This window comes from Corvus moneduloides, chromosome 2 (genome assembly GCF_009650955.1).
Source record: "Corvus moneduloides isolate bCorMon1 chromosome 2, bCorMon1.pri, whole genome shotgun sequence".
In the NCBI taxonomy this organism is placed as follows: domain Eukaryota; kingdom Metazoa; phylum Chordata; class Aves; order Passeriformes; family Corvidae; genus Corvus; species Corvus moneduloides.
In genome coordinates, this window is record NC_045477.1 from 4,943,123 (window position 1) to 5,084,381 (window position 141,259).

Sequence of the window (141,259 nt, forward strand, 5' to 3'; positions counted from 1 at the left end):
AATTGTATTTTTCTGCAGATGGTGTTCCCTGTTATCAGTTATTGTATTGTGATAGGGCCTAAAAATCCGATGCAGATATGATCCTTTCTTGGAAAGGTTTAGTATCGGAACACAATCACCACGCAGGCAGATAAGAAGATATCTAGGATTATGGTGCACTGTGGCACTCTAAATGGAGGTAACCTGAGCCAGAGAGCGCTGGAAAGAGGCAGGAACGGGTGGCAAATCGTTCAAATCCCAGAATCTGAGTCCTGTAGCAAGGGGATCAAAACACCACAGGGGACAAAATCATTACTAACCAAAATAGCTGACATCATTGGTGGTTATATGGGAACCTGCCTGTTGGTAGGGATGTGTATATATATATATATGTACACACATACATATATATAAATTTCCTGGTGTGGATTTTCCATAGCAATTTATCACTTCGGCAAAAATAAAAACCCCAACAAAACCCAAACAAATGAAGTGAAAAAACAAAAGAGTGCAATGTCTCATAATAAGCTCTTTCTGTTGAGGCAGCAGCTGCAGTTTCTCCTCTCAGATTTCTTTTCTTTTATTACCCAGAAAGAATCAGCAGCTGCTTAGGAAATATTCCAGAAAGATTCATTGAGAAGTTCCTGGCTGTTTTTCACATACTAATCTGACAGAATCAACATCTTCAAGGAAGGTACTAACTCTCCTGGTCTTTGTCTGCTCCTCATAAATTAGTGGGTTCTGATAATGTGGTTATCTACAAGGAAATAACAGCAGGAAAAATAAAGAAATAACATGTCCTGGTGATGGGAGACAAGTAGGTTTTTTATGTCACAGGGGGTGTGGGAATTGCTTAGGTTATTTCAATGGTCGTGTTTGCATCTCTTCAAAAACTTTTGCACAACCAAAGTGCTTTCCAAATGGGTGTATCTGGAGGCAACACCCCTAAGAGGGAGCATTTGGAAGAGACATAACATACGCTCCTTGAAAAGTAGGATACCTCCAGGACATATTAACTCTGGGGTTATTTCGGCGCTGTCGTGCTCTGTGCTTTAGGACTGGAGCATGCAGCCACCAGAGTATGGATGGGGAAGCTGCTGGGGTGGAGCTCAGTGGCACAGTCCAGATCAGTGGCTCTGGGCAGGCACTCCCAGGGCTGAACTTCTCTGTTCTTTCTTGCGTGGCTTCTTTTAGCCAGGCTGCCTCCGCGTCAAGAACATTCCTCCCCATAACGTGGATGCCTCAGGAGAGGCAGAGCTGGTGCCTCACCCCAGGCAGGGATCTGGCAACCAGTGCTTGTTAAACAGGTGAAGGTAGAGATGGGCAATTGTGTCAAGACTCAGCGTTCCCTCAAAATCTGACTGGAAGCTGTCACCCTGTGCCTTTCCCCTGCCATTGCAGGACAAATCACATTCTCATTTCCAGGTCTCTGGTGCATGAGGGCACAATTCAAATGTCATCTTTTGAATGATGTTTGCCCATCATTCAACATCAAAGGGTGTTTGCCCTTCCCCTGTCCTTCTGTGTCACAGGCAGCTCTGCCTCTGAGCTCACTCCTGGCAAAAATCCAAACCTCCTGTTGGCATCCAGAAGTGGAGACATGGATCTTCACACAGCATTATGGAGCCTCCGAAGATCATGGATCTTGCTTCATGGAGAACTCAATGAAAAAGCTGCTTCTTCCTCTTCTGCTGTCATTAGTGACTAGGGGAAAAAAACCCTACAAAACCCAAAAAGTAGCATGTGATTCTTCCCACAGAAGGTCTGAGGAAAAGCAGTTTGGATCTGTGATGTCCGGTGCTGCAAAACACTGTCCACTGAAGTATACAAACTCTTGGGAGTGTGGGAGAGATAATTGGAGGTTAATAGAGCTTTTACTGCTGGCTGCCTGGCCTATTATTTCTGTGAAAAAATCCTGACATTTTCCCTTTATTGAAGTGAGTTCATGATCATCTATATAAAAGAAAGCTGTATTCTGAGAACACATATGCATTTGCATACGGATGGTGTTCTCTTGAAAATTATTTGAATAAAAATAAAAGAAGAATGAAAACAGGAGTTTTCACTCAAGGGAAAAGTTAATGAACTCACTTCTCTTTCTTTCACGCCCTGATTAAATATTATGTTACCATTTTATCTTTGTGCATGAAGAGTATTCTGTATTTTGCCAGCTTCATTCATGAAGCTTTGTATTATTTTTACTGCAATAAAAAACTAAAAATTACTCTCTCCACATGAGAAGCAGAATGGAGAAGAGCAGTAATTCCCCACAGTATGGAGGAAGGAAAAAGTGAAAGACGAGACATCCTCTTTTGTTTGTTTGAATAGGCATGAGATGTGCTCCAACATGTGCTGGCAGGAGCAGTCGGAGAAGACCGGCTACAGAAGCTCACCAAGAAATGCAAAAGGCATTGCCTGCTATCTAAGATATCAGTGAGACCTTCCTTTCTGAAGAGGCTTTTTCCTTTAATGCTCATTATTTCTGAGAGTCTGTGGGCTCGTAGCAGATTGTACCGATGTTTTAAAGTTGACTACTTCATCATTCTAATTAGGATCCTGTGGATTTTCAGTGTTGCTAGCCAAGTGCATTTCAGTGCATGTTCAGTTAGACCAGCTGAGTACCACTGGACTTCTTGTTGTGCAGTGGCCAGGTAGCTCAGCTGAGCCAGGGTTACTCACATGGGGCACCACCTTCGTTCAGCTGGCAGCAGAAGCATTGCAGCATTCAGGTAAATAAGCCCACATTCCTATGCCAGAGTATGATTCCAGATTTGGCTTGGCATTTTATTAGCACTTCAGAAGGCTATTGCCATGGGTTTGTCAGCCTCTGGATACATGAAATTTGCTAGGAGTTCCTGTCTGAGATGGGACAACACCTGAAAACTAGCACTATGTCAAAGCAACTTCGGAGGGAGTGCCCATCACCTGCTAAACATGGCTGGTTTTCAAATGTTCTTAAGAATAAACGGTGTTGATTTTAGTCTAGAAAGGGATGCTTTATGGAGGCTAAGTGCCTGAATGGCTTGCAGTCTTGTTTGATTGGTGTTGAGATGTGAGCAGAGGAAACATGAAATCTCAGATGAGATATTCACATGCAAACCTTGTAACACACAGTGTTCTTGGGGCAGGGTGGGGGAATGTTAATTCCAAGTGTGTGAAAATGAAAAACAAACAAACATGAGAATGGGGAAAGGAGATTTAAAATTTAGAAATGGACCCCTCTGTCCAAGGATTTCATCTGTGCTGCTGTTACTGGCCCATTGCTCTAGGTAGCAGGAGCAAGGCTTCTAGCTGCCAGTCAACCATTTTCTTTTTGATAATTATTCACATTGCTGCAGAAACGGAAATTATCTCTATTTTCTCACTTCCCAATTCAAAACTGTAATTGCAGCTGCTCCCTCCTCCTTGTTTGGAAGTTTTACATGCAGAGAGTCATCAGCCAGGCTTGCCTTAAATCAAATCTTCCCATGCAGCCTGGGTTATAATCTAGTGAGCACAGCAGCTGCCTAGTCGCAGCAAGGAGAAAAGCAGCACATTTCTGCAGCCACTGGCTAGGAAATTCTTGCTAAAATAAAAGGGCTATGCCTTGTCTGATGCCTTTATAAAAATGTAAAGGAGTCAGCTTCCTGAGGGCTTTCACAGATATTGCTAATCATCTTAAATTGAAACAGGACTTCCAAACCCAGCATGTAAATCCCCATAACACACCTTCAATTTCTGTCTCCAAGGCTACCCAGCTGCCCTGATCCTCCGTGACAAGCTCTGGAAATGCAGTGATACTTCCTTTTGCACTAGTCCTTCCCTGCTCCTCAATCTCCCTTGCTCTTGAGTCATCTTGCTCACATGAAACACCACTCCACAGCGTGGTGGTGGGTGAGGAGCTGGCCTGAAAGCCCACGGGAAGTCTGAGTGGCAGGGAATGTGCAGGCTCTCATCCCTTCCACCCACAGAGAAATGCTGTTTCCCTCAGGGATACAAGAAAATAGCCAGAGCCCCCGTTCAGACTTGCCCAGCTTTGCTCAGTCATCTGTGCAAGGGCTGAAGTGGAGGTCTCCTTAAAACAATGCTAATAGGATTTATTCATGCTGTTTTTATCAGCCCTTCTTATTCTGCTACAGGACATGCGATTCATGAATGACAGCCACTAGTCCCCAGTCACAGAAGTGTATTTTGAGGGACACAGTATGAGTAGCCTTACTGAACATTTTCCAGTGACTTTATATGCAGAAAGTGTACTCTCACAGAGAGCCAAAATCTGCCCTCTTCTGAAGTCCCTTGGGTCTAAATTAGTGAGATTTTCATATACTGTGATTTGAATCTGAATGTGTTTCCTTGCTTGCAGTCTCTATGGTCACACAGTACGCAAGGGGACTCTATGCTGTGGTTTACCTCGTGACTTTTGGGGATTTTTTTGGGGTGTCCTGAAGAACCACATGATCAGCAGACACATTCCCCGTGCTGCCAATACAGGAGCACCTTCTGACAGTGCTCATCTTCCAGGGTGCAAGATTTGCCAAGGCACAGGTGTGTGGAGCATCCTAGCAGAGAACAGGAGCCCTCAGCTGACAGCTCAGCTGAAGGTCTGGGGTGAGATACAGCTTCTCTGACCATTATCCAAGACTCACAGAAGATCTGCTGATGAGCCTTTTGTACTGCAGATCTCCTCAAAACGCTGCGGGGTCAACAGCAAAGTGCCAAACTAGAATCAATGAGGCCTTACGCAGACACTCAAGAATAGCAAGTCAACCAGTGGATTTGCAGGCAGACTTTAACAGCTTGTTATCTAATGTCCCCTGGGCAAAAACACTGAGACATCTGCAGTTTCTGACCTTTTTTTTTTTTTTTGTCTCTGCTGGCTCAATAGCTAGTTAGCTGGTCATTCGATGGGAAAACGAAACAGAGGAAAAGAGAGCAAATTGCAATAGGCAGGAGATGCTGGACTATTTGGATGCCAAAAGGACTGGAAATATATATAAGCATAGAGGTTGCTTTGCTCTCCTTTATTAAGCTCTCTGAGATGCTTTCTGGAACTCTGCTAAAAGCAGGGCTTTCAATATGCCAGTTGTCACTGAACTTTTATGTTGGTTTTATTTTGCATGTGTTTTGCATCTCTATTCTCTTTGCTTGGCACTGCAAGTTAGAAATTAACCTGAAAAACACACACTGAGACTTCACTGACTTTCCCAGATTTTCTTTTTTGTCTGAGAACACAAAGCTCTCTTCATAGCATCTCCTCTAGTCCCATCAAGGGGAGGGAAGATCCCCAGAAGACTGACTTCTGGATCATCCTTTGTACTGAGATCTCAGTTCCTTGGAATGCAGTGACTGCACTAGCTTATATGTACGGGGAGTGTGGAGCCTCCTTCCTGTTTCTAGGCTCTTGTTAATAAAGTGTGCCCACATTCTCAGACAGGGCCCTAATCACCAGCCTTAGCCTAATCTCTTAATTAATTCCTGTTAATGTAAATGCACTCGAAAAGATTCTTTTAGCCATAGTGTTCGAGAAATTAGAAGTCCTTTTTTGAAGAGACAGTGTGCTTCTTCTTTCATGGTCTGGTATAATGATGACACTGTCTTGCTGTATGAGAAGGATTTGACACATCCTATGGTGCTCACTTCTCATCCCTGGATTATAGATTATTTTAAATCAACTCAGGATAATAGGTGACAGCTCAGTGTATATTATATGTAGCATTTCAGTCTAGCATAGGCAGAGACCTCCTGGCCTCTTGTTTCCATAATTTCTGTGTCTCAGAATGGCCTGAAGTCAAGGTTGGGTTATGCACCTTGTGTAATAGAAGGCACCAATATGTGAAGTTCTGGGACCTGCCAGAGAAATGCACTGTTCCTGCTTCTAATTTAATCTGATTTATTCTCATTGCATGGATGTCCTACTCATTACAATCAAGGTCAGAAAAGGATTTGAGCCTGTTTCTGATGTGGGAAGACAGCAGTCCCACAGGTAAAAAACACAAAGAAGAGCTAAGCTCAGATTGACCTCACTAAAAAAAAAAAAAAAAAAAAGCTCCCAAAATGGAGTGTAACTGGTCAGTACCAAGAGAGTGAATTCGGAGCAGGGTAAGAATTGTACCTGCTCCCGTTATAAGCAGAGACCCCCCTCTCTCCTGACTTCAATTTTGCCTAGGAGAATCCATATAAAAACAAATAAATGCCAAGAGAAATGTTTCTATTGTTTTCCTTCTCCGTATCTAATGAAATCTATTCCTTTAAAACAGAGCAATATCCTCCCCTATGATTTTTTGCAGTCACATTGCAGAAAGAGAGAAAACCTGAAAGCAAAATTGAATCCTTTTGATTTTTCCTGGTTCAAGAGAGGAGACATGCCAGTGGGAAGGAGAATAAAAATCTCACTGAGTAAATCTGGATTTTAAACTGCCACTAATGATCAACAGCAATCATACAAGTATTTATTTTTGGGTTTATAGTTTATTTGTGTTAAGGCTGACAGCAGATTTTAAATTTGATATTCAGTCTTCCTTACATAAAAATATGTTGGTTATTTAATTATTCACTTCTGTAGGAGTTCAGAGTGCAAGTTGTTGTGGGGATAATTTTGTCACGTACTGCCTTAGAATGTATTTTCTGTTCCCTAATTCTTTGGTTGCAGAGGCTCAGTTCGGTACTAGAGATCAAATCCTGTCTGCACTCAAGCTGACAAGGAAACGTCCAGTAGTTTGAATAGGGTGTTGATTTTATCCTTACTGTTCATGCTGTAGTGGGAGCTGCCATAACATCTAACATCAGATCTTTAACATCTCTCCAGTCCTTTGAAGTGCAAGTCCCTCATATTTCATTCACCATTTCAACCAAGAAACAGCAGAGGGACTGCAACCCTGCTGCTGGAAGGGCAAGAGGGAGGCAGGAGGTAGGAGGATGTGTCATTTATTGCGTAACAGGTTGGAAAACCTTTTTGCATGTGGTTTGCTCATGTGGTGACAGCGACATGATGTGCAACCTGCAGCCACAGGCAGGTTTCTGCAACCTGCCTGTTTCACAGCTGTTATGGCTCTAACCTGTGAGACCATCAAGCACACAAGCATCTAGAGATATGCTGCTAAACCTGTACATATGCATGGAAATATCACGACACGTGGGGTTTTCCTCATGTGTTTAGTGCTCAGAAATTCCATCAAATTTCAACAAGAGCTCAGCATGTGGTGTGTTTATGAGTGCTTAAGTAGTTAGGAATCAAAGTTCAGGCAGCTAGGTTTGAAAAATGTAGTCAGTCTTTGAATGATGTGCTCTGTTGAAAGGAATCTAGCCTAAGACGCTCAAGAAGTTTGAGAGTTTAGGATGTAAAGAAACCTGTAGCATGTGGTGTGTGCTTTCTACTTTTCCTGGATTTCATTATGCCTTCCTGCCTCACAGAACAGCTGTAACACTAAACCCATTGAAATTTGTAAAGTGCTTAGAGATCCACTGAAGGGAGGCTGTAGAGGAGTAAAAGGTACTGAATTTTCATTGCTGTTCTATCAGGCAAGAGAGTTTCCAGAGTGTCTTAATAATAAATAAGAATAAATAACTGCAAATGTAGAATCTGTTCTATGCTCATTAATAGGTACCTTTGGGGCTGTGGTTGAAGAGAATCTCTTTTAAAGAGAAGGTGAGTATAGATTTGAAGATTTGAATTCATATTTCAGTATCTGCTTTAGGGCCATGGCTTGAAGCACTGGGGTATGGTTTAGTAGTGTATGAACACTATCCAGGTCTACCGGAATTTGAATAATAGTGGCAGATTGTTTGACCATTTTCTCCTGTCAAATTTCAACTAGATTTTCAAATAAATCATTCACCAATATTTTTTCCTCATGGTTTGGTTAGCTCAAGAGCCAGCTGAACAATATTCATCAAATAAATTACTCACTTTTTCCTCATCAATCTGCAAATAATTTATTCACAAATACTTTTACATGAGGCAGCCAGCTCTAGCCAGGACAAATCAAGGTAATTTCCTACGCTTTTGATCACATGCCAGTAGGACTTTATCTTGGACAGCTCAATAGAGACAGGTTTTAATGCATAATACATAAATGGGTAAGCTGAGTTTTTCACAGTTCTTTGTGAGCTCTCTACTATTGCCCATACTTCTGTTCAACTGCTAAAGGGGAATGACAGGGGGACATATATTTTCCATCCAGGTACGCTGAGAAACATTTCACAAAACCGAGTGTACAGCTCCGAGGGTGTGGGGCTCACGTCAGCCACAACCGTGATGGGGCAGCCCCCTGGCTGGAACACGCAATCTGCTCACTGGAGCAAGGCGAAATTTAACAAGAGCTGAGGAGAGGAAATGAAGATGAGTATTGTGCCTGCTTGGAAACACAAAGGGAACCTAGGGGCGGAATGAAATCAAGCAACGTGGAATTTCGCCAGCGTGCTGGGGATAAAGTCCCTAGCTCTTGAGAAAAGGGTCTTTAAATGAGACAGCACATCCCCGTGCAGGTGTCTCCAGGACAACGTTTGTGCTGCGGCTCCCTTTCCTCAGGGTTCTCATGCAAACAGTTTGGAAGCCACTGAGAGCCCCCTTCCTGCCCTTAGAGGCTGCTGTGCTGCTGACAGGGCAGTCGAGCATGGCCTTACCTGTCTGTCTGCCTACGCCTCTTGTTTGTTGTGGAGAGCTCCTGGCTGCCACACGCCAGGCAATGGCACCAAAAGATTTCTCCCCTGGTTAAGGTTTGCAGCCTGCAATCTGCACTGCACGAGAGCAGCACTTTTGCACCTCTGCCCCTAAGCAAGGTGCTGGGTCCTCATCACGCCAGGTCCTTCTGCTGTTGGTCAGAGACATACAGCCCTTCTAAATGTTCTTTACTCTCGCACTCCATGCTGGATGTGGGCCTCATACACAGACATTTCACCCCTGTCCTCCACTGCTCAGGCAACAAGGTGGGGAGAACAAGAGTTGTTATCCATGTTTGCCAAGAGAGAAACTTTGCAAAAGCTAGCAAGTGTGTATTAGAGGAGTGGTGCAAGTAGGGAGTGGTTGCTTGTGGGTTTCTTTAGGATCAGGGTGTGTTCATGTTTCATGAATGTGTGCATGCATAATAATGTGTTTAACGTAACAACTCCAGTCCTGATCCTTCCCCGAAATTCTGCTGGCTAACCTAGTTACCCCCAAATGAGACACTTTCAGCCCATACATTATGCAGAAATGTAGGTATGAAGAAACGTAAGCAAGCATTTTTACAGCATCATCAATAAATAAATACGTGCTATCTACTCAAATCAACAACATGCTAAACACTGAAAGTCAAATGGGCTGCCTTCCTGAGAAACAAACAACTGACCATGTATTTACTCTGCAGCTCATGAATAAACATAGAAAATGCACAAAAACAGAGGAAGATATTTGTCTCAACTTGGAGAAAGCTCCTGGCTCAGACTAGCTCTCATAGCTGAACGATACAAAATGGAATTGGCAAGGGGGGAAAATGACATAATCACATACATGCAACAATCCATTGAAAGTAGGACACACAAAAAGGAGAAGAAAACAGGCTTTGAAGGAGAAGGTAGACTAACACAGTGGTCAGCTTCAAACCTGCTCTTTCTGTCATCTGTGCTGGCGATTTATCAGCCTTGGAGAAGTGGCTCTCAAATTGAAGGAGGGATCTCAGACACCTGCTTCAATTGTCACAAGTTACAGAATGTATTTTAACACATCCTGCTGCAAGGCCATGTACTGAGGGGGGGGAAGAGCATAGTGGTGAATGGCAGGATAAAGATGCTCTCAGGAAAAACACAGATGTAGAAAGAGATTTGGAGACTCAACATGGGTAATGAACTCCACAAGCTTTTTGTACAGCGTAGGAAATAGTCTACTTCCATTTTTAGTTATGAGAGAAGGGGAAAAACAATGACTGAGAAATGACTTTTAGTCTGTGCACAGCATGTGTGTATAGACCACAATGGCATTGTACCCAGGGTGGGTGCCTGCAAGTCAAAAAACACGCTTAAAAACACTGGAGTCCGAAAAATCTGCAGCGACTGAAACTAAATCTTACAATGTAAGGCTTCAAAGAAAACAATCTGTTCAGTTAAACAAGAAGTGATAGGAGCACCATGTATAGTTACTTATCCATGAAAATGGGATCGGTGTGCAGGTTTGTAGGCAAAGGCATAACAAGTTCTGATGTCTTGAAGTTGAAGTTAGACAAATTCAGCCTTAAAAGAAGCAATTTCCTAGCAGCAAGGATAATTAAACATTGGAATAAATTAGTGGGTGGAAGAAGGCAGTTGCCATTACTTGGAGTCTTTAAGACAAGATGTGCTGTCTCTCTAACTCACTTTGATCCAACTGCTGAGGAAAAAAATCTATGGTTTTTGTGTATGGGTCAGATGAATGGGTTACAGTGGCCCTTCTGTCTGGAAGTCTGACTATGTGGAGGAAAAGTGGTTCTTACTGAAGTAAAAGAGTGAGAGGTGAGAACACCACCTATGGGTCAGGATAGCAAGAGTTTCAGGACTAAAGGTTGAAGAAGGATCAGGAGCTTAAGCAGTGTGATGGAAGCTGACTGGCAAGGGTGAGAGATCTTCTAACCTGTTTTCTGAATTTGATGTAAGGGACATGTCTTGGTTTATGGAAATGACGTTTTCCAATGAAGAAAAAGTTGTTTAAATGCTGGCTAAAGGAGGATGTGGAGCAGACTGATTGGAAACAGGCAGCAAGAACAAGCAGGGATATGAGGGCATTGTAAACATATTTGAAGACAGCCTTGTTTTGTTCGGGCAGTCTTTTCTCAGTCACACTTGTGGATTCAGCCTCATTTGCTGTCTGGGAGCTCAGAGAACTTCAGTGTGCACAGGACCAAGTGTCCCCCAGACACCTCTACAAAGAGGTCTGTCTACTCTGTGCAGGAGCTCAGGTAACTGTGGTTGGACAGTGAAAGTTCTCATCAGTTTTAGGAGGGTCTCATTTCATTCCTGTCAGGCAACACCCTCTCTGCTGTAAAGCATTACAGAAGGAATAAAGTCCAGCCTAAAATCCAGTCTGATAATCATGCTCAGTTATGAACACAACACACACTTCCTGCTACTGGGAGCAAACAACCTCAGCCAAGCCAAGTCATGCTCAAGAACAAAGTGCACTGGAGACACTAGAATAAAGCCTAAACCAGCCATTTTTGTGCAGGAGCAGTTGCCCCAAACCATGGGTAGGCATCAAAGGTTCCCCACACAGGGAAATGCATAACACGGATCCCTCTCTACCAGAGAGCCTGGGCAACAGACAGCAAAATGTGCCCAAGGAGGGCACAGATTTCCCAACGAATGTGGCAAGGGGACTGAAAGAGCAGATAACTGTCCGAGTTACTAGAGAGCCGCCCAGTGCCTCCGCTCTTTGTTTTTACAAACAAACAGGAAATTAAATCCCCGAGCAAACAAAAATCTCCAAGCAGGCTGGGAAGAAAGGCGGTGGAGCGGTGGCACAAATGCCATGCTGCAGCAGCCCCTTACTGAGTTAACTGGGATCTCAGGAAGGGGAAAAGAAACAGAGTCCCCAAAAAGGGCAGTGCTGCTTGTGGGGCTGCTTGGCACCAGTAGGGAGGGAGCGGTGGCCTTATCCACGAAGTGCATGGGGCAAAGGGTATCCTTGCTCTCCCTCTCCCGACCCAGGCCGTGAGCAGGGCAGGATCGCAGGAGCACAGGCAGGCCCACTGTTGCCGTGCTGCCCGTGGAAGGGCCGGGGACACGAGTGGGCGCACCCGGCAGTGCATGGAAGGGGCATGAGTGGCCGCTGTGCCTGGGGGGTGCGCAGCCCAGCAGGCAGCCCCCGGCGGGGGCTGTGTTTGGGGACAGGGGCAGCAGCGGCTCCCACGCGTGTGCGGTGGCTCTGTGCGCACGGTGTGAGCAGAGGGGCCACAGGCGACCCCCGCGCTGCGGGAGCGGACACGAGGGGACCCCACCCCCGCGAGGCGGGGCCGGACCGAGTGACCGAGCAGTGCCCCAGCCCCACGCTGCCCAAGGGCCGTTCCGGGGCTCCGGCGGACACTCCCAGCCGGGCGAGCCCGCCCTCCCCGCACCGGGGCTTTCCCGGGCCACGTGTGCGCGGCGCCGGCGGCCCCGGGAGGGAAGAAGGGAGGGAGGCGACGAGGGCAGCGCCGTCCTCCGCTGGGCCCCGCTCGGCTGAGGCGCTCCTCCGCGCCCCGGGGCCGGCGGCCCCGCTCTCCTCCCTCTCTCCCGCCCGGGGGGAAGGGGCCGGGCCGGGCCGGACCCCGCGCCGCCCCCGCTACCTGCGGGCGGGGGCGGGCCTGGGAAAGTTTGTCTCTGTGGTTGGCTGCGCCGCGCGGCGCGGCCGGTCGGGGCGGGCGGGCGGCTCCGTGCGCTCGCAGGGCAGCGAGCGGCCGGCCGAGGAGCGCTGCTGCCGCCGGTCCCCCTCGGGCCAGCCCAGCCTGCGTGCCCGCGGTCCCGCTCGCGTAGGGAGAGGCGCCGCGCAGCCCTGCCGGCATGGGGCACCGCGGGGAGAGGGCGTCCTGCCTGCGCCTCCTCCTCCTCGTCCTGCTGCTGCTCGGTGAGCCCGGGGGTGCGCGGCCGGGGGCGGCGGGGAGGGCGGCCGGGGGTGCTCAGCCACCTTGCCCGCAGGTAGCGCGGCAGGGCCGGGAGGGAGCTGCCCGCCGGGCCGTGCCCGCCTGGGGCGCGGCGGAGCCCGGCCGGGCGCTGCCCTGCGCGGGGCCGGGCTGTGCCGCCTGCCCGCGGGGTGCGCCGGCCGCGGGCCGAATCAGCCGGCGCAGCCCCCCGGCCCCCGCTGCCCCCTCCGGGGGATCGCTGCCGGGTTTTCCCCCGAAACTTCAGGGGGCCTCCTCGGAGCGGGGGTGGCTCCCCGCCGAGAGGGGCTCCCGCAGGCTGCCGGGGTCCGCGGAACGTGGCGGTGGAGCCGTAGTTGCTCGTGAAGGAGCCGGTGCGTGGGCTGTGGTCGCGGTGAGGTGAGAGCGCTCCTTCGCTCTGAAATCTCACCTGGCGGAGATGAAGGCGCTCGTTGAGGCGGGGACCCTCCTCCTGCCTGTCCCCCGAGGGGCTGCGAGAGGGGCCCCGCGCCCTTCTCGGGTTCGCCGGGCACACGGGGTGCCGGGGGAGCGGCGCTTCCCCTGCGCCCTCCCCGCCGGGCTCCTGGGGTTTGCTGCCTCTGCCGGGAAGTTCTCCCGCTAGGAGATAGCGTGTAGGTGATGGTTTATGCCGTGTTCAGGTAATTGTGTAGCTGTCGTTAGCGTGACATGTGGCATTGTTCCTTACTGGTGTCAGTGCCAGCCAGGCAGCGTGCAGGAATAAAGACAAGCGAGCGCTACACAAAAGGGTGGGTGGTGGGTTGTCGTGGGGTTTTTTACTTTTGTTTTTTTCCTTTTTTCTCTAGCCTTGTACTTGTAGCATTGTTGCTAACCCTATTGCAGAAGTAGCAGTAAGTAGAGCACCAGGAGACTGTTCGGGTAAGGTAGTTCTGTGTTAGTAGTATTTAAGTGGCTTTGTGTGGGCTCTGGGCAGCCAGAGGGACCTCAGGTGCTGGTGAGCAAGTTACTCACCACAAGTCCTACAAGTTACTCTATGTCGTTCGTGACTCAGAGCACTTGATTAATTGCAGGTAGTAAGTGGGAGCATTTTCCAGATTTCAGGTGGAAGGAGTAACTAAACAGTACCCCAGCCCCACACTGCCAACATTCTTCTTCAAACAAAACTCTATTCGCTGACTTAGTTTGTGCTTGCACTTTTGACTTTGCTGTGACTTTTGTTTTAATTAAGTCTGCCAGAGCACTTTCTTCATTTTTTGGCTGTTGAATCTTCCATAACCAGGTCTGCAGACCTGAGAGTTGCAGTTGAAAAGTCAGCTCCCTAAACCTGGGCTTGTCCTAGTCTCTTTCCTGAGGCTGCTTGTAGGCAATTGGGGCAGAGGGTTTTCTGTCTGCAAGATCCTACCAGACAAAGGTGTCCACTGTGCTTTCTCTTACTTGCAGCTGAGGTTAGTCATCTCGTTTATCTTTACAATATTGGCATTCTGCCAGCTGGGGAAACAGTCAAGAGCTGGAGAGCTCACCTTCAGTGTTTTTGTTTAGAAACAGAAAGGGAATAAGATTTTTCAAGAGAATGGTTTAGTAGGACAAGCAGAAAATCAAGACTCTTAGATGCTCAAGGTCATGCAGCAAAAAGTAAAAACTATTAAGAATGACGCACAACTGGAAAGTTGTTTCCTTCTTCATTCAAGATGAAATAATTAGAAGAACTTAAAGTGTGCATGCAGAGATACATGGCCATTGTTCATGATCTGGTTTGTCTAGATGTTCTGAGCTGTCTCTTGGGGATTTTTTTTTGTAATTGGAATGGTGCTTTTAAAATTCAAAGTGCTTTTGTGTGCAGAAAAATCTCTGAACTTTAGTCATACTTGTGGTGTGTGTTGTAGTGTGCCTATCTTCTGATACCATTACTTGGTCACTTCTATGAAATATTCCAAAGGTTAAGAGGTTTGGAAAGTAGTCTTTTTCTCACTCTGGATGGAAGAAGTGTGCTTCTGTGAGCCTTTTCTAGCAGCTCTTTAATGGAGAGGAGGTTTGGGGCTTTTGCTGCAAGTGTTGAGGAATTCTTGTATGAGGGAGGTGGAGGGAAGGAGCTGAAGCATAGACAAGCTTATCCCTTGTGAGTACTTAGACTTGACTGTTTTCTTCAGATATTTACAAAATAATCCAGCAAAAGGATGCAAATCGCTGAAGTATTTGGCTGTGACAAATGAGAATGTTTTATCATCCTTTCTTCTTGATCCAGTACAGTTATAATCTGTTTGGTAAGGAGATTGTGGATCCTGATACTAAGGCTTGATCTACTCTCTCTTTTCTTCCCTCCTCTGGTGTGGCTACATCCTGAGAAGGGAGGGCACTATGAAAGCGTTTTCCTCTGTCTGTTTCATGTGTGATTTCACTCTGCAGCCAATCTACCTAACCAACCTGTGAAATGCTCTGGAAACCAAAACATCTCTTAGGACAAGACAGCCAAAAACCAAACCAAGTATCTGATTGTTTCCAGGGCTCAGACTGTAAAGTAAACAATAAGCATTCCACCTCCTGGGCTTTTTTCCCTGGCTCTTGTTTGAGGTTCAAGGTAATAATTTCAGTGGATCGGAAAAAAAAAGGTTTTTGTTTAAATGCTATGGGCGTGAGGAGAGCATGTACTCAGCAGATCCTGGGGGAAAACCGCTGATAATGGGTTTCCCAGAGATTGCCTTTTTCTTACTCACCCTTTAGACCTGTGTGGCACTCACTGTCTGCTATGATGAAAGTCAGTTCCAGCATGCCAGAACCCCAGGATGTGTGTTTAGATGAATGGACTTGTTTCCTGCATCTCGTGTCTGAAATTATTTTTGTTTTTTTTCCTCAGAAGCTACAACAATTAGTCATTTGAATCAAGGTTTAATTCAAGCTCTGCAATAGAAGGCTTTTGGTAATTAGTGTAAGTTATTGTGATCATGCACTTCAAGGAAAAGCATGCTTTAATCTTTTCCTGCATTTGCAGCTAAAGTGGAAGCGTTAGAAAATGGGAGAGCCTCAAGGTTTAGGGCAGGGAGGCGATGTAAGGATGATTCCCCACGGAGTGTTCAAGGTATGTTAGAGTGGAATCTGCTCCCTGCTCCCTTGCTGGTGCCTGCTCACCTGCGGGTGAGCCCAGGGCTGGCCCTGTGGCCTTTGCCTGCCTGTTCTTGGAAGGAGGCAGGCTCAGATCCTCACTGGTACTCAGGGAAGGCTGACAGCTAGACCTGCCTATCTCTTGCGACTTAGGAGGTGGCTCAAAAGGCTTCCAAAGGGGAACTGCAGACTGCTAAGACACTAGGAGCACGTAGTGAGCGTTGGAACTGGGTTGGTGAGGCGCTGAAGGGCAGGTGGTGTTGCTGAGGAGGAAGCGCTTTCCCTGTGGCTTTGTCATGCTGATGCATTTTCTTGGTGTGTAGGCTGCGGGAACATGTGGGAATCGAAGGGCGAGCAGTGTAGTGAGTGTTTGTTCCTTTACATCCTGTGCTCTTTAGGGTTGGCAGATGATAGCTTAGTCGCCTTCTCTGGCTCTCTTGCATCTTTGTAGGTGCCTGTCTGGGGCTGCTTTTTAGGGAGTCTGGGTGCTTTTTCTGAAATTCTTCGACCTTGTTCCCCAGGTTTCTCAATGGCTACATTTCAACATAGCAACAGCTTGCTCTCTTTAGGTAGCCTCTGTTGTATTTGGCTCTAATCCCTGAACTGAGGTATAAACCTGCCTGAATAAGATTTGAAGTAAGCAGTAGGGGTCATTTAAAAATGCAGCCACATGCTTGATTAGAGTGGAATGTGCTTAAGAAATAATGTATATCCATCCATCTAGTTGTATAAACAAACATTCAGGGACATTTGATATTTCAGCTTTCACATCTAATGTATTCATGGGTTGATTTGTTTCTGTGTGGTTGTTTCTTGTTTTGGGTTGGGTTTTTTTTTCCAATCTCCATAATCCTTGTCAAACACTAACCTGCAAAACAGAAATGTATATTTTTTTTAGTAGGGAAATGAGTATATATCTCAGTAAGGTATTTTTAGAAAGTGAGCATTTCAGTTGTCTGGTTTTAAATGCCTTTCAGTGATGTATTTTATGGCGTGTGAAGTTCTTTGTTTTAGAAGGAAGGGAAAGGGGACACATTGTCTGAAAATGCGAGTTCTTTCAGACTATGTATGGAAGTCAATCCATTGAAAGCTAAGTTGGAAAGAACTTGAGGAAAACATTACTAACGTGAGCTGGGTCAAACTAGGGGTTATGTCAGTGTCTATAAAAGTCTTCAGTACTTTCAAAAGAAAGATATTAGATAGAGTATAAAGTCAGACTGTATATTGCAATGCAAATAAAAATATCTGTTTAATACTTTGGTTTTGATTTTTATTGGAGATGTTACTAGGCCCCTGATATTTGTTCTGCTCTCTCAGATCTCTGATAGTAAGCGATAAAGTCTGTTTTATAGAGACCTGTGAGGTGAAAATTGTCTAGGCATACCAACGTTTCCATTTCTGTCCAAGAATAATAAGCAGTTTCGTGCATGACCCCAGTTCCTAACCTGCTCAAGGTACCTCAAAACTGGATCTAACAAAGCAGGGAGAGACTGTGACATAAGCAGGTTTGAAGTTGTTAAAATTTTCTCTTCTAAAGAAGAAATAAGCTTATATCAGGGATATGGTGTCTGTGGGGAATTATAAGAGTGAATTGGGCTGTGAGCTGTAAAACCTGCCTGCAGAGGCACATGGCAGCACACAGAGGCTTGTCTCCACTAGACCCTGGGGGAGGAGGTGTCACAGGGCAGACCCCTATGGAGAGGAGCCTGCCAGGAGCTGACAGACGAGTGAAGGACATTGAGAAAGTGTGTTGCTGATGTGGCAACACGAGATAGGTCACGACATACAAGGAAACACTGTGCCTTGGAAAAGTATATAAGAGCAACTCACTCCTTTGAATAAACGATTCAGATTCCCTGCTGGTCTGGGTCCATCATTCAATCGCTGACAAATGGTGCCCCGTGTGAGTAGTTTATTATACGCCTATCTGCGCGTCCGTCGCTGAGCCCCATGGGACTTGAAGTGCTGCTGCAAGAAGCAGGAGTGCTGGCCAGCGATAATCCCTACAAGTTGTAGGTGAGCCATGGGGGACTTAGGGGATGGAGTATCCCAGGAACAGAACGTCCCAGAGATGTTAAAACAGATTTTAAAGAAACACGGCGGCAAAATTAAGTCTACGGATTTGAACACACTCTTGTTCTGGGCAAGAAACTGTGGCTCAACTTTAGATAGGACCAATACTTTTGATCCTCTGAGATGGGACGCTTTAGAAGACGTGTTGTGGGACCCGAGTTGTGCAAGGCGCTCACAGCGCAGGTGGCACCCAGAGACCAAAGAAAGACAGATGCTTGTGCCACCGCAGCAGCTGTGCTGAGCCCTTCTGCGCCACCAGTGAGTGACCATAAGTCTGTTGGGGCTGTGGGAAGAGAGCCAGAAGATGGCCCCTCGTCCCCCGAACCGTTTGACCCTGGAGGGAAGCTGGACCGTACCGTAGAAAGGCTCGCGCCACGCGGCGCTGGGTCGCGGCGAGTGGCTGGAGTCGGGGAGTCCCGTCCTTGTAGCGTGTTCCCCCTCAGAAAAGGGGGGAGATGCAGAAATGGGGTGTGGCCCCTGTGAAAGACTGTCAAGAAGTTTACATGTTCTTAATTTTTCAGTGGCATTCAGAATGATATTAGTAAAGTTTTTAAGCAATTTTATAAGTATTTTAGAGAAGCCCTCTCAGTCAAGGCTTAAGGCTCTGGCCAAGCCCTAGCCCTGGCTGACTGGAAGTTATACCATCAGACCCAGGTGTTTCTGCCCTAAAAGTGTAATCAAGTCATTTTGACTTGGTAATTTGATCTTAAAAAAGCTGGACCCTCTTTCAAAGTAAACTTGAAAGTCCTGCCTAGGAAAGACTCTCCAAGTCTTCACTGTGAAACAGGACCTTCCAGCAGCTGCAGACTCTGAGTGATGGTAAAAGCTTTAGACAACTTTACATTGTTTCTCAAAGTTTTATCTGTTTGATAGCTACCATAACTCTTAATTGTATAAAACAGAAAAGGGGGAATTATGGGGATTTATAAGGTAGAGTTGGGTTGTGAGCTGTAAAACCTGCCTGCAGAGGCACATGGCAGTACAAAGGAGCGCATGGTGGCACACAGAGAGGCTTGTCTCCACTGGACTCTGGGGGAAGAGGTGTCACAGGGCAGACCCCTATGGAGAGGAGCCTGGCTGGAGCTGAGGGACGGGTGAAGAATGAGTGACCACCCCATCGAAGGACATTTAGGAAGTGCATTGCTGCTGTGGCAACATGGGATAGGTCACGCCATAGAAGGAAGTGCTGTGCCTTAGAGAAGTGTGTAAAAGCAACTCCCTGCTTTGAATAAACGATTCGGATTCCCTGCTGGTCTGGGTCCGTCATTCAATCACCGACAGTATCTATATACTTGTATCAATGGTTCTCAGGTTTTCCTTTCTGGTTTTTTTTTTTTTTTTTTATCAGTTGATTCTCTGTAGACCCTAAAATTTCAATTATCTTTGAATAAGAAGACTTGAATATCTACTGAGAAGAGGCTTTAAAAATAATGAGAAACTTTTAATACACCTTGTGTTTTTCAAGGGGCAAAGGTATAAAGTCAGTTTCAGACCAAACTGCTTTTGGATAAACTGGCAAATAGCTGCTAAGGTGCCAAAAGTCTTGAATAATGTCTTTCCAGATAATCAGCATATGTAAAATAGGGTAAGAAGCAAGACAGAAATTAAGGAACTTAAAGTTTCTTAGGTTTTTTGAATTTCATATCAGAAACTGGCTTATTCGTTTACATGTAAGCTTTTATAACTGTAAAGCATAACTGTTTCCTTCTCAATGAAGTCTGAGACAGAAAAAAGGATGGTCTTTTTTTTTTTTTTTTTTTTTGGTGCCTTCCAGAGTTGAAAGTGGTTTCAAAGCCGGGTTACCAGTGGAAACTGTTACCAGCTTTGACTACCGAGTTTAAAGTGAGCTAGGTAGAAGGTAGAGCCTGTTTTGCCAAATGCCTTTGTTGAGTCTTGGAAAAGTTACAAAGCAATATGGTGGTGCTTGTAGATTTGAGTCGATGTAATGGCCGTGGGGACTGCTTGAAACTGGCACTGGAGTGCTGCAGTTGGTACTCATTTTCATTACACTGGAGGAGGCAAGTTGTGGGGAAAGAGGGGCTGAAGAAGCAGCCTGGGGAACACTGTCTGTTATAGGCAGCAGTGGCAAAATACTGCTGCAGAAATATGAAGAATTGCTGAAGCAAGCCGAAGTATTTGACTGGTGATAATCTCCACGGCCAGATGGAATTTGCGTGGATGCTCTAAAGGATCTGAACTGTTAGCTGAGCTATGGGAAGAAGAGGTAAGAAAGGCAGAGAATCCTGGACAGGATTTCCTTTAGAAAAGAATCTGAGGGTGGTTTTTAGAATTAATTGACTTGTGAACTTCAGGAATGAGAACTAATTAAAGACTGGAGCTCCCAGGCAATCTGTCACAGCTGCCAATAAGCAGGGCTGGCAGCAATGCCTGTAGCATATCTGCTTGTTACTGTTTGTTATGAGTGCCATCTCTTAAATTGTTTATTATTCTGCAAGACTTCAGGCATTCATGCTGAAATTTTCTGGGCTGGATGTCTCCCACAGGTTGGCTTTTTTTTCCCCCAGAAAATACTGCTCCCCTCAACTACCTCTTTCCTTAAAGAGCTGCAGTACTTCCGGTAGTTACACTTGGGGAGGCAGCAGGGGGAATTTTTTTTTCTTTTTTGATTCTTGCAGGTTCTAGTCATTTCTTCCTTGTCACTCTTGAACCAATAATAATCTCAGCTGCCAAGTTTAGAAGTTCTAGCACAACCATGGTTTAGAACAAGAACTGGAAATTTGGCTGAAGTGTTAACTCTGCATCAAGAATGTGGCTTTTGCTGTTCTTAGGAAAATGTCCAAATTTGGCCACATTATAAGACTTGGAAAAGCGTCAGTTTGTAAAAGCTTAATAGGGAATTAGTCTCAGGTCCCTAGAGAAAGCATTCTGTCATTGCTTGTAAGGTGTCAAAGGATTACAACTGCAGCTGGAGGTGGAGAAACAGAACCCTCCTTTTAATTCCAGTTTCAGACTTCTGAAAGTGTGTGTGAAGTCCTTTTTTTTTTTTTTTTCTTCCCCCCTTCTGTTCTTTTTTTCTCTCCTTTTGCCAAATTGGCCAGTGCTGGAGTGATGCACTGGTCTGTGTGGATCACTGATCAGAGCTGCTGTGAGAGTCTGCTGCTTGTAGCACACAAAGTATATATATCATCTTTCTTAAATGTAGTCTGGAAAAAAAAATCAATGTAAACTTTGTGTTGCTTTTAACTTTTGTTCTCTGGCTTCAGTTCTTCTCTCAGGGTTTTTTCCCAGATATCCATCACCATTCTTTACTTCACACTGGCTGTAAAACAACTCCTGCTGTTGTAGCTGCTCTTATTCCACTCTTTCTGTTTAACAGGCTTGATTAGTCTGGACTTGCCTTTCTGCCTTTCTTAAAGACATGGTTTAACTGTGCTGCTCAGTGCTTGCTTCACGACTGCAATTTGTGTGCTTTCATGCTCTTTGAGTCACTTTCTTCTTGCCATATCAGTAGCCTTTAAAAAGAGTTTGGTGGAACCATTGCTGGGGGGTCGTGTTGGTTAGCAAGAGTCCAGTTCCGACAAAAGCTGGCTCCGCTTAGGTTTGCCAGTCTTAAAAAGAATAATTGCCAATGTAAAGGACTTTGTTTCCGTGCATGTTCCACTGCTGGCTCCAAGTGCAGAGATTTAGCGTCGTGTTTCATCGGCCTTTGAATGCAGTGTGGCTGTGGGGAATCTCTGAGCAGGCTGTAATGCATTGTTCTCCTACAGGCATTAAAATGATTGTTGCAAGAGAGCTCTGCCAGCTCCTTATTGATGTGTGCAGTTTCATCTATTGACACGCTACCCTTCATTATTGCACAGTGGATCCTGTGGCAGTGGAATTCGCTATTAAATATGCCCCGCAAAAGAGAATTGGCAGAGGCTGCTTTAAAAGCAGTGTGACCCCTGCATTTGCAAAGAATAGCTTCTAAATATGAAACAGATGCTGAGCTAATAGAGGATGCTTCCTAGATTTTCAGGGTACCAAACATACTCATTTTGAGCAAAAATTCAGAGTTTGCTTGATTTGTGAATGGTAATTTAAGTTTCAATACCCTTTTTCCCCCTCAGAAACACATGTATAATCAGTGCATGTATTTGTGCTTGAATGCAGCCAGTAATACTGAGGTGAAAATAGGCAATTATTTGTTAATGGAAACTGTTCGAATAAGCAGTGAGGTGTTAGTCTTTCTGTCTGCACTCTAATCCTCTTCCAAGTACTAGAGGGTGGGAGAAGTGATGTATTTTCCTTTGCCACAGACTGTTTTGTGTTTTCAGAGCACCATCCCGTAATATTTACCCAGATAACATCCACCTTCCCCCAAAAGAAGTGTTATGTTCTTCAGAAGCCCAGCTCTGTGTAAAGAGCCTTCATGGGGTATGTGCAGTGTTCCTGTTCACATCCAGTTCATAGGGAGGTTTAAATTAATGCAGAGTAAGAAGTGTATCTCATCAGCCTTGTTTCTGTTTGATCTCAGGATTTGGTTCTGGACAAGGCATGCTGTACCTTTTGGCATGCAAGGCTTAAGTGCTTGGAGCCTTAAGTGGCCTCATCAGTGAGAAAATAAAGAGCATGACAACTCATTGGAGGTGGGAAGTAACACGAGGCTGGGTCTTCCCTGTCTTACCACAAAACAGGGTTGAATGGTCACTAAAGCTATTGACTGAGCCCTGTCTGCTGGCAACTGTATTGATAGGCACCTGTCAATAATCGCAAAGCTGATGACATCCCTAGGTCTGTGGCTTTATCTATTAAAAAAAAAAAAGTTGAGAAAATAGCATATGTATACCCAGGGGTCTGGGCACAGAAGTATGGCTGTTGCTTGAAATTAAAAGTGGGAGAAGGAAAGGGAGAAGAGAAAACTGGAGCAGGGCATGCTTTCCACAGAGAAAGGAAAGTGGGTGAATAGCTTGTTTTAAAATGGAAGAATTAGTTAATTGTATGTCTGCCTGAGATGGTGGTGCTGGGGCAGTTACCACCACAAAACAGCCTTGGTAAAAAACTGCAGGTTTCTCAAAGCTCTGCAGTTGAATCTTGAAATACCATAGTTTTCTAGGCAAAGTTTTCTGCTCACCACTGGCAGGTAAATGGAATATCTAATTGTAGACTCCTGCAGAGTTTAAAACGAGGACTGAAGTGTGATGCATGTGGCTGCAGGGTATGCTGTGGCATTTGAGTTGTTGCTGGTGTCTGCCTTTTAATTCTGAAAGGGAGGGTTGAGGGGGAGGCTGCAGCGCTGTGAATAGAGCTACTGGGTGGGGATGTCCTTCCGAAATAGCCGAAGAACAAACGAGACTTCTCATGGTACCCTTGTTCCTGCTTAGGACCAGAGGCCACAGGGCGTGTGCCTGTTCCGTACTTTGCTTTATAAACCTTTAAGGATCAGCAGAGATAGGCCAAAACTACTTAGAAAGTAGCTGTTAAAAGTACTTTGAAGCATTTTTCACTGGCCCTCCTCTTGATGTGAGCCATCAGCTTTTAGTTTGTATGTATATAGAGAGGTTTTTCTCCCTGTCTGATGCTGTAGAGAGACACTTAAACCTCTTTGTGCATCTGGGCAAGGGCAGTAACCTACAGGTGGATGCAGAGCTCAAACTTGTAAGGTGGGTCCTTTCCTTGCTTTAACAATTCCTACCCAGAATAGGAAATGAGTCCCCTTACCCAGACTTTGATGGAACATGCATTTGTCATCAAAGTGATGTGCTGGCTCTCTTCTCCTTCTGTATTTTCTTTTTTTTTTGGTTGCACTTCTGGTATTGGTGCATGGGGGTGACAACACGCTTTGCATATGTGGGTTTGGCCCCAGTCCAGCGTGAGTTCTGCTCTCACGTGAATGCAGTCTGGGCTCAGCACTAATCCTCCAGTGTCAGGGTTGCCTTGTTGCTGTGGGATCTTGACTGCAGTCCAAAACAGGGCTTTGGTCAGGTGACTGTCATCAGTACACAGATGTTTCTTGGAATTAAAACTCTACAACTGAGGTTGGCTCCTGAGTGAGCTGGGAACCCAGATTCTGATCCAAAACAGCCAGGTGTGTGTTGGCTGTGGCTGACACATGGACAAGGAGGGACAGCCCTGTCTGCGCTGGTTTTGACTGTTTTGTTTGCATGGATGAGTGAAGAACTTCGATCTGCAAAGTTACTTGAATGCTTCTTGGTACTAGTTCACATCCCCACTTCCTTCTGCACTCCCCCAGCAATTGCTGGTTTTACATGCATTAGAGACTTGAAAGGCTCATGCAGTGACAGTTGTTCTCAATGTATAGAGCCAAGGGGATCTTTAACCCGTGGTAATTAATGCCCCACCTTTAAGACCTCTGTGTTGTCCTGGATGTATGTCACCAGATGATGACAGGAAATGGTCTGATGACTGTTTCTGTGTCTTTGCAAGATCTTTAAATTCCTCACAGGCAGTTGCATGTACCCTTCCCTTGTAATTTGATATAAATCTGCTCCTGTTACATTTACTATGTTTCAAACAGATATTCAGTAGTTCCTCAGAGGCAGTGGTGTGTCTGGCTAAGTCAGGCTGGGCTTGGACACTCTCTGAAGATGAGCAAGTGTGGCTTGCCAGTGTTCTTGTTCTGCTGTGGCATTTCTTAGAGATGCCCGGTTCATGCACTGAGTGTGGCTTGGAGGGTTGGTGGCAGCTTCAGGGGACCTGTGGGTCTGCTTCAGCAGCCTCTGCCACGGGAGCCTGAGACTGTCTCCTAGCTAGCCTGCCTGTACTGAGGAGGTTCTGCTTTTTTGTGGAAAAGATGGCACGTGTGCTTTGTATTGAAGTAGGTGAAGGGCAGTGAATACCTGCTGGGAAACCTGAATAGCACTTGGACAGAATTCTGCTCATCTGGTGGTATATATTGTTGGCATTCTTAGGAGAGTAGAATCTCTCTCTTGCCCTCTTTCTGAACATCTGTTTCTGTGCATGAAGTCATCTTTTGCCTGCCTTTTTTTCTTCCATTTGAATCCACTTCTACCTAAATAGTCTTCTTTGCAGCATCAGGAGTGTGAAGGCCAGCAAGGATTTTGTCAGGTCATCTTGGGATGTTGTGTTCTGCAGGAAAGTCACTGTGGGTAGAAGCACTGGAGTGTACACTTGTGATGGGCAGAACTATAAGAGGCTGTAGGGCATGAGCTGAGCTGTGTTTGAGCTCACTGAGGCAGAATGATAGCAAAGGTGTAACAGTAGAGAGGTTTTTTCAATAGGATCTTGGTGCTTGTGAAACTTTACAGAAGCTTCTTATTGTTTCTGTTTCAGAAAAAGGACATGTATGCCATCTCTTCTTACTGTAACAGCGGGTCTGATGAAAGCTAGCTAAAGAATATTGCCTTTTATTACTGTGGTTACATAAATACTGCTACTCTGTTACACAGTTATTCTGTGACTTGTTGTAATTTTGATGATTTTTGCCACATGAATGCTGAATTATGTATTGCATGGAAGCTCCTGTCACAAGTCCCAAGTAATAATAAAACTGGAGTTTAAAATTGAGTGAGCTCTAAAAATGAAATAGTTGGCAGAACGTTCTTTGAATTTTTGGTGGGGGTCGTATAGAAATTCCGCTGTCCATTTCTGGATTCCCCCTCCTTAGCATCAGCTACCTCTGATTGTTACAGAAATTTTTTATGTTGAGATAGAAACTAATTGGCATTAGGGCTATGAAGATGGTGAAGGGACTGGTGGGGAAGCCATACAAGGACAGCTGAAGTCACTTGTTCTGTTCAGCCTGGAGAAGAGGAGACTGAGGGGGAACCTCGTTGCAGTTACAGCTTCCTTGTCAGGGGAAGAGGAGGGGCAGGTACCGATCTCTTCACTCTGGTGACCAGGGACAGGACCCAAGGGATTGGCCTGAAGTTGTCGGGGAGGTTTAGCTTGGATATTAGGAAAATGTTTTTCACCCAGAGGGTGGTTGGGCACTGAACAGGCTCCTGAGGGACATGGTCACAACACCAAGCCTGACAGAGTTCAAGAAGTGTTTGGACTCTGGTGACCAGGGACAGGACCCAAGGGATTGGCCTGAAGTTGTCGGGGAGGTTTAGCTTGGATATTAGGAAAATGTTTTTCACCCAGAGGGTGGTTGGGCACTGAACAGGCTCCTGAGGGACATGGTCACAACACCAAGCCTGACAGAGTTCAAGAAGTGTTTGGACAATGCTCTCAGGCACATGGTGTGACTCGTGGGGTGTCCTGCGCAGGGCCAGGAGTTGGACTTGGTGATCCTCATGTGTCCCTTCCAACTTGGGATACTCTGCGATTCTGTGAATGTTTTTTTCCTTGTCCTTTGGTATTTCTGGCATTTAAGGATGAAATAGGGACAAACATTTAACTGTGTGACATCCAGGCTTAGCAGGAGCTTGTGAAGCTAGATTGAGAAAGTCTGTTTTCTTCTCTTTGCTGGCAGAAACTAGGGAGCCTTATTTTAAGCTTTTCATGCAGAATGTTTCTTGTAACCCCAGTACTGCCTCATGGACTTCGTCTGACTGTGATAACTGCAGTTGAATATCCAACTGTTGTGCATTTCCATAAAAATACATAAATCCTGAAACAGTCCACAATAGAGATGTTAAATTTGTTACTGGCTTCTAGTGTTGACATTCAAGGATGCAGCTTTTGCCTCTGCTGTTGTTTCAGGCTCTCTGCAGATAACTTACAGCCTTGGCTTACAATACTCTGGGTGGGTTTCACTCAAAGTTTGAGCTGCCCTGTATAAATATGAATCCTTCCTGCAGAAAACAGGGTTCTGATTATTGAGTTCTTCTGCTTAACCAATGTTTGTTTCAGTGATAACCAGCTGACTGACCATGCCTGTGACTCTTTCCTAGCAGTCAGCTATGTACATACCTTTTCTTTAAGTGAGTATCAGCTAGGAGTAAGAAGTGGTTTTGATGATTTACAGCACCATGCCCAACAGCCTTCTTTTCCCAGAGGCTTTGTAATCTGAATAATGTGATGTGAGTACTGCTTTGTTAGATTTGTAAACTCACATAATGATTAGAAGGGAAGAATACATCTGCCAGGTGGATTAATGAAGATGGTTCTTTTCATCAGTAGAGAGATTTTTTCAATAGGATCTCGGAGAATTCTGGGAGAACTCACTGATTGTACTGAGCAATTGTAGGTGATGGACAGGTAGTGAATTTCTTGCATTGAACTGCTAAGAGATGAAAGTGAAGTGATGTGAACAGGGTAGGCAGAAATATAAATACCTTAGAACTGCCCAGGGAAGATAATTACTCAAATATTAAGCTGGGGGTTTTTTTGGTTTTTTTTTTGTTTTTTTTTAAACACAATTCTCTTTGGTAAAGAGGATATCCTTTTACAATAAAGGCAAAGAGTGCTGCTTTTCCATCTAGGGACAGAATGGACTTCTGCACTTTAAAACTTCCTAGCAATCCCTTGTCCAAGGCTTGCTTATTCCTTGTGAAAGGAATAAAGATCTTGAAATAATCTCTGTTTTGTCTGGGGAAAGGCAAAACATGATCTAGTTGTGTGCTTTGTGCCCTGCATTTTCACTCCTGGTAGGCTTAGGCTATAAAACTACAAACAGTGGAGGCATTTGTAGGCTGCTCTTGCATTGCATTAAGGCGGGTGCTCTTCTGCTTGAATTCTTTCAAACGTCATAATTTGGTGGTGTGGATTTGAACAGGTTTAAGTTCCTGGGAAATGCTTTTCAGCATATTAATCTCTAAAGACCTGTTCTTTTTTCCTGAAAAATTAAGTGAGGAGGCAGGAGGTGAGATGAAAGCTGTATAGCTAACTAGAGCCCTGAAAATTCAGTGAGTACCTTCTATGTAGATCTTCACTAGCGGCAGGAGTGCCTTTTAGGTACTTTGTTATTTTCTTGTAACAGTAGTAATACTGATTGCTCTCTAATAATAAACAAATTTTCTATAGGATAGTGGTGCTGTTAACATGACTTATGACTGCCATTCCAGCAAGAGAGAAACCCAGTTGGTTATGTGGTGTAGTAAAATAAAAATTGAGCAGGGTGTATAAGTAGTACTTAGAAGCTTTAAAGTGTGAATTTATGAACAGTGAAGAAATTAAAAGGGAAATAAACAGTTTTGTTGTATTTATTTATGAAAGGCTTGTCAGTCTTATTGTTAGGTATTGCTGACATTGGACAGGGCTAGGTGTAGACCTGGGAGGAAGATACTTTATTTTTAAACCATCCATTGAGAAGTCTGAGTACATGTATACCGTGCTTCTTTCTCAGCATTAATGAAGGCATTACTCCTTTTCTTTTGCCCAAGGGGGCTTAGCTATAGCACTGGCTTCTTAAACAATGCTATCTTTTCAGATGTTATCATGAAGTATGTGAGCAAGGAGAACTGCTTGGTGCTGCACAGAGTTCAATCTCTTACTTGCTTATCTTTTTATTTGGTTTTTTGTTTGTTGGTTGGTTTGGGTTTTTTGGGTTTTTTTGTTAATGCTTGTGAGATCAGGCTTTCAGTTCATTTTTTTACAGCCTGAGTTAAGGGCTTAGGTGCCAAATGAACACCTCCTCAGTTTAGGTTGGTATGGTACAAATATATGTCACATTTCTGATTTCTTTCTGTTTCCTTACATATGGGTCTGTGTTTTGTGCTTGCATTTGGAGGGATGTGTCAGTTCATGTGGTCTCTAGTGCTAAGGCTGGTGAACAGGTCTCTTTGCCTTGGCATGGCTTCCAGGATGTCTTCTGGCACAGGGATCAGGGCTTGCTCTGCTTGTTGGACGGGAGTGTTTCATGCTTTGGCTTTCTGGGCCCAGTGAGAAGTACCTCTGGGGAGCATTGGCTCTCTGTGCAGTGAGTACATCCTTTGTTACCCAAGGGCTGTTTGCCCTCAAGTGAAGGGGATAATTCAGGGAGACACCTGTTCACTAGAAATCCCAAAGGTACTTAAAAGCTGCTGCTGAGGCTTTTCTCTCATGCTTTAAAAGCGTGGGCTGCTAATTCTAGTGTTTGTGGCCAAATCCATCTACAGCTCTCCAGGTGAATTTTAGCACCCTTGGCTTTCTAAATTGGTGGTGTACTTTCCAGTCCCATTCTCATGGTGTTAGACAGCCACCGCGTTTGCACTAGACATAATTTCAACTGATACTAAAATGATGTTTGCATCAACACAGGGGTTGCTGGAGACTTCTGAGGCTTAGTCTGCAGTGCACTGTTGCTTCTGCAATGTGTACTTGAGGTGTTGTCTGCAGTTGTTGTGCTGCATACGTGCACCAGTGCAGGATCCACAAGATGGCTGGTGTGCTGTCCATTGGGATGCAGAGTCTTTTGTTCTGCTGAGCAATGTGCTGTGGGACATAACTGTTCTTTCTGACGCAGCAAACGTGAGGATGCCCGGGGTGCCTGCAATCTGCTGTCTGTTTCAATGTAAGCTGATTATAAGTGTTAGTTACCGAATAATTTCAGCATATCCCGAGTTTCACCCAAATATTAACAGCTACTTATTTTGTGCGTAGGTTGTCTTATTAAATAGTGTAACCTAGAATAGTTCTGCATGGAGACTGGAGCAGAAAAGAAACAATTAAGCATTTTCCCTCTGGGTGTCTTTCAAAAATCGTATTCTCCTCCTCCTGCTATTTTAATGTCATGTTGGTTCTCTACCCGCCTTTCACTCTTGTTTCATGCTCAAAAGGATTCCCTCGCTTCTGATTTTGGAGTTACTTGAAAATTCTGTGTTCTTTCATTCCTTTTTTTGTCTCTGTTCTCACTGCTGGGCCCAGCCTAGTAACCAGCCTGGGCGCCACTGAGGAGCAGCAGTGGTAAAAGGGTAGTGCCTCCAAGCTCCTCCTTCCTGAGGCTGTGGAAGAGAGGGGAAGGATGTATTCAGCCTCAGGTCTTGCCTCTGACAGTGCCCGCGAGTGGAAACCTAACGAAGAGTGAACACAGCCTATTACTATCCTCATGTATCATCTCATCATATGTAGCTTGGAAGCTTCCTAAGTTACAGAGGGTATCCTCACAGAATCATAGGATGGTTTGGGTTGGAAGGGACCTTAAAGGTCATCTAGTTCCAAACCCTCCTGCCATGGAGAGGGACACTTTCCACTGTGGTTGCTCAGAGCTCCATCCAACCTGGCCTTAACGTGCTTAACCATGGCTAATTCCTCCAGGTGTTTGCTGGCTCATGGGTGTTGCATTTGGCCACCTCTGAAGTTGGTTTCTGAAATGTCCTGGGTGTTGGCACCTATTAGCTGATCTTTGTGTGTTAACTTTCCCTTTCATCACCTCTGATGTTGACTGTTCAATGCATAGCATGCCAATGACAGCAGCAAAGTATCTACCTAGGACATACATTCCTTAATATAACAGGAAGCATTTTAAAATGTGTATTTGGGCATGCTTAAATGAAAATGGGTAGCTAAAGACTGAACCCCAAACTTTGCTAAGACTCCAAGTGGTACTGTGCTGTGATAGTCCTTTATTAAGTGGCTACATGTGGGTTTTCTCATGTCTAATCGCATCACATTCTTCCTGGAAGCTTGAACGTGTGTGACAATCTGTAGTGCTACGTGTTCCTGTGTGTAGCAGGGAGGCTGTTCAGGACTGATTGTAGAGGCCAGAGTAGGTACTGCGGCAAATGCTGCGAGTTTAATCAAAGCAGATAACAGTGATAACTTGCTGGCATATAATCTAAAGGGAGAAAGGACTTTAAATTTGTGATGGGGAATGTGAAAAGACTGCTGGTCTTCTTCGGCCAGGTGCTGAATTGATGAGCCTTGCTATTCTGCTACTGGATGTAACAAAATACCTGCAATGAATACAGGGCAAGGTTTTCAGAGGCGATGGAAGGCTTGGGACTGTGAGCCTGGAACTTTACCAAGGAGACTTGGTTCCCCAGAAGGTTAATGCTCAGGCATTTTTGGTAATTGAACCTTTTCCTTTCTAGAACTAGCTAACTTTGGTCACACAAGAGCAGAGTGCTTCTTCTTTCTTCCTCTCTTTTTTTTTTGCTTGCTCTAGAAGTCACAAGTAGAAGTGTTTGTTTTTCTCCAGGATTGGGCAATTGGGAGTGGAATTTCACCAGGTGCTTGCTCAGTGCTTTGCTGGTTTCTGAATCTCTTTTTTGTTGCCCACATGCACATACCTGCCCACCTGTTCCAGAAAATCTCTTCTTCTGTCCAGTAAAATTAATCTTCCAGGAAATTAAACAGCAGCAGCATACAATACTGTTTCCTTTCACATGTGAGAACAGCTTTCTAGAAGTAGGATTCAGGGCCACAGACAGCTAATTACACAGCTAATTTGCCTTCAAGCTCTTGGAGGCACTGAATGCCAGGAAATTTTTGACTCTTGCATGCTTTTTTGGAAATTTTGGCTGTTAAATTTGTTGAGCAGGCATAAGTGATGCTGTGAAGTGTGGGTGGATTTCAAATCCTGGCTTTAGTTCATGGCTTTAGCTCACATTTGTGATTTAGGGAAGAGTTTCCATTTCCACACTGAGCTTCAAATGTGAACAGTCCTTTAAGAGCACACAGGTTGCATCTTCATTACCGTTTTGGCTGTATTTCTGAGGTGAATCTCCTCATTGTCCCAGTTTCTGCACTTTGCTTTTTACTGGGAAGCCATCTGAGTGTGCAGTTAGTATTCCTTTGGATGTAACTGAACCAGAAGTGTCACTCTAGGAGCGTATCTGCTGTGCTTCAGGTGTCTTGGATCTTTGGTGTGTTGCAATGCCCCAAACATGCAGAATGTGATTTTTGGGGGCTTAGCACCAGCTGCCCTCTACAGCCTTTTCTCTTTTTAGACTGCACCAGTGCTAAAGTAGACTGTTGTCCTAGTCTTAATTTTCTTGGTGATGGGGATTTTTTTTTTTCTTCCCAAATATTAGTGAAAGAAATAAGGAGTCCATCTTGAATTCTTTCCACTGACCTAAAACTTTATTCTAAATTTTCAGGAGTGTTAATGAAACCAGCCATATTGATTTGAATGTTGTTTGTGAGGCTTTTCCCTGTGTTTCCAGAACTGTCTTGTGTTGGTATTTGTCCCTTTCAAATAATGAAGAGTGCTGTGGCATGCCTGTTTTCAAAGCCAGCTGTTTTGCAGACCCATCTGGGGGTAATTTTATTTAACTGTCTGTGTGGGGGTTGCACAGAGACCTTGACTGGAATCCCTGTGTGCCTTCTAGATGTTGTTTTATGTCCCTGACCTCTCATCTTTTTTCTTATCCAGACCTCTTTTCTTCTCTTGCCCCCACTGACCCCCTGCTTTGGAAGTAAGAAATGATTCTGTAATGGAAAATATTTCTTCCTGAAATGGGTAATTCAGTCTCCTTTTTTTTTTTTTTTTTATGCTACAGATGAGACTACCTATCTTTTCTGGGGCAAGAGAGTCTCATTGTCTCTCCCACAGCAAATAATGAAAGCTCAGCAGCATCAAGTACTGTAAATACCTTGCAGTCCTGTTCTCAATTACAGAATTAGTTATGTAAATCTTGTCTTAAAGGAGGAAGAGCCCTGATGTCTCTTAAATCATACTCTCTGTGTGCACGCATGCGTGCAGTTCCTGGTCATCCAGGAGAAAAACACCGTGCAGGCTCCACAGAGATTAACATACTAAACGCTGTTGCTCTGCGTGACCTGAAATTGGCTTTTGGCTCTAATTGGATCTATGGGCTTCGAGAGAAGGGCTTGCAAAACACCAGCCTCCAGTTTTCCAGGTTTCAGACATCAGTATGGATATGGTGGTTGTGTAGGTGTCCAAGTGAAGTCCTCTGGGGGCACCAGTTGCTAGAGCACAAGTTAAGTGACTGTGTTAGCTTATGTCCTCTCTGCCTGGCTGTACATATCTTTGTGCTCACCTTTATGTAAAGAAACAGTGGGATGCAGTGAGCACTAAGCCTGAAACCAGGAATGCCTGTTATCTGTTCCTAACTGTTCCTGGTTTTCCAATTTGGTCTAGTTGGTTAGTCTGTCCAAGTAGATCTGCTGCAAAAAGACCTGGCAGTAGCTGTGCTGCTGTGCTTACCTACATGTGCCGACAAGGCACAGGCACTCGTTTCCGTGCCATAACACCCGTTCTCTGTGCATCTGCTGTTGGCATTTTTAATGTGGCTGCTTGCTTGGAGATTATTTACAGTGAAGATGAGAGCGTTAGAAAATTAAATTACGGGCGAAAAGGATTGCTCTAAAACACTGAGCTCCATCCCCCCACTGGTTTCTGTGGCTGCAAATCAGTCGTCAAGCGTGGAGCCAAGGTGGGCCAGTGCCATATGCTGCCTTGTTCAGCAGTTCCAGCAGCCTGGCTGCCCAGCCACCTCCTTCCATAATCTCTCACAACAGCAGATGCGGGCAGAGGGAAGCTGCCCTTCAGGATCCCAGCTGGAGAGTTTGAGAGCCCAAGTGTGTGTGTGTTGTGTCATTTGGCGTTGTGGCTGCTGACTTCTGTGATGGGCCTCTGTTGCTGCATTTGCTGAAGCCTCCGGGATATCTTTGCTCATCCTGTGAAATGCTTGTTAGGAAATGAGTGCGTGGAGATTTGAAGTGAACCCCAAAATAATTCTTGGAGAAGTGGAGGTTAAGATTACTAATATCTAGGTTATGAAAGTATTTGGCTTTTTAAATTTCGTTTTCCAATCCCCTTTAGATTTAACTTGGCTTTAGACAGGATCTTGTCTGTTACGAGTGGGGTGTTGGGTAACATTGCAGTGGACAAGTGCCACCAAATTTAAGCAGGTAAAGAACATAAAAAGCCAACAACAAAAACCTCCTGCAGCCTGCCCCCCCATCCCAAACACCAAATAAAAAAGCTCACACCTAAAAGCAAGGCAGAATGATCACCCAAGAAAACTGGCCCCCCCCAAAACCTCCAAACAGCTGCTTGTGCTTTTTCTTGCTTTACTTTTTGGTTTTAGTGTAATTGTCAATGAAGAGTAAAAGACTTTCTGTTGGTTTCAGCCCTTTTTTTATTTGTTAGCATTTTTAAAAGGTTTTTTTGTGTATTACCTAACATTAAAGATAAGTTGGAAAACAAATTATTACTTCACACTAGTAAAAATCAATGCTTTCTGCTTTGGGAGGAAAAAGGGGTGATGATAGTGGAAATTATTTTCGGGAGAGGAGGGAGTGTTTCCAGATTTCCTTTTTGAACTACATATATATTATACAAATTACAGATTTGTGAAACACATGGATATTCATACATCTTTTAAAAAAGTCTTTTGACAAAATGCTTTTTCTTAGCTTTCCAGCTTTATCAGCTCTGCTACATGCTATGTCCTCTTTAAAGACCTGCTGGTAAAAAAACTAGTAGCTTTTAGTATTTTAATATGATCTTTCTAGGATTTTTTATCTTGGATTTTCACTCAGTATACGATTTTTATTTAATGTAGATGCAGATTTAGAAATTATCTATTCCAATTGTTTATCCCCAAAAAGTTCAGTTTAATCCTAGTGGTGTGGTGCATTCCACACAGAGCAAAGAAAATGGTTTGTCTCTGCCCAGAGGAAGTTGCAGTATAGAATAAATGGATTTGGACTGCTCTGCTTGGTTCCAACTGCTTTGGGAAAGATTTAAGATAAGAGATAAGTGCAAGTTAATGATGTTGCAGAACAGCACTGATTTTAATTCTGTATATTCCAGTTTGGGGACTTTTTAAAAATACTGCTCTTGCTCAAGTTGGCATTAGTAGTAGGTGTTTTTTAACCTGTGTCCTTCCTCCCCACTGAAGGAAATGTGAAGGTATTGTAGATGCAGCATTTCTGGAAATACTTGCAGCCTGGTTTCCAACTACGCTCTCAAGCCTTGACTTGTGGGCTTTACTGCTTTGTCACCTGTTTTCCTTAGAATGTAACATATTGAACTTCTCCTCTGCAACACAAATTGCTTCTGAGGAAGAGCAACAGAAAATCACCTGTCTTGTGTGGCAGTCTAAATACCACTTGCAGTCCACCTGGACTTTTTGGGTCAGATGTCACCAGGTAACCTAAATGGGCTGCTCTGTCAGAGTAGGATAAAAATGGATATCTCTGAGACTATTTGGAGGACAGTAAATGAAGGCCATTAGTAGGGACAGGTTTGTCAGGTAAGACCCAGGAAGAAGTGACATGTTAATTCCTGCATTTCATGGGGGTTTTTTCCCATCCCCTTTCTTTTTTGCTCCCAGATGCATTTTAGAGACTTGTCAAAAGTAGTTCTTAGATAGAGCCTTTTATCTTTAACTGTCAGTCAGTGGTGGGGAAAGGGAATAGAGATTATATGTGATGGAATTGTTTGACATCTAGAGAATCTAAAACGTCATCTTTGGTATTATCTTTGCCTGCTAGGTGTTTTTTTTTGTTGTTGTTGTTTGTTTGTTTGTTTTTTCTGTTTGGACCAGTGGTGCTAGGGCAAGGGATAGTGGCTTTAAACTGAAAGAGGGCAGGTTTAGATTGGATATTAAAAAGAAATTCTGTTTGATGAGGGTGGAAAGACACTGGAGCAGGTTGCCCAGAAAAGCTGTGGATGCCCCATCATTTGAAGTGTTCAAGGTCAGGTGGGCTGAAACTTCTAGGAACTTGGTCTAGTGCAAGCTGCCCCTGCCCATGGCAGGGTGTTGGAACGAGATGATCTTTAGAAGTCCATTCCAGCCCAAACCATTCTGCGGTTCTGTGATAACTGAGAACTGTGTCCTAGTGAAAGCCTCGTGGTTTGTTTAGGTGCTTTTGAAATCCCACTTCTTGCTGGCAGTGGGTGAGAGGGGTGAGTGGTGAAGACAGCTGGTTGTTCCTGTGCTGCGAAATTAACATTCACATGCTTTCACATGGATGTTTGTCCACATGGTATAGAGGGAGTTCAGCTGGGAAGGTACTTGCTTTTTCACCCTGTGCTGGAAATGTGGCTTTTCTGAGATCTCAGATGGTATGGGGATTAGAGCAATCCAGCAGCCTTGCAATCCAGATAGCCTTTCTGAGGCTCCACTTAAGATGCAGTATGCGTTTCTTCATCCTGATAGAGATAATGGGTTTTAAGCAATTACACCCAGGCTAATTCCTTTTGATAAGAGCTCTACATTATCTAAAAAAAGAATCCTAGCCGCTTGGGAAAGAACAATGTAAATGTCTGTCTCACGGACTCTTTCATTTGCTCTTCTCTGATATCTTCAGATGATAGCTGCAGATTTTTCAAGCCATAAAAATCTATCAGACTTTTTTTAGGTAAGGGAGTATTGCAGCCAGGGAGGTGTAACACGACTGTTTTCTTGCAAGGTATGGAGGGAGCCCTTCTGCGTGCCTCAGATGATCCCAGGCTAGTGTGGTGATTACAGCTTTGACATTAAGAATCAAATTTGGTTTATTTTAAAGGAGCACCTAGTTCCTTCCCTGTGCAGGCTGGCTGGTTGTAAGGTCTGGGTTGCTTCTGCTGATTAGGGCGATCTGAATTTTGTAATTTGGAAAGAATAGGAATAGCCTACCACTTTATTTAGCATACATCCCAATCCCTGCTGTGTGTTTGTCTACACTGGAAAGAAGGATATGATGATGTCATGTGTTAAGCAGGAATGGTAAAGGGATCTCACTTATTTCATTTTGGTTTTTACTTTTCTTTTTGAGACTAATGGAAATCTTGATAGTTAGCTGCCTTTCTGGTACTTCAAGAACTTCCCTTTTCTGCTTGATCTCTGACTTTTCCTCTCAGACTTTCCAGTGTAGTGTAGAAAATTTAATTGACTGCGTTTAAAAAGTGGAAGAAATACCAAAATAAAATGTTTGTTTAAATGTGCCTCTTCTAGGAAAATCATGTTATTTATATGTTAAAGAAATTACTGCCTTAACAGTATTGAAAGGTTTTCAAACATTTTAGGTGTGTTTGGTATAACTTGTTCTTTCTCTCCCAGATAGTCACTGATGACATTCTTGATGTGTAGCTGCCTGATTATAATTGAAGCTGGGAGGAGAGGCAAGGGGAAGAGGGGCAGATTGGAGATAAGGATTGTAATCTCCTGTGCTGATATGCTTTGGCTCTCCTTCCCAAGAGGAGAGCCTGTGAATGTTTGGCATGCTTCCTGTAGCTTCACCTGCCTGCTCACCAGGGAAAGTTGCTGAATGCTTCCCAGCAGGAGCCTGATAATTTCTGTTTTGAAAAGAGAGGAAGAGTATTTGAGTGGACGTGACTCTGGTGGGCTAAAAAAAAAAAAAAAAAACAGGCAAAATAATTTTTTTTTCTTCAGTTTGGAAAATGGCTTCATGCGTCGCAAACACTGCAGTTAAGGAGTTCAGTACTGGAGTGAGAGGTTTGGGATTTTGCTAGAGATAGGAGGCAGAGTGCACAGCTTTAATGGTGGGGGATCCATTGCTCATACTCCACGTGGGACAAGAAGGGTTGCCCCTGCTCAGCCCACTCCCACAGTGCTGCAGCAAGGGCTGCCTTGACTGGAAGTAAATGGAGGAGTCCAGGGAGGGATGGAGGGAGGATCGTTACTGTCGTTTGCAAAGCTGGCTGCAGTATTTTTTTTCCTGTCATAAACTGTTGTGAATTTGAAAGGGCTGCTGGGTATTTCCTCCCCAGACATGGTAATGTTTAGTTGGCAAATGAAACAACCTTTTGTTCGGAAAGCTCTTTTGAGATGAAAGGCGTCAGCAAAGTTGTCGCTGTGTCTCCTGTGACTGCCTTGGTTGAGGAGCTGGACTGTGTGTTCTAAGTCTTTCTGATGCAGAGGCTCGAGTGCTTAGTCTGAGCCAATTTACTCATTCGTTAGCTCTTACTTTTTTGACTTTAATTGGCTTCCTACTGCATGTCAGATTGCATTTTCCTTTGGCTGGCGGATGTGGAGGCGACCTCCTTCTCTGGGCTGCTACAAGAGCAGGTTTTCTTATTAGATAGAGCTGTCTGGTGCAGGCTGGGGGAAGCCCCTTGTGAGAGAGTGCTGAAGCACAAGTGTGTTCTTTGCAACAGTAATACCGTCTCCGCCTCGTGGATGACTCCACAGGTTACTTTTCATCTTGTTCTTTCATAAGTGATACACAGATGCAAAATGTATATGGAAATGAAGCTCCTAGAAGACTTTCCACATGTCCCTAATGCAAGGGGAAATCCATAACCAGCCCTTTCCTTGAGGAGTTTTGTAGCTTGTTGAGAGTTTCAGCAGACTACCTGTTCTGTTGATCCTGGACTATTTTTCTGCCTTGTTTTCTCGGTTATCCTGAAAATGACAGGTTGCTATTTAATGCACTCGGATTGACTTCACAGTCTATCTATTCAATCATCTGCTTTCCTTGTTCTCCTTTTTGGAAGGATTTAATTTAATGCCAGCAATGAGATGGTGCACCTGGGTGGCGGGACAAATTTATGAACCACTGCTAGGGAAAAAGTAATAGCCCAAAGCTGCCTTGGCTATGTCTGAGCTGTCTTGCCTCTGTTTTACTAATACGGCAGACCTCAGTTTATTATTATTCTACCTCGAGCCATGCTGTGTCCCTGTTTCTGGTGGAGTATTTAATGCATTTCCATGGGAGAATCCTCTAATCAAGTGCTTGACAAGTACCCACTAGGGCTCTGTGGTTGTCTTACATTTGTGTGTTTCTGGCCCAGCCCTGCCAAAGGACCAGTGTTGCCTGGTAGTGCCGTCACCTGTCTAATGAGCCCAAGGAGGCCTTGTGTGTTTGTGTGCTGTCCTCCTTAGAGGGGCTCAATTTCCTTTTGCTTTGGAAAACGGATCCTTGCAATTTCATCTGGTGGTCTGGTAACTCAGTGAAAATAAAGTTTTGTATTTAGGCAGTTAACCTTGTGCTTGGGAAAGTTTGATGTCCAACACGAACTCAGATCCAGTTATTGAGTTCTTACTGAATACCCATCTTTGGTGAGGTCAGTGATGCTGAAAAATGCAGAATTGTCAAAGTTCTTTTGTTTTCTGTCACTAGTGTTTACATTGTTTTGTCCTCCTCCATCTGTTTCTATAGTTAAATGGGATTCAGATGAATTCATTAAGAACCTGTCACCTTATATTAACAGTGAAATATATTGGCTGTCATGAAAAATAAATGTTTCCAACAAATTTACAGAGTTTTAGGCTCTTGTATCATGACTGCTCTGGGAAGGTGAGGGAGTGTATGCAAGTTACACAAGGCTCTGTAAGAATAAAATATTTGTAAAAGCTCCTCACTTATCTGTCAGAATAATATGGAGCTCACCTTTTGCCAAGATCAGTGTCCGTAGCACTGTGTCTGTAGCTACTTATGCCACAGTTACATGAAATGTTCATCCCTAATGCACAGCAAAGAACATAACACCTTGTTTAGTCTCTAGGGATATTCTTGCTGCAGGACCAAAGGCAGAACCTTGAATTCACAGCCTGCTGGGTCACTTAGAAATGCAGCTCACCCTTGGAGTGTCTGCCCTGTGCACGCTCCTCCTCACTTGTGCGGAGGTCACAGCAGCTGCTCTGCAGGAAGTTCTCACCTCTTACTTGGTGATGTTGCCTCTGCTCCTGCTGTACCAGAATCCTGATTTATCTTTGCAGTAACAAATGTTATTGTTTGGAAAGTACAAAATTCTGTTACAACTCGTCCCTCTTCTCTTCTGCAGCCTATTCCACTGCCTTCCTTCCAGCCTTGGGTTAAGCAGGAATTGCTTGTGGGACTGTGCTGGAGGGAGGGGGATAATCATGGCTTTACAGATCTGGTGAGGACTCCCTGTGCTCCTGTCTTTTCCTTTGGCTTGCCTTTTTGTAGGAAGGTGCTAATCACTCCCTACCTTCATTTGGTGTCAAAGGGTCTTTAGTGACCTTGCAAGAAGAGAAACTGAGCTGTCGGTGCTAATCTCAAACACAAATGTGCAGCCCTTGCCACATTAGTCATGCCTTTGTCACCTCTAGATTGGATTAGTGCGGTGCACGGTATGTGGGTCTGCAGCTGAAGACACACGCAGAACAGTGTTGTCTGCTTGTTTTAGTGTCACCAGAGAGTATTTTCTAGAGAGATGTCAGTGTTTGAAGAGGGCCCTCAGTCAGAATCCTGAGCTGACTTCTCACAGTGGTTTGCTGGAAGCTGGTTTGACTGTCAGGCTTTAAAGCTTACCTGCTGCTGTTACTGCTTTTGGTAAGAGGATAAGTTGAAGGATTGAATGCAACTTAAGATTTAGTGAGGAAGTATATCAGAGCCCTGTAGCTTGCTTTACTTTTTGTTGACTGTTTTTCTGTATGGATGATTTTATGATTTTAGCGTGGTGCTTGGGTTTGGAGATGTGTCCTTGAAGACATCTGGCTGTGGAAACAATACATTGACAGTGGAGGTTTTCCTCTCCAATGCACGTGTGAATGGTGCAGAAAAGTCCAGCTTCCTTATTAGGCCTAGTCAATCACTTGATCAGGTATATAATAACAGTCTTCTGGGAGGGATAGAAGGGGTAAGAGATTAACCCCAGTCTGCATTACAAATAAGTTTAATGAAGTACTAATGTTGAATACAGAAGGTCATGGCAATGAGGAAATTGGACTATTATGACTGAGCCTGTACACGTGAACAGACTGCAAAGTAAAGAGCATGGTAGGAGTTCTGAACTGGGGAGGTAAAGGCAGTGTCAGTCCTTGGTTCATCTGCTTGCTGAACTGTAACTGCAAATAAAAATACACTTTTTCTCTTGCAGTTTTGCTCAGTGTAGCTTTTTAGCTGCCTTTGTAGCTTTTAAATGCCCACAGAAATCTTATTCTTTAACACATCCTTCTCCACACCTCTCTGGCGGGGACAAGCTGTGCTTTATAACAGGTTCCCCAGTGGGGGGTTTCTGTGCACAAGACTCCTTTGCCCACACTTGGATACCTATTGGCATGGCCTAAGCCAGCAAGCAAGGTCCTAATCTACAGGAAGAAGATGTGCAGAGTGATGGGAGGGGAAGGGTCAGAGAATATATTGGTGTTCATGTCACTAGCTGGTGGCTTTCCCACTGAACTTGGTGAACTGTATCCAATGTGGGTTGCTGTACTTTGTGTGTTGGGGGGTTGTTTGTTTAACTTTGGCTTTTCCTCTGTGGTATCTCAGATCAGCCTTTTGGTCCAGCTGCTTTTGGTGTTGTTAGACATCTACTTGGTTGTATGAAGATCGGTCTTTCAGTGTTCTGGCTTCTGTTCTACCTGGCCGTTAAAATATTTTGCTATGGATATGGAAGTGGTGGGATGCAGTAAGCTGTTTATGTCTGGAGGCTGAGTTTAGGTAGTACTCTGAAGACATTTCTCTGGTTGGAGTTATGAATCAAAGCAGTTTGCTCTTTGGAGAAGTAAGGACCTGCCAAAATCCATGTGCAGCTGCTGGGGTTATTCTCTGGACTACAAGAGCCAAATCAACCAGAAAAGTCTCTTGCTGTGTCTTTGCCAGGTCCTCTGGCTTGTTTAAGTGGTTCACACTTTTGCCTGGAGCATAACATACTGCTTTGCCAGCCTTCTGCAGAGAACTGCTGCTGTCCCTCTATCCTTCTGGTGAGACGGTCCCAGAAAACACAGTCTGAGCACTGTGTGTTCCTCTGCTTTTGAGGGAGCCTGCTCTGCCATGCTCCCAGGTGTTCTGGGCCTTCACCGAAGATGAAATGTGTGCTAGAAACAGGTGTGGTTGCAGAAATCCACTCAAGCAAACTGTGTCTGTTATAATCAGCTCTTCCTTTTAAATCAATTCGGAGGGCAAGGAATCTCACCTATGTGAGAGAAGCCATGACCCTTCAGGGCAGCTGTGACTATACTCGTTTTTGGAGAACCTCGTCTTAAAATTCTCATGGCCCTCAATCCAGGGGAGAATTAATTTCATACTTCAGACTCTCTAATGGTATCAGCAGAAGTCTTATAAAAATTCCTGATTAGATTATGCCCTCATTGTAGTAATGAAAACCACTTATTAATGTTTTTTTAAGCATCTTACATAGCACTTGCCTTGTAGTAGAGAAACTGTTATCCATTGGATCTATGGCTAATTCTCTTTTCTTTTTTTTATCTCTTTACAATTTTCTCTCAGTCAGTATTTTGTTACCTCATGTGGTATTATATAAGCAGTGAAACAAAGATTGCCCACACTAAAAATGGTGTGTTTAGGGGCTCCTGATTCAGTGAGATTAAATGTTAATGGGAAATACTGCTCTTACTAGTTCTTGCTTTCTGCAGAGTGGGATGCCCAACCTTGGCATGTTTAATTCTTGTTACTTTCCTGGCTGAAGCCTGTCCTTAACTGTGTGTTACTCTTCATTCTCCTGCCCAGCTTTCTGCAGAGGGCGCATTGTGAGAGTGCCCAGAGGTCCCCTCATTCGAGTGGTGGGCACGGAGGTGGCGATCCCTTGCAGCGTTAGTGACTATGATGGACCCAGTGAGCAGAACTTTGACTGGGAGTTCTCCCGGGAGACTGACTTCGTGCGGATAGTGAGTACCTGGGATTCTACCTTCACCTCTGAGGAGTACCAAAAACGCGTGGGCCGCGGGGATATCAAACTGAGACGGAGCAGCAACGATGCTGTGGAACTTGTGATTAGGAACATCCAGCCAGCTGACCAAGGGAGATACAAATGTTCCACGCCCAGCACTGATGCCACCGTTCAGGGAAATTATGATGCAGAGGTCCAAGTGAAAGGTATTTCTGAAGAGTGAGGTGTGCTTTAAATTTGTTTTTGATAATGATTATAGATGTACCCTTAAGAATGTTGACTTTCTGTTGTTTATGATCATTATGATTTTTATTTGTTTTCTTCTTCTTCTTCTCATTCCTCTTTAATTCTCCTAAAGCCAGAATTGAAAATTGGGAAGTATGATAGCAAAGGCAAGTGAGGTGAAGAAGTGAAGAGAGGCTGTTTACTATAAACACCACTTTTCTTTTTTCTGTGTAGTAAATATGTAAATAAAACACTAAGTGGTGGGTTTTCTGAAGATGTCTGCAAATATTTCATGTCCCTAAGCCTCTGGTTAGAGAAGCTAAGTTCAGGTAAAAACCACAGGCTGTCTTCTCTCTCATTTTTAGTGACATTTAGGGATCTTTCTGTATGAAGGAGGTAATCTTCTCTTTCTCCTTTAGCATGTTGATGCTACAGTCTTATTCTATCTTTGCTCTATCACTTAGCATTTTTCGGTATTACATTTGGACACTATTTCTTTTCCCATGTCTTATCTTTTACTCCCATGAATATCAAGCTTAGTTTTGCATGGGAATAGCAAAATGATGATGTTTAGATGAGAAAGTAAAGTGAGTGGAAGGCTAAATGAATTCTTGTCTTGGCTTTTTTAAAGCAGAGCACTTCCTTTATTGCTTTTTCAGCTGAATTTCCTTCTTCCTGGAATATATTTATGAGTGGAAGAAGGAATGATTGGCGAGGTGTTGCTCTGTGGTGGTTTTATTGCCTCATATCTGAACAGGTCGCTGTGGGTGTTCTCTTCTTGATTCTGTTTTATGATGCTTGTATCTTTCGGGTTTTTTTTCCCCCCCAAATAGTGATTTCCGATGGCTTGTCTGTGAGTGGTTCCAAAGCTCGCTCCTCGACGTCTCTCCGGCTGTCTGAGGGCGACTCCTTCAAGCTGCGCTGCTCAGCGATTACCGCCTCACCGGAGCACACTCACCTGCACGTGACCTGGCAGGTCAAGAGTGGATCCTCTTGGCAGGACATCCTATCTTTGACTCACGAGGGCAAATTCCAGGCGGGCCCTGGCTACGAGGAGCGCTACCGTAGCGGGGACATCCGCCTGGACACGGGAGCCAACGACACGTACCGGTTATCCGTGTCCCAGGCTTCCTCCGCGGACGGCGGTGCCTACAGGTGCCTCGTGAGCGAGTGGGTGAGAGGGGCCGATGGCTCGTGGCAGAAGATCCAGGAGAAGAGCGTGGAGATCGCCACTGTGTCAATCCAGCGCACCGGTGAGTGCTCCTGGTGGGCTGGGGTCACGGCGCTGGGCTGTGTCCAGACTCTGATGCTTTGAATGAAGGGAGGGTGCATTCCAGCAGAACCTAGGGTGCTGTTTGGATAGCTGGCCTGTTTACATCCTTGACGTAATTTTTCTAGCTTTATTTTTGGGAAAAGGGGGTTGATGGCATGGGAGGATTGCCTGGAACCTCTTAGATGCCTAGATCCAGATTTTATCTCATCCTTCGTTTACTTCAGAGTGCGCATAGTTTTTATATTTCTTAAATAAACATTGTATTTAACAGCTGATCACCCCAAACCTTCCCTCTGCTCTTTTATTAACATAAGCACTAACATAGCACTAAACAGCTGCACTTCCCCAGTGAAAGTGGCTTGTGATTCAGTGATAGATGTGAAGCTTTTCTGTATGTTATTTATTAAAATAGCATGGAAAGATCAAGAGAAAGGAGGGAGGCAGTGATAATTTAACAGGGCAAATTATGCAGTGATTTTTATCACCGGTCTGATTGCTCTGCTGTGTTGGCAGGGGTCTAGGACAGTAATGGTTCTGTTAAGCACATCATTGCATGCTTGGCTAAGGAGACAAAAATACATGCAGTGCTATGCTGAGGATATCCAGATATCCCTGCCCATACAGATTTCAGGACTAGATGCACTAAGCACTTGATTGCATTAGCATTATCACTGCTGGTTGGAGGAGGGAAAGCGGGGGTGATGCATCTTATCACTCAATAGGTGGAAAAACAGGCAGTGATGGTCCCTCAGAAATATGAGATTATCACGGTATTTTAGAACTGTTCAGACAGGAAGGGTATCTTTTCATTTTTGTAATCCTTTAATCACTATAGGGAGAACCCAAAAGTCTGGGGTGTTTTGATTGGCTTGTTTGGATGTAGTTTTAGTGTCTTGGTGGTACTTAGCCTGTGAAAAGTGACAGGATCAATCTGCCCCCTCCTTTCAGGGTGTCTGTTGCACAGCGAAGCTTACAGGTGCTCTCTGCTGACACAGGACTTGCCTAATTAAGAGCTGCAATTCTCTATTTTGTCACACTTTTGCAGTGGCTGAAAACAGCATGAAGCTGGTCAGGACCAGTAGTGGTACAGTTTTTTGATGTGGTTTGGGTGTGTGGTTTGTCTTTGTGGGGGTTTTTGTTTGTTTTGTGGTTTGTTTTACTTCGGGTTTTCTTGCCTTCATTTTAAGCTCAGTCATTAGCAGCACTGGCACTTTGTCAGGGGTATGAAGGCTTTTTTAAAGTTGTGCTAAAGGGGATAGGTTATTCTCCAGCAAAGTGCTGTATACACATCCTGCAGAAGGACTTGAAGAGCATCTTGTGCTGACATCTGAAATCTCTGCACTTGGATGCTAAAATGAACTTGAGATGTAAATGGTTATATGCCTATGGGTAAACTCTCTCCAAGTCCCTATATGTGCATATACTGCCAGATTTTGAATGCCTATCACTTCCATGAAGATAAAAATGTTCCCTGGAGAAATGTTGCTCTTAACCTTGCAGATGAATCTTATTTTGTATTCTGGTATTAGTCTGTTAAATTAGCTAGGCTTTCCTAGTGATTCCAATCCAGTAAGACAGTGAGGCAAGTCCCAGTGAGAGATTCATCTGGATTTGGTTTCAGCACTCAGGTGGGGCCTGCTACCCTCTGTTCAGTCTGACTGCTCTCTGTTATCAGGTGAGATGAGCATTGCTTGGTTTTATTGGCAATAGTTCTGACTACTCAGTTTGGCTCTAGCCTTTTTGTGTTGCCTCTCATTCCAGATGATAGTCCAAGGAAGTTTATGCAGATGGGGAACTATTATGTAGTAGAACATGGTTTTACATAGAAGTTACTGATCTCAGCAGAGACACAGCTGCTGGTTTAAAGCAGGTATCTCTGTTCTTGCTCGTGCTGAGAAGAGCCATGGCTGTAGCAGCCCTGTCTGCTGGCCTCAGTGGAGACTTTAGGAGCAGCTGCATTACACACTGTGGGAATAGTGCTGCACTGAGATCCAGATCTAATCTTTGGGCAGTGTAGAACGAGGGAATGAGCAGGTCACTTGGTGAATGATCTGCACTGAGGTTTACAAATGTACACACACAGTGTGCCCCTGGTTCACTGCTCACCAGTAACTAAGGCCAGCTTTTCTTCTGGTCTAGATGCTGTGATTCCATGGTTTTCTTTTAACATTCTGTGTCTGGTCCTGTTTGAATGCTGGCTATGACCATATGTGATACGTATATTGAAAATATTCACTGGCCAGTGGTTGTTAAGTGTGTTTTGAGTGGCTGTTGGTGTTGCTTAAAAATCCCAGTGTGTGTTGTTCTGAGTAGTTAGTGGAAAAATCAGCAGTATAGGGAGTTACTGCTGCCTTCAGTGTGCTTCCATTTCATGTTTTTGCAGCACACCTGAGGTCAGTCAGGATTCCAACATGTGGCCATGGCTACTTCTCATCTAAATCTGTTTGAGGAGCTCAAAAATGTCAGCAGAAACCATGCCGAGTTCCAATGTAGTTCCTAGTGATTTCTGTAGATGCTTTGTCTTCTGAGGTGTAGTCCCAAAACACTTTGACCCTCCTGTGAGACTGAAAAATCCTGTACGCATTTTCCTGCTGTGCAGAGGTGAGGGTGCGGTCTGTGGTCGAGACAAAGCCTTCATGGACCAGTTGCTGTTGAGTTATAAAAATGCTGTTCTCCCTCCCTTTCTCCCCTCTGCCCTCATCACACATCCCTTGCTTGACTGATAATGTGTTTTGCCCTTGCAATAGATCACTCGGCTCAATATCCAACAGGCATTTGAAGGTAGGGCTACTGAGCCTCTTCAGAAGCTCCCACTGTAGAATGTGAAGTCCTGGATAACTTGGAGTGAACTCTTTTTATTAAAAGCAACAAATGAAAAAATACTTTTTTGTTTGAATTTTTGTGTCTCTCTTTCCAAGCTCTAGATGTGGTCATCTCAACCAGCAATGTGTCTGTGACCGAAAGAGACTCCCTGGATCTTACATGCAACATCACAACAGACAGAAGTGGTATTTTCCAGGCAGAGGTGATGTGGTATTTTTCTGCATCACCTGATGACACCTTGTCAGATGCTCAGCTCTTGCTGAGCATGGACCGTGATTCTGTTGTCAGTGATTCAACTCTGATCAGCCTCAGCCACGTGGACAGGAACTCCTATCGCCTCTTGGTGCGTGATGTGGACGTGGAGGACTCTGGCTACTACTTCTGTGAAGCTGCTATCTGGGTGCCACTGCACAATGGGAGCTGGCATAAGGTGGTGGAGAGGACGTCTGCACCAGTCAGTGTGGTGGTGACAGCATTAGGTGAGTGATTCTGCTGTCAGACTTCATGGGTAGTGTGTCCCTCAATCCTTGGCCCCATCAGAAAAGGGAGAGGACCTTGCAGAATCTCTTCAGAACAAGTGTTTCTCTTGTTTGCATCTATTATCTATATGTAGGGATCTCTCTTTCACTTATAATAGATATTTCTCCTTATGCAAATACCCTTAGAAGTTACCTGGGAGAAATACTAAAAATGGAACTCCCGTAAAACTTCTTAAAAAGCCTATTGTTTTGCAGATAGGTCTAGGTATGTCAGCCTACCCAATCTGTTCCCTAGTTTGTTCTTGGGGAGATAATAGCTTCAATTTAAAGGCAGTGAAATTCAGGATGTTGTTGCAGAATGATGTAGGTAAGGTATATGCACCTGCTGAAATTTACAAGGAGTTGGTGGTGTTGGAGGCATGAATGAAGCTAGATGTGGACTGGCAGAGTGCTTGGTGCCTGTTCCAGCTCTGACTGGATGCAAGCACCCACTCCCAAACCCTTTCAATGTACCCTTTCAGATCCTCTTGTCATGAGAAACTGGTGGTGCTGTCCAGTTACAAAGGCAGAGGTCCTCCAACATAAAAGTGCTGAATGAGGCCAGCATATAGAGAGCCTGGTTTTCAGCAATAAATAGCTGTGCCATAAGGTTAAATCCCATCAACAATGACTTTAAATGTTGCATTTTAGCATTGTGCAGAGCAGTTGAGCCGTGGCAGTCTCCAAGTACACTTGTAATGTGTACTAGGAGTTCACAAGTGATTAATGTCTTCATTTCCTGTCCTCATTCAGCCATTCACATTTCACATTTAACTTGTGAGTAGTGTTCCCTCCTTCCCCCACTTGTGTGCGTGTGCAGTCATGCACGTGTGTTCATGTGTGTACAGATGCTCTTGGCATGCTCATGTGCTTTCTTGTAGTGCCTGTACCTGTAGGACTATTCCTTACTCTTTCTATTCCAATTTGGCATTATATGGGAGCAGGAGAGAATAAAATCTGCTTTCCAGCAGATGCAGATGCTTGGTTGCTAGGGAGAGGGAAAGTAGAATAAATTTTCGGCGTTTGAGGTTTTCAACTGCATCCAGAATTCACCAACTCCTCCTCCTTAATGGAAGTTAAGAGCTCCTGGAGTATTAAGTCGTTGAATTGTCTGTGAGGCTGTTCTTTGACAGCTGACAGAGTGGAGGAATGAGGTTTATCCAGCCAGCCTTTTATTCTTTCTAAATCCTCTGTTTGAGTGTCTGTCAGGGTGAAGCGCCTATCTGGAGTGCTGCTATCAAAGAGAAAACTCTCTTCTTAGGGTCCTTCCCCTGCCTACAAATAAAACAAACCTGAAGCAATTTTCTAAGAATTCGAGATTCTTGCGGCTTTTTCCTTCTTGTGTCCCTGTCTACAGAGGTGTATCTGCTTTCACAGCCTTTGTTGCTGTGAAAATATTAGTTGGTCTTAAATTCCTTCTTTTTGGGGGGAAGGGGAGGCAAAGGGGGAATGGTAATAGAATTGTAGAATGTGAGCAATACATCATGAGGCCCTGGAGTAAACTAGTCTTTTGTGAATGAGAAAGGAAGAGCAGTGTAGCTGTGAGATCCATGGGGGCTTACACCAGAAGTGGATTTTGGCCATCATTAATAATCTGTGCTTTGGTTGTAGCAGAATTCTGTGCATTTTCTTTTTATTTTGCCTTACTTACCCTGAAAATGTGAGGAAATCTCCACATGCTCATTGGTAGTAGGTACTACAGACTTTGTAAGCAGTGCTTTTATGATTTTGTGTTACTTAATGCCACAGAAGCTCACGATTGGTATTACCAGATTCTCTGGGGTCTGGTGTGTATTGATGCCCTTGTTCTTGCCAGATGCAAGGACACTGCGTGCCTAACACTTACTGGTGAGAGATCTTTTCTGCAGGCTGACACAGCAGCAGCCCAGCTTGTTTGCTACAATTGTTTTTATCCTTTGCATCTCAAGTCCAAAAGTGCATATGCACACAGAGTTTCCACAGCAGTTCTATTAAGATGCTTTATTATCTTGGCTCGTTGGTGAGCTAAGCCTAAGTTTTAGCCTTGGATTGCCTTCTCTGTCCCAATTATAGCTGCGGTTAATTGTTTCTAGGAGGGCAAAATGCCAAGTAAAACATAAAGCAGGAAATAAATACAGAGCACTGAATACAGTTAGGCTGTAAAAGCCGCGTGATGAGTATTGGCCGAACAGTTGGGAAGCTGGTCATTTTTCTGAATTATAGTTGACAGGAAAGAAAAAAATATTCTAATACTAGTAAATAAATACGTATTTCCTTTGTGGTGTGAGGTTCTTGCTGTAATCTTCTTCCTTTACTATCTCTGTAGTCTGAGAGAAAATAGTCATGCGGCTCCCTTATCGCTTTTGGGCTTTGGGCAGCCAGCTATTTCAGATTTAAATCCAACAGCCCCATTCTTAACCCGTGAAATTCAGGCACTGATTTTCCAGCCTGAGATATTCCAGCCTCACAGCTCTACAGCACATACTTCTCTATTCAGACTGTGGAGCTTTTTCTGATCTACATATCTTCGACTCTTATCCTACTTAGTATTTATTGACCTAGGTAGTATTTAAATTGCTGACCAGTGAAATTTGCTGTGCCAAGCTCTTGGTGCTGCCTGTGGCCAGTGCCAGTGGTGTCTCATGTCCCCTGGTTTGGGTCTCTGTGTGGGTGAAGTGTTTGCTTTTTAATGGGCTGGTTTTCAACGTTCTTAAACTATTGTAGAGCCACAATGGGATGGTTGAGTGTGGAAAAGAAGGCATTTCAGGATGGGAGATAGCTCTTATCCTGGAGAGATACTAAGGAAATGGGATGTCTCTGGTCAGTCCAAAGCTGGAGGATAACCAGTGTCCTGCTGCAGGCTGCCCCAGGCATTTGGCAGGTGCAAAAACTGGGTTGAAACTGAACCCACAGGTGGGTTCTTGGGGTCAGGCCTAAAGGAGGGGATTATTTTGCTCAACAAATCCTGATTTTTCTGAAAAGGTCTGACTAGACCTTTGAAATGGAAAGTCGTGTTTGGGAATGCAGGCCGAGGAGTACCTGTGTCAGACTGGTGCAAGTCTGAGAAGCAGAGTCCAAGTTCCAAGGTCTTGTAAGAAAAATGCGTATTGTAGCACTTGGCTTTTGGTTGGTAGAGGCTGAAACTGGATGTTAGAAGTTAGTGTATCTTTTAATAAATTCTAGCATTTTCTCCCTTCTTGGAGCTTCTAACCTGTTTCTCCCGTGTTTCCTCTCCTGCAGAGCCAGACTATGATGTGTTCCTGAACGCCTCTAAAACACCCAAGTTTTCAGATGACCCCACAGAGCTCAGCTGCAGGATCACAAATGTACAGGACACCGAAGCAAACATCCGCTTCACCGTCTCCTGGTACTACAGGCAGCACCTGCCTGGTGACGATGTGGTGACAGAGGAGCTCCTGGCCTCGATGGATGCAGACTGGACTCTGATACCTGGGGACAGGGGCAGGGAACGGATTCAGAATGGGGAAATAATCTTCTCTAAAAAGTCTGCTGACACCTTCAGTCTGAGAATCCAGTGGACTTCAGAAAGTGACAGAGGGGATTATTTCTGTGTCATCTCGGCGTGGAGTAGGCACCGCAACAACAGCTGGGTGAAGAGCAAAGATGTGACTTCTGCATCTGTCAACATTTTCTGGGCTACACAAGGTAGGACCTTTGCACCTGGGTGGTTGAGAATAGGCTTGTCAGCCAGCAGGCCTGCTAATGGGCTTTGGAAGCGGGGTTCTGTGTTACGAAGATTGAGGAATAATAACAACTTGTGTAAAGGCCTCTTATTTGTGGAGGGGAATAACTGCTTAACAGCACTCGCCAGTTTTATGCAACAGTTTGAAGTGGAAGTGCAAAAGAAGAGACACCATAGAAGGAGAGATTCCATCAAGCTGCTGAGACTTCCAGGAGCTGGGCTGGAAGTGGCAGGGGTGGTATCCAGCAGTGTTGCTGTGGTCATTGCCTACTTTCATGGCTTGGAGTATTTTAGTCTCTTTAGGATGCATCTTGCTGCTAACAACAGGGTTGTATTGAGGTGAAAAGAGGAATGCCGCTTCATCGTCTCTGACTGACAGGTTGAGAGTTGTGGTTTTATTTTTCTCTTCTACAAGCCCATGTTTAAAAGGCAGTTCTGAGGAAGTTCATGGGCATAATACTACCAGAGTATCAAAAAATAAGTGGGTAGCAGAACAAAGTAATTCAGTGGTTTGCTTGGATCTTGACCTTTTTTAGGCAGTAGTGAACTAGCTGTAGTCAGTATTTAACTGATTTTGGGAGCAATTTTTAGAAGCTTGATAGTTAACTGAGATTGCTTAACTCTGGTTTAAAATGGGATCTGTGTTTCCTGGATATCCTATAGTGTGATACTGTTTTGGCTCAGAGTGAAGTCATGCAAGAGGGTATGTTGGAGAGCATCAGAAAGGTTAGGATAACCTAGGATGTAATGTCTTTGGCAAAAATCTGTGCTTAGCTAAGCTGCATTTATCTTGATAGATTTGTTTAACAGTCTAGCTTAGGCATCCACAGGCAGAGAACTGTATTTCAGAGACAAGCAATTTGAAATAATTTTGAAGTTGTTTAGGGATAATCCCTGAACAGCAAATGGGAAATCTTCTGCTGTGATTCTGCTTCAGTGGAGAGAGAAGTAGTGGGCTGCTTGCTCAGTACTCTCTGCATCCCCAGACCAAGCCTGTGGTCCAGGGAAAGGTCTTTTTTTTTTTTTTTTCTTTTTTCCTGAAGCTGGCTTCTCCAGCAGGACCGAGAACTCTCATTAATGCTGAGTGTTGGTCACAGCTAGTTCAGTGTTATGCCACAACATGGAGTGTGTGTATGTGCATGTGAGTGTAATGGATCGTCGCCTTCCGAGCAGCTACGGAGACCAGCTGGAGTTGAAAAGTCTCAGCCTGTGTTGACATTTCTGAGTGAAAACAAACCGTGACAGGTGTGAACATTCCCTTGTTTCTGGTTCTGTTCCAGAAACTCTGCTAATTTTGCAGCATAAATGTAAATGTTATAGTCCCCATGCTGAAAAGTACGTTGTTGGCAAAACTTGGGGTTGGAGGATTTATTACGTGAAAGCGAACTTTCCTACAAAAACCTCCTCCTCCTGAAAAAGAATGTTGTATGTCTATGACATGGGGAGGGTGAAATATAGGTTTGATTTCCCCTTCTCTTCCACCCCTCAACTCCCCCTTCAGCAGTGCAGCCGCAGATGCCTCTCTCTGTGTGCCCTGTCCCCTTGCCATATCCTATTCCTGTGAGCTCCAGACTCGGCTGGGAGCCCAGTGCTGTAGCCAGCAACTATGAAGGAGTTAATCTGCCGCTGCCTGTGCTCTCTGACTGTTGTTTTGACAAGTATCTCTGGTGATTTGAGTCCCTAACTGCTCCCAGTGCTTACAAAAGCCAGCAGCCAGGCTCCCACGTGTTTGCCTAAGGAGAGAAAGCTGCCTCTTCCTTGGATAGCTTGTGCCTATATAGAGACTTTTCTTCCATCTATTTCATTGCTTGCATCCTCTTTGCTGACTTTAGAGCAGTGCTTTGGGGGGAGGACTTTGGAGAAATCTCACTTTGAAAATGATTGTTCAGAGTTCTTGAGAAAGGAGAAATGGGTTTATATTGTGTCTGTGGGTCTCTCAGCAAAGAGAGGTGTTCAGAGCCTTTATTCAAAATGTAAACATCATGTGAGGATGCCAAAACCTCTTTTCTGTGCATTGTTATAATAAGTTGTGTGTCTGCCCATTTTAACTTGGGGTTTTATTGTCTCTGTTTTCTATTTTATTCTATGGGGACCAACAATACTCACACATCTTTCTGCTTACTCAGCTTTGCAAATGCAGCCAACTGCTATCATAGATCACCATTGTTTTTGACATAGTCTGCCTGCTATGTTTCTTCCCCCCTTCTACTTTCTCCCCTGCCAAGGTGACAAAGAAGGCATCTCTATCTCATCTCAGAAATTAAAAACATCAGTTGTATTGTGTTTTGTTTATTTAGAGTACAAGTTCCAGTCAGTGAAAAGGGATAAAGGAAGGGAGGAAACGTTTTTTGACTGGCTCTGTAACTCATTTGCAACCCAGAAAACAGTTTGATATTCTATAAGATAATTGTGTTTATTTATTTGAATATGAGTACTGCCTACATTTAGAACACAGATAATGTTTGCAGTAGAATGTGGAATCAATGCTTTTTTCCTAAACCAGTGTTGTCAAGTTTGGATCTGCATGGAGTACTTTGCAGAAGAGAACATTATCTTTTAATTGAAATTCCAAATCCCAAAGGTACTATTATTTGGGGTTTTGTTAATGCTTCTGTCCTTAATTTACAAAATAACTATATTTAACATAATGTTACTTGTCCTAAATGTTTGCCAAGGCCCTCCCATCACACTTAATTGGGAGCAAGGGTGTCTTAATCTTTCAGACAATCCTGCAAATAGAGAACAGATAATATTTCTGCCACCTACTTCCTTTATCATTGCTGATGTATCATAGACACAGTGTAGTACAGACACACAGTTCCTCCCAGGCAAAGAAATCCCCGTGGCACTAAGCTGCTGGGTGTATTTGCCAGTTTGGGTGTAGGAATAAGAGAGTTCCTGAAGTCAGGTGTGGGTTCACGTGTCAGGCTGTGGTGCAGGCTTTGGTGTGGCTGTGGTGCTTCCAGAGCTGCTGGGGCTGCAGTTGTACCTCGGGGTGTTGTACATCCACCTCCTACCACAGCAAAGCTGTCACTGCCTTGATGTCTCCTGCATTCCCTGTACTTGCAGCCTTGTTAGTGCACCGGGGGATGAAGGAGCCTTTATGAACTCTGAGATTCTTGTCAGCAGCCTCAAGTAGCGCCGTGAGGCTCCGAGGTTGCTGTCAGCCCTGGCCATTGTGCTGCTTTTCCAGCTGCAGTCAGAGGAGCGAGTGCAGGGAAGGTGTTCGCTGTTTTCTAAAGTCTCCATGGCCTTGTAGCTGTTGGGCTTCTCTAGAAATTTTCCTGGCTTAGATTAGGTGAAAACTGGTTTTGGTCACTAGCCAGGAAGCGCTCTTGAAGCTGAGCACGCACTTTGTGGTAGAGAGCAACAGGAGAATTACAGTGTGGCTTAACCACTTGGACTGGCCAGCGATGGAAGGCAGGCTCCAAAGTACAGTTCACTCAAATTTTATTTGGATCATTTGGCTAGGGTTTCTTCTGTTGCTAGCCCTCTGTCTTGGAGTAGTGCCCAAGCTTTGGGTATGGTGTACTTAGGAACTCTTCCCCTACCGCTTTCCAGCATAAACTGCAGATTGCAGCCCCCTGTATGTGAGCAGCCAGGGTGTGTTTTATTGTGCTTTTCGTTCATGGAGCTTTACAAGAAGGAGATGAGACTCCACATGGGACTGCAGGTATGCCTGCAGAGAGGCAAGCGTGTGGAGTAGCGGTCAGACAGACATTGCTTCCTTGGCAGTTCCCAGAAGATTAGAAATGAGACCTTAGGCTGCAGTTCTTGGAAGAAAACGCTCATTTGACCTCTCTGGCTCATCTTATGCTACAAGATCTGATGAGTAATTTCTGCTAACATAGGAAACATGAAGAAACTTTCCTTTCCTCCTTAATTTTCCGTGCAGATTACTGTTATTTCTAAGATAAATGCTAAATCTTCGGGCTGCCCTCTTTCTCATAACGTGCACTCTTCCACACACAGACAGCTACGTGCTTTTCCAGGTGGGGGTGAAGGAGTGCTAATTACATTTCATCTGCTGCTACTGAAGGAGAACAATATTGGCACAGAACCAGAATGTTAAGAATGGTGACCCAGGTTTTTCTAGTTGATAGGATATGGGGTCTTTTGTTGCTGTTGTTTTACTTTGCTACATATGCAGGTCTCTAATGCTATGGCACATACAGAAACATTCCTTTGATCTTTTTTTGACTTTGTTGCAACAAGAAACATTCAACACCTGTATGTGGTGGGTTGTGTGTCCCCTTCTCTTACTCTGTTCTGGATTTCTTATGGTCTAACAGAAGGGGGAGTGCCTCTGCCTTGTGTGTTCATCCAAGCTAAGGATCTTTGGGGTTTTTAAAGGTAGAATAATGCTTTGAAAGGACTTTCATAGGAACATATCTCCTTGTTCTCTGTTCAGCATCCTAATTTCTAACCCTTTTGAACTCTACCACTGTTCTCCAGCTGCATCTCTAGGCCTCAGTTGTTCTCTTCCACAAACTCTACCAATGGTATTTCTGCTGTTGTCGCATGCTACCACCACTCATTTCTCCTTTTTCTTTAGCAGAAATACTTGGTAAAAGCATTTGCTATTCCCCTCAAATAAAAAACCAAGAAAGGATATCTAGGAACAACTTGCTGGGGGCAAGGTACTGCCCTTTGTGCTGCTGCCGGACCTGTGGCTCAGGGAGTAGTGGAAGTTAAGGTGTTTGAAGCCCAGGTAGTAGGGAGACTTATGTCAGCTGTAGCTGAACTGCTCTGAACATGTGAGGGTATTTAGTTTTAAGCACATCTTCCGGAGACCAGATGTTAAATTCCCTTTTTCTGGTGTCTAAGACCCAGTGCTCTGACTGAAGATCAACAACGTAAAGAACATTTAAATAAGGAGGGATTTTTGCCCAGAGCCTCCTCATATGGCCTAGAAAGCAACAATATGTGCCAGAAGAGTATAACTAGCTGTTTGTGCTTCTGCTTTTGGGACAAAATATAATTGCCTACTATATTCCTAAAATATGTGAAAAGCTGATCTGTGCTGGGCTCCTAAATACTGCAGCCTTACGAAGAGGGAAATATCAGAGTCTCATAGACATAGAATGAGGAAAAAATGGATTTGGAATCTGGTATCTGATGGGTGTTTTCACAACGGAGAGGAGAATGACTCTATACGACTTCAATTGCGATTGTACCCTGAGTGCCTAAATGTGCAACTCTAGTATTGTCACTTGCTTAGTGGGTGGAAGTGTGAGGGGGGTTTGGTGTGGAGTATCAAATAATTCTGTGCTCAGCTAGACCACTAGAAGCATCTCAGCCTTCACTGCTCCTGCTGTTTCTTTATATAGCTTTGTACTGTGATCTGCTTTATACAGTACTGATTTAAAGTTGTCATACCGGGTTTCTCATCTTGTGGGCTGTGTTTACTCATTGTGAAAACTGCTGCTTGAAGGCAAAACACTGCAAAATGTAATCTTGACAAGTATCTTGTTGCTCTTGTGGGGAGGACATAAATATTACTGCATTTAAGTTCAGTTTTGGGAAATGTGTTTCAATCTCACTGTTGCTTATTTCCCTTTTCCTGAGAAGCTTCGTCTTGCATAAAGGGGTTCTGTGAAGTTTTTTAACAGGTCTACACTCTTTTTTTTTTTTTTAAATAAATGAGGGAAGGGAGACTATGGTGCAGCAAAGTAAGTCCAGACAGTTGGATTGGCTGTATTTTTGCAATACTGTTACTTTCATGTATTCTGCCCCAGCCCTCCCTTCCTTAGGAAGAACTTTGATCTACAGGGTGTCTTTTCATCACAATGCCAGGAAACTAGCAACTCCCTTTTCTTTTATCTGATTCTGATTTCAGTCACTCCTCATTTTCTCAGTTTCTCACTGTGAGCTGGTATTTTGTGCCTCTTGGAGCTGTGCTCTGAGATGTATAATTTTCCCAAACCTTGTAATGAAGGGGTTCTTGGGATCGAGGCGCCAGTAGAGAATGGAGAACAAATGGAAGGAAACTAAGCAGTAAGTGTTGCTGGAGCTCTTGATGTCAAATGGGCTGTTGGGAAATGTGAGGGCTTCTGGCAGGCTTGTATGCAAGTAAACGTACGAGAAGCAAGGGGAGGAAAGGCTGACATGGAGGCAGAGGTGTGCCTAAATCTTTCAGCACAGGTGTGTGTGTATATGGGGATGCCTGGAGTGGAGAATTCTGTTACCACCAACTTTTGTCATGTGTTTTCAGCTGACTGTGTCTGGATTGCTGTTAGGGTGGCTTTTTGAGGGAAATAAAAGGTGCTACCCTAAGTGCTGCCAATTCAGCGAGTGGCAGCTTTTGTCGTTAGTCATGAGTATTTCAGCAGTGCCCTTACTACCCCGTCACTGAGGGTGCTCTTCCAGATCCAGTATACAACTGGGACTCTGAATCTTGTCTGGTATCTCTACTCTTGAATAAAACAATCCTGGGGATCCTGTCTTGTTACAACCTGTGTATTCTATTATCTGTTCAGTATTTGGTGTTCATTTGAATTTGTGCATCTTGACCCAAACTGTTGTGTACCTGTGTGTGTGTGCACTGTTGAGTAGCATTCTAGGCTGTCCACATGTTTAGATAAACGTGCTGGGATTTGTTCCTCCAAAAAAGGAACTCTGCCTGTCTGTAATCTTCTAGGTTGAAAGGTGCTGCAGAAACACCTGTATCTATTTGTTAACCCTCTCTTGCTGCTTATTTCCTTCCCTCTTCAGATTACACGCTTACAGTGGAGGCGGTGAAATTGAAGCCATTCTTTGTAGCAGGCCACACCTTTGAGATGACATGCAAGGTGTCCTCCAAAAACATCAAGACGCCGCGCTATTCCGTCCTCATCACAGCTGAGAAGCCCTTCACGGATCAGTCGAATCCCAACGGAACCACGCGCATTATCTCCTTGAACCAGGACTCGGTAGTGCGGCTGGAGGACTGGACGGACCAGACCCGTGTGGATGGGGTGGTCCTGGAGAAGGTGCAGGAGAACGAGTTCCGCTACAGGATGTATCAGACCCAGATCTCTGATGCTGGGCTCTATCGCTGCGTGGTGACCGCCTGGTCTCCGGGTGGTGGTGGCATGTGGCGTGAAGCAGTGAATGGCTTATCCAACCCTATCCAGATAGACTTCCAGACATCAGGTTGGTACAGAACCTGGCAGCTGTGTGTCTGAGCCAGAAAGGGAGAGAACTCTGTGATGCTTTCCCATTGATTTCCCTGTGTCTCAGAAATACCTACTCTTTGGAACAAATGGTATGATGGCTGAGAGCTATGCTTGTCTCCTTTGGTGGTACTTGTGTCCTTTGTGCTATTGATTGTTTACAGAAAGATGTTTAATGAATTGGCTGTAATCATAACCCCTGGGTTTTTCTCTACTAATGCAGCTTTTATGGTCCTGCAGGCTCATAGCTGGTTCTCAGTATGGAGCAACTGCTGCTGCATTTGCCAGCTGTATCACTAGATTGTTAGTAGTGGCTGCTCTGGAAGAACATTAATATAAACTGGATTTCTGTTCCAAAACAGGCTCTATTAGCATAGCATTAAATTCCCTGAGCACACCTCGCTGTTGATGTAATTGCAGAAAATGGTCAGGTCAGGGTAACATTTCAGCCATCTCAGTAAGCGTATCCTGCCACTGCGAGACCTTAGGGGTCCCTCGCGGCTGAACTACAAAGCTCCACAAATTGGGATGAATTTCGGTACCCAGAAGGACATCCTGTTCCTCAATTGCTTGCTGAAACCCTTACCTTCAGCTGTAACAAGCCTGCCTGTTGAGATTTTTCTACAGAAACGTGCCTGTCCTGATACAGTGTTGGGGGGAGGGAGAGACGGACAGCATTGATTTGGATCATCAGAGAAGCATGTTAACCCTGATTTCCTGTCATGTTATATTGTTGGGAAGTGCAAGGGATGCTTTTGTAACACTGGTGCACGTATTAGTGAAGGGCTCATCTCATGATTTGATAAACCAAGCTGGTGGGATTTTGAGCAGGTTTATAGCCCAAATGTAGCCTGAAGGTGCATCCTGTGTTGCAGCTCTCTAGTTAGCTGCTTTATCACAAACCTCTTGCGCTTGCCTGTTCCTGTTCACAAGCACAGCTTGGAAGGAGGTCTTGCCTCACATCTCTTGTTCTTCATGCTCATATTCTGCTTGTAATAGTGGGCTGTAGCATATTTAGAAGATGTGTCTGTGTCTAGGCAAGAGCAGCCTGACTTCTGGTTGCATCTACAACTAAGGTAATTGTTCTAGATGATGTGGTTCCTAAAAACTGAACTTGCTTATACGAGGCATGCTGGGAAAAGGACAAGGGCTGAGCATAGGAAGACAGCCTGGCAATGAGGACATCACATTGTAGGAAGCTTTGAGATGTAGCATCGTGGTACAAACCCTAATGAAGATGTAGCTTTGATCTAAACTGGCCAGACAGAGGACATTGACTTCTGCTTCTTTCTGTTTTAGGTAATTTCTCAAGATGGTTTAGTGGGCTACAGTTTTAGCCTTATTGCTCTTCATATCTGGGTCAGACACAGTGGGAGAGTAGCATTTGCAAAGGGGATGATAAAAGAAACCAGCAAGAATGAAATCTGCCTTAAACCCCACCCTTCCCCTCCAGGCTCTGATGTGGATGCTTTCCTGCACAAAAGTGGTGGTTGGTGCCTCTCCCAACATGGCTTGTCTTGTGTCACTTTGAACTCCCATCCAAAAAGTTTGGCAGGATGCTATTGATACCCAGGGTTCAGAGGGAGATCTGCAAGCAATGCGAGGGAGGGAAGTGTACGTGTTGTAGTCTTGACTTCTTTTTGCTGTCAGCCTCTCCTCCCAGCCCCTTCACCCAGATAGAGTTTCTGGAGCGTGGAGTGAAGAAAGGGAGGCAGCATGTAGAAGTGCCCTGGGAATGTGTGAATTCCAGTAGCAGGGCTGGAGCAGGGGGAGGGATGGTCCTGAAGCCCTGTCAGCCTTTCATTCTCTATAAAAGAATGAAGAAAGAAATGAGATCCCAGGCACAATTTGCTGGAGCACTATTTCCCAAAATAATCTTGGCATGTAGCAAAATCTGTCTTGAAATACCTGCAATTTTCTTTAATTGATGGATGAACTTCATGTCCTTCAGTTGTTACTCAGGTATCCCTGCTGGATATTCACCTCTGGGCATGATGAGAACATGTGATGACCACAGTTAGAATGGGCTCACTGAGGAATTATTATTTGGGAAATCATCTGGAATTAAGTACACAAGACAGAAGATGTTTTGTGGGTGTGTTACTTTGGTTTTGTTTGCTGAAGCCTGTCTTTGATGCAAACCGAGTCAGGGAGCCAGAGGTAAATGGCAAAGTTGTGGAGCAGCTATGAAAGCATGGCTCAGATATCACACCCTTCTCTTGCATCCTGTGGCACAAGCAGCTGTCAAACTTTTTATTCAGTAAAAATAAGTTGGTGCCAAAATTTCCCTAATGGCTGTGGTGAAAAGCAGAACTGCTGAGGGAGCTAGTTATTTCTAGGGAGAATTTCCCCAAAATTGGAGGGAAGATACTAACAGGAAAGGTGCAGGAAAAAAAAGGGGGGCATGCAGCTTTCCAGGCAACTGGAAAAAAAAAAAAGCTGGCGAGCACCAGTGTGCTAAATCCTGAATTATAGGGAGGTTGGGGTATCTTATGAGTGTTTGTCCCTGATAGGAAAACTGTTAAGGAGTCAACTGCACTGATTTCTCAAAGTGTAACAGAAAGACAACTTATCTATAACTGCTGGAGGGAGTATAATACAGCAGTGTAATTTTGAAAAATAGGATGTATTGCAGTCTCCTCCGTACTTTGAAGTCTTGGGCTCGGACAGCATTTTCCGCGTGCATCGTGGCTGGTGGAGTGGGGCAGGGATCAATATGGAAGCAGCATTTTCAGCAAAAGGAAGCCCTTAAAGGGTTTAACGTGAAGCTTTTAGTCCTAGGAGGAATTTCTTTCTCGGTTGTTTTTATTGATTCCCCTTTGATGGGGGATGGTGAGGCTTGCTGGGATTGGAAATCCTTCTCTCCAGTTTGACTCTCTCCCAGATCTCTCCGAGCTGAGTGATGTTTCAAAGAGGGGTTTTTAGCGTGCATACACATTGTGCAATGTGATCTCTCTGAATGGCAGGGGCCTGTGAGCTTTTCATATATGAGCTGGGGACTGCACACATGAAACTGCAGTGTTTCCTGCCACAATAGGCTTGAAATGTGGCAGTGCTCTGAAATGTTTTTCCGTGAACATCTGTGGAAAATGTCTTGCTCAGATTCTTTCCATTCAAGGCACAACTTGCTGGCTGCAAGCAGAGATCTCCTCTCTTCTTTCTCCACTTGCTGTTGCAGAGGGACGTATTTATTCCATTTGGTTAATGATCTGAAATGTTAATGTAAAGGCATTTGTTTGAAACACCCTGAACTAAAAAAAACGAAACGTGGATTTTGTTGACCAGACCGTATGAACTGGAAGTGAGGGTGGGGGAGTATGGTGAGGAGGAGCCTACTAGGTCATTAGTTTTCAAATATTCAATCAATGGCAGATTGTTCTCTGCTGGATATATTTTAAGACCAGAGAGGATCTTGTGAATCCTCTGGTATGACCTCATGAATAACATGGATCGCTAGACCAGTTTCGTAAAAAGAATGCCTTTTGTATGTCCAGCTGCTCTAAGCAAAATAAGCTTATCTGGGGGGCAGGGGAAGCTGTCCCCTATGCAGAATTTAATATTCCTCAGTGCTTTTTTTGTTTGTTTGTTTTCCCATTGTAGGACAGAGAGGTTCTGCCATGTCTTTTATAAAGGTTGCCCAGTGATGTGAGGAACAAGAGCAGCTGCCAGTGCCTGTCTTGAAATGTTCTCTTAATTTCATCACACTGTTTCTACTCCAATGCATCCTCTCTCCTCCCGAGCTGTTGGTTGATGCATGTGTACACAGCCTTTCTTTCAGCCTAGAACACACCTGTCTTCTGTCCCTTGCTGTTCTTCTCAAGTCAGTGTAGGAAGATAGCTTCATAAACTCTGCTTTGGCATTTGTCCTTTAATTTTCAATCCCTTTTACCACTAACTGGGCAACCCAGGTTAGTGTTTAGAATGTCTTTGCCTGCTACACACTCACAGGGATTTCCACAGAAGTGACTTATTTTCCTTTCCCTTGAAGGAAGCAGGGAGAAGGAAGCTTTTAATCTCATGTTGAGAAGTGTGTTATGACAGAGATCCATTTGAAGCTTGGCTGTGCTCTGAGCTGTCTCTGCTCTGTGCCGTTCAGCAGAGGGTAGAAAGTTCTGGAGAGAAAAAAATAAAAGAGAACTTGTAAGGGAAATATCTCAATGAAATCTTCAACTCTGGATTACATCTCCATGTGAGCTCATTGCACAGCAATGTATTATCGTTCACTTTGGAAGAGGCTGAGATAAACCAAGAGCTGCTGAAATATGAGCTGAGTATTGATGTTGAACTTGCAATTAAAATGAAATGATGCCCTGCAATGACCCCGAGAGATACTCAATTTCAAGAAGGGCGAATAGAAAGATTCTTAAAGGAAAGAAAGCTTAATCACGGAAATGAATGAAAAGCGATGCAGCAGAAAGTCTTTGGCAAGAAAGGCTGGTATTTTCCAGCCACTGTTAATGGGCAGGAACGTGCTTTGTCATTGTGTGCCTTTGTGCATTAATTTGTAGCTGGAAGTAGAAACCACAGACTTAACTACTGAGGGCTTCTTCCAGTAACAGCTATTATGAGGCTTGGGGTAAAGCTTGTTAGGGAACAGCTTCACAAAGAAGCAGGGAAAGGGCAGGGGTCTGGAAAAGTCAAGGTGAAGAAACTTTTTATCTGGAGAAAGGCAGGTCATGGAATTCTCAGTTGAAGAGTGAATGATTTGGTGCCAGGGCAGAGGTGAGTAATATTTTGGACGATGCAGAACTCGTGGGTTGCATCAGTTGTTTTCCCCGTTGTGGTCTGTGGTGCTGTCTGATTGCATTCAGGGAAGCTGCACGCAGGAATTCCAGCCCCCCTGGTCAGTAATGGACTGGGCACAGGCTTCTTGCAGGGAACAGTCTGCCCTGGGTCTCTGTTGTCATCAGATTACTTGACCTTTCTCTTCTCTGCTTGTCTGGGAAACAAAAGTAGCTTGTGTCTGTGGGGAGACTATACCTTATTTCTGCAGAGAAGTACAGGGTAAAATGATAATCAGAGAAGACAAAACATCACGTAGGACTCTAGATAATTAGGACCGCTTTGTTACAGAACTGGATTTTAAGTGGCCCTTGGTTATTCTCCTTCCTTTTCCCATTTTTCTTGCAGATTTAAAGTGTTTGGATTACTGAGCAGGGAATGAAAGCAGGAAGAATGGGGTGGCATCAGGTAGAGATGGCTCAGAATTTTTCTCCAATTTGTAAATCCTTAAGTTGAGTAAATTAACTTGAACAACTTGAACTCCTCCTTTCCACCCTGCAGCCCCTTCCGTGTGAATCTGATTGATTGAGCACATAATAACAAAATTTGGTTCAGCTTACAAACACTTCTTCCTTTCATTTTTATAGGTAGAAGAATTAGCATAGCACTTTTTAGCTGAAAACTGTATTACTGTAGGATCTGGCTTCTGGAGTTACCTTCCTGGTGAATCAACAGTTTGAGCATTGAGATCTAACATAAAAGGGAACATTTAGAGAAAAGTACACTGAACAATTCCTGATTCTGAAACCTGGTTTGTCTTTAAGCACTTCTGGGTTTGTACTAGTAAACTTCTAACCTCAATTTCTTCACGTTCTGTTTAAAGTTGTGTAGTGTTTTTCAAGCGTTTGGGAGTCAAGAAATACTATCCTGACTGCAGCTGTTTTTTAATATAAAATTGTTATTTTTTTACTAAAGAAAACTTCTTTTAGGAGTTGTATCTAAGCTTACATAAGGCCTTACTTATAGTGAGGAACAGATATTTTGGTTCATTTTAAATCAAAGGTCTCAGCAAAATATGGCAATTTATGATGCTTACTTCTTAGAATTGGGAATGCTGGTTTGTTTTGTAAATCTGTGCTCTTTAGCTTCCAAATTATCAGAGGGAATGACACTTACCTTCAGATCTGAAGTTATTAAAATCCAGTCATTTCTCAGCTTTCAAGCTCATGATCAGCTTTTCAGCATTTAACTTTGCTTTGTTCTTGATGAGTTTTACAGGTCATGCTTGATCTGTCAGCCCTGCAATTGAAACTAAGCTCTGGTTTGTTTATTCTCCCGGGTGACCAGTAGGTGCCAATAACAGTATTTCAGACTGTTAAATGCAGGTGGCAAGGTGGCCAAAGCCACAGCATCTGTTATCTGCAGAGTTCTGTTTTTCTCGGTGTTAATGTAGCATGAACTCATATCTCAGTGAAGGAGAGAGTTCCTGTCACCTCCCCAACCCTTCCTGTGACACTGTACGTGCTTGAGCATGATGATGCTGAGACCCTGAGCCAGTGTCATCAGTGTCTGCTGGGAGTTGCCTGTTTCACCACATGCTTCTATCTGTAATCAAGGCATTGAGGTGTTTGGCCTTTTTTTGTGGTGTGTTTTTTTTGTTGTTGTTGTTTGTTTGTTTGTTTTTTTTAGTTTTGTCTTGGAGGGCAAACACTTAAAATAGTTGGGTTTTGTGTGCTGAGTCTTGCTTGGCGTGGTCCAGATTCAGAGCCTCTTGAGCACTGGTGGGAGAATGGGGCACTCAGGCAGCCTCCTACCTTTTCAGGTTTTGTAAGGGAGTGGGAATAAATCTCTGAAGGTGCTTTATTCTGTCCTTTCATGCCTGAGGGCAGCCTGAGACCCAGGGCATGGGTCATGTGGGCAGAAGGTGTGAGATACATCCAAAGAAGACATATAACCCTAGGAAGTTGAAGCCACGCAGTTTTCCAGACTGAACTGAGAAACTTTCACTGTAATTAATCTTGCTTGGGTTTAAAAAAATAATGAAATGTTGTTTTCCCTCTTCAGCTGGAGAGGGAAGATCACCACCTCTGACACATCCCTTGACTCTTTGTTGATGTCCAGTTCTAGCACAGGACAGTGATTTCTGCCTGGAGGCAGAGATGGTAATTTGCAGGAGATGTTACCTGCTAGGGAAATAACTAGAAGGAAAGAACTGTTTGTGCCTTACCAAGGGGAAGCACAATCCTGAAATGCCAGTGCAGCTGATGCCTTGGAGCCTTCCTGCCCAGGAAGCTTTGGCTCTTCATGGGGGAGGCAGGCTGGAGATGTGCTTGGTGACCCGAAATGAGGAGTGTGTTGGGAGTGCCGCATTTCCATGATCCACAGAATCCTGGCTGAGTGACCAGCCAAGCTCAGCTTTTACCCTTGTGACATCCACTGGCCAGGAGTGCTCTGACCCTGCTCCACATTAGCAGTTTGTTGGTGTGCCAGGCTTTGAGGGCAGTGTCTGTTCAATGCAGGAGGTACCTGGACTTTCATCCTAGAAATAAGGCCTGAAAAATCCCATGTATCCTCTGTCTTTCCTTGTTTAACTGGGTAGGGCAGCCCATCCTTAGCCCAACAAAGTCGGAGTCATGCAGTTCATCTCTCTTGCTCAACCCCTCCCAGCATCCAGCCTGTTTGCTGGAGTAGAGCATGTCCCATATTCCTGACATGATGTCACCTCACTTGCTGCAGGATAGGCATAGGATAGGCTCTGAGCTATGGACAGTGTCAGGATTATTATGGTACTGTTCTGCTTTTGATCAGTGCAGCAGAGGGAGTGTGCTGGGAATGCAGGGATGTTCCTAGCAGATTTTGACAGTCTCTTCACTTCTTTTCTTTGTCACTTCATGCACAGCTTGAGACTTTTCTGCTTATAGTTGGCTGGAGTGTCCTGGTCCCTGCTGCCTTTAATCCCCTAGGACCTTGAACTTCTGTCTGCACAACTCCAAACAAAAGGATGGAAAATGTCTTGTTTTATCTGAACACAAATAATCAAATAGGCTGCAATGGGAATATAGTTTGGCTTGTGTGTGTGTGTGAATGTCAGGAAACAAATTGAATTCACACAAAACCAGTTTAGATAGATGCTGAGAAAGCAATCAGATTAATCTCTGTTCATTTCCTCAGAAAAGGATACCATCATGCTTAGCTTAAGTTAGGGCTGCAGCCCGCTTGTGAAGTCATTACCTGAGCAGCTGATCTCAGTATTCTGGATCTCTTACTTCCTTAAATGTGTTCTAGCATAGACATGTAGGAGTCTTGGTTGGTAATCCATGTGTAACCTCTATTGCATCTCTACCACCCTTTTTTTATCCTTGCTTGGTGGGGTAATTTGCAGTGTTAATTTTAAGAGAGATCTTCTAGTGTCAAAATGGATGTCAAACTCTCAGATTATATGTCTGCTTACTGCGCTTGTGTACAAAAGTACAACTGCTTCTGGGGCAGAGGAGAGGGCTGTAAGAAAACTTACAGTATAACAAAGAGCAGCACATTGTGCCCAGTGGAAATTGCAGGAGGGGAATGTTGAAAGCTGGAGAAGTAATTATTGCGTTGTAGTTGGAATGAATTTCTTAGCATGCTGTGTATTATCTGTTGACCAAAACAAGCCAGGCCCTTGTAGTCTACAAAAGTTGCAGCAAAAATTAACTCTAGCTTCATGATACACCCACATTTCTTTCCAGAACCTCAGTTTGGGAATGATGTGGTAAGTATGTGCCATGTGGTGAGCTATCAGTGTAGCTTTCCACAGAAACCTGTTGAGAGGGCAAGGCACAAGTGGGTTTTTTTGGATGATTTCCAGAAGTGTTCTTCATTAAAAGCATTGTTTGCCACTGATCTTCAGTGCATTTGAAATGTATGGTTCTTGTACTAAAAGAGTAGCAGGTAACAGTGGAGGAGAGCAAATAAACAGCTTTTCTGTCCTCCCAAGTCACCCTTCTCTGCTTGTCATTTCTGCTGCTGTGCCAGAAATAGGTGAGCCAGGTAATAATGGCAGTCTAGGGAGTGTAAAAAGGGTTACTTCTTAATCTGAGTCCCAAGTTTCTTCTTGGGTTCCCTGCCTCTTCCCCCCGAAGTCATCCTGGAGGTCACTGCTGGGATCAGCTTTCCTTCTACTCGTCTCCTTCACCCTGTTCAGTAGAGAAATCATGGAGGTATTTTGGTACATTCTTCAGTTTCTGCCCTGTGAAATAGAATTAACAATGCTGGCGTATCTGAGGAGTTGTGATTTTGTTACTTTTGCACTAGAGATGCAGCTGTTTTCAAAATTGGGGGAAGTTTTGGGTTTTTAACTTAAGTGTGTCAGAAGTCAAAATATCACAGTGTTGTCATGGTATCTGAGTATTTCAAAACAGCCTAATGGTTTTCATTGATATCATCACCACTTTGCAGCTGAAGGAGTTGCTGTACCCTTGGGCTTTGAGACATCCACAGAAGAAGCTGTCTGTGGCAGAGCCTGAAGGAAAACACGCAGAAAAGTATTATCAGATGCACCACTTGTATTGTCTGTTCCAGTTCCACTGTAGAGCCATTGGTATTGTTAAGATACTGTTTTAACTTGAATTCCTATTGACAGCCTCAACAAAAAGACCCATTCTGGATTAGCCTGAAGACCTGAACTCTCATGCTCTTAAAGGAGTCACCAGTGGAAGACCAGCTCCTTTTGTGCTGGAGAGTAGAAGGCAGACTTGGGCAGCAGCCTCTGTGTTGGGTGACAGGTCTGATGGTCTGGGTACTTTGTCTTAGTACAGGATTAAATAGCTAAGAATGAGAAACTATTTCACAAAACACTTAAATGGTTGCTTATCCCTGCTTCAGAGCTCTGTCTCCACAAACGAGGAGAAAATACTTCAAAAACGTGCAAGAAAGGTGTTGGGTAATGAAGTAAAGCCTGTCCTGAATAATTGTGGTTACTCTTCTCCAGGTCCTGTGTTCAACGTCTCGGTGCATTCTGACAGCCCCACGGTTTACCAGGGTGAGGTGGCAGATTTGCTGTGTATCGTCACAACGGAAGGAATGCCCCTTGAGCCAGGTATTTCAGCAAAATTATTTCACTCCTAACTCATTTGCCTTCAGAAGTTACATCCCTATGTCCTTTGAGTGAGGCTGGAGAGCTGAGAACCTACAGTTCTGTAGAACTAGACAAAAACAGGAGCATGTGCTTGCTTTACACAGCTCAATTTAAAGCAAGTTTCTTGCATTTCACCTTCTGAGGGGAGAGGGGAAAGAGTTTCTTACTGTTAAATTCCCCTCTGCTGTCCCCACCAAGTGACCCCGCTGCAGACAATCTAAACCCACAACCACTAGCTGGGCCATGAAAACTCTTCCTGTTCCCTTTAATTGGGAAGGAGGTCCATTGGCTAAACCATTTAGGAGAAAATGGTTATCTGTAAAGAAATCTTAGACACCTGGCCAGTCAGCTTCACACTTGAGAGTGAATTTAAGGCTTAAGGTAGATCTAAAAATCATAATAATTGACTGCTGCAGCCTAAATGCCAAAATGAATGTTCATTGTCTTCAGAGCTGAGCATCCTTTTTCATGTGGAAGAAAGAAATACAGTACCTAGTTCCTGTGAAAAGGATAGCAGACACTTTAAAAGCAAATTTTTATGGAGAGCTAAAAGTTCAGAGAATTGCTCAAAACCTAGCTGCTTGCCAAGCATTGTCTAAGCTGCTTTTCATCAAAATGCTGTGAGAGTAACTCTCTTTCTTATGCCCAAAATTTGGGTTTGGAGAGAGTTTAGTCATTATGTATATGAATATAAATATCTCTTTAAAATAAATCTACAAATATATATGTAAATATAAATGTATGTGAATATATCTAAATATAAACTTGTCATGATTCATGCTAAACTTAAAAGCCTACTCATAAACCACTACAAAAGAGGTGCTGTGCAGAAAATATTACTTATGATGTAGTAGCTGATGAAATGAAGTACCAGGCTTAGTAAAGGCCCATCACTTTGAAATTACAAGATGTCTGTTCTGCATTAAATCTGAGCATGGCAGGGAAGCAATTTGCTAGATTACAGTCGTGTGCTGCCTGTGAAAAAATGATAGAAGTCTGTAGATTGTATTATTGAAATGCTTGGTAGGAAGGAACAGCTGAGTAAACTTTATTGCTGTCAAAAGAGTCATAGCCTGGGATACTGGGCACAGCAAGCAGTGATGTGTGCCTGTGCATCCACCTCAGCCTGTCCCGTGGCTTCTGCTCAGCAGGAAGCCTCTTCCAAGCTGAGGTGCGCTCAAGCTCTTAGAGGTATTGTTGCAAGGTGGTACCCAGAGCAGCTGCCTTCCTTTCCAAAGCAATAATTGCTGACAGGCAGCAGCTGCTGCTTCTGCTGGTGTTCAACAGCCTAAATAAGCTTGGTGTTGCCTTGTGAAAGAGGCCTCAGCATCCCTGAATCACTTAAAACTTGAAAACTGGAACACAACAAGTTCCACCTGAATATAAGGAGGAACTTCTTTACTGTGAGGGCGACCACACACTGGAACAGGTTGCCCAGAGATGTTGTGGAGGCTCCTTCTCTGGAGAGGTTCAAAAGCCCTCTGGACACAGTCCTGTGCCATGTGCTCTAGGATAACCCTTGACCAGGGAGGTTGGACCAGATGACCTCCAGTGGTCCCTTCCAGCCTTACCCATTCTGTGAAAAGCGGCCACTTAGTAGCAGTGGGGCTCTCCTGTCAGTGCTTCACTGCAGTTGGGTTTGGGATGGTTTTGTGTGTATTTGGTACCTTGAGCCTGGGAGGAACATGGACAGTATAAGGATAATCAAAAAGGTTGAAGTAAAAAGGTGTTGTCTTTGAGGAGCTGCTCATCAGCACAGTTACGTTTTAACTTGGCAACCTCACAAGGGTTTGTGGGTGTCCCTTGAATTGATAGATTATCCCTGGAGCTGGAGATGATGCTGTTTCTAGCGGTCACGGGCAACCAGAGCAGTCTTAAATGTCAGCACTGTAATCTGTTCCATAGCTGGGTAATGTCATGTTGGACATGGCAGACCTCTGTGGTGTTTTTTTATCTTGTTTATTTCGTGTTGGTGGTTTGTTAAGGTTTTTGTTTTTTCCTTTTTCAGTCTGTAATGGGGCAGATGAGGCACAGACAATAAATGCACCTAGAACGGAGTAAAGTGTGGCATTGTGGCAGGCTTTGAGGGGACCTTTCAGTCCACACTCTGAGCCTCTCGGTTGCTGGATGAGCAGGATTTGGGGCCTAACCAGCCCAGTCATGCTGTGTGATGAAACCCCATGGGCCTGAGAATCTGGTCCATCTCCAGGCCTTGCTGGTCCTCTGGATGAGACTGGCAGAAGAGCTGCAGGGAGCAGCTGGAATTTATGCAGGGTGTGCAGACTTCTGCCTCCTTGGCCTTGGGAGCTGGAGAGGGCTAATGGGGCAGGTTAGGGGACGGGCTTAAGGGCTTGTATGGTAGCAAACAGATGTAGTTCCTCACCAGTAACCTTTTTCCTCTGTATCCCATCTCTGATCTGTCTTTATGCTGTGTCAGTATCACAATTTAATTCACAACTGGAATGGAGGACTTGCTTTTTAAATTAGTGCCAAATGTTAGACAGACTGTGAAAATAATGGGGCTGTCTCATCCCACTGGGGACATGAGGCACGCTGTTAGGGAAAGCCCACACCTGGCAATCAGAGAAACAGGGCAAGAGTTGCCAGCATCTTCTGGAAGAAAACAAATGACTGCAGTGCAGACGTGGTCGTTCCATTTGGGAATGTGATGAGAAAGGAGAAAAGAGCAAATGCATTTGACTCCTTTCTAAGGTGCGTGGTGGCTTTCAAGGCCATCTGTACTTCTTGTGTCAGACGTGCTGCAGGGCTGTGGTGTGGGATCTCTTGTGAGCAAAGGAGGACCAGGCTGTTTCACGAGATGTCCTGTAAAACGCACATCCTTTGAACACATTCCGTATGCCAGCCAGCTCTGCTCTTGTGCACGTTGGCACTCAACTCTGCAAGCATGCATGTGGATTAGTATGTATGCCTCCTGTAATAAGCTGATGTCAGGTGCCACCTTGTCTCCCTCTTTGTATGCAGAATCAGAAAAATAAAGTACTTCCAAGGAGCTGAAGAAAAGCTAAATGACCAGTTATCCCTGTCAGTGCCATTTGTTACAGTTAGATTGATCCATTTTTGTTGTTTTGTTTTGTTTTTTTTTTTTTCCCTAGAGGCATCACTTATGGTTTGAACCCTTTTCTGGTAGAGGCAACTCACAATGCTTTCAGTGTGTGTTTGTGTGTACCCACCCTGTGGGAAATTTTCAAAAGGATAGGAAAGGTTTTGATGTGACTGCTACATGCTTTAATTTCCTCTGCTTCCTTGAGACCCTGCTGAAATCTAGTGTGTGTTACTAAGCCCAGTACATGGCAGCAACTGCTCCCTCTAAAGAAGTGCTCCTTTGGCTTGGCAGCTGTGGTTGGTGTTTTGAGGGGAGTGTGTGTGTGTCAGGGGGGAATAGTAGTTCTTCTGTGCCCTGAAGATATAAAAGCTGCTTCTGATACTTCTGTTGAATACACATTTTCACAAATGATCTCTCTAGACTTCCCAGATCACCCATTCTTGGGCTGTGTGCTTAGGGATTTAAAAGTATTACTTACTGTGTCTGAAAGGAGATGTGGGGGTTTTTTTATCTGCTCCAGACAGACCCAGTGGGCACTCTGGAGAATTTAACAAAACCAGCTTGTTTACCCCTTATATGGCTTGAAGTGGTTTGCTCAGCTCTCTAGGAAGCCCTATTCAACCTCATTTAAATGTAGTAAACAAAAAGGGTCTCAAAATTGTGATTCAACGCTGTAACAGGATGCTGAGAGAGCTCCATTCTAAGCAGTGGAAGTGTATGGTTCCTAAGAAGCTGGTCTAGAAATAGGATTCCGTTTTTTGAGGAGTGATTGGTCAGGGAAGTAGCTCAGACCCAGACAGCTTAGCCCTGTGTGTCAAATCGCAATGTGCGTAAAGATGTGCTTTACATGTTGATGATCCTCGCTAGCTGAGGAGGGGAGGAAGCACAGCACCACTGTTACTCTGCTCACAGAGCTCTGAAGTGTCCAGCTCCCAGTGCTCTCTGTTCCTTTAGGGCTTCCTGTCCTGGTGGTACTGAGGCCCTCAATGCCCTTGTGGTCTTGGCACTGGGATGTTACACTTCACTGTGGGGCACCTTGGCCAGGTGTTCCACGCTACTGACTGTGTGGCACAGAAAGAACCAGGAAAAGAAACCTTTGTTAAGTGTGAGTGTGGTTCTTGAAGTGGAGTTTCTGTAGATTTGGGTCAAAAATTGAGAGTGACTCGTCAGCATTGACAGAAGGTGTGTGGAATGGTGCAGATGTCTAGTGTGTACCTGTTTTATGTCAGTCAATCTACATATGGGATTATGTCAGACTATCTACATATGTATTAGCACTTGGGAGCTGCTAGGCATGTTCATCTCTGATATTTAGGGAGCACCTGATTTATGTCTTGGCTTTGCTATATTTGCCTGTGTTTTTATTGCATGAAAGCCAGAGATATATAGAAATGAATCAGATGACTTTGCTGTATTAAGCTATTTCAAGGAGGATAGTGACAGAGTACTTGGAGCCAAATCCTCCCTCTGACTGTCTGTAGTGAGTCACTAATTGCAAACTGTATACTGACTAATAAAATATGTTGCCATAATACTGTTGTCCAATGTTGTAATTACAGAAGACAGATTCAACTATTTCAAAATGACAGCAAGTGCCTGTACTCATCTTCATATGTGAAGGGAAGGGAACCTCAAATTATCTGAGATGCAAAAGAAGGAATTCTTCAAAGCTGCCTGAGGATCTGAAGGCTAGATTATTATCATCTTTTAATATCTAAATTTATTGCTTAAACCCTTTTCAGCAAGGTCAGTGGTGTGTTAAATAAAATTTGACTTAGCCTGGAAGGTGTCTATATGCTCCTACAGCACCTGGAAACACAAGGGCAAGCAGCAGTCTTGGATCTTTGGAAGGAATTGGTCATTCCCAATGTGACTGCCTGTGGACCAGCACTATTACCGTATTTGGCATAAACAGACAGCAGGGATGAAGAGTGGTTTCTATAAACAGAGCTCTCTCCAGCAGAGGCCCTGTTTCCCATAGGCACTTGGATGAGTGCACAAAGCAGAGGTCAAAGTTTGGTCTCGTTGACTGAACATGTGTTTATGGTAATTTTTATTAACTTTGGTTTCAAGGGAAGTGGTCCGAGCGCTTTGCCAAGTAACTCAGAGTAGCGTTTGTAGGATGAGAGGCAAGAGGGATTGCTCTGAGGGCTGCTGCTCCATGTGACCTATGCCGAGCCCCATGTAGGATTGGGACACCTGCTCCTGCTGTAGGGCTGCAAAGCAGGCCAGGTGCTCTCCCAAGGTCCTGTGCATTGCCCAGAAGGCCAGGCTGTGGCAGGCAGGGCAGGAAACTGGCTGGTGTCCCAAAACAGTTTGGTCAGACACGGTCTCTGATAGTAACATGTGCTTTCTCCTATTTTTGTTTTGTTTCTGTAGATGTGTGTAAATGCAGTGCACCTTAGGAAGGAGTTAATTATACCCCAAACACTGGTTTGTTTTCTTTTTTTTTCTGCAGTAAGGAGGAATGTCCCACATGGCCAGCTGATAATATAGTTCAAGTAAAAGAGCTGAGGATGTCCTTTTAATTTACTTTAAAATATGGAGGTTCCCTTCTTTGCCAAGGTGCTAGCTTGCCTGATAGAGGCTTAAAAATCATCTTCACTTAGATCTGTAAACAATTTCGGTACAACAGCAGGTTTAGGGCTTCAGTTATTCCATTAGCCTGAAGGTCAAATGTGAAAGTTTAGAGAAAAGCAAACTCAATTAGACAAAAGATCAGTTTTAAATTTCAGATTGCTAGCACTGTATTTTTCAGAGCTCTCAATACTAGAAAATGGAGGTCTGATATATTGCCAAGAATCACTGGGACTGCCCTAGGTGTGCACACACTGTACCAGTACTGCAAACTCAGGACAGAAATAGTAACCTCTGTTTCCTGTTTGGGCCCATCAGCTTGCTCATGTGCCAGGAAGGAAGAGCTGTGAGGAAACAAGTGAGCAGGCTTTCCTGTCTGTGCTGTAGGTCAGGCCAGGTTTCCGACTCTGACAGGTGTTGCTGGGCTCATGATAGCAAAGAACAGCGGTGATTTTAAAAGTAGATACTCAGCTACATCTGCCTAATAGGGTTAAGACTGAGATCTGCTAATGAGATCAATAAGACCTTGCATGAGCACACAGCGAGCTAGATGTGCTGGTGGACTCTGACTACCTGTCAGCTGAGTTAGAAGTGTAAGTTCCTGCAGATCCATATTATAGACTGTGTCCTTGGGTGGTGAAACTTGTACAAGGCATCATGTCTGATGTGTCACAGTAACTCACAGCTCTGGGGAAAAATGTATAAGAGCAGCGTGGTCAGGCTTCGCTCCTGAATGTTTTGTACTGTTGCAGGTAATTCTTTGTGCACTATACAGAATCTGTGTTCATTCAGGCAAACTCTAAATGTAAGGAAGGGGCCTTCAGGATAGAGCCTCCTGATTTTGTGGCTGTGTAGGTCCTGCATGAAGACCAGAACTTCAAATCACTCTCTCCTAGCAAATACCTAGCACTCCCACTCCCTTTCACTGTAGGTGCAGCATAACTGTAGAATTTCTTATGATACTAAGCCTGCTTGGTAAAAACTTAGAGTTAAATACAAATTTTAGAATGGCAGGCAGAAAGGCAAGAAATCTCTTCTTTGTCATCCCTGTAGTAAGTCACCCTTTCTGTACAACTCTATTCTCCCTGTCAGTGCGTTTCATTGCAGTTCACTGCTTGAATCTTCCTAGAATGGACATGTTCAGGGAACTCTCTCTTTTTCTTTCTGTTTTCTTTTTTTATGTTTTCCTCTGCTGTCAGACCAGCGCTGCCTGTGCTGCTTACAGATTAACCTTTCTGCTGAGAAATGGCACTGTGAATCCTTTTCAGAACTCACCAACATGTCTGAATTCTTCTTTGTCCACAAACGCAGATGATATGTCCTTTGATGTCTCCTGGTTTGCTGTGCGCTCCTTTGCGCTGGACAGAGAGCCTGTCTTGCTGGCCTCGCTGGACCGGAGAGGGATTGTGACCCAAAGCAGGAGGAATGGGAGCAGTGATCTCAGCCTGGAGAGGATCAGCCCTCTGGAATTCCGGCTCCGCGTGCACGGCTGCGAGGACCATGACTTTGGGAATCACTACTGCGTAGTGACCCCGTGGGTGCGATCCGCCACGGGCGTGTGGCAGCGGGAGCCTGACATCAAAGCCAAACCCATCTTTCTGTCTGTGAAAATGGATGGTAAGAGACTGAAACATGTGTTACTCAATTTAGTTTTTAACACCTTATTATGTCTTTTTGTGGCAAACATTCCCCGTAACTACTTTTAAAGGTGCCTCTGGTAATCTCATTAGATTTTGTCATCTTTTTTTACAGTTTGCAATTTCTTCTTCGAGATTCTTCAGAGTGGAAGAATCTTTTCTGCCTAAACAGTTGATAAATATAAGACTGGAGTGGTTTTTTTCCTGATCACCTCTTGGTGATGTTTTGCACAGCTCAGGCACCTTTCAATCAAGGGCACAGTATTCTCTCAGAGTGTTAACCCTTCTGCTGCCTGCTGGAGGAAGGCTTGGTTTGCAGATAGGGCATGTGAATTAGTCACATTGTGGTTAGTGTCAAAGCTGGGAAGAGAAAATCAGAGCTCTGGCTCCTTCCTCCCTCCCTAATGACAAGACATGTTGCTCCCTGCCCTTCATCCCTTGTCTGCTTTCCACCCAGAGTTGCAAGTGTTGCTAGACTTCATGAGGAGGAAGTTGCACGCTAGATACTGCATTCAGCACATAGCTAAGGAGGAAGATGAACACAGGAGGGGTTTTGAACTAGTTGCTTTCTTGATATTTTCAAGAGAGGTCATTTTTGGAAGTTCCCTGAACTTGAAATGAACAATAAGCTTTTGTTCTCCCCACTGTGCTGATAACTATTAAAACTGTACTTTCCAAACTCCTTACAGTTCTTACTGCCTTTTAACTGAGCAGTAGGTACTTCAAAATCCATTTTTTTGTTTAGGCACCAGCTTTGAAGGTTGATTAGACAGGGTAAATATATAGTAATTCGAATAATTCAAAGCAAAAAGGAGTCTACTCCTTGCTTTTTGGAAACATGTAAAAAAGAATGCAGCTACACTCAGCCTCGGATGGAGAAACAATCCAGTGCTTTTGTATGGAGAAATGTGTGATAGAGTGACTCTTGGAATGAACTTTACTTTGCTATCTCACTCCAAGGCTCTTCTGGTGCTTCCAACCTTTCCAAGGCTTTGAAAGGGTGGAGGAAGAAGAGGAAAGGGAGACCAGTAAAAGAGCAATTTTTCAAACCTGGGAAGATGGAAATCAAGAAAGAAAATCAGTGTAATTTCTTTCTGAAGTAATTAATCTGCCACTGGCTGAATAATGGGGGATTTTCTCCTTTTTCAGGCAAGAAGAAATAAAGGGGATGTCTGAATTTCTCAGTGATATCTTAACGACTCTGCCTTCCTTTTTCAGTTCTGAATGCTTTCAAGTATCCCCTGTTGATTGGCATCGGTCTGGCCACTGTCATTGGACTCCTCTCCTGCCTTATTGGGTACTGCAGCTCCCGTTGGTGTTGCAAGAAGGAAGTGCAGGAAACGAGACGAGAGCGTCGCCGGCTAATGTCGATGGAGATGGACTGAGGGTGGGAGCTGGACACACTTGCATTTTGGGAGAGACTCACAGTGCTCTTGGATTGTGTTGAGACACTTGCTCACAGTCCCAGACAAGACAGTGCGTTTGCTCTCTGATATCAGCCTGGACCTCAAGCTTCTCCTCGTTACACGTCATGTCCTGAGAACAATCAGGCCATATTTAGCAACTTGGGAGTTCTCCTTTTCCAGCAGCACTTTCTGCATAGGGATCGTGTCCTTCTAATGTGCAAACTGTTGAGCCTTCTTTCAGCAGGGCCCTGTGACAAAATTCATTAATGTTTTGTTTGTTTGTTCATTGGTTTTATTTCCCCCCTCGTGGTTTTGGAAAGATGTCCCTGTACGAAAGCAAGGTGGGCAGGATGATGGATGGGAAAGAGGCTGGTAAAAGTGTTAGACTTCCACTGTATTAACCAATCTACTTTTGCCCTCTATCTCCACACCACCATCCTGTTCCCTTTCTCTCTCCACCTTGGTATCTCAGAGACTTCTCTGTGTTGGGTTGAAAGCTGGGGAAGGTTCCTGTGCTGGAACCATCATGAGGCTGTTCCAGCAAAGAATTGTTTTATGGTTGTCAGCATGCCTTCTCTTCCCTGGCTTTCCAGGAGATTGAGTTAATCTTGACACATAACTTGCCTGGTGGAGGTCTTTGAAGCACTTTTATAAACCTTTTCTTTTCAGTGCTCAAAGCTCTTAGCTGTGGTGAGTAGGGACTAACTTGGCAACCCTTAAGAGTCAATCCTCAGACAAGCATTTGATGGATGTCTGCCTATGGCCACCTTCTTGCCCACCCTTCCACCTTCTCTTCTCCCCACTACAGCTGCTCACATTGTGCCTGAGACCCTGTTCTGCTTGTGGCAGGGGGGCACGTGGTATCTAGGGACAAGGCTCAGCCTTCTGCTGGCCTCAGCAGGGAGGTTGGAGACCTTGCTCCCCTGGTGATGGTGTGACTTATGAATACAGTTAGAGATGGATCTTCATCTGCAGTTGGCCAGCTGATTGTGTTTAGAGACTTCTAAACTATGTATTACCAAATGCACAGACCAGACTTCAGTGCTGCTTCTGCCAGTCACTCACTGGTAACCCTCGAACCTGTGAGCAGAATCCGAGATCTGCAGTAGCTGCAGTGCAGCTCAGGGCAGGAATAAGAGCAAGCCCAAGGGGGCATCCAGAATCCTTCAGGTTCCAACAGCCCTGGTCTTGAGCGTGGGCCTGCAGCAGGCCTCTCCCCATGGGCTTGAGACCTATTCCTTGGTGCTATAGTACAGAAGTCCTGCTTTGGTCTTCCACATGCACTGACCTGGCTCCTGAGAGGGAGCAGCATCTTTGCCAGGCAGTTCTGTCTTCCCAGCACAGCTGGTGTTTTAAGCAATAAAGGTCAGAATAAAGATACTGTGTACAAACAAAGGAGGAAGTAGGACTTCACCACAGTCAGATGTGGTAGCCATGGTTTGGCTTGCATCAAGAAGGGTGAGAGATGCAGAGTTGAGTTCAGGGCTCAATCCTTTCCATGGTTTTTAAGATGGAAGATGGTAAAGAAGAACATCCATGGAAGGTAGTGGCTGTGGTGTGCTGTTGCCTGATTAGACATTAGTTATGTCCTAGACAATCTGCTTCTCTAATAGCTCATCCCACTGCGTATTCCAGGGGAGCTGCAGGTCTGGTATCTCGGCTATGAAGGTTTTTTGTGGTAAGTTTTCTTTGTGTGGGTTTTCTTTTTTTGTCTTGCCTTGTGACCTTTGTTCTGAGGCTGATGTGAGGGGGTTTTCCAGAAGGCTGCTCTGTGTCCTGTGTGTGAACATGCACCCAGTCACATCTGTGTGCATAGAGGTGTCCAGTGATTTTTGAAAGATGAATATGAAACATCTCAAAAATGGGCTTAATTTGCAAAGTTGGGGCTTGCAAGTTGTTATTTGACTCTTTAGGACATTTCATGTAGTATTCCAAAACTGGGACCCCCAGACCTACGAACCTCTGAAAGACTTTGGCCTGAAGGTTCATAGGAACTTTTCTTTCTGGCCTGATGTTTTTCTTTCTGGAAGAGCTCTGAAAAGGCCTCTGTTGTAGGCAGACTTAGCTGCCTTTCCTGAAGAATGGGGCAAAAGCAGTCTGTACCTTCCACTGTGAATGCCCAGAAATCTGTAGCAATGCTTTCCAAAGGAAGGGAGTTCAGGAAAGGACTCACTCAGATATTACTTTGACAGCAAGAATTTTTCTTCTTCTCCTGTCCCTGCTGTAGTGAAATCTTGCTTTTTCCTGGGATGTTATGAAACACTATCCTGATGTTTGGGATGCTGGCTGTTGTAGCAGCTTCTTTCCTGCATTAACATCTGCCTTTCTTCTCAGAAGGCATGTGGCATTGGGGCATATTGGGAGGGGTGGAAGTGGTGGTGAAGCTCTAAGCCCAGCATCATTCACTTTTTGTCCTGGCAGACTGACTTCTTGTCTACGCCCTTGGTAAAGTTTTAGGGAGAGAGGATCATGACCGTAATGCAATAATTAGGGAATGGATGAGCAGGGAATCGCCAGCTCTTCCCAAACACACAATATAGCACACTTCCTCCCTGCTGGAAAAAAACTCAGGGTTATTTTGGTCAGGGCTCCCTTCTTCTCTAGTGAAAGATCCCCATGTCCTTATCTAATGCTGATCTTCCTTCACAGCCCATAACAAACCATCTTTGTCACTCCAAGTGAAGGAAGTTTGCCACTAGCTTGTACTGCTGACAGCCCCTTGGAAGGCAATGCAGCATCCCATTCCACCCTGTACTTGCTGTAGTTGGAAGGCTAGAAGCTGAGGGGCTAGATCTAGCCCCCAGGTTTCCTTCTACTTGTGCCAATTTTGTATTATCCCCTTTTTTAAAAATAGAGTGTGAATCTTCTCTCTAAGGGAAAAAAAAAAAATCTAGGTCACTTTTCATGTTTTTTATTGTTATTATTATTATTATTTCCTGTGTGACCAGGGTTTGTGTGAGTGGAGGTGTGTGTGCATCTGGTTGTGTATTAAACCTGCAGAGTATCAGAAGAGTAAGCTGCCTGTGGTGCAGTACAAGCATCCATATCCTCCCTGCTGCAACCTGTGGTATTGTCAAAGTATCCTAAGGGCTCACATTGATCTTCCTCTGTTTGCATTGCCACGTCTCCTGGTTAAGCTGGTAAATTCCTCCAGGCACTTGGAATTTCAATCCAGGGCAACCTTGAACATCATACAGCAGAAGGGCAAGGTATTTTCTTTCTTTTGTTTTAATTTCAAAGTTATAAAATAAAGTTTTGGGCACAATTCTGGAATGCAGGTACTGAATAGTTCTAACAATGCTGTGTAAAATGTTTCTTTTTATGTTTAAAATAAAGAGCGAGCCTTTTTGATTATGTCTGTGCTGTGGGTCTCGATGTCTGAGCTATGGGCAGTTCCTTCCTTGTACCCTGCATGTATGCAGACACTATTGCTGAAGGTATAAAATGTAAACCTTACAGTCCTGTTTCCAGCACTGTTCACCCTGTAAAATAAGCATGAGCCCTATTTTACAGTAAGTTTTAAATATTTGCCTACATTTCTGTGATGAATTGGGAAGCATAATTATTTTCTGAGTCTGTTGTGTTTCTACCCCACTGTAAGTCACCTTTTTTGTTGGGAGAGTTTTATTTTGATTAGCTAAGGCCAGGAGTCACAGTTGGGAGTGTACATTTAATATCTGCTGTAAAACCTGGCATTAGATGTTGAGTCTTCCTTGACCCCTTCATGAGGCTTCTTGTTTCCAAGGTACCAGGAGGAAAATCAATAGTGTTGGAAGAAAACTTCCTGCTTTCTTTGCCAGTGGCTGAATTTAGGATGGTTTTTTACCCCCAGCAACCATGTAAAGACACCAAAATCATACAGCAAGGAGGTGACTTGCTGTCATGGTTTAATCCCAGCTGGCTGCCAAACCCCACACAGCCCCTCGCTCACTCCCCCACCGGCGGGATGGAGGAGAGAACTGGAAGGGTAAAAGTGAAAAAAGTCCATGAGTTGAGATAAAGACAGTTTAATAGGGAAAGCACAAGGCATGCACTCAAGCAAAGCAAACCAAGGAATTCATTCCCCCCTTGCCATGGGCAGGCAGGTGTTCAGCCGTCCCCAGGGGAGCAGGGCTCTGTCACGCATAGCGCCGACTTGGGAAGACAAAAACCATGGCTCTGAATGTTCCTCCTTCCTCCTCCTTCCACCAGTTTTATATGCCCAGCATGGCACTCTCTGGTCTGGGGTATCCCTGGGGTCAGTTGGGGTCACCTGTCCTGGCTGTGTCCCCTCGCACCTCCCTGTGCCCCCAGCCCACTCGCTGCTGGGGTGGGGTGAGAGGCAGAAAAGGCCTTGGCTCTGTGTGAGCTCTGCCCAGCAGTGGGGAAAACCTCCCTGCACTATCAGCACTGCTTCCAGCATGAATCCAAGACACAGCCCCATGCCAGCTACTGTGAAGAAAATGAACTTCATTCCAGCCAAAACCAGCACACTTGCTTTCCAGCAGGAAGTTGTTTGAGGCAGCAGTGGTTTTGGGATGCCAAGGCGAGCTTTGGCAAGGTGAGTTTGTGTTCAGAGTGCTGTATGCTCTGAGATGGCTGCAGTGCAGGCCAGGTGACAGCAAAGTGTGTACCCTTGGCTTCTTTCTACATGGAAAGTGTGCTCTGCAGACTGTGCTTGCTGGAAGGTGGCATCAAGCTCTAAATCCTTAAGAAGCAACAGGAGCCATCAGCTGAGATAGAGGAATGTCATAAATGGTCCCTCAGCAGAGCCTCTGCCAGCTGCAGGTGTCCAACACACACTTGTACAGCAGCAAGGAGTGGTGTGCCTGTGGGACAGCAGTCCTTGACCTTGAGCTGTGCAGGTTACAGCTTACAGTAAGCTTGGGTTAGCTTTTATGAAATTCGCTTGCCTTCCCTACCCCCTGGGATGACCTGGGTCTTAATACTGTTCTTGTAAACGTGCTAGGATTTTGTCATAAGAAAGAAAGCTGAAAAGTTTAAGTCTGGAAATGAAAGGGGGTATTGGCAAGTAAGTGCCTGGGTGTTGCAGTGAATGATGGGCAGTATCAAGTCTCTCACAATCTTGGTACCTGCCATGGGCTCAGCTCAGCCACCTGCTGATAGAGTATGGCCTGCTGCCATAGGGGCAGTCTGAAAAGCACTTTTGTGCCAGAGCCTGAGAGTTCAGTTGCTTTCATAACACCAGGCTCAGGCAACACGCTTGGCTGTCCTTTTTCTCTGACAGAGCCTAGTGGTGCTGCTATGGCTCTGGCTGACTGCCCTGCTCGGGTCAGGGGCGGTCCAAAAACCCTCTGTGGGCTGAAGCTGATTGGTGTCAAACAGGATTCATGAGAAGACCTGCCAGTTCTTTGTCATGTGAAGGCGAAGCCCAGTCATGCAAATCTTCTGAGGAAATGTGTGGCTTTAGCCTTTCCTGTGGGACTTCCCACACTTGTGTGATTGCAGGGGGCTGAGGTCTGCACAGCAGGTATCAGGACAGATGGTGTTTCAAGAGAGAGTCTTTCAGTGACTGACTGAAGCTGTGGGATGTGCTAACTGAAGGAAAAGCCACTGCTCATTCTTGTGCCAGGCAAGTACACCTTAAATGCCACGTGTAGCCTTCAGTCAGACAGCCCTTTGCCAGGGGTCTCCTTCTGCTACTGAGGAAAATGGCATTGTGCTGTGGTCAGCAGATGACTGATCCTGAGAGCTCCAGGGGAATGCTTGGGTTATTGAGGAAACCAGGCTCTGTGGATTCCCAGATCCCTCAGAAGAGCTGCCATAGACACAAGCTGTTCTCCTCTCCCTGGCAGCAGAGTTGCATTCCATGAAGTGCCAGAAGCATCAGAGCATGTCTGCTTCCACCTCTGCCAAGGGATAGAGAGGCAGGACTTCGCAATACAGGCTTTGTGAAAGCAAGTTGCCATTGTATTATACTTTGTTCATCTGGGGCTTTACAACCTCCAGCATGTGCTGGGCCTTAGACCAGACCACGGACTTTGGGTGCACCTCTGTAATTGTCAGAGGTGAGTGATGAAGCTGCAGACAGACAGACACAAAGTTCTGTTTCCCCTTGGCAACTTAACCTGGCTTATGCCCTCTGGTTCCTTGCTTGTACGATGCTGGCAATGATTTGACATACTTAATGGATGGTAGGGAGTGCCAAAGACACTAAGTTCCTAAAAGTTTCCTAAAGGGTGGAGCTAGAGAGAAGGGAGGATGAACTTGCAGAGCTCCTCCAGCAGAGCTGGCAATGTGAACTTACCAGTTACTGCGCATCTGGGAACCCAGAGATGTCTGAGAGGACAGGACTGGTGTTGCTTTTGTAGCTTGTTGCCTCTGTGCTGCCTTCAGCTCTACAAAGGCCCTGGCATGATGTGCAGTGTCTGGGACACTTAGACTGTGGTAAACAGGGAAGATACCCGTGCTGCTTAGCATTTGCCTGGATGCATGAAAGCTGTGTGTGATTACAGTCAAATGCAGGTTCTGAATGCAAGTGCAGTAGCTGTAACCTCCCCTTTGGTGTTCAGGTACATCCTTTTTCTGTCCCCAAACTTGTTTGCTGATTTAATCTGTGTTTTCTTCCCTCTGCCTTATCTCTTGTTTTTCATGCTTCCCTTCAGGAGCCTTTTCCTGCCTGTGTCTCTCTGCATCTAAAGGATGATGGCCTTTTGTGCTTGTCTCTCTGGAGTTGAGTGAGGGTACAGTGTTATGGTGTGTTCTTGAATCATCTGCTGGGAGCTCAGGCTGCAGAACTCCAGCCCAGTGCCCGCCACAGATCACCTGCAAGGCTGGCATCCCGTGCACGTACACGCAAATGTTCTGTAGTCACTTTCCTCATGAGGACTCCAGGCAATATGCAAGGAAAGTAAGCATTTCTGATGGGGAAATGACTCCAAAGAGACATTTATATTCCCTTTGCCAAAGCAGAAGGGACAGATTTTCTTTCTAAGAAAGATGGGTTTAGCCTGCTTTCTCCATCTGCTTGCTATCATAACACAAATTCTGCTCAGTGTCTAGGAGTTCCAGACAAGCAACCATTGTGCTGAACATTTTCATTTTTCAGGATAACAATGACGTGATTCATTGTTAACACCCAGGATAGCTACTCTGGACTTGAGAAACAGGTAATTAAGGAATGTAATTTATCTGAGCTACTCGAGATATGTATCTTGGAGTAAGAACCTGAAGGCACTTGTTTCTCGCTGCTGCTGTAGAGGAAAGCGCAGCTCACCCGAGACATGAGAATTAGGCAAGACATTTGTATAAAAGTATTGGGCAGACAGGTAGGGGCTGAGAAAAATGAGGTAATGGCAGCTCCCTCTAGTGATGGACTGGGGAGGAGGGAAGAAGCCACAGCAGGGAGCTGTGGTCATTATGCAACCAACAGACAGATGATGGGTCCTCAGTTTCTCTCCAAACATAGCTTATGTCTCCGTGAAAACACTTCCGGGATGGATTCTGATCTCGATTTTGTTACTTGTGTAACACCTCTGCCTTTGCATAAGAGTCCTTGCATGATGGTTATCTGGATGAATCCAGTCTGCTCTAACTGTGGTTTTTATCCATGGGCAGGCTCCTAGACTTCAGCCAAGCAGCTTTGCTGCTGTGTGGCTACTGGAGTCAACCATGCCTCATACTAAGGTCCCTGGTGTGTTATCCACAGTGTCCAGTCCCTCTGAAGGTGTCTCCTCTAGTAGCTGTGCCAACAGCAAGTGACCGAGTTTCTTGGAGTATTTAGAGCAAAATCATTGCCATAAGGTGAGTCTTCCCGTAAAAAAATGATAATGTGTCTTTCCACTTTTATTGTGGCTTTGGCTTTCTCCCACAGAGACAGACCTTACACACAGGACAGACCTGGTTTGTGTCACTGCCCAGTCTCTCCTCTTGCCCCCATCACTGCAGGCTGACCAGCATGGCCTCTTCCTCTAGCTCAGAAATGTCCATCTCTGGTTTTTCCAGGGAGAGCCCCTTCAGCTCAGAGTGCTCAGACTGGTAGAATGATACGTTTCATTAGAAATAAGATGTTAAGGTCCTTTTGAAGTTGATGGCTTTTCCTGTAGCCTTTCAGGTCTGTGCTGAGATGTCTTTGCCTTGTGCCATTATCTTTTTTTTTCTCTCTTCTTTCTGTCTCCTACAGTTCCCTGCATGGATGAATGCAGAAAAGGTCTTTTCAGAAAAGGTCTATAAAGGTCTTTTGTAAGTTGCTATTCATTAAATTCCCCTTCCTCGCTCCGACTGTGTACAGTGTTAACAAGAGAGCTCTCAGGACCCTTGGGCATGGCACTGCTGTCTTTAAACCCTCCATTACCTCCTGTCCGTTGTGGCAGCAGCATGTTGCTGGAGTGTCACCTCTTCCCAGCTTGACTGAGACCCACATTTCAGCAGTGAGTGGTGTTCTCCAAGTCCCTGGGAGTAGCAGGGGAGTTCTGCAGGCTCTCTTAGTTGGAAGGTGTCAGGCAAAAGGAAGATAGCTGCTGCTGCTGTGTTGCAGTAGTGAGCACATCCTTTATCAAGCCCTTCAGTGGCAGCATTGAAGGGGGAGTTGCTTTCACACTGGGACTGACAAGCCGAGCACAAACAAGTGAGATGTAGTGTGTACATTTGCAACTCCTCCTGCCATCTCTGTTTAATCAAAGCAGTGTACCCTGCAGGCTTTCCCTGGAGCTCACTGCAGCTCCTGCCTTTTGTTTGAAGGGAATTTGTTTGGCTCAGAGTAAATATAACGTGGCCTTTCTGTGACGATAGCCAAGACACCGTTCTGTGGTGCAAATGGAGGATACCAGCAGCAACAGCCTCAGTATCACCTGCAATGTGCTCTGCTCTCGTGGTGCTTGTGTGACAGTGAGGGCAGTGTGGGGTGGCGTTGTCCAGAGTGCTCTACCCAAACCTAAGGAGGGTGAAAAGGTGACATATAGGAACCAGAGCATGTGCTGTGTGGCCAGGTACAGCTCTCTGGTTGCTGAAAACACCCAGCCCACCATGTTAATACTACATTGTGAGTCAAGGTTCCCCTGGCAACCCCTCAGGCCCCAAGCTGAATTTCTTTGGGCACCTGCATATGGATACTTGAAGAGAAAAGATGCTTTAGGAGCTTCAAGAGGAACTGAAGCTGGCAGTTATGGGATTTTTTAAAGGGCCACTCCAGCTCTGCTGTTGGGCCTTGCAAAGCCACTGCTACTCCTGTGATCTCAGAGGAGTGGGAAAGAGGGAGTTCTTTCAGGCAGATGAGCAAAGGCTTTGATGGTAGGCGAGCTGTAAGTGCAGTTCTGCCATTGCTACCTTGCTTTGTCATTTCAGGAGCAGCACTGTGTAATGGTCCCACGCTGCTGGCAGTGCAGGGCTGGCCTCACTCTCCTGGTACAGAAAACACTTCAGTGTCCTGGCTGGTAAGGATGGGACTTTCTGTCTGTGTAGATGGTGGGATTTTATGTGGTGGGGTTTCCCCTGGCAGCCCCAGTGTGGCTCCGTGGGACCTCCAACCCCTCCCTCTTCAGCCCCAGCCCCACAGTTGCCTGCCTACAACTCCTGGGTGCTCTGCTCACTGCAGCAGCTGCAGGGCAGGGAAAAATCCACGCACTTTCAGATTCACACACTGCCACTGGAGAGGCACGTGCTTCCTGAAGTGCCTTGGAACCCTCTGCCTACCTCTAGGACTGGGAAACACGGTTTTGTGCATATTCCACCTGGGTTTGTTAGGAGAGCACCTCCCTACTGCAGCTACTGGTGTAGTGGGTTTTGGGAATTGGAGTTGTCATTTTCCCAGCCTAGATGTATTTGACAATTGGTTGCAGCAACGGGTGTTTAATTCTCTTGCTAGCATTTCCAGGCCAGCTATTTAATTTTATTTTTTTCAAACCCTCTTGCTTCTGGAAATCCTGTAATCGAATCCAAGCTCTGTCAATCTAATTAGTTTTGAAGTGTAGAATCTCCATAACTTAGAGACCTAAATAAGCAGCTTAATATGAAAACCTAGTTTCTCTCCCAACACGTAACACCGTTCTGCATTCCCCCACAGAAATTCCTCCTGAACAACAGCCCACTGCAATTGCTCTCCTATCCCTCTGTTAACCTCCCTCCTCTCTTCCCCAGCCTCTGCCCTGGCTGTGTCCATCGGGAACCGAAACAACCAGGCGCATCCCTCTGCTGCTCTGCTTCAAAGAGTCTTTCATGATGTTGCTTGTGTAAAAGATGCTGATGCTGCTTCAAATGCCAGCACACAGCGGTCCGGGGGCGGCATGGAGCAGCTCCTGGTGCTGCACAGAAGCCGGGCTGGGCAGGGGGGCTGCACTGGGAGACTTCACGGTGACGTGAGCAGGCCCTGCGTGTGCTGCAGAGGGGGATCTCTGGAATTTATGGAGGGCAGGCTGCACCACAGAGCGTGGCCTGATGTGGTGCAGGGAAGGGCAGCTGCTGAGCAGGGCCTCTGTGCTGTGGTGCTGCACCACTGGCTCCTCTCTGGGGTGCTGTGAGGAGCTGGCAGGGAGGAGCTGAATTAACTTCCTTGGTGCAGCATCCATCCAGGTCTCCAGCAGTGTGTTGTCTCTCTCAGCTTTCCACTGACTGAAGCAAAGCTGAGATGTCCAGTAGATTTACGTCAGAAACGCACTGCTGGCCCGAACTACAAAGACTATGGCTCTATAGAGGAGTGAGGTTTTCAGCCCTTTTGTGTGGGTAGAAGGTTTTAAAAAAAATGAAAATAAGGGCAAACACACACACAAAATGGAAAATCACTTTTAACTAGGGCAAGACTGGGGCATGTGGTTTAGGCTTTGCTTATGTACCCTTGGCAGAGCAGATTCAGAACAAGTGTTTTTGCCTGCTGCTGTGGCGGTGAAGCAGGAATAACCCATCCCCCTTTCCTGGTTTCTCTGGTTGCGTTGTCTCTGCAGTGCCCTGGCCAACTGTGCTCTTCTTTGACCTTTTTTCCAGTAGAAATGATGGTGCAAATATGAGCAAGCACCCATTCATCAAACAAGAGTTGTGGGTATCCTCGGCTGAGTGTGGCCAGAGTCCTTAGAAGCTGCAATTGTACAAGACAGGTGTTTCTCTGCTTCTCGGCCAGTTCTGCTCTTCGATTTCAATTTCTAGTGTTTTGTTTGTGCTTTTAATTATTTGCTTTCAGTTGCTGTACTGTATTGTGTTTTTTTCAGTGCAAACCGACCCAACAACCTTTCTGTGCTGCTGTGGGGTTTTGCTCATGAAGACCCTGACCTTGCCCTGCGTTGGAGCCACATCCCATGCGGGCCACACAAGATTTGAGTAAAGGAAGCAAACTTTCCCACCACCATGAGAAAAGGTTGTTATTTTCTTCACCTTTGCTAGTCTTCCCCTTTGTTTTTTGTGTCTCTCTGGTTTTCCTGGGACTGACAAGGAGTTTGGCTCTGCAGCACATTGGGTGTGGGGAGATCTGCATCCACCGAGATCTCGCTTGGCTCCGACAGCCCAAGGTGGAAGCCACGTGGCAGCAAGGCGAGCTCCCAGCAAAGTGAGCGTGCCTCCAGCAGGAGCTAGAGGGATTTGGGCATTTATGCTTCGTCAGGAGGTTTCTGGCTGTGAGAGTGTGCCCGGGGGAGCACGGCTGAGCTGCCGGCCTTGGGGAAGCCAGGCAGCAGGCCGGCTCGCTCTGTAATTGGGGGCAGTAACCAGCTGCCTTTGATGTCTGAGCTGGGCTGAGAAAACCTGATGGCAGACTTCAAAGTCTGTTGCGCCAGCTCCCCTGATTATCTGTAGGCTTCTGGCGCGTCCCCCAAGACTGCCAGATTATCCCAGCTAATTCTGTGCTCTTCCCCGTGTCCCCCCCACCCTGCCTGGCGCCAGCCTCTTGCTTTCAAGGCTGCAGCTTCCATCCCTCCCTGACCTTCTGCCTCTCCCCAGGCACTGTGGGTGTACGGCAGTGGCATTTCTGGGTGGGAGACAGAGCTCTCGAGACTTGTGAGGCAGAGGCAGCATTTTTGGAGAGCTTGCCTACAGCCTGCACCCCTGGGCTGTGTTCTTCCTCCCCATTTGGTCACAAGAGCAGCCTGAAATGCGGGGAGCTCCGTGCAGCTGCTCTTTGCAAGGCACAGAGGTGTTTACAGCCACGAAGGCACCAGGTGCCTTTCCCTGCCTTTCCCCTCCTAACAGGCTTTCGGAAGCAGGGCTCCCACCCACGCTGCCTCAGGGCATGATGCACAAGCTCAGGAGGGCTGCAAGGACAGGCCTGTGTTGGATTTTTCCTCTTCAGCTTCTCTGCTGGGACCTCAGATTAGTCCCTGGCTCCTTTTGCCACCTGTTCCGGTGCTGAGGGAGCCCCAGGCTGCTGGCAGAGATGTGATGGGCAGGTCATTGCTGAGGGCTTGGCTGGGATGGGGCGAGGAGGTGGCAGAGCCTTGGGGCTGAGCAGAGGCCCTGGAACCCACACCTCTCCCAGGGCAGTTTGCTTTCACCTGGGATATTGCATGGCAATGACAAAAGCTCATGGGGAAACCCTCCCTTTTATGAGCTGGGCTTTGTTTCCTCACAGAGCAAGCAACCTGTACAAATCTGGATTTGCCTGTGACATGGTTTGAGGTCTGATTTCCTTTGGATGGTGGTGTTTGCTGTGACTTTTCAGTGGAAGCCAGCAACGAATGTGATGGCTGCAGGCTCAGGAAACCACAGATTCCCTAACCCCAGGAGCCCAAACGGGGTGAGGGAACTCATGGGAGCCACATAGCCTGACAGGGATCTGGGTTGCAGCCATTCCTGTGTTTGCCTAATAGCTTTTGGTTCTCAACAGACTCTTCCCCCCTAAAACCCAACACTGATTACTGGGTCACCTCCTTCATCCTCACCAACTTCCTCCGCAGCATTTCTACCCTGTGCCTTATTCCCATCTCTCCCCAGGCTCACTGCAGTGTGTAAGGTGAGCGTCAGCACTTGTCTAGCCAGGAGTTTTCCAAGTCACTGTGGATGTTGCTGATGGCTGCTCTGCTCTTTTAGGCAGAGCCTCCACCCTGGCTGCACTGGGCTTGGTAAAACTTCCCATGCTGCATTTTTGGTGCCGTTTTTCTGGAAAGCTTTGACCCAAAGTGTCTGAGCAGCATCCAAAAAGGACGCATTCGAAGGGATCCAGGGAGAGGCAGGAGGAAGGAGAACAGGTATGAAGGCATGCAATTAAAGGTGGTCATCACCAGTGTGAAAGGCAAAGCTAGAGGTGTGGGCAAGCCAATCTCCAGCTTTATGCTCTGGAGTGGGAGATGGTGATACCCTGCTGGGGTGTGCTGACAGGTGGCCCTGCTATGGTGCTGGCAGCAGCCAGGCTGTTCCAGGGGCTAGAAGCCGGGAGTGTTTAGTCCCTATGGGCCTCTGCAGCACTTCACCAAGTGGGGTGCCTGGGCACATGCACCTCCTGGCTCAGAGGAGGCAAGTTCTTTGCTCCATGTAGGTATAGACAGGGACCCTCTGTGCTATCCAAGAAGCATATTTCCTTGTCATTTCCTGTCTGGTGTCATCCCCAGAAAAATAGGGCAAGGGAATTTTTCTCCCCATGGATTTGGAGTCACTGATGCAGCTTCTAATGGCAGTGCTGTCTTTGTGAAGAATTCTCCGATCCCCTTCCTTCACTCTTCCCTGCTGTATGTCTGGTTGCATTGATTTCCCAGGGAGGAAGAGAGTGAGTTTTAGACTGTGCAGTCCCAGGAAGAGGGAGCTGTTGGTTTTGTCCATGGAGCATCATTATTGCCAGGGATAGGGCTGGGCCAGGCAATCCTATTCTCCCCAGTTTCTCTACTGCAAATGTAAACAGCGACTCATGCATCATTAGAGTTGCAAGCTTGGAGTTAAACTGTTCCCGAGTGTGTGTTTATCTGCACACTGACTGTCGGAAGCTCACTGAGGTTGAACTCCAAGTTTCCTTTCCATTTACTCTGTCACTGTAGCAGAGATGCTTTTGATGCTTTTCCCTCCTCCAAAATGGTAAGTGGGTTGGCTTACTGTCAACAGGATGATCCCCCAGGGCACTGCTGGGAGTGGGTTGCTCTTGGAAAGCAAACCTCTCCGTCCCTTTCCTTCTGAAATGGGAAGGTTTCATCCTGCAGCAGGCAACGTTAGCCTACCACAAGCTATGGCTCTCTCTGTGCATGGCTGTGTCCTGCTGCCACAGGGCACCGGCCCTCCTCAGGGTACAGGTGGGATCCTACAGGGACCTCTGCCTGTTGCCACTGCCTATTCCCCTGGATTTGGCTTTCTGGAGAGCTGTGTGGTGCTGTGGGAGCTGATGAGGAGCCGGCTGATGGAGGGTCAAGCCTTGCAGCAAGGGGCCTCTGCCTCCACCTCCCAGCCTCTCAGGCTGTCGTATGAGTTGGTTTTATAAATGGGGAAAGGAGGAACCTCATGTTTGTTTTGGGTTGTTACATGAATCTCTTTCCCTCTGGAAGCCCGCTGGGATCAAGCAAGAGGAGTTGTTTTATGGTTGGTTTTTGCTTGTGAATCCCTGAGCTAATTAAGTCATTCAGTCAATCCCGCTGGCAGTGTCAGGAGCAGCATGGCTCAGGGATAAATACTTGTGCCACCTGGGGAAAAAAAGCCCGACAACCCCAAACCAAAGAAAACAACCCCACCCCCAAAAAAAACCCCAAACCAAAAAGCCCAAATAATTTCAGAGAATGTCCCTGAGCCCATCTCTAGTGTTTTGGCTACATGCCTCAGAGACTGGGTTTTGCCTCTCCAGGATATGCCCCTATCAGCCTTCCACCATGTCCCAGGACACCCCTGGCACCTGCCAGCAGGAGCAGCAGCATGTCCCAGGCAATGCAGCCACAGCACTTATCTCTGGGAATGTGCCAGAGCCCCTGGGACTGTGCTGGAGCCTCCTGACCTCGGCCTTCCAGTGCAGCTCCCTGTGATTTCATTGTTCCTGCAAGGAGTGCTGGGCCAGGATCTCCCACATCCATGTGCCTGCCCACGGGATGTGCATACAGGATAGAGTTCTTGGCCAACTCCTGGAGATTCTGTGGTGATCCTTCAAGAACCAACAAGCCAGCTGGAGTGGCTGTTACGATTCTCCTGACCCATGTAGTGGATGGGCTGGTGGGAGTGCTGTGGGAGAGACACCCCACTTGGGATGCCCCACTGCACCCTGAGGCAGAGCTTGATCAGCCATCTTCAAGGTGCACTACAGGCCACCCCAGCCTGTACCTAAGGCCTCATGCTGCTGCCTGCAGCCATGGGAAATAAATAGCTGCAGGAAGCTTCAGCCCTAGAAATCTGCTTCCATCCCTCCCTGGAATCCAGCCCCTTGCCCCCTCCTTGCTGTTAGCAGGGAGCAAGCTACTCCATGCAATAAAGTGGGAGGAGTGATACAGAGGTTTAGCCCATGAGCTGCTGTTGGACAGCAAAGCCACAGCCAGTAGGCACCCACAGGTGGGCTTCTGGCACAGACACAGTGGCAGAGGGGCTTTGGGCATCGTCACACTTGCCCAGCTGGCCTGGGGACAGGGTGCTGGCTGTCACCTCCCAGAGGGTGTTACTTTGCACCCTGCTCCGTAACTTCTCTCTGCCATTCTAAGCAGAGGAAACCACCACCGACAGACAGTTTCCTCCCAGCAACTTTCTAAGTAGCGGGGCGGCTGTCGCCATCGCCCGGCAGAACCTACCACCACCCCTCTGGGAGAGGAGAGGATCCACGCACAGCGGATTGCCATGGGCCTGGCACGGTGCCTGGCAGCTGCCTTCCTCTTTCTCTTCCTCCTGGGTGAGTGCCCTGCACAGTGGCTGGAGCTTTCTTGGAAGTGTTGTGGGGAAAGCAGAGCACAGGGGGCTCAGCCAGTGCTGCTCTGGCTCAGTGGCCATGGGAAGAGGTGCATCAGCATGTGCTCCTTTTGCACTGTGTTTCCACTCCAAAACGAGAGCCCAAAGCCTAGGAGGGTTTTTGGTGAGGGGATGCGCACATCCTCGTTGAGTGGCTGATTGGGGTGTGGAGGGTGTTACATTGCTCCCTTTCCACTGGGAAGGAATTTCTGAAGGTTTCCTAGGCAGTGCTGTCACCAGCTCTCTTCCCTGGGCATCACGGTTGGTTTTTTGACTCAGGCCTGTGTCCTGCGGGCAATCTGCTTGGTGTGCATGCCGAGCACCAGACAGAGCAAGTGTCACCACTGGGAGCTATGCAGAAGGGGAGGGTCTGTGGGTGGCAATCCCCAGACTCTCTGCAAGCAGAAATGGAGGGGGGCTCTTGATGCTTCCTGGTGCCCCCTGCCTTCAGAGGAGCTCTTGCTGGCCCCCTCTCCTGTGTCCTCCTCCGTTTCTGCCTATGGAGCATCCCTGAAGCAGGCAGCCTGCTGCTGACCTCCCCTGTCCCATGTCCCTCAGCTTCTGCGTTGCATGTCCTACTCTGGCAGTGATCAGCTCTGCACCCCTGCTCCCTTTCCCCCCCAGTTTGTGCAGGACCTGAGAGCTTAGCCCTCTTAATTTTAACACACCACAAGCTTCCTCCAGTGATCTCAGCCTGGTTGCTGCTGGTTGAGAGAGGCTCTTCAGGCACGAACGGGCTTGGCAGCCCTCTGGCCATGATGCTCTGGTCTCTGTCGTGTGACCTCCAGTGTGGCAGGAGACAAGAAAGCTCAGGGCTCTGTTGTTACACGACTTGTTCTTGTGATTGTACCCCTACAAACACCGTGTGTGCTGACAGGTCTGACCACTAGCCAGCGGGCAGTGACTGTCCAGAAGGGGCCTCTCTACCGCGTGAGGGGGTCCCACGTCACCCTGTGGTGCAAGGTGAGCGGCTACCAGGGCCCGGCGGAGCAGAACTTCCAGTGGTCCATCTACCTGCCCTCGGCCCCCGAGCGGGAGGTGCAGATCGTCAGCACCGTGGACCCCTCCTTCCCCTACGCCATCTACACGCAGCGCGTGCGCAGCCGGGGCATCTTCGTGGAGCGGCTGCAGGGGGACGCCGTCCTGCTGCACATCACCGAGCTGCAGGAGCGCGACGCCGGCGAGTACGAGTGCCACACGCCCAACACCGACGAGAGGTACTTCGGCAGCTACAGCGCCAAGACCAGCCTCTCAGGTGGGTCCTGAATGAGAGCCATGCTCCCTGTGGGGCAGGTTTCTACAGAAGTGGTCGTCTGTCAGAGGGACAGCTGGGGAAAGGGGCAATTAATGGGGCTGAGGTAGGTATGTCCAGATATCCCCTTGCATATTCTCTGGTTAATGCCTCCCAGCCAGGGCAAGGGAAGGGAAAGGAGGCCTCTGCTCTCCCATGGCCTGACTTCAGCTCCTGACACAGACACAGCATGTCAGAGCTGAGCACTTAGGAAGGCAGGAGTTTCCAGGCTCTGCGCATTAACTGTTGTTGTCTTCTCAGGTCAGGGTTTGGGAATTGTCCCAAGTGGGATACTCACAGATGGAAGGAGGTAGCAGCTCTTGCAGACCGCTGGGGAGGGAAGGCAATGGGGTGGAGAGACAGAGGGAAAGGCCCTACTGTGAGCCCACCAAGTCTACACGGTGGTATGGTACTTCCACTTGGTGTTCAGCCCTGTTTTCTCCTGTATCTCGGTGTTGCACCAGTCTACATTTGGGATAGCGGGGGGATGGATTTTAATCTCCTTGGCATTGCTTAATTAATACTGGCTGTAGTTTGACTGAAGATGGCACTGCAAAGAGATTCTCTGTTTTCGTGTTTGCTGAGGTTTTAGTCACTTCACACCTCAACATAAGCGGCTGGAAGCCTTGTCAGTCAGCTACAGAAGGTATTTCTCCTATGCTGTTGGATCCCTTAGGCCCTGGTTGCAGTTTCTTGGGAGTTGTCCTATGCAGGGACAGGAGCTGGACTCAGTGACTCTTGTGGGTCCCTTTCAAATCAGGATATTCCATGGTTTTCTGTTTCTCCCCCATGCTCAGTGATTGCAGACACGCTCCTGGCTTCCATGGCTCCTCAGGCCCTCACCCTCTCCGAAGGGGATGCGGTGGAGCTCACCTGTGAGGTGTCCACGTCCACTGACCAGCACACCCATCTCTCAGTTGGCTGGTTCCTTCTTCAGGGAGCAGGAGACCACCGCGCCAAGGAGGTCCTCACCCTCTCCAAGGACTTCATCCTGAAGCCAGGTCCCTCTTATGAGCAGAGGTTTCTGGAGGGCAGTGTGGGGCTGAACAAGGTTGGGAACACCACGTACAAGCTCTTTATCAGGGGAGTGGAGCCATCCGACCAGGGGCAGCTGTACTGCGAGGCAGCTGAGTGGATTGAGGATCCTGATGAGACGTGGAAGGACATCTCCCGCAAGCAAACAGAGAGGACTTCACTGGCAGTTGTGAGCCAGGGTAAGGCCTTGCAAACTCACATGTCGGCTCCAACTCCCTTGTGCGTTCAAGGCTCTACAACAGCAGATTTCAGTGCCCCTTCACCTGCCTCTGCTGCAGCCCAGGGACACGCTGGGCACTGAGGGGGTGGGCTGGGCTGGGCTCAGGGCCATGGCAGTCCCTGACTTACGAGCTCTTGGTGCTTCATGCTTTGGCTGTTCATGCAGCCAAATCTCCAATGCCAGCAGCAAGCCCAACCTCACAGACCATGCGAGGTGTTAGCAGAGGGTGCAGTGTGTGCCTGCAGCAGCCTGGCTCCTTGGCAGTGCTAAACTCCAGTGTTTGGCAAACAGTGTTGTTACACTGCCTCGAGGCTCTCGTGGCCTTAATAAAGTGCACCCCAGTCAGCTGCTTGTCACTGTGCCTCAGCCACAGGCACGGAGCGACATGGGGGTGGACTGCATGTGCTGCTGCGTGGCTCTTGTTGGGGGTGGCTTGTCTGTCCCTGCTGCCACCAGCCCGCTCGTTTCCAGAGCAACTGGTGCTGCTGTTTATCAGGCCATTCCTCTGAGCACCCTGCCTGCCATCCCTCCTGCCACAAGCCTTTGCTGGCTGTGGTCCCTCCCTCTGCTCTTCCCCCATACTTCCCTCTGCTCTTCCCCCCGTACTTCGAGGTACGCTTTACCTCGAAGCAGCCAAGACAAGGCTGTGGCTAGCTGGTGTCCTTTAACATAGTGTGCAGTGAAATGGGAGCAAGTCTCCCACTGAGAGCCTGCCTGTGGAGGTGGTGTACCCTGTCCCCACACCTCAGGGCGGGTGGAGGAGGCTACAGAGCAGAGCTGGGGCAGTAAGGGGAACTGATGTCTCGTGGGAGGCTGGTGAGTCAGAGCAGGAAACCAAAGAAACAGATGGGTGAGAACTAAGCACTCCCTATGTGGCTCAGGGGAGCAAGGTATCAGGAGGAGGGGGAGTGAAGTGTGTTCTCTTGTCAGAATCTGTTTCCTGGAACCTGTCTGACTGGCAGAGCTTTATTCCCCTCATTGTGCACTGTTTGCAGCAAAGGCTTTCCAAGCCTGCTGCCGCTTGGGGAGCAATGGCAGTCAATGCACTTCCTTGCATCCACTTGTTGGAGAGGGCTTGTCATGATTGGAAGTGTGTGGCTTCAGGCATCAGTGCCTCGGGATAGTTTAGAAATAGAGAAACCTTGTCAGAATTTGGAATTTGCCCTGTGGTAACTGTTAAAGGTAGAAGGGAGTGACGGTGGTGAGAGGGCATTATGGTGGCAGTATTGGGGCTGCTGGTACTGCCATGGAGGGACAGCAGTGGGCGTGCAAACCCTCAAATCTGCAGGGCTGGTTTCTTCCTCCAGCACCCAGTGGCGGAGCCCAGGCTGCAGGGCTGAGCACCCCATCACACCGAGAGCCAGCGACCACTCTGACCATGGCTAACTGCTCCATTGTTTTCTATAAACTCTCCAGCAAATATTTAGGAATGCCACACATATCTGCAGCAGCTGGGATTCCTGTTGGCAAACTGTTTATGAACCAGTGTTTAAATTCACAGGGTACTCTGCTTTCAATAAACTATTTTAGCCCTTCCAGTTGTGGTCTGGGAGCTGCTGTGTTTTACTTCCAAAGCATGTAACCTTTCCCTTGTTTCGAGACTCAGGGGGCACCACAGTGACCCAGGGAGACAGAGTGGTATGAGCCAGGGAATCGGGGCTCAGTCCTACCTCCAGGTTTTTGGCCATGCCGGTGCTTTGTGGGGTCATGGCACAGGGTTTTGGGGTACCCAGAATGTCTCCTGCTTGCAGCCACTGTCCAGCCAGGCTGATGCCAGGAACGGGGGACTTTGACTGCCCAGCGAGGGAGGTGAATGGTGTCATGGGATGCAGAGATGGGGTCCTTACCTCAGACACAGCTGACTGCCCAAGAGGGTCTGCCAAGGGGAAGATGACTTTAGGTTCCCCCTGTCACTGCCCTCTTTGCTCAGCACCTACTGCTAACTGGTACGGGGGGCAGGATCCACCTCATCTTGCTTCCTTCCTACCTCCCCATGCTGTGACAAGTCTTGACATTTCTGCTTTCTGTAGGAACTTAACCCAAATCCTCTCCAGCTTGGAGAGCATCTCTTGCCCACAACCCACAGGAGCCACTGGGAGCTGCAGCACGCAGGACCAGCCACAGCAGACTCAGACAAGCAAGCCCTTCATGCACCTTTTTCCACCACAAGCAGCAGAGTTAAAACCACCACTGTGATAAAACCCCTTTGTGCCCCTTTTTGGCTTACAGGGTAGGTGTTCCATGAGGTAAAACAGCTCCAGGAGCTCCAGAGCAGCACCTGCAAAAGCTGATGCCTCTGAGTTAGGGCAGCCCTCAGTTCAGATGCCTGAGCTGAGCAGGGGGTGGCTGTGGCCCAAGGCTGTCCCAGTGAATGCTCTGCTCTGTCGGGTTTAGCTGTTCTTGAGGGGGGAACCCAGCTCCCCAGGGCTCTGGCACTTCCTCCACCTGTGACTGCTGCTTAGTGCCTGGAGCTGGCAACCCTCTCCTCAGGGGCAAAGTTTTCCATCCTGATCACTTTTCTCATGAAAGAAAACGTTTCAACAGAGAATTCCCTCCTGTTGCCCTCTGAAAGGCTGCTGGTGCTGCCAGGGAGGAAGGAAGCAGGGCCACCCATCACCCTCCTTGTTTTTGATTGCCCACAGGCAGAGACCTCTCCGTGGACATCGCTGCTGCTGAACGCTCCCTTTCTGAAGGGGACACCTTGCAGCTAAATTGTGTGGTGGGAGCCCCAAAGAGCAGCAGCAGGCACTTTAAAGTACTTTGGCTCCTCAACAGTGTGGAAGTGGCCATGGTTGACCACCATGGGGTATTTATTTGGGAGGAAGAATACAAGGAGAGAGCCAAGCTGGGGCAGCTCCGAGGATTCAAGCAGAGCAATACAGTTTATGTCCTCACCATCTCTGAGGTGGGGCTGAAGGACAAGGGTACTTACCAGTGCTCTGTGTCGGAAATGAAGACTCCTGGAGACTCATACAGCATCCAGACCAATGTGTCATCAGGCATACAAGTCAACGTGAAGCCAGTAGGTGAGTAAATCCTAACAGCTGCTCTTCTGGGTACTGTCTGCAGGATCCTTGAGTGGGGAATGCTTTAGGTCTGCCCTGATCTTGACAGGGGCAGCAAGAGTGCAAATATGCCAAAGTTTTTGATACAAAATGGGAAAAGCATTTGCTTTAGCAAGTATTAGCCTGACAGACACAGTAGCTGTCAACGAAGTGTAAACCTTTAGCTCAGTCTCTTCACAGTAAGTTTTGGGGCAAAACTTAGGTAGAATTCTGAGGAGTCTGAGTCCTCCTGTGTCTTTGACGCTGAAAACTGTGGGCAACATCTGTTGCTACGTCTGAAAATCACAGGAAAACCCAGCAGAGCAGGTATGTCTCGGGAGGAGGATCATTGCCACTTCCATCAGGGTACTCTCCCTGCCTTGGACGGGTAATTTGTGAGAAACCACTCTAAGAAAAGTTTGTAGGAGGCTCTTGGTTTCCTTGTCATAGCTAGATAATGGTTGTTCTGATGTAGCTGGGACTCTGTTTCTTAACTAATTCTTTATATATCAATGTCCCAAGAAAGACATTGAACAGAAAAAACCCAAACCAAAACAAAAAACCACAGCCACAAAGCCTTCTCCAAACTTACAGGAAAAGGCCGGTTGAAAATTTCAGACAATTCCCCAACTCCTTTCCTTTCCCAATGTCAAGACTTATCCAGCAGTTCCATTTAATGCTGCAGTACCTCTGGCTTTTCCTAAGGAGCACAACATCCCCCCCCAACGTGGTAACTGTTGTTTGCAGAGAGCCACATGCGCCTGTCTGTGTCCACCAGCACCCCACGGATCACAGTGGGAGACTCCCTGATCCTCCACTGTGAGGTGCAGGGAGCCACCGGCCCCGTGTCTGTGCAGTGGTGGCACCTGCTACCACAGCACCCAGGGCACAGGGTGCTGGTGGCCGCCATGGAGCAGGACGGCACCCTGAGCCTGGGCAGTGCCTACCAGGATGGCCAGACTCGGGGGAGCCTTCGGCTGGAGAAGGACACCTCTGGCACTTTCACCCTGGTGATCCCCAGCACGCTGGACGAGGATGATGGTGGGCAGTACAGGTGTGAAGCAACGCAGTGGCCCCGAGGCTGGAACTGGACAGAGAAGGGGGAGGCAGCAGTGACGGTCAGCTCCATGGGTAAGTTCAGCCACCCCTATTTCTGGGCTGGAGGCGGTGATGGAGGAGTGGGTGGATGCATCTCAGTAGGACATGGGCCTGCTGTGCACTGAGCTCTGCTGTTGCTGCAGGGTGACCTAGGGCTGATCACTTGGCCCTGCATGGCTTCCCCATTTCTAGCAGGATGCTAGAGTCATCCATGGGATGTTTTGGGAGAGACCAGTGGGAGACAACAGCTGAAATGCTGGGAGACCTGACGGGCACTATCTTGCTCGGCAGGTCTTTCTGTTGCCTTAAGCTGAAATACAAAATAACTGTTCTAGAAGCACAATTACTCGCAGTAATTAAGTTCAACAAAGCTACTTGCTGAGTTGTCTGGTGGTGTTTGTCAGAGATACAATCCTGGTGTGCTGGCCTCTGACTGCTTCTCCTGCCCTCTTGTCTGAGTGCAGAGCTGCTAATCTCCACGGTGTGCAGTGCCCACATCCTTTCTTCTTGGCTGCCTTTATGGAGAGGCAGCTTTTGGCTGTCATTTAATGTGGTTTTACTTTCTTGTTGCTGGGCTGGGTGCCTGAGAGCACCAGTCAGGCCACAGGAATTGTTCAGCTTTTGTGGAGGGTGGAGGGAAGCAGCAAACAGGACAGCAGCATCAGCGGAGGATCCCTGGCTCCTCTGGTGTGGCACAGGGGAACTTGGATGAGAGGGTACTGAGGGTTTTCTGGGAAACTGGGGGTGGGGAAGTGTGAGATAGGAGAGGGCCAGGGGCTGCATGGGGCTGGCAGAGCACAGTGCAACTAAGTGGAGAGTGGCAGTGGCAGAGGAGCAGCAGCACTGCTGTTGCCACGGCCCTGCAGTGCCTGGGGCAGTGGTGACAGGGCTGTGTGAGAAGGGTGGCAGTGAGGTGGCACAGGGCAGGACTTCTGTCCCGACACCAAGGGCTCTCTCCTCCCGAGCAGGTCTCGGTCTGCATGCCACGCTGAGGAGCCGAATTGCCACCATCAGATACGGGCAGAGTTTTGAACTCTTCTGCCAAGTGAACGCCGGCTACACCCTGGAGAAGGTGCCAGCGTCTGTGCGGTGGCTTTTCCAGCCCAGCCCCGCCGGTCCCTTCCACGAGCTGGTCCGGGTCGTTCCCAGCGGCACTGTGGTCTGGGGGACTGCGCAGCCACACTTCCAGGGGAAAGCCCAGCTGTCGAAGGCTGACACCTCCTTCAGGCTGCACATCCACAGTGCCTTGCCTGCCGATGGGGGGACATACCAGTGTGAGGTGGAGGTCTGGAGGAGGAACACCCTGCCCCTGGGGCAGCCAGCAGCCAGCACCAGGTCCAATGTCGTGGGGATAAAGGTGGTGCTGCCAGGTGAGCAGAGCCTTCAGCAGAGGTCTCTCCTGCAACTTTAAATGCATCAAACATGACCCAGGGCAACCAGGGCCACTGATGTCTGGGGTATCCCCAGCAGGGTCATCTCCCAGGGCTGAAGGAGATGGTGCTGCCTGTTCTGTTGCTTCCTCAGCACCTGACAAAACCTTGCAGGCAAATTTGGTGTTGGCAAGTGGCAATACCTATTTGTTTGCAGATCATGCCAAGCATACAGGGATCAGCCTTGCCACTAGGATTTTAAGCCTGGTTTCTGGAAAGAAGGAGTGCCCCCCAAGAAACCCAGCTGAATGTTAGGGGTGCAAGGTGCACCCCATGATGTGGGCTCTGGGAGGCAGAGAGAGACCAGCCCCTGAAGCTGATGCTGGGATATGGCTGTGTTTCCTGACCAGAATAGTCGAGGTTTTTCTGAGAAAGCACCAGGGCTCTCTGCCGGGCTGGGAGCCAGCACTGAGCGTCGGGGTGCCAGGGACTCCGTGGGGAGGTATCTCCTGCCAGGCACGGCTGGGCTGCCCTGCCCAGGGTTCCCTTTTATGGCCACCCCTGCAGGCAGGGTCTGCACTGTCATCCCTCCTGCCAGCATCCCGATGGGAGCCTCGTCCTCTTATGGAAGAGAGATGTTGCAAACAGACCTCAGCCCCCCGGCCATCCTGCTTCCTGCCCCTGGCAGCACCAGGGTGTCAGCGTGCCCTGCTCACAGCTGGGGCTGCTGCAGGGACTGCAAGGTTTGTCCTGGCCAAAGCCTCTGAGCCTGTGGAGGCAGGTGTGAGAATATGGGTTGGTTTATTTTTTTTGCCCTCGTGTCTGTTCTGCCAGCCAAGGAGAGTTCTCGCTCTTTTTTTCATGCATCAAGTGCTCCTTCCTCTAAAATCCTTGGATTTTTGGAATCACAACCCAGTGAACTGAAATTATGCATTTTTCATGTTTTTTAACTGATGGGTTTGCTGTGCCGTAAGTGAATATATTTCCTTCCCTGTCTGGGCCCTTTGCTCTGGTGCTCTCTCCTGTTCCACTGCTACTCTTTCCTCACCCCTGTGGAGCTGACTGCTGGGATGCTCTGTGTGACACCTGAGCTCCAGCCAGCTGGGGCAGGGTAGCACTGAGGCGAGGGGTGACGATAATCAGCATCTCTGAGCACACATCTCTAGTGTAAATGGCATTAGGATGAGCAGGTGTAACTGCAGAGCATCTACACAGAGGAGATGGTAGCAGCAAGAGACTACAACATTTGGCTCCAAACATATTGCAGCTGTTGTTGGATACTGAGACACTGTAAAGAGGGTGGGAGCTGGGAGAGGGTGATGCACAGGGGGAGGTTGCTGCTGGCTCTAGTGCCATCTCTCTCAGAAAGGCAGCACGAGCCAGTGAAGGATGTTTGGGAAGGTAGAGAAGTCTGGGGAGGGAGATGACTCAGGAAGCAATAGGGTGAGGCGAAGCTGCAGAAAATGAAGCTGCAAATCATGAAAATCACCAGCCTGCTTCTTCTCATGTAGAACATCATAGCTGAAGCCTGCTGAGATACTGGAGTTCTTGACTTTTTGCTTCAGCACTTTGTTTACTACTTGATGTCAGTCGGTACTTTAGGAGTTCACATGCTGCTGTGGTCTATGGATCATCTTCAGATGGGGGGGACACCCATGGAAGATTATAACAGGCGGGGAAGGAGGACAGATCTTCTCCATTTCCAATTTCTTGGGTGGGGTCTCATCATTATTGTTTCATGAACCTATCAGTGCAGCTGCCTGCTGTGGCTTCCCTCACACTGGAGTGAGCTGCAGGGGTTTTTTCACCTCGTGTCCCTCAGGCCAGCAGCCCACATGGGCCATGCCCTTCTGCCTGCTCCACTGCTACTGGGCCAGGCAGAAAACAAAGCATCAGCAGGCACGGGTCACAGGGAGATGGGCAGCGAGATGCTTGGCTTGGTTAATTAAATTGAAAATGAAAGGGAAAACAGCACCATGGCTTTATGTGAGAAAGGCAGAGGCAGGCAGCTGCTCTGCCTTTTTGGTAATTGATCTTTAGCAGCAGAGAGAGGAGATCTGGAGCTAAAACAAAGGGGCTTTGCAGCAAGTGCTCTGCTTCCTCTTGAGGTGATCTCTGAGAGTGTAACCGCAATTCTACTCATCAAAATGAAGTGCTCAAAGCAGTGGTTCCTGTGCCTCCTCTCTGCACTCCAGTAGCTTTTCCTTCTCTGGAGCATTTTCTGCCCCAGCACATGTCAGGCCAGGCCGTGCTCAAGCAAGACCCTACCTGCCCCTCGTCCCCTGGCAGTTCACTGACTGGCTGAGTGGTATCCTTGGTACGGAGCAGATGAAGTTAAGAATTAAGTGTCTTATTTTTTCCAGTGTGATCAGTTCACCTGTCACAGAAACATAGGATGGTGGAGATTGTCAGGGACCTCTGGAAGTCACCTGGTCCAACTCCCTGTGCAAGCAGGGCCACCTAGAGCAGGCTGCTCAGAGCCATCTCCAGATGGCTTTTGAGTACCTCCAGTGTGCCCCTCCAAAGATTTGTGCTTCTATAGAGCCAGCTCTGGGATGGGTATGGTTTTACATACTGCAGTTTAAGACATCAACTTCCATCTAGTTCCCAGGTGTGCTCAAGTCTGTGTGATTTTTGTGGTGGATCTGATGAATTTGCACAGCGTCCTAATTAGAGTGACTGCTGTCCCTTCTCTTCTGCTTTTTGCCCATACCTGTTTCTTCAGAGCAGCAAATGTGCACTGTGAAATGCAGGTCAGCACTTTGATCCCTTGGAAGCATCCGCCTCCCAGACATCCTCGTGAGTGTTGCTGTGGAAATCCAAACCACTGAAGTGAGGCAATAAGTGGATACTGGGTCTTGTGCAAGTCCCTCTGAGGAGGGAACTGTCAACCTTTTGGTGAAAATGTGGTTGACAAAGGAGGAAGAGCAATGGGGTACAAAAAACAGCATAAGCACAGAGATTTTGTTGGCAGATTTGACATAGAGGCAGAGGCCTTACAGGGATGTAGAGAGCCATTGGCTGGGATATTTTGCTTTGACCAGTCTCAAGAGAGGCAGCGAAGGCCTCTGAAGTGGACTGCTTGAGTTTTGAGAAGAAATGCTTGAAGGAAGGGGAAATATGCAAGCTTTCCCCTGCAGTGTCCCTCTTCCCCCTCAGCCCCTGTGGGAGAAGCCACAGCTCCCTCCTGTCCCAAAGCCCTCTCCACAACCTGCTGCCATCACATCCCTTGGGAAGGTGCTGTGGAGGAGAGTGCCCTCCTGAGCCTGTGGCCAAGGCTGGGGGTCTGGGACATTCTGAGGGACCATCTCAGTGTGTCCTCTGTTGCTTGTCCCCAAACCAGCACCCAGGGGCTGAGCTTAAGGGAGCTCAGTTGTCCCCAGCCTCTGTGGCAGAGGGTGTCCTGCTGCTCAGCTCATATGCAAGGAAAGTGCTAAGAATGGAAACTCAGGCTACAGTCCCTTAAAACCGTGATGGTGTCTCCTGAGTTATTTCTGCCTACCCAAGGGCGGATACCTGTGTGTACTCCCTCCCCTGATTGCTGACTTCATCTAACAGAGGTGGGGTCTCAGAGTGGAGGGGGGGGTGGAGGAGAAATGCAGGTAGTTGGAACACCTTTAAAGATATGGATTTGCAGCCTTTTCACTGCTGGAGGAGAGGTTCCAACAACAGGTGATGTGCTGTGGGAAGAGGGTCCCTCAAACCAGGAGCAGCACAGACACAGCAGGACCAGCAGTGCCTGCTGGCGGAGGGCAGAGCCGCAGGCAGCACCACAGTTCCACTCTCCTCAACTGCACAGCTCTGAACCATCACTGGGTGTGAACACAGAGGTGTGCAGGACTCTGTCACGTGGTTTTGGATTAATAACCACAGCAAACACCTGAGATGGCAACTGTTAGTGAAACCCACATGGGCTCTGTAGTCTTCTCTGCGATAAAAGACACTTGTTCACAGTCTCCAAAGGCGTGGGTGGGTTTTGTCACATATGTGTGAGCCTGCTGATGGAAGCAGTGGTAGACAGACACATTTGCTTCAGACAGAGGCTTTGCCTCCAAGCTCCAACACAATGGTTGCCTCAGTCCCCCATTCCTGCTCCATGGTCTCCAAGGCACTTCCTCTGCTACTCTTCTTCCCAGTGACACCCAGCTGTGATTCCCTGCCATTGTTCAAACAAGGGTGTGTGGATTTGCTCTTTCCCTCCTTCCTCCACCCCTCTGCTCCAGCATCCCCTAATGAGTCTTTGTTCTCTGTGCACCCTCTTCCTCCCTCCTCTTTCAGTGTGTTTCTCTCAGGAAAGCTTTATTCCTCTTCTTGCCAGTATCCCTGTATTGGCAGCTGCATCTGGCATGATTGTTTTGTTTCTCCATTTTAGAAAGCAAGCTTCAGGTTGCTACGGAAGACAGCTCTGTGGAAATTGCCAGCAGCAACACAGCCATTGAGTGCAGGATTGTGTTTGCCCAGAATAATTCGCAGTTTGCTGTTACCTGGTACCGCCTCCCTCCTCTGGCAAATGCAACCCCCTTGCAAATCATCAGGGCCAACTACAGTAGCATACTGGAATATGGGTCTAAATTCAGCTCTCCTGAACAAAAGTCCCGGTTCCTGAGCCAGAGGGTGTCCAGCAGCGTATTCCAGCTGCAGATTCTGTCTGCAGACTTCAGGGACGAGGGCAGGTACTACTGTGTGGTGGAGGAATGGCTCTGGCTGGTGGATGGCTGGTACAAGCTCGGAGAGGGAGCATCAGGAAGGACCACGGTGAAGTTCAAACCCCCAGGTGAGCAGGTGTTATCCCTTGTACAGGTACTGCTGGAGAAGGTTGGATCAATGTTTGACAGGCCCCTGCCAGGCCTCTCCTAAGCTGGCAGGGCTTAGGAAAAGCAGCAGCTCCTGCATTGGATCTGAGGCTTAGGGATGCAGGAGTTGTCAGTGCCTCTCAAAGGGAAATTAGGAAGATTTACCACATCCTCCCAAACCAACCAAGCTGCTATTTTTGCTACTGGTAGATGTAGTCAAATGCTTCATAACAAAAGTGAATTGTGGCCTTTTTCTTTTCCCTCCAACACCTGGTGCACTTGGTTGGTTGTACAGTGCTGTAATAGAGAAGCTGCCCTTTGCTGGTACTCCTGAGCATCCTGAAGGAAAACACTTGGATTTCCTTACCTTGCAGCACATTGCTGCTAAGAAACAAGACTGAAGGTTCAGCTGCTCTCACCTTAATCACTGCACTACTGGGGTGCATGGTGGGTTTCCCTGGCTCAGTTCTTCCCTTTCTCAGCCTCACTCCAGCCCTAAATAAAGTGGATCAGAGAATTTCAGCTTCCTAAATAGCTTTTGGTCCAAAGGATGCCTTGATCACTTATTTGGAGGGGGTAGGGAGTATTACAGCACAGGGGGCAGAGATGATGGGGAAGGTGGGGACACGATGCCCCAGGGAGAATGAGCCACAGGAGCAAGGGGCCTGTGGGTGTCCTGCAGAGGCTCCCACAAAGGCCACTCCAATTCCTCACACTTCGCTCCAGAAGGTTTCTATCAGCCTGTGGGTGCAGGCAGGAGTATTTCTCCAGCAGTGCAACACCACAACATCTCTTTCTGCTTGCACCCTACCCCAGAGCACGGGCTGCAGATGGAGAGAACCAACCACAGCCTCTCTGCGAGGGAGGGCGAGGAGGTGGTGCTGCCCTGCCGGCTGCAGGGGGCCCAGGTGCCCGGCACGCTGCTCTCAGCCACCTGGTTCCAGGCGAAGAGCAGTGGCCGTGCCAGTGCCCTGCTGACCCTCCGCTACGATGGCACCATGGAGTACCCCCAGGAGCGCCTGGCAGGGAGGCTGTACCTCCGCCGCCCCTCCGCTGGCGACTTCAGCCTGACGCTGAGCAGTGTGGAGAGGGGAGATGCCGGGGCGTATTACTGCCAGCTGCAGCAATGGCAGCAGCAGAGCGAGGGGAAGGACTGGGCTCTGCAAGCCTCTGCGTGCTCGGGGTACACCCAGCTCACCACCATCCCGCCAGGTAACTCTGCTGGGTGCCAGCGGCTGCTCGCCCTACATGGCTCGTCTCCCCATAGCCATGCTGGGACCAGAACCTTAAATGTTTTGGGGGAAAAATTCTTGGTGGGAATTTCATGGCAAGTCTGTCTCCAGCGAGGTCTCTAAAAACAGCCTCTGTTCTCTTTGGGGTGAGTTGGGTGTGCATGCTGGGTGCAAAGGTAGGACTGGATTCTGCATGCACAAGCTTAATAAAAGCAAAGGTTTTAGTCAGGTGCACACAGTGTCTCTAGGAAGGTAATAGGCAGGAATTGTTGCTGTTCTGGGAAAATAGGAGGCTCAGATGACCCATGTGGAGGAAAAAATATAAACTGTGAAATCAATCATGATGCATCCAGCTGAGAGGATCTTGCAGTCATACTCATGCCTTCAGCTGTGGAGCTGCCATGCCTGAGGCCAGCCTGGGTGCCTACATGGGTTATGGCTTCTGCAGCAACCCCTGGTGCTGACCAGCATGGAAAGGGTGACCCTGCAGAGCCCTCCCAAGTGCCTGCTACTCCCACAGCCAGGCACGGAGCCTGCTCTCATGACTTTGCACCTACAGCAGAGCTAATCTGGATTTAATTGCACAGAGAGGGACTGACAGCACTTCATCCCCCCTGCTGTTGTGTTACTGCTGTTGTCCATCACGGCTCCCTCTAGCACTCAGATTTCTCCTTCATCAGCTCCCTCTGTCTCTTGTTACCCATTACCGATGGAGTAACTATTGCTAAGATTGCTCAGTAACTGCTAGTAAATTCTCCTCCAATTTTTGAATAAGTGTTTTTGCCAAGTGGTTTTCATGGTTTTCAGAAAAGGCAAAAGATTAGCTGGGTTGTTTTTCCTTCTCCCTCTCTTTCTAATATTTTTTTTTCTTTTCGGAGGGGTGGCCATGTGTGTGCATGTCTGTTCCTCCAGTGATGCAGTTATCTTTGAAGTACCTAGCAGCCTCCACCTCAGCTGGGGAGCTGTTCTGCAGGAGCTTCCAGGGATGAGGATGGTGCTCACAGCTGCCTGCGGCTCAGTGTGGATGAGATACCATAGCAGATCAGCAGTAATGAGGAGGGGCAGGTGTCTGGTGGGGACAGGGACCTCTTGATCTGGTTTCCTTTGCTTTCCTCTTGTCCTTTCTTGCTCAATGGTGCAGCCTCTGACAGACTTCTACCTCACCCTGCCGTCCCTGGCGTCAGGCAGGAACCCAGAGGGGTGAAAGGTGTGTTGCTTTTCCTTACTGAGCCCAGTCTGGAATGGGTTAGCTAAAGAACTGTGCAGTTTCTGTTGGGATATTTCAGATGAACAAGCCAAGACCTTATCTGACCTCCCCAGACAAGAAATTGAGGCAAATTACCTGGTTTCTCTCCCCCTTCTCCTCAGGTAGCCTGTATGAATTCTTAAAAATTGGTAGCTGTTGAAGATTGAGGGAAAAGTGTTAAGAAAATAGAACTTAGAGAAACAGTAGGAGAGAGAAACTCAAACTAGCTTGGGGGCTCATTTTTTCTTTCTCTTTTCCTTCAGAGTCAACTGTTTTGTCCAGGATCTGCTCATCCCCATCACTGCTGAACTTCATCTTATACTTACCACTGGTTCTGATCCTTCTCCTGGCCCTTGCTGTCTTCTGCTGTTACTGCAAATTCAGGAAAAGCAAGAAGGGCAACATCACAGGAAGCCAGCTGATGGAACTGGAAGGGGATGGAGAGGTCAAGAAAACTTAGCTGGTCTGTAGAGGCAGATGTAACTTGGAGCAGCAGAGCTGGACAGCTGAGAAGGACTGTACTTGCAGAGGGGCTTTTTATTGTTTTGTAGTAGCTCTTGCAATAAATCCTTGAAATTGTGTGTTTGCTTTTGATGGAATGAAGCAGCTTTGGAATTACTAAGCAAATAGGGTTTTCATAACAAGTGTTCCTGTCTTTTAGGTTAGGTACTCACCCATTTCCCACTCTGCTCATTGTGGTATATTTGGGGTCCTTGCAGTGTGTATCTCCTACTGTGGATGGAAGTGGTGTTATTCCTCTGCAGGAATTAGAGGAAAAAACAGCTCTTTCTGCACTGTCTCACAGAAGTACCACATTTCTACTATTTTTGGCCATCTTGACAAAATCTATGTGGTATCCAGGCTAAAAACCAGTGGTAGAGCTGGAAATGGAATATGGGTGTCCCATTTAGGTCATCACCCTTGCCTTTGCCCACCCTTTGCTGGCAAGCTCTTGGACACTGCTGTTTTCACATTCTGAGAGTGCCTGTGCCCAAAAATCATCATCTCCAAAATAAAATGGGTCTTCATCACAAAATCTGTCACAGGAACATGAGGAATGAGAAAGGCTGGCTGGGTCTGAAGAAGGTCCAGAGCAGAGGAATTGCAGCCATCCACAAAAAGCCAATTTCTGTTGACCCAGTAAAAGACTCACATGGAGTCTTGGATCCCAGAAGAAAGTTGTGGACACCAAACCATCTCGGACATGAGTGAACAAACTTTCCAGCTCCTTCCTTTGCTTTCTGCTGTAGAAGACAGCATCCAGCCCCTGGTACCTGGGCTGTCTGTGGGTCAGGAAGCTGCACAGCTGGGACCTGGTATTAGGCACATCCAGGTGGTCCCATGTAATAAAAAAGCCATGTGTGTGTTTGTGGGGCAGCTCCTCTATACTCTGGAATCCAGCTCGGGCTCACCTTTTCAAGGCTGAGAAGCTCTGCTACCTGAAGAGAGGCTGGCATAGAAGAAAGGAGATTTCTATCCAGTCCCTGTAAGCCAAGGGGTACTCAACCCCTAATTGTGCAAAATGGGATGTGGTCCCAGGGAGTAAGGTTCAGGTATCAGGGCAACACTTTGAGCACTATCCTCAGACCAAAGTAGCTTTATAGAAACCACAGCAGACATTTATGAACCTGCTTCCTGTGACCACAGAGAGATTAGGAGACACCATAGCCCCTCCAGATGATGTGTTCTTTCACTTTCTCTGCAATTAGGAAAGCTGCCTGACTATATCCTGAAGAACAGGATAGGTACTTCAGCCCCTTGAAAATGCAGTTTTTGCACACATCTGAAGACTGCTGCTCCTGCTTCCCTGTTCAGCCACCTCTGTCTGGGCTGGCTGGTTCCAGCTTGCTCAGTCTTTCCCTGCAGGATGTTTTCTGGACCCCGTGCAGCTTTTCCCTTTGCTGCCTTGACCCTGTGTGCCTCTCCCACAGCGTGAGTGCTCAGAGCTGCACGTGGGGCTCTCTGCAGAGGTTTCCCCCCTGCCTTGTGGGTTATGCTCCGTTTACACATCCCAGTTGGATGTTTGGTTTTCTCTGTGTGCGTGTGATGGCGCGGCACCGTTTGTGCTTGGCTCGTGATCGTCAGGCTCCTCTCCTGCAGCTTTGCTGTCTAGCGAGTTGTGTCTCCCCTCTGACTTCAGGCTGTTGACTTTTCCTATCTAACTGAAGCCCCGTTTGCATGGGGGTGTTGAACAGCTTTCTGCACCAGTTTGCGGAAGATCCTGCTGTCTGTCTGAGCCCTGTCTCGGTAAAGCTTCAACTCACAGGCCAGTTTCAGTCTGTTTGACAGAGAAGCAGATGCTCCCAGGATATTAAACTCCTACAAGTTTCATGGAGGGGTAGGTGGATGAAGGAGAGGAGGCAGGCGAGTTTTCCCACCAAGGGGAAAGGCTGCACCTGGCTTGTGCTTAGGGGATATGGAGAGGAGATGAAGGTGTGCTAGGCATGGGAAAGCAAAGGAGGAACTGCTTTTGACTATCAACTGTTAACAGTAATTCTGTGCATATAGCTTATCTGCTGATTTTGTGCTGTTCATCCATGTTTTCATTTGGATTGTTTCCTTAGCTTGCCCAAGAATACCTCAGGAGCCTACTCCACAAACCTTGGTAAAGTCAAGAATATATGATGCCTGCTGCTTATCCCTTCCCACAAGGTTTTCAGTCTTGTTGCAGGGGAGATAGGTAGGTCTGCTTTGGCTTTGTTCAAACAAACAAAAAAGTTGTGGGGTTTTTTTTCTTGCATTCTTTTTAGTACTTTTAAATACGTTGTCCCTGTACCTCCCTGGGAATTACAGTTAAAAAGATGGTGTTCATTTCCACTTCTTTTTAAACATAATTTTGCCCTATTCCTCTCACTTGGTGTCTCAGACCTCCTCAGATATTGCCACAGCAAACTACTAGCAGATGGCTTGACAGCCATTCCTTACATGGCTTAGGATGAACATCATCAAGATGATCTTTCTAGTCAAAAATCTGAATTACTGAGGCTGCTATTCATTACCAGAGTGCTGGGGACAGCCCCTACCCTGCTGTAGGAGTCACATGTGTGGGTCAGTCTCCAAAAGCTGTGTGAGCTCTGAGTGGCCTGGCTGGGTTTGGTGCATCCCCCAGGCTTGTGCTGTCCCCCTCACTCAGCCACCTCAGCAGCCCCTGGCAGGTCTGTGGAGGCATCTTTCCTGCCATCTGATCTGCACACAAAAAGCTGCAGACTGCTGCAACATGAGATTTTTGCATCTGGTGGACTGGGGGAAAAAGGTAGGCAGAGAGAGGTTTCTCCATCAACAGGGCACTTTATTCTTCTGTCCCATTTTTGCTCAGTTAACCAGAGCCCCATGTAAGTAGCAACTTTCTGTCCATGCAGGTGTAGACGGTTTAATTTAAGTTTGTAAGTGTGTCTAGGGCCTTGATGAAAGGTCTGCAAGGAGAATGTGTGGTTTTGCAGTGGTGGGGCTTTTTCCTCTTTATTTTTTTTTTTTTTCCTGGCTTTGCTGGGTCACCACCAAACCTTTCAGCTGTGTTTTTAAGATTTATTTTTTTCCATGAGAGAACTTGGAAAGAGTTGTAACTTACCACAGCAAAAGCTCTAAAACAGTCCTATTTTTAAAGAGAACAATTCTGTCAGCTGAGGTAAATGTATGAGAGGGAGAGAGATATGTGTGCTTGGTGGGTCAGGGAGAGGGTGTTGCTTTTGCTGCTGGGTCTCTTGACCACTCTTACCCACCCCCACCACCACTTTTTGTTCAAATCTAGCCTGTGATATACATTAGAACAGCTGATAAAAGATATATTTAGCTGTTATAGCCATTCCCCACCTGAAGGGGAGAAAACAATGCAGCAGCACAGCAGTGCCCCTGCTGCACCCTGTCCCTGACATGTGTCTGTGCCCAGGGAATGAATGTCCTGTGTGAGGGCAGCATGTGACAGGGAGATCCAGGGTCATTTCACAGGTTTAAAGCAGTTTAAAAGGGTTACAGGGCAATGCAGAGCTTGGTCCATGAGGAATTAATCCACTGGGAAGCGGTTGCACGGGCCTTTAAAAACAGAAGTTCTGTATTGTGTGTGGAAGGTTTTCATAGGAAGGTGTGGAAACTGTAAGGCAAGGGGAGAACAGCACAGCACTGCCTCCCAGGCAAGCCAGCACACTCCTGCAGCTTGGATGGATGATGTGAGGGCGGGATGGATGGGAATATAACCCCTGCACTGCATATCCTTCCTGGAATGCTCCTGTGGCACCTGCCTTTGGGCAGGAGTAAGGCCCGCGCTCAGTGATTTATCCAACGTGCAGTGGGACAAAGGATCATACCAGTCACTCTCACCTGCACTGAGGACCTTTTTTGGTGAGGAGGGAGGGTGGGTCATGAGCTGGTTGCTGTGCAGGAGCGGTGGGAAGTGATTTGCAAGCAAGGAGATGGTTTGTGCCTGATGTCTCAGGGTCTCCTGGCCTGCCCTGCTCCTCTGGAGCAGAGGGCACAGGAGCAGCGTGCTGTCCTGGACTGCCAGGGCAAGGCTGCTGAGGAAGGTTGCCAAACTTTCAATAAATTATTCCAAACAAATGACCTGGAGTTCTCCTGGGATGCTCCCTCTCAAGCAGCATCTCTTCATTACTTCCTATGAACTTTTGAGTTGGTTTTGAAATTTGACGTTCAGTTTTCTTCCTGTGAGAAAACATTTAAAAACTGATGCCTTTTCCTGGTCTTAAAATCAAGAGTCATACACGGTTAGAAGGCGAAAAGGGATTTTACCTTGGTATTTATTGTAAGGATCCTTAGGTGTACATGTCCAGGACATATGCATCGAGATGCACCCCGCCGAGTCTATCTCTGTCTCCCCCCAACATTGGGTATAACATTATAGGTTTTACTAATTAGCACATCTATCAAAGATTCCCCAATGAGAGGCTCAAGTGAGCCCCCCTCCCCAAGGAAGCTTCCCCTGGATGGCTCTATCTTGGTTTACAGAATGTGTTCTGGAGAGGACCTTGGGGTCTGGGGCACACTGATCCCTAACTACGAAGCTTCTAAAATGTTTAGTCTCTCAGCTTGACAAACAAGTCCAAGAATGTAGGCAAAAAGCACTAGGAATACAGAAGTTGTAAAAAGGTATAACAGGGGTATAAAAGAAAAGGCAAAAATCTTCATGGCATCAAAACTGGAAATAAAAGAAGCAGTTTTGATATGTGCTTTGGTCTCACTTGATGCCATTTTTCATTCTGGCTTGTTCCTGCAGCCCCTGCTTGTTTCGTGTGTCTTTGGCCTTGGTCTTCGGCACCTCAGACAAAGCAGAACTGCTCACAGAACTCTGAACCTTCCTTAACCATTAAGAAACTGCTGCACTGGATCTGCCTGCTGCTGGGTTTTTTGGTCCTTCTCAAATCATCTGCTCCTCCCTCTTTTCTTCCAGCAGATAATATGGCATTACAGTCATAATTACTGTTACAGTTGCAGTAAAACCTAATGGCAGTTGCACAGGGCAGGAAAGGAGTAAGGCTTCACAGGGCAGAAGCAGTACAGCTGTGAGGCTCGAGGTGGGAAGGATGTATGAGAGGTGGTAGTGTGGTATCTGGCTCAGCTTGCTGCCACAGCAGGCAAGAGGGACCAACTCGGTGTCCTTTTAGCCAGCGGCACTCACCAGAAAAGACTCTGGTTGTGATGGGGTGGGACTGACAGGTTAATGGTCCCCTGCTTGCTTGGGTATTTTAAAAAAAGCCCAAAGAAATAAAAATCCTTTCATGGGCATTGTTTAAACCAAACACAAGAGTATTTCCCTAGCAGCTTCTATTTGGAAATGCGAACTGGAAAGCAAAGTTCAGATGCTCCTTACTTCTGCAATCTGGACAGGAAGCAGAATACCACAAGCTACAAATTCAAGCATGTGCTCATCTGGGCTCTCTTACTTTTATTCATTCATTACATTTTTTTCCTGTGTGTTTCTAAGGAGAGTTAAATGTTTATATGTGATGCTGGCAGGGAGCTGAACCTTCCTCTGCAGCCAGTTCCATGGCAAACCACTCACCTCCACCAGCAGCTTTATTTAACCAGAATGATCTGAGCAGAGGGTATTTTGCCTTTTAATTGACACTGAGATCCTTCCCCCTGCAGGCACTGGGTACAGGTCCAGCTGCTGGGCAAAGCGAAGGGAAAGGGAGGGAGCTCCTCTTCCAGCATCCCCAAAGCCTGCCCTCCCCATGGGTGCTGCCTTCAGACCTCCTTGGGGACCAAGGAAGGCAAAGCATGGTGCTGTGGAGCAGAGGATGGCCTGGTTTCTGTCCTTTCCTGCGCTCTACCTGCTCCTTGTAGAGGTGAGAGGAATATTCATTTCTAGAGCTGTCGACTAAGTGTGAAAATTGACCTGCTGGGGGGAGAACACTGGTTTTATCATTATTTTAAGCATGAGGGAACTAATGGGTGAATGCTGGAAGCAGTACGGCATACCAGGAGGGGGTGTGACTCCTCCCAGCCCCCTCGTGGGATGCTAATAGGGAGGAGAGGTCCACTGTCCCGTTTGAAAGGGAAGGGCCATGACCAATCGATGTTAAATGTGGCAGTAATGCCTCACGCGGTGGCCGCGGGATAAAAGGCAGAGGCAGCCTGAACTGTAAAGACATTTCATTTCCCTGGTAATGAGGGAGACACACTGTGGCAATGAAACCAGGGAGAGAGAGACTGCGAGATGCTAATTTCTGTTCCTGCTGCCGCTGCTGCTTTGATCTGAAGCAAATGCCCGCTTTAAATTGCAAACGGATGCAAGTCAGATATCATCCAGCCAGTGGCTTACGGGCTTAATGAAGTGGGACGTTCGCTTCTGCCTGGTAATGTTAGGAGAGGCAGGCAATTCAGAGAGGAATTACTGAAGGTCTAAAGAGACAGGGAGGAAGGGTAGGGGGGAAGTCAGAGGCTAATCTCAGTGTGGCACAGTGTCCCCTGCTCTCTGTCCTTGGGAAGCTGTGCCTGTGGCTAAGCCCCCTCCAGCCCCTCGGTGGCTGGAGAGAAAGCCTAAACAGACTGTCCTGGTGTCATATGCCCGTGTTTTAAGGCACACATCCTGTACAGGCAATGCAAGGTCATCCTGCTCTTTGGTCTCAGAGCGTGAACATCACTTTGGGGTGTTCCCCAGGTGAGGTAAAGGTATGGGAGGTTAGGTGTTGTTCATTTTGTGCCATCATTTGGGCATTTAATTGAACTCCGGCAAGACAACGACGAAGCTGTTCTGGGACAGACCCAGAGGCTCCTGGGGATGGAGATATTAATCCAGAAGCAGTGACCTGGGAGCCTGGTACAGGCTGGACTGTATACTGGACAATGGCAGCTTCTTGAGATTCTTTTGGGCAAGGATCTGACCTGTCTTGAAGAATGAATGTCTAAAGGCTTTTGGGTCCTAGGATGAGGCTGGAGTTTGTTGTATGCCCTTTCTCTGTATTCAGAGGTTTGGATGTCTCTGTAAGCTGCTGTGCTTGACCAGGCAGACATGAGAAATCTGAGGGACCTGCAGGCACCTGGGAGGATTGACCTCTGCACTAAGCAAGGAAGAAATGGTCTGGCTGTTGAAAAAGGCTCACAAATCTATTAGGTTCTTTGAGGGAGTCAGCCTGTGAATGGGAAAAATCTCGTGGTTGTAGTCTGTGTGGAGCCAAAAGAGACTCCACAACGTCCATTGTTATTACAGAAACTAAGTAACGATAGGATAAACCTGGCAGCTCCTTGCAGGGCTGAGCTATTTGTTAAAAATACTAGGCAGAAAGGAAAGTAAATGGTTCTGACAGAAAAGGGAGGTCACCAGCGATGAGACCCATGCTGCTCAACAAACATAAAAATGGTGTGGAAAAGAGGATGATTGCAAATCGAAGAAAGATAATATTAAGTTAATCAAGGCAGTAGCAACAAGGGCTGACTGATGAAATGCCCAGGGTGTTAGGAGATGGAGCAGCTGGGTAAGGACACAAGAGATGACATTTGTGTAGGGGACTGTAAAGTGAGACATGGTGGCAAAAATTAATCAGTCCCAGCTTCACGTATAAAACAATGGCCTCTGAGCTGACCACTGTCATTCAGAAGCAAGACCTTGACGTGAGAATAGCCAGGTGTACGTAACATCTGCACGAGGATCAGAGCAGCCAAGATAGCAAAAGAAGAAGTGAATTATCAGGAAATAAAGACAAGAACATAATTTTGCTGCTGTGTACACCTAGGAAGCACTCACACCTTTTGTGCAGGGCTGTTCCTCCAGCCCCAGAAAGGACAGCACACCTAGCCAGGGCACAGGGAGGGCTGGAAAACAGTTTTGGGTTTTTTTCCTAAATATGCTCTTAAAAGCATTAGAATCCCCTTTCAGTTCAGTAAATCATGTTAATCTGTAGGCCACTAGGCAAGATGAAGCTTTTAGATTATCCATTATCCTTTCTTTTTCTACAGCATCTTCTATTCAAGGACTTCACATTATCACAATAAGATAGTTGAGAATTTTTCTGCTTAACAGAAAAGGGAACTTAGACATAGTGGTTTGCTGTGAAACAGGCAAAGAAATAGGAGATCTGTTTTTTAAGAATATCTCTAGAGAAAGAGACAAGAGAAGAGACTGACTCTAATAGTGAGAATCAAAGGGAAAAATCTCTGCTAGATCCAAAATAAGTTTCCATAGAAACAGATTTTTCTGAGAATGAATTACTGCAGTATGAAATTAAGATTGAGGATCTAATTCTGCAAAATATTTAAGCATGTTCTTTGCTTATCCTTATTCAGCTCAAGATGCAAGCATGTGATTTCCATGGAGGCTTATGTGCTTTATTTGATGGAGGTAGAAGTAAGGATAAGCTGCACTGAAGTGGGATCCAGGTTTTCTTGTGCTTCCTTGTCACTGACAAACTTGCAACTTATTTTTTATGACAGCATGTGTTGCTTTGCTGCCAAAAGTGTAGGCCCCAGTGCCTCAATTTGAGAGTTCAGCACAAAGTTCCACCAGACTCTTGCCACTGCTGGGGAGTGGAGTCAGCAGAGTTTTTACATTGCTGGGTACTTTATTGTTTTGTTAATTAACTTTTTTTCTATTTACGTGCAGTTTTAATTTTAAATGGGATACTTATTCTGTAAATGAATGCCATGGTGGTTATCAGATAATTAATTTGAGAACTGATGGTATAAGAGGTTGAGATTTGCTCATAATCTGTCTTTTGTGCACCTCTATTTGTGCCCCGTAGATATTTTAAAGACAGGATAGATTCTTAATATTTTGCATGCTAATTGCTTTTATTGTAACTGTGTTCTGGTATATTATTTGGTTTAGTTTAAGCTATTTAACACTGTTTTGTATATCTTTTTCCCCCTCTCTGTTTTGACTTTATTCTTAGCTGAATTAGTAGGACAAATAAGGTTTGCCTCAGAGTTTTATTCCATTTACTGTACTTGGAATAGATGAAGTTCTTGTGCAGCCAAGCTGCAGCTACTCTTCTTCAAGCAAACTTTCCATGTTATTACTCCCTCTTTATTTCACATCGTCTTCCAGCTTTTTATCTGGGGAGGTGTGTAACTGTAGACCCCCTTCCAAGCATTTCCCAGCAGCACTACAGAGCCCAAAAAATGAACTTAAGCCTAGTGATAATAGTGCTTTGGGACTCTGGTGAGATGATGCAAAACAAATAATCCTCATGGAAATTGTATCTAGTTTTTTTGTTCCCTTCTCTGAGCCCTTGTGCTTGTCCCAGCCAAAATAAACTCTCAAGACATTTAAACAATCCATCTTCACTTAATGTCAGTGTTCCATCTTAACATGGAAGCTCTTGACTTGCTTGGGTCCAGATGAACTATTCCCCCTGCTTGTCACCCACCAGGCCACCAGTGCTGTGGCTGCAGGGCGTTCTTGCCTGCCCTGGGCTGGTGATGGTCACCGATGGTGAAGCTGGTGCTGGAGCCCAAGTCCTTAGCAGGGGGACAGCAGCAGCAGCTGAAACTATCCCTTAGCACTGCTGGGCTTCAGTTTTCCCTTACAGCTGGAAATGATTCTTTCTCAAAATTCCCCCTGACTGGGAGATGGAAGACACACTTCATCTCCTGGAGACTCCGTTGCTCCTTGTGCTTGCTGAGAGCCACGCTCGCTTTGCGGGCATCCTCCCCTCCTCCTCCCTGCTTTGGGGCAGATTTTTTGTTTAGTCAGTGCCTGCCACGCTGTTACCATCAAAAGGGGACGTTAGTGGTGGCAGAAATAACGCCTCTCCTTTGGTGGTGGTGTTCAGCTCCAAGCATTCCAAGGTGTGAGGAAAGGATGCTGTCAAAGGATAGTACATTCCTGCAGCAAAACCACTGAGGGGAGCCTAATGGACAGTTTTTCTTCTCAGATGATTTCAAATCCCTGAGGAGGCCGTGACCTATGTCAGAGGACAAAGTGTTGAACAGATTTTCATGGGAAAAGCAACTTTTGCCACCTTTTTGCTGCCTCCTCAGACCTTTGGTCTCACGTGCCCAGCAGAGATGGACACCCAGTGCAGAAGCCAAGCCTGCCCACTCCTCAGAGAGGTTTTCCCAGGTGCCTCCTGCAAGGCATCCCTGGCCCAGGCCCAGGAAACAAACTGTGGAGCTGCACACACCTTCCTTGCTCTGTGCTTCAGACCTGAGCCAGGTGAGTACATCCCCACACAGACCAGCTCTGCTGGCCCCCAAGCCAGGCACATTTCCCTTCTGAGCCTGCAAAGCCTGCAGTTTGCATGCCCAGTTGAGAGTGGATATGAGAACAGATAAAACCAATCTATTTTTAATCCAGTGTAAGATCTCTTACTCTTGGCTATTTTTTTCATAATTGGTTCTGTTTTCTGCTAATGATCTGAAATTTAGCATCTATTTCTGCCTCGGATATTCTGATAACTGGTGCTGAGGAAGAACATTAAGACTGTTGTTAGCAGTGAAGGCTGCAGGACATATGGATGCTGCAGACCTGTGAGTGATAGACAGAAAGTTGTTTGGAGGCAACGGGACAGATTGTCTGGGATTCCTGGCTTAGTCCCAATGAAAGGCTGATGAGGTAAATAGTGCTGGGAAAATCCTGTTAGGGAGGGAAAAGAGCAGACTGGAGCTGAGAGATCGCTGGGAACGCTGTATTGATTATGCAGTTTCTCTGCAAAATTGAATTCACTTCTGGCACAAAAACAGGATTCGCATTTCTCTCTCTGGTGCACTTGCTTCACTAGCAGGCTCGTAAGGCACTCTGAACTTTCCAGCTTTTAGTAATGGGTTAAGACCAAAAACTCATTCTGAACCTTTGAGGCAGTTGGTTCGGGTTTGGATCAGACATTTCCGCCTCCATCCCATTCACAGATGCCCTAGTGTGGGATGAAGGATCCAGAACAATATCCCAGATCTGGTGCCTGTTGATATGATGGAGGTCAGAAGCTCCAGTGTAGAAACGTTCCTTGCTGAGCTGGAGGGGAGCTGTTTCCAAATTCAGGCAGGGCATTTTGGGCAGTGGGAATGTGTACAGGCACATTCACCAACACCACCCCTCCAAGCCTGGGAGCTGCCCTGTAGCTGCAGTCTGTGTTTCCATGTTGGACATGTTTTCCACTTCCCTGGCTCCCTTTGGTCAGCGGATGATTTGTGCCCATTCCTCTACAATAAGTAGATTAGCTGTGATTTATTTGGGACAGGGTTGGGACTGGTGATTTGTGGGCTGCTGTGGGTGTGGGAGCTGTGTGATCTCATGCGAAGGGTGATTGCTGTCAAGTGCAAAGGGACAGATTAGGATATATGACACTCTGCATCCAAGAGCTGAATGGGTATGTGGATGGGATATCCAAAATCCTTCAAGTGCATTCTTAAATACATCCTCTTCCACTCCCTGCACCCTTCTGATTTGGGACAACAAAGTGGCAGGTTTGTCTCCTTTTATTCTCTGCTTTTTCAGGAGGAGGTGAGAGGAGAAGCAAAGGAACAAATCCTTCTGCAGAAAAGGGGTCTGCAAGCAGAGACAATGCTTCTCCTGTCAAGGGCACAGTCATGATTCCCTCTAGTAGGAGGCAGGGGAGGGAATTCCCTGGGAAGGATGGATGGAGGCAGTGTCCCTGGGTAGCAGGGGGCCTGCACAGGGGTCAGGAGGTGCGAGGACCTGGAAGGAGGCTGGGGTCTGGAGATGGGACCAGTCTCAGAAGCACAGAGCAGCCCAGGTTGGAAGAGACCTTGAAAGATCATCTGGTTCAACCTTTCATGGGAAAGAGACAGGAGATGAGATTCTCTGGCACCCTGTCCAGCCACATCTTGAAAACTTCCAGCGATGAGGCTCCACCACATCCCTGGGAAGGTTGTTCTCGCTGCAAAAAATATATTTGTTATATCAAGATGAAATATCTCCTTCTGCAACTTATACCCATTGCCCCTCTCCATGTGGCTCCTTGTGAAGAGAAAACCTCTGTCTAATTTGTAGCCACCCTTGGAAAACTGTGATGAGGTTCCCCCCTGAGCCTTCTCCGGGGAGAAGAGACCTAAGTACTTCAGTTTTCCCTCATACTGCAGGATCTCCAGCTCTTTGATCATCTTTGTGGTCCTCCTTTGGCCCCTTTCCACTCTATCAACATCTTTTTTTTGCATTGTGAGGACCAGAACAGGATACAGTATGCTAGGTGTGACCTGAAAAGCATTGAGGAGATTGGGACAATTACATTTGTATTTCTACTGGGAGTGTCCCTGTGGATGCAGCCCCTGGCCCGATTTGCCTTTGTCACTGCAGTGGTGCACTCCCAGCTCGTGTTCAGCCTGTACCCCTGGCCCTCGAGTGTCCCTGTGCAGCCAAAGTCAGGAGAGCCCCAGGGAGCAGCTGGTTTGTGTGCAGGGTCTGTGTCACTGCAGGGGCACTGCCACGCTGCAGGTCTTGACATCCCCCCCAGAGAGGGGAGCTGGCCACTGGCTGTGGGTGGCAGGGCTTCCTTTTCCCATGAAGGTGGACAAAGCAACTGCAACAAGTCAGGAAGATTTTGATGTCACAGGAACCGCAAGGCTCCATGATGTGTTGCCTCTCACCCCTGCAGAGAAGCAGCTTCTCCTTTCCCATGGGAAGTGGTGGGGCTGGGGGAGGCCAACGACACCCACGCCGTGGCTTCTGCCTTGAAAATCTGCTGCCTGCTGCTGCAGGCCCTGTATTTACACATCTCCCAGGCAAGGCTCTGTCCAGCTGGCATGGGCATTTGGAAAGCATTTTCCTGATGCTTGTAAAATGCCATTTTCCTTTTCAAAATCCCCATCTTCCACATCTCTGAGCGGCAGAGCTGACCCTCGGCATCCTGAATCTCCATATGGAAGCATCACTTTCCTGCCTGCCTGGCTGTTTCTTAGCTTTCCATGCATCATGGGAGTGAGCAGAACAAGAGCCTTCCTGTTTCCCTTGCTGCAACTCAGCACCCTGCCAGCCACAGCAAACCTGCAAGAGGCTTGATGACTTTTTGCTACTCTTGGTAAAACCCAAATCCATGTGAAAATCTGGCATCTGCATCAGCTGCGGACTCAGCAAGGTGAGCAACATCTGGCACTAGATAAATTTGGCTGGAAAGACAACATGGAAAATGAGAAGTGCTGTTGGGAACATGGGCACATCCCACAGCATCCGGCAGGCTGTGGTTGAATCGGGAGCTATCCTGCTCTTCTTCTGCAGACAGAGGGGAAGCAGAGTCCACTGGACACCTATCACCCGATGGAAGCAATGCTTGGACTCTGCAGCTAGATTTTAGGGAATGCAACCTGTGTCACCCTCCCCACAAAGAGGTAGGATGGTGGGCAGGGAGGAGTGCCAGACTTCCACCTGAAGTCCAGTGGCTGTTATCAGCTCACTTGGCTCTGGAATCCCATCTTTTCCTTTGAAATGAAAGAGGATGAGCCTCTGTTTTTGAATCTCGTTCAGGAGGAATCGAAGAAGGGTGGCTTGGAGACCTGTGGCAGTGGCCCCAGAGCCATGACCCACAGAGCAGTGAGGAGTGATCCAAGGAAGTGAGGGCCTTTTTGTGGAGGCTGGTTAGGAAACAGACAGGAAGGCTGCAGGGAGATCTACAAGAAAGTCAGATTAAAACCATGGTTTGTTGTTACAGCGGGGATTCTGTAACACAGTGCACCAAACCACGAGTCCGGTGGGAAGGCAATCTCTAGGGAGGGGCTGTTGGTAGGTGTTTGAGCGCTGCTCATTTCCCCAGCCGCGGCCGGGGCTCTGCCCAGGAACTCTCCCAGTGCCGGCCCGAGGGCCCTTCCCGCGCAGGGAGCACAGAGCAGCCAATGGGAGCGAGGCTGAGCAGGGGCTGGGGAAACCCCGTGCCGCCCTCACGGCCCCGCGCCCGGGGCTGCGCCATGGCGGGGGGACGGGAGCCCGACAGTTTGTTGCTTCACAATGCGGAGAATCACCAAACCATGGCAGAACTGGAAGAAATCACCATCTGAAAGAATCAGTGGGCTTTTGGTCTGGTGGTCAAAACCAACAGTATTATCAGCAGGAACCTGACAGGCTGAAGGGGTTCCTATCTGAAAATCAGTGTTCCCTCCAGCCTCATGAGCAATCGCTAGAGTGAAGTATTTTGCTGGCCTTGGGCAAAGCTCTGTCTAGGCCTGGAAGAGTATCTGCTCAACCCAGAGCTCAGACAAGTGCCACTAGGTCAGGAGGGGCACAGTGTGAGGCGCAGTGTCTGTCCTGCAGCACAGCCCCTGGCTCTCACTGTGGCTGGATTCACAACACACACGGTTGTTGCCCTGCCAGGCTCTGGACATGTCTGGGCACCACAGAGCTGCTCAGGGGCTTGTCACCCGGCCACTGGGCTGACCAGCCTTGGCAGCTGCCTGTACTGGGAGCTGAAGAGCAGCTAAGACTTGCAGCCCGTGCCATGGCCACTGGCTGTCACTGGTGGTGTGACTTGCAGCTGCTGCCTGACAGACAGCTCAGCGCTGTGGTTTCCCCACCCTGTTACCAGGCCAAACATCACGTATCTCTTTGTCACCTTCTAAAAGCTTTTACTGAGGGCTCGCAGCTTTTGGGTCTTGGTTAGCCCTGCCTGCACATCATCTGGCCACTGATGATGGGGACCTGTGAGGGACTCCCTGAGCTGGGACGGTGGCAAGGGACGCCTTGCTCACTCCAGTTCCTTTCGGGTGGTGTAGGAGAGGCCATGCGTGGCCATTAACCCCATTGCACGGCTGCTCACAGAGGCTGGTCTGGCTGGGATCTAGGAGGAAGTGGGGGCCAGGCATGGCGATGTGAGTCAGAGGGAACCATGTGTGGGATGTGGAGTCATCATGTTTTGGCCTTTCACTTGGATACCTTGTGTTAGATCTCGATAATGTTGCAGTGATGAAGAAGTTAAGATGGAGACTGTCCAGCCCTCCCCTTGGAGCGAACTACAGTGGAAAATTACCTTCCCCAGCTAAGAGCACATGGCTTTTCTGACTAACTTTCAGTCATTGAATCTTCTTTTACTTTTCTCCACCAAACTCTTACACTGTTTTGAAAGCACTTGCTCAAAGTGTCTCACAACTGGTTTTGGACAACTCAGACTGGGCTTTTCATGCTCTTCACTGAGCAACACTTTTTCCCAGTCTTAGAAGATCAAAATGAGTTTAAGCATGCGGAAGCCTAGAGGTGTAAAAACATTGATTTCCCAAGTAAGCCATACCAGGAAGTCTGCTTAAATATTTGAGGTTTGAGTCACCTATACTTAAAAGGGAGCAATTAAGGAAACTAAATATGTTCTTGAAGGGCTGAATAATTCCTTCACATCAGTCTCCACTACAAAGATGGCTCTGGAGGTGCTTACGCAGATCTTGCCCTTTTCTGCACCAAGAGCAAATAGCATCAGAGAATGAGAGAGGAGGAGTTGGAACAACCAGTAAGTATCATTAAGCTTCCAGGTCATTATGGTGTACAGCCAAGAGGTCTTGGGGAACATGAGGATGAAAAGGCCACATCTCAGAAATATTTCTCTCATTGAAGAAGAAAAGAGCCCCACACACACTTAAAAAAAAAAAAAAGAAAGAAGAAAAAAAGCAGTGTTTGACAAGGATGGAGAATATTTTACTCACATTTTTATCAGCTCTTGGGCTGATCTGGAGAATTACAGGCCTGTTTGACATGCATGCAAATGAATGCAATGCCTAGCAAATTAGGAGAACTGGCCATGAAGCTTACATGGGTAAGACTGCTTGGAGGTGCAACCCGCAGAGATCCAAAAGGAAACCACATTTCCTGCACTTGTCAAGTCTTTGAACAAACCAGTGAACCAGCTGAAAAAGAACCACCTGACATAACTTGGTTACCTTTTTTGGCAGGCTTTTTGCAAGTACACATTCAAGATGTGCCCGCAGACATCTGGCCAACATCAGAGGAAGTGGCTTATCACTGTGGCTCTGATACCGGCCAGAACATGGGCGAGCAGGTGATCAGTGCTGGCGTGGGATATGAGGTGTCAGTGACACGCTTTGATCAGCCATTGCAACCTCTGGGGACAGGGAGAAACATGCCAAAGCTGCAGTGAAACTCAAGAAGGTCACTCAAGAAAGAGGAGAGGTAGGTGGAAGACTTGAAGGAGGAAGCAAATTCAAAGGGGTACCTGTGCCCAGGATGGTGCCATAAAGAGGTACTGAGGGGTGAAAGTTGTTGTCTCCTCAGCATTGTGTGTTTATGTCCCTGATGCTGAAGATCTGGGGGTGTGGGACACCAGCAGGCTGGCAGCAGGGACAAAACTGCTTTGCCAGGCAATTTCAGGGGGCTGTGTTAGACCAGTCCCAAGGGAAATGCTGAAAGAAATCCAGAATAGGAGACAACCCAAAAAAGCAGTACGTAGGGGGAAGAGAGTACCCCCTTCTTGGTAACATCTGAGTTTATAACCTCCAGGCAGAGAGGACCGGGCTCCTGCTGAGCCACTGAAGCACATCTGATCAATAACTCAAAGTCCCGACTTGCACATTAGCAGTCAATTATCAGCTCTGCCCTCTGCTTCCTTGATTATTATTTCAGCATGTAGCAGCTGTTTCACAAGCGTTATGGCCCATCACATTCTGAAGGGACTGAGTTAAATGCAGATTATTGACCGATGAGGCCATAAGAATGTGCTGTAAAATATACAGTCATGTTCGCCCATAAATCCCCAGCGAGAGTGCTTTCCAATGCAATTCCTCTTGTGGTGGGACTCTGGGTCACTGTCAAGGCCATGAAAAATGTTTTTTCCACCTTATTCCTGCTACCTCTGCTGTGGTGGTGTTGTCTCTCTTGCCTTTGCACCTGCATGTGGACCTTGAGCTGCTCATCGGGACCCCTGGGCTTCTGCAGGGACACTTGGGGTATGGCTGACTTTGCACATGGGCAAGGTGAGCTCTATGCAATGCTTCTGCTCTTGCCCCAGGTTTTCTGCTGCTCACGAGTTTCCCAACTTGAAGTTCCTTCAAATTCCTCGGTTTTGGCTGAGGTTGTGGGTTTATGATTTGCAGCAGACTGAATTCAGGCGAGCACAAGCAAGCTGAATCATGAGCTGTTCAAATATCAGGTAATGACAGCTTTCACTCCTCTGCCAGTCTGATATACTGCTGGCCATCGGCCACGTGCTTCACCAAGGCCAGAGGTGCCCTGGGTGTTTTGATTTGCAAATCTCCTCAGCTTCAGGATGCAAACCTATTTCAAGGAAAGGGATGCATGTCTGTGGTTATGAACTGGGAATGCCGTGTGCCTATAAAGAAAACTTCTCTCCACTGATGACACTGGGAGCTGGGCCAGCAGTGATGAGGTGCTCAGCAGCTCATTACCTCACTGGTGCCCTTTGTCCAAAACCTGAGAGGAGCCTGGGCTTATCCTGGGCAGGTTGATGGTCATGGCAAGCATAGCACACACTGACAGCTCACATCCCTCTTCTGGGCCTCAGAGAACATCACTCATTTTGTCCACTACCCCCAGGCTGAGACACCTGCTGGTTTACCCCAGGCAGTAAAGTTTCATGCCCTTGAAGGTAGATCCTTGCTGCTGGCAGCCTGCTGAGGCTTCCTTACTGCTTCTAAGGATTTCTTGATCTGCTTCTCCTTGGGGTGCTCCCCTTCCAAGGACAGGAGAGGATTTCACATGCTTTGAGCTGGAGACATGGCTAATTTGGAGCTTGACATGTTACAAAAGTTTGGGGGTTTTTAGTATAATTTTGATGTGACTCTGGGATGGTTTTTTTTCCTAAGCTTTCTCAAGTGCAGCATCCTGGCCACAGTTCTGGCTGCAAGTGTTTTTAGAACCTTTCACTGTTAGAGCCAGTCAGATCCTCAGGACCAGGCCCTTGTGAGTTCCCAGGGAATCCACATGGTGCCAGCAGGTGTAGGGGGGTTCTGCTGGCCACAACTCCTGGAACTTGATGCTGGGTCCCAGCTCCTGCAGCACCTCCATGTCACACAGACAAAAGCACTACAAGAGGCAAGGGAATGTAGGGTGTTCCCCATTATGGCACGTTTGTCCCAGCAAGGCCAAGCACAGCAGCACACAGCACGGCCACAGATGGCAGAGTGGTTGCTGTAGGATCACACCACATCTTGGAGTGCTGTGAACTCCCTGGTGTTTAGATGCTTCAGCTCACTTTTCATCTCATTTTGTGTTCCTGTTTGTCTGTCAGCACACACGCTTGCCTTCAGCTGTGCCGTGCACATTTACTTTGCACTGCCAGGGTAAATCTCTCATACCAGGCCTGCATAAACACCTCTCCTTGCCCCCCCCCCCCCGCCACTTCTCTTCCACGCCCTGCATACACTTGAAACACGTCTGTTTAAATATCAGCCTGGAGAAAGAGGTTTCCTGGTGATAGGGTTGTCTCCTTATCAAGAATATCATCGCAGCAGGGCTGAACTCATCAAGGAGGGACAAAATCTTTTGAAGACTGTCCAGGAGAGGATCACTGTGAAGTGACCTCTGTCCCTTCAAAGGCCTGAGGTGTAGGGAAAAGCCAACAAGCTACTGATGTTTTGTCTTGCTTGTCATTGTCACAGAAGTCCAGCCAGCTCAGAGCTTCAAAATTGCCTCATGTAACCCGTCTGGAGCTCCAGACAAAATCTCCAGCACATTATGTATGCACTAATGTTCACTGCTGCCTTTGCCTGCTCTAGAAATGTCAGGCTACACACGATGAGAGCCCTGTGGTGTGATACGAAACCTCGACACAAACTGCGAGCAACTGAAACCACGCTGCACCAGCTCAAGCTGTTCATGTCACACTTCCAGTCCTGCAGCAGTGTTCAGAATGGCTTTCTCTCACTTCTTCTAAAACCTTCTATGTCCTCACAGTCAAAGACTCATGTGCTAGACCTAGAGCTGTCTCCTGGTTAATGCTGATGGGGGCATGCCAGTTTATACAGCGATTTTCAGGCTGAGTCATTTCTCAGCTCCACAGATGTGTCTCATTGGTCACCTTGGATATGTTCTTTGCCTTCAACCTGGGACAACTACCTGAATACTAAGGCACAGGTTTGGAATTGATATGATTACATTGGCACTTTCAGAGATGCAGCTTAGGCTCCCATAACCCTAACTGTGTCCTTTGAAAGCTGAGGGATGTGAAAATACTTCAGTTTTTGAAGAGGAGAAGGCTGTCAAGGAATACAAAAGAGGTTTGCTAAGCCACGCAGGCAGCAAACAGGGAGTTGTTCACTCAACCTTGCAGCACAGCCACTGTGAGACACTCACTGAAACTCCTACTCTTCTTTGGAAGAAGCTACAAGAGGAAGCACATTTTCGTGCAGCAGGTCCTGGACACCTGGCCCTCTGCCCCTCAGAGGCAGGCAGACCCAGCAGGTTTGGACTGGGTGAGAGGCATTTGAGGACAACAGGCTCAGGACTGGGGTACTCCAAGGGATGGGAAGTGCCCTCCCACAACTGTGGCTGTGAGAGGATGGGAGCTGTGAGAGGATGGTGGGGACAGAACCCAGGAGAGGTCAACCCTATGTGCTCTTTCCCATGGCTACAGTGGGAGATCAGGCTAGACAGCCCATCAGTGTGACTTGGACAGGCATTTCCTAGGAATCTAATCCCAAGACTTAAAGCCTTGAGAGAAATTTCCCTCTCTCTGAGCAGAACTGAGGATTTGGAAGCTGAGAGGTAATACAGACAGAGGGAATTATCAGGAGGTTAAATATGTGAAATCACACTGGTGTCCTCAATTTTTCTGCTCCCGATTTCTCTGCTGTGGCAGTGTTCAAGCTTGAGCGTTTTCCTGCAGGGTGATGTCTCACCTTTTCTCACCACAACATGGAGGTCGTGGTTTGTGGTTGAGGGCCCCACTGGTAGCAGTGACCCAGAGAGGAACGAACAAGCTGAAGCCTTTGATTAAAAATGCCCCTGTGGGGAGGGAGGACATACTTAACTGTGCCCTGGAGGGCTGTAACTGCCTGGTGGCAGCTGAGCAAAGGCCAGTGTGATGGCGGGGGTCTCAGTCCTCTATCTGTTTACCCACATTTGTGGAAATATAGTATATAAGTCAGGGGGATCTTAATATAGCTGAGACTGCAACCCTTTCAATCAAATTTCATTGCAACTTGACGAAAGGGCAGTGAGAACACATCCATAGAGAGGGGCAAAACGCTCTCTTAGGCCTCCTTACTGATGAAACCAGCCTGGAAGTAAACCTTGTCTGGAGCGAGGCTTCATCCATGGCTGCTTTTGAGGCTGGCAGCTGCAGAGTGGCTGCCAACACCTCACAGCACTGCTGGGCTGGCACTGCCTGCCTGCTGCCAGCCAGGCTGGTGCCTGCACTGACACACAAACGTGCACAGGCTGCAGCTGCCAAGCACTTGATCAGATGTGTCAGCCGGGAGGGGCTGGAGGGGAGGGAGAAACCCCAGCCATGGGGCAGAGAGCCCTGGCAGCCAGAGGCACCACTGGCCCAACCTCATGGAGAGACAGGAATGTTTACAAAGCAAGGCTGAAGCACCTGTATTCCTGCAAAAAGCAGGAAAGCATTCTGGATGCTCGTGACTGTAGAGGCAAGGCAGGGGAGAGGTGAGGTGGCTGCATCCTGAGGCCAAGGCTGGAGGGGCTGGGGACACAGAGCTGAGTTGTCTGCTGGAGGAGAGGGTTGGGATGGTGCTGCTTGGGAGTGTGCACAGAGAGAAGAGAGGGGCATGGCTGCCGTGTCTGTGAGAGGGCTGGGGCTGTTGTGCTCCTCGGCCATTCCGGCAGCAGCAGCTTGGTTGTTAGACTGGGGAAGGTCCTCAGCATGCAAAGCCAGCTGCTGGCAGGCTTGGGAAAAGCCCTCAGAGCAGAGAGTAGGGTTTGGTGATACAATTTGGTGATACAATTCCCTGTGTGAGGACCTGGAGTGGAGGGGAAGGTGAGGGCACTTGCCAGAGAAGGCAAAGCTAGGCAGGCAGCTCTGTGCCAGACAGCTCCCACATTCAGGCTCCAGCACGCAGTCCCCTCCTGGAGCTTTGCCTCTTGGTCCCAACTCTGCTTTCCAAGGGGGGCTCTGCTCACTCAGCTATCCCAGGCTCCTGGTCACAGGGGCGTGCCTGGAACAGTGGTGTCATGGTCTTAATAACCCGTGGGTGAGCTCAGCTGTTGGGCGTAGATGAGGAATGGGTGGGCTCTCTGCTCTGTAATTTAAAAGCTGACTTCTGTTCAGCTGTGACTGCATCACCACCAGCTGCGAGCACCAAAGCCCATGTGGATGCTCGAGGTCAGCAGTTTTCTGTCCCTGGTGTGCAGTTCCCTGGGGACACCTCTCCTGATCTTTGGGGTTGGAGGCCCCTGAGTTTGCTGTCTGCTGGCAGTCCTTCTGGACCAGTGCTGGCTATTGAGTTATCCCCTCTGGCTGTCCCTGAAACACCCCTGAGTGGCTTCCCAGGCAGCTGCTCCTTGAGATGGCACAGCTTCCTGCATCTTCACCAGCCTCTGGCACAGTCCTGCTCACAGAGAAGTTTGGGAAAGCATCACTGAGGCATCTCTAAAAAGCCCAGGGAGCCCTGTGGTCAGCAGGAAGGGCCTGTTGTCCCCATGCCTGAGTGCAGGGGAAAGTCTGCACTGCCTCAGCAGTGAAACTCTCCCTCTCCCTCCTCTGCTGGCATTTGACATGGAAATGATCCTGATTTATTCTGGAATAATAGGATGAAATGGTGCAAAGGAAAATTTTACACTAAGGATCGAGATAAATTGCCCAAAGCAAAGTCAGCCAAGAGAAGGGAGGGGGGAATTGCATTGCTCTGGTCACCCCGATGAGAAAACATCACAGTGGAAAATAAAAACGTTGGAAACAACGAGATGCTGGCCAAGGAGCGCTGGCTGAAGTGAAGGAGGTGGATGCCGACCTTCTCACAGCCTCCGAGGAATTCCTACCGCTTGGTGCAGAGCCTCCCAAAATCTGGCACCCCTCCTTGCCCCTCGCACCCGCGCTGGTAGGCAGGGGCGGCGGGCGGCAGCTCCCGGCAGAGCCGGGCCGGGCTCCCGGAGGGTTTCTGACAGTCTGGCACCATCTGCTGGGGCTTCCCGGGACACGGAGCGGGCTCTGGGAGCGGCGGTGCCCCGGGACAGGAGCCCTGGTGCCGCGGCGGCTCCTGGGGCTGTGCCCGTGCTGGATCCGCCGGGGAGCCGCAGATCCCAGAATCACGGAGTCCTTTAGGCTGGACAGGACCGATAAGATCCCCGAGCCCAGCCGCCGACCCAGCGCCGCCGTGCTCAGCGCTAAACCGAGTGCCACATCCACACGCCTTTGGAACAATTCCAGGGATGGTGATTCTGTGACTCCCGGGGGAGCCCGTTCCAGTGTCTAACCCCGTTCCGGTGTCTAACCCCGTTCCAGTGTCTAACCAGCCATTCGGCGAAGAGTTGTCCCGGTGCCCAGGCCGGGCAGGCCCGCTGCGGGAGGCCGGGCACAGCCGCAGCCCGGCGGGGCGGTCCCGGCAGCCGCTGTCGGTGCCGAGAGGCCCCGCTCGGAAGCTGCTCCCGGGCCGGGACCGGCTTCGCTCGCCCGGTTCCCCCTGTCCGGGAAGGGCCCGAGCACAGCTGGGGCACCAGCGGCCAACCGAGCCATGGTAACACAGCGATCACCGTGCGATTGGCGCGGGATCGACGCCTGATTGGCCCTTGGTTGGCATGTGCTAACAGCATGATCGATATACAATAGTCATGTAATGATCCTGCAGTCAATGCGTGATGGATGTGATGGCCATGTGACTGTTTCATGATCATTATATGATGGGCGTGTGCATGGTCCATGATTGACACATGATGGGTGAGTGATCAGTGTGTGATTGGCACCTGCTGTGGACACGACTGGCTTGTGATCATCCCATGATCAACTCGTGATCATCACATCACTGGTGCTCGATGAGCTTCTGATAAGTGCGTGATTGCCATATGATAGCCACAAGACTGGCCTGGCACTGGCACCTTCCGTGGGGCTCGCCAGGTTTTGTGCCTTTGTCCATAGCATTAATTCACCCCTCTGAACCAGGCTTTTCCTTGATACCCAGGCAAGACTTTTTAGTCTTCTTGACTCTCTCAGTAAAGCTCCCCCCTGCAACCATTTCCTCTTGTCCTGTCGCTTGTTACTTCACCCTCTCCTCCTCCTCCTGGTCACTGCCTTGCCGTCAGTGTGTCCTCAGTAGCACAGTGGCAAAGGTGAATTATGGCCCATTTTAATGGACCCAGGGCTAGTTTCCAGCTTTGGTCAACCTGGTGACCCCTCACTGGTTGACCTGGTTTAGCCAAGGGGCTGAGGCCATTCACATTTGGAGAATTTGCCTTTTCTTGGGCCTGAAAAGGTCAACTTTCTTGCTGCTGGGTGTCCTTCATATCCTTTCCCTTTCTCCTGTCCCTCCTTGCCCAAAAGTGGTGGCCACTCCTGTCCCAGACCCTGGTTTGCTGCCCACGCACTCTTGATCTGTGCTCTGAAGCCGTGTTAACAAGGGGAAGGCATCCCAGGGCCACTGGGATAGGGATGGTCCTGGGAATGATGGAGTGACCTGAGGCAAGTTCTTCCTCTGCCAGATGGGCCTCTGCTGAGGGGGTGTCCCGGGGCTGGCATTGCTCCCTGGGAGGAGCAGCAGCAAGGTGAACACACACTGAGGAACACATCCCTGACTCGTGATGTGACAGCAGGGGCTGGGCAGGGCTGTGTTTGCAGAAACCACCATCTTCTCTACTGCCTGTACCCTGAGGTAGCTGGTCAGCAAGAACACCTCCCAGCTGCAGCTACACTGCCCCTTCCCGAATTCGTCCACATCTCCTGGATGAAGCTGTGCCTGGCCCCAGTCTCTGCTCCACACAAGCAGCAGACAAGAGATGTCCCGGATTCACATGTGCTTGTCCTTATTAGAAGCTCCAGCGAAGCAGGGAGGGAGTGAGATGGAGAAAGGCAGAAGTCTGCCTCCAGCAAGATGGTCTGCACAAATGGACTGGCTTATAAATGAATTTATAAGTTGAAATTGGCCTATAATGAGGGAGTTACTGAGAAAAAAGAACTGTGCACTGCAAACCACTTAGGAATCGGAGATCTCGGTGCATTATGCGGAGCCAGAGGGGAAATGCTGGGTCCTGTGAGCAAAGGCATCACAGATTGCTGTGAGCAGTGACAGGCAAGCTCAGGCCAGTTATGCTGCCTACCCTGGAGTCCTTCACTGGCCCTGAATGCCTTCCCCAAAATGCATTCCCCTCTGATAAAATTGTGAGAGAACTGGGCTCTTGAAACTGCTGCTAAATGCCGTCATTAGAAATGGTTTTCTTTCAAGGCAGCTTTTACAAGTAATGCTTCTAGAGTCAGTTCTCCAGAGGAATATGGTTGTTTTAAGTGTTTTTTCTAAAAATAAAGCAGTCTCCCAAGCCCACTGCTGTGGTTGAGCTTTGTGCTTACAGGCTTCTGTCGACAGCTTACTTGATGAATGAAGATATGAGGGAAGAAGAGCTTTTCAATGAGGAGGCTGTGTGCTTCCCAGGGCTGGAATGGTAAACAAGACATAGGCAGTGATTGAAAATACGACATCCTGCACTCGGTACTCCCTAACACATGCAGAATCGATTTCACCTCTTGAATTCCTTGAAACCAGAGAAGTTGGTGTGCCTCCATGCATGTAACCTGTGGATTATGTGATTGGGAAGCGTGTGAAGATTCAGCTTTCTCTGAATTCTGTGCAGCCAGGAGGTGTGGGGAAAGTTTAGCCTACAATTTTCCTTCTCCCTTCAGCCATCTGACCCCCAAAGCTGTCCAGAAACCTCTTGTCTGATTTCATCCTCTCCTAACAGCTGGCCTCCACCTCAGTGCTCCTTTCTGAGGTGCAGGGAGTAAGCATTTCTCTCCTTTGAGTCTGGAATGATGTCAGGTGCCATCCCCAGCTGTGCACGCGAGGTGTTCACTCTGTCCTGTCACCAGCCGTGTCTCACTCCAGTGCCTACAGCCAAGAGGGATGGAGACCAAGCAAGCTCACCAGGAGGGTCTGCTGTTCCCTCATGCCTCCACACTCATTCTATGGTAAATCCACTCTTTGCACGAGGGAAAGCCACACTCTTCTTAAAAGTTTAGCAAGCCTGGCCCCTTCCTAGCCAGGTGTGCCACGGGCATGGTGGTGACCCGCTGTCCTTGCCTGTGCAAAGCTGCTTCTCCTTGTGGGGCTGCTGCCTCAGGGAAGCTGCTGCCTTTCCCACAGCCTGGCCTGGCATTTCTCTTCCCGTGTTGGGAATGTATTAGCATATTTTCTCTCCTTACTGTCACATGCAGCTATAAAATCTGCTCTCAAACAATTGGCCTGGGAGCTTCCAGAGACCACTAATAGAAAGAGAAAAATGGCATCTATGTAAAGAAAATCAGCCTCAATATTCAGCTGGCATTGCTCAAAGCCGAAGGGCTTCAAACCTCCTCTGCAACAGGGAGGTTTTAGGCAATGGGAAGAAATGCCAAGTGAGGAATAAGAGCCAGGAGCAGCAGCAAACCTCCAGGGATGTCTCCTGGGTCCCATTTTCCCAGGGGGTACAGAGTGCAGAGAGACATCAGGTTTCTGGAGTAATTTTTAAATGAGTTCTCCCATCAGAAGTGGTTCCCTGGCTCCTGCAGGATGAAAGGGGACCTGGAGGATGTTGGTGTGCATTGACCCAAAAGTGCACATCAAAGAGGATGCGTTTGGTATCAGCCAGAAACCCAACAGAAATGTCTTTGTGGGTGCAAACCTCCTGTGGATACATGTGAACAACCAAATTTCTCTGGCTATAACCTCTCCTGGGAATAGCTGAGATAACACAGAGGCATGGTTTTTTCTTTAAAGTGCAGCGCATCCCTGTTTTCTGCTGAGGTCAATTAGAGCTGTGGGAAATCAGAGGCTGATGAAAGATGAGTGCCTTGCTATTGTCTTGCCTCTCAAAGCAGTGATTCTTTGTTTTCTGAGTTATAGTAAAGCACTTACTTGGGAGTCACCTGAAGAACTCTTGTCTGCTCCTGCCTCTTCCCCAGGGCAAGGAGGCAACCAGCTGAAGGAAGACAAAGGGATGGCAGCTGGTTTGGTTGGCCACCTTTCCTCCACCCCATTCCCTACGAAGCAGCGTGTCCCAGAGGGCTGGGAGGTACAGAGGGCTGAGGGTTCCTGGGGGTACAGCAGCACCTGGAAGAGCACAGTCCTCCCCTCGAACACCAAGGACCAAGCAATGCTTATTGCTTGGCTCACACCACATCCTCCTGCTCCCTGTGCCAAGGCTGCTGTGTTTTTGTCACTGGGGGAGAGCCAGGCAGCTGTTTGCTTTATGACAGTGCCTGGCTGACATCCCAAAGTGTTTTGCTGCTTTCTTTCCTCTCCTGACAGATAGATGAGTGGAATTATTTGGCTGGAGAAGGTTTTTTCTAGCACCAGCCTCTCTGGTTCTGCCTTCCCTAGCACTGACACATCCAACATGGCAGTCCCTTGGCTGGCATCAACCTCCTGAATTCCTCCAGAATTGGAGAGACCCCTGGACTGATGTCAAGGTTGGAATCTGCCACCTTTCTGCTCAAGGACACGTGGGGATCCCCTGCCAGTTCTGGAATGCAGAACTTCTTGGGCGCCTGGGAGAGGCAGGTCCCCTGCTGCTGTGCTCAGGGTCTGCCTGGGGTGAGAAAGCAAGGATTACTCAAACCTCGATGGAAAAGGGGTCCCCAACATGCCAGAATCAACTGTGGATGGACTTAACACTTGCAATGCATTTCAGAGAAGTTCCTCTACTTGTTACCGTGCAAGGAAAGTCTGGAGGTCTGGCTTTGGCTAGAGCCATGTATGGAAATCTGGAGCTGCAGCTGCTACTGTTGAACCTAAGAGACAGGAGGGAATGTCTGTGTCGTTCGGGAGCACTTTAGGCAGGTTTTGTCCTATTCTGTTCACAAGTTTAGCAGCTGTGGTATCTGCAGGCACGGAAGGAGGGCAAAGCCCTTTTCCTGCACACACAGCACTGGCAGGGGCTGTGCTCCTCATCACTGGCCCTGTGACATGAGCCCCTGGGAGAAAGGGGCCCTGCAAGTCAAGGAAGAGCCGACTGCAGCTGTGAGCCATCCGTGGTGCACGGCAGGGAATGCCAGTAGGGAATTTAACTAATGACTCTGCCCCGAGCTGGCTTTTTGTGACCTCAGCCTCCTGGCACAGGGGGACTGCAGGGCTCCAGGGCTTGGCACCTCCCTCCTGCTTTTGCTTGCAGTGCCTGGAGGACAGTGCCGGCGTGTCACAAGTGGATCCAAATGGCCACAGACTGGACAGGTTTTAACACGTTTTCAACGCTTTGTAAAGCCTCCCCTTCCCCATGCTCCAGCCACAGCTGCCTGACAGGCTTCTCTTCTGCAGCTCCACAGAGCTTTGCCCATCTTGTGTTTGCCTGAGGAGCCCAAAGCATGTGAGTAGAACAAGCAGCAGAACAGCCCAGAGTTTTTGGTCTCAAATGCAAGTGGAAAGCAGCAACACTAATAGCAGCAGGCAGGCTCTCTGCAGCTTAGCTCCCCCTAGACAAGCCTCCAGCGATGAATGCTGGAGGATGGACACCAGCTTGGCCCTGCTGCAGCCTGCTCCTCTGCAGCCTTTCCCTCGCACCACTGCTCCACGGCTGGAACCCAGAAATGGCCATAAAATTGGATAGGATGTGTTGTTTCTCGGCTTGGAGCAAGAGGCAGGGCCCTTTCCAGGGAGCACGTGGCACAGTGTGTGTCATACGTGGCTGTCTGCCCATGCCGTGCTGTGTGTCAGCCTGGTTTCCCTCTGAATGACAGTGCTCAGACAGCAGAAATCCAGAGGAGAATTTCACCTGCTGACAGGGTCTTTCTGGGGCTTTTTGCACAGGGTTTAGGAGCTGTAGCTGCTCCTGACTGGCCAGGGAGCCTTTTAATCCCTGGAGATATGTCCCCTTTTGCTATGCCCTGGTGGGATAGTGGCAGTGTGGCTGGGCTGGGCTGTGGGGTAAAGGCAGTGCTTTGTGTTTGCAACTGGGCTAAAAGCAGGAGAAGGGACAAACCCCCAGATCTCATGAAATACTGATAGGGAGGTAGGGCAAACAAATCTCTACCTCACATGTGGGTGCTGGGTGTGGCAGTACTGACAGGTGAGGGCACTAATCAGTGTAAAGCCTTTAATCAGTATAAGGCTTTATATTTATAATTATAAGGCATGTGGGGCTGTAGCCTGATTGGGAGCAGAGCACATGCCTGGTGGGGGTTCAAAGCTGTGCCAGGGGAAATTTAGACTGGGTATGGGGAAGCATTTCTTTACAGAGGGGGCAGTTAAGCACTGGAATAGGCTCCATAGAGTGGTTGATGCCCCATCCCTGTCGGTGTTTAAGAGGCATGTAGACAATGCCCTTGATATGCTTTGATGATGCTTTAACCTTTGGTGAGCCCCAGAGTGGTCAGGCAGTTGGACTAGGTGATCCTTTTATGTCTCTTACAACTGAAATACTCTATTCTAATGTGCTCATGCACAGAGAGAGCAGTGGCTCCCCCCTGGCAGAAGACACACATTTTCCACTGTGGTCTTGTGTACCAATAATCAAAATAGCACCCCCGGGCTGGTGCAAGGATTTGCTTGCTGGCCATCCCATATGGCATCCACCCCTCTCCAATGCCTGAGCTGGTGCAGAAGCAGGGCTGTGACAAGGTAAATCATGTGGGTGGTGGTACCTTTATAGGCTGCTCGTGTTCAGGTGCTGGAGAAAGTAAAGCTGGGGAGGAAGCTTAGAGACAGGAATAGGAAACACTGCCCTGGACTAGCAACAAATCATCCTTGAGTCAGTTTCCAGTTCAGGGACTGCCTTCTCTGCCAAACCACGGCAGGGAATGTCCCCCTGAGAAATGGAGCTGTGTGGGAAAGGGATTTTTGCCAACTGGAGGTTACAATGTAGTAGGGGCAGAGAACAAAAGAAGCTTTCGGGAGAGGATGGATGAAGGTAAAGGAAAGCTGCTGGCATTGCTTTTGTCTCTGCAGTGCTGGAGCTCATCCTCACCCCTTTTTGTTGATAGGCCCTGTGGTGGCTAAATGCTTGCTGTGGGTGCCTGGAAAGGTGTTTTGCTCACTCCAACAGGTGTGAGGAGTGAAGGTGCTTAAGGGAGAGAAAGAAAGTTTTAGATGGCCAAGTGGGTCTGCCCTAAAAAAAGAGCAGGTACTCTTTGAATACCACATAATGGGTGTCAACAAGGTGAGGATGGGAAGAAGGCTTTTCTTACAGTTTTCACTCAGGTATTATAAATGTTTCATACTGCCCTGTGGCTCAGGCAAATCATGGGATGCTCCAAGCAGGGCAGTCAGTGTTGTGCCTGCCCTTCTTGTGCCAGGTGAGCTGCTTGTTGGCCCCAGCTACTTCTTAGCCTTCTTGTATTGCTGTTTCTTCCCCACCCCTTTTCTTTTGAAGCAGACCAGAATTAAGGGTAGGGTTTATAACAGCCTGCCTTTGGGAATGGTAGATTTGTAGGGCAAAGACTCCTTATGCTCTAGAAGGTAATCACACCTAAATAGAGAAAGAAGAAGCTTTAGCTCTTCCCAGCAGGGTAAGGTCTAGAAGAGCTGACAGCCTGGGGAGAGAAAGGTGTGGAGAGGAAGAGATGGCTCCTGGAGGGAGGAATGGCCTCCTGTCTGTTTTTGCATGGCTGTTACGCTAATGTAGAAGAGCAGCCCTCAGGCCCTGGAGTCCTAAATCTTGAGCTTGTTATTAAACCCTAATGTACACAGCACTTCACAAAATAGGAGGATGCCTAGGCTGCGTTGCCAGAGTTGAGTTTGGGAGGCTCCTGTAGTGCTGCTCCCAGGGGAGGGGTGTGTCTATGCTTCTCTTTGCCTCTGTCACCAGCAAAAAACCCCTCCAGCAGTGAGGGAAGGCTTTCTTCCAACAATCCTTATCCGTGGGGACCAGGATTAAGCTACAGTACTCCACGACTCATTTACCACACTCCACCAAACCGCCTTCGGTTGGTAATAATTTTCGCTCACTGCAGTTTTGTGTTTGGAGAATTAATTGCTTTAATAAGGAGCTTAATTAGAAGTGCAGAAGTAGGAAAAGCAGCAGAAATGTTGGGTAAGTGCTGAAGACCATTTCCATAAGGAGAAATGCCACCCTCCTGGTAGGAAGGGGTGTTGGGTCAAGGGATTGCGTCGCTGTGTCCTGCAGCTGGGCTTCACACCTGGCTGCTGCTGCTTCTCCTGACAAAGCCACCCAGCAATGGTGTGGTGCAGGGGCCTGTGCTGAGGGGAGCTCTGATGAGCTGCTCTGTGGCCAAACAGCATTCCCAGGCTGCCAGAGGCTTTCCCAACAGGTCTCTGTGTGCAGTCCCAAATTTTTTAATGTCCTGGAATGTTAGGATACCAGAGCAAAAGCAGGGACTGCAGCCTTCCTTGTGTAGAGCAGTGCACCTTTGCCACCCCTTGCCTCCAGGCTGTTTGCACAGCCTGGTCATTCCCACAGTGAAGATGAACATTTCTGACTCCAGCTGAGTTAAAGAGCTTCGAGAACAAATGAACTCCACGGCAGAAATAGGCTATTTTCCCTCCACCCCCCTGAAGCAGCTATCAGCAAGGAAAAAACCCCTCAATTTTCAGGGCAACTGAATCCATTTGCAAATGCATGTCAAGTGCGACAAATAGTTTGGGCTTAAATAATGGAGGGTGACCTTTTTTCAATCTGAATGTTTTATTCCTACAGTTCCTAAACAAAACATTTCCCTTTTTCATTTTGAAATAATGTTCTATTTTGAAAAATGATTTAAAAAAAAAAAAGCATAAAACAAAACGCAAGCCCTCAAAATGAAGTAAATGGCACTGAATTTTTGTGTCAAAAGCAAGGATTTAGCCAACCCACTGTGTTTATTTTTTCCATGGTAGGTGTCAGCAAGCAATCTGGAAAATCTGCATTTCTGGACAACCTGAAATTATTCTTCTTTTCCACTCCTAACAGAGAGCTCAGAAATCAATTTTCACGGGTTCATTTTCTGAGCAATCTCATTGCTGCTGTCAAAATGATCTCTCTCCTCTTATTTGTACCCAAAACGGGCAGATAAAGAATATTCTTGAAGCAGAGGTGCAATTCCTCTTCCTATGTCAGTCAAGCCCATTGGCATTGCTCTGATCTAAATAAGATGGATCTTTTCCCCCCCCTTTCTCCCCAGGGCAGCTCATGCTTGCGGTGGTCACAGGATCAGTGCCACCACCTTGTTCTCCCATAGCACCTGAACTTCCCAGGACCTTTATTGTTTAATTAAGCCTTGCAATGATGCTGCGAGATATGCAAAGAACACACAGTGATTGCTGCCAAAATCCTCATCTGTCAGTATGCAGTCTTTTCTCTAGGTTTTTTTTTTTTTTTCCTCTCTCTCAGCCTCACTTTGCACTTGGGCTTTTCCAGCCATCGCTGCCTGGTTCCTTTCTGACTCCGTGGGCAAATTGGCTGATGGCATATCTATCCCGTGCAGTCAGACAAAGCACACTGGTGCTAACTATTTATGGTCCCCTAAGCATTGCTTGATTAACTCACTTGGCTGGAATGCAGGGCTGTCTTGCCAGCTGACAGAGGGAGCCGATGACACAAGGTACTTTCGTTTGTTGTATCCCTTGCAAGCCTAGGGGAGGCAGAGGACTGCCCAGGAAAAATCACAGATGAAGCCCAGCCACCAGCGAGCTGCTGTGCAGCTCTTGAGCCAGGGGCCGGCATGTCCCAGGCCGGGGCTTTGCTTGGGCAGCCTGGGGTTTGAATTGTAGCCTGCAGGCTGTTCCAGGGGGTACCTGTCAGCCAGGACCACGGTGCATTAGCTCTGCTTTACAGGGCAAGTAGCTTAGGAGACCCTTCCCTGATTTCAGAAAGAGAAGTCTTCCCCTTTCTAGATGTTTCCCTCAGAGGTTGCTGAACCAGCTGTGCGGGTCTGACCCTTTGCTGACAAGCACCCACTGCCCAGCTCCTCTGCCTGGTGCGGCTGGGTGTCTGATGTCCTGCATCCCGTACAAATGCAAATGTCCTGTTCCACGCATACAGCGGGGGAAAACGCAGCTCCGTGTCCTCTTCTCTTTGGTGCTGACACTCATCCATCAGCTGACAGAAAAGGGCCCCGTATCTTTCCATGCTCTGGATGGCCGGTTTCATGCTTGTTTCCTTGCTCTTCTCTGGCCCTCGCTGCTGGTCCCAGTCAGCATCCCTGGCCGTCTCTTATTGTGAAAGCTGGTGGCTGCTGCAGTCAGAGGAGTGAGGCTGGAAATGCAAATACAGCTGCCAAGAGATGGCGCAGAGGCACTGTCAGTGGCGAGGAGGGCTGGGGACGAGCCCGAGGGGCTCCGGCGCAGGGTCAGAGCTGCTCCGACACACGGGGCTGGTGGTTCTGCCTCTCATTTCTGTGTGTAGGCATGGGGAAAGGGTTGGTGCTTTTGAGAAGGGCTGAGCAGTGCTTTGTGGCTGCGACGGCTGCACAGCCTGGTCTGCTCCAGCATCTCGCCTGGGAGCCTGCCTGTGTGTGCCTGGAATGATGGAGAAGCACCTGCTCTGTTTCTCCACACATCCCAAACGCTGCGGGTGTGTGGAGCAGGCTGCGGGTGGAGGGGCCAGAAGAGTGGTTATCCTCCCATGCTCCCTGGTGGCTTTCTTACCCTATGAGTGCAGGAGCGGGGTTTGGGGACAACAGACCGTGTTGTGTATAAGTAGATGATGACAGGGCAGGGCTCTCCTTGCTTTTCTCTCCCCCAGCCTCAGAGACAGGGGATGTCTGTGTCCTAATCTGCCCTCTGGTCGTGAGCCATGGCAGGGAATGTCCATACCAGCTTCCTCTCTGTGGAGGCAAGCCCTGTGCCAGTTCCACCTGCACCTTCAAGGGGCAAGGCAGGGACTGTCACCAGCCAAAGCACCCATCCACCCTCTAGGCTTGCATCAGCCACCCTGGTGTTGCTCCCTGATGGAGCAAACCAGCCAGCTGCTCTTTAAACAGCTATGTGCACCACTGAGATGAACAGCAACGTTTATGGAAATGTATATATTATTTAAGGTGAAGCCAGGGTCAATGTGTACCTCGGAGGAGAATCTCAGTCAGAGCATGAAAAGGATTTCATGTTGGTTTCTGAAATCTTTTAGTGTCTTTTCCTTGAGAGAGAATACTGCATTTGAAAGCCAAAAGTAGAAAGCGAGGCTTTGCATTTGGGAAAAACCAACACAGGGTTTGCAACACCAATTCGTTCTGCATCCCCCAGAAAGCCACTGAGCTCAGGGGCCTCTAAACTCTGGGGCTCTGCTCTCCTCTTTGTTAAGAGGTGACATTAATACTGACCTATGTGCTGGGGAAGAATGGGAGAGCAGGCAAATCTCTGGACTCAGTCTAGCAGACCACAATAGGCAGTGTTATGGCAATATAATTTCAAACACTAGAACACGGGATTTATGTAGGGAAAAATGTTCTGAGGCCAGTCTTTGGATATAAGCACTTACTGGCTTGTAGGTGGGTTTTTGACAATGGCTTGATGTTCCTTGTGTTTGAGTGACAGCATCTGGATGTACATTTGCCTGGCAAAAATTCACTGCTTTGATTTTAGGCCTGGGCTTCACATTTTGGAGGCCATGGGTGCCTGTGGGATGGAGGGAGAGAAATGTGAGCTTTATCAGTGCAGTGAGGAAG

General features: G+C 47.3%; 2 protein-coding genes and 1 long non-coding RNA gene across 4 annotated transcripts; 2 read left to right on the forward strand and 1 right to left on the reverse strand.

The window, feature by feature from the left end:
• Positions 1 to 12,348: 12,348 nt before the first annotated feature.
• PTGFRN (prostaglandin F2 receptor inhibitor) lies at positions 12,349 to 79,515 on the forward strand. The gene is made up of 9 exons (XM_032096434.1): positions 12,349 to 12,505; positions 41,808 to 42,173; positions 43,026 to 43,445; positions 46,384 to 46,767; positions 50,026 to 50,451; positions 57,203 to 57,622; positions 67,331 to 67,438; positions 74,430 to 74,735; positions 75,974 to 79,515. Exons 1-9 carry the CDS (start codon positions 12,442 to 12,444, stop codon positions 76,138 to 76,140), a joined length of 2,661 nt encoding a protein of 886 aa, XP_031952325.1. The 5' UTR covers positions 12,349 to 12,441; the 3' UTR covers positions 76,141 to 79,515.
• Positions 23,736 to 41,872, reverse strand: LOC116437990. The gene is made up of 3 exons (XR_004237555.1): positions 41,789 to 41,872; positions 38,977 to 38,987; positions 23,736 to 23,747 (listed from the first exon to the last, which is right to left on the reverse strand). It is a non-coding gene; the product is annotated as an uncharacterized LOC116437990 (long non-coding RNA).
• Positions 79,516 to 91,683: 12,168 nt separating the features above from the next.
• On the forward strand, positions 91,684 to 107,842 carry CD101 (CD101 molecule). 2 transcript variants are annotated; one of them, XM_032096455.1, is made up of 9 exons: positions 91,684 to 91,858; positions 92,792 to 93,169; positions 94,003 to 94,419; positions 97,103 to 97,486; positions 98,252 to 98,635; positions 99,571 to 99,972; positions 104,345 to 104,746; positions 105,582 to 105,977; positions 107,507 to 107,842. In XM_032096455.1, exons 1-9 carry the CDS (start codon positions 91,807 to 91,809, stop codon positions 107,701 to 107,703), a joined length of 3,012 nt encoding a protein of 1,003 aa, XP_031952346.1. In that variant the 5' UTR covers positions 91,684 to 91,806; the 3' UTR covers positions 107,704 to 107,842. The 2 variants fall into 2 exon arrangements, with proteins under 2 accessions (XP_031952346.1, XP_031952355.1); XM_032096464.1 differs by lacking the exon at positions 105,582 to 105,977 and having other exon boundaries at positions 91,685 to 91,858.
• Positions 107,843 to 141,259: the final 33,417 nt, after the last annotated feature.

Coding starts and splice junctions, on each gene's coding strand:
- PTGFRN (XM_032096434.1), top strand. CDS start 12,442: ATGGGGCACCGCGGGGAGAGGGCGTCCTGCCTGCGCCTCCTCCTCCTC. Junction 42,174..43,025: donor TGCAGAGGTCCAAGTGAAAG/GTATTTCTGAAG, acceptor CCCCCCAAATAG/TGATTTCCGATGGCTTGTCT. Junction 46,768..50,025: donor TGTGGTGGTGACAGCATTAG/GTGAGTGATTCT, acceptor CCTCTCCTGCAG/AGCCAGACTATGATGTGTTC.
- CD101 (XM_032096455.1), top strand. CDS start 91,807: ATGGGCCTGGCACGGTGCCTGGCAGCTGCCTTCCTCTTTCTCTTCCTC. Junction 91,859..92,791: donor CCTCTTTCTCTTCCTCCTGG/GTGAGTGCCCTG, acceptor GTGTGCTGACAG/GTCTGACCACTAGCCAGCGG. Junction 94,420..97,102: donor ACTGGCAGTTGTGAGCCAGG/GTAAGGCCTTGC, acceptor GATTGCCCACAG/GCAGAGACCTCTCCGTGGAC.